Source organism: Lagenorhynchus albirostris, chromosome 13, assembly GCF_949774975.1.
Source record: "Lagenorhynchus albirostris chromosome 13, mLagAlb1.1, whole genome shotgun sequence".
NCBI classification, from domain to species: domain Eukaryota; kingdom Metazoa; phylum Chordata; class Mammalia; order Artiodactyla; family Delphinidae; genus Lagenorhynchus; species Lagenorhynchus albirostris.
This window is the reverse complement of record NC_083107.1, coordinates 29,304,747-29,448,925: the sequence shown is the minus strand read 5'-3', so window position 1 is coordinate 29,448,925 and position 144,179 is coordinate 29,304,747. Positions and strand designations below refer to the sequence as shown.

Genomic DNA, 144,179 nt, shown 5'->3' with positions numbered 1-144,179 from the left:
CCCTCCAAGTGCCCGTTGTTTTCGATTCTTTCCCGCCTCCCACGGGTTCACTGGACACCATCCTGGACCCTGCAGTTATCAGAGGTGGAGGAGGGGGAGACCCCTGCTGCACTGCGAGCCATTGGAGCCCATACTGGAAGGACAAGGTGAAGGGTGGGACGCAGACATAGAAACACAGGATGGTTGGGACCCAGGATGGGACCCTGGAGTCCAGCAGGTGGGGCTGGCGGCACACTTGGGGCCACGGGGCCTGGGCAGCCCTTGACGGATCTGAAGCAAGGATGTGAACCGAGGGACTGGCTTCGTGTGGGAGAGAGTGCCCCCTGGAGGCCGCGGGGCGGTGCAGCGAGGCCGGGAGAGCCAGCGCTTCCCCAAGCCTGGGCGACAGGTCGCAACTAACACAGTGGGGCTGAGAAGCACGTGTTCTTTTTAACCTTTTGTCCATTTTCCTGCGAAAGAAACTTCTGCCTATTGAACAGTCTATGTAATTAGTGAGAATTTAAGATATGAAGCAAGGTTTCCTCAAAAATAATTCTCTGCGTGATAGTTATAAGGGTCAGATGCAAATCTGAATAGATGAAATCAAACATTGTTATCATGAGATTTTAAAATCTTTTCCTTAAAAAAATTTTTGCTGCCTTTGTTCTTCATTTAGGAGTTCACTTGGTGATAATAATAATAATAACAGCTGCAACAGCGAACACTTATAGTGCACTATGACATGTCCAGCTGTGTTCTAGAAGCTTTCAACAGATCGACTTGTTCAGTGTTCACAGCAGCCCAATGAGGTGGCACCATTATGATCCCGTTTACAGGTGAGGACATTAAGTAATCACACAGCTGGTAAGTGGCAGAGCTGGGACTTGAATCCAAGCACTCTGGCCCCAGAGCCCCTTCTCAGCCCCTTACCTGCATCTCATCACTTGAAACGCCCAACACAGGTCAGCATTTAGTAGCAACGTGACCTTGGGCAAGCTGCTTCACCTCTGTGCCTCTGTTTCCTCATCTGTAGAATGAGGGAGGGGCAGTAAGTTATGTGATCTCAGTGATCAAGTCCTCCAGCTCTGATATTCTACTGCTCTTCTACCGTTAGTTTAATAAATATCTGAGTCCCTGCACGGTTCACACATGGGCCAGGTGCTTTGCTAGGCCCTGATCTACAGGGAAAATCTGACCAGCCTGTTCCTCCAAGAAGCTTGCTTTCCTCCACGGGGAAACAGCTACAAGGTCCAGTCTCCCTGGCTGACAGCTGGGGGCTGGGAGAGGAAAGTCTGATGGGAGATGGTAGAGGCACAGCTGCTCTTGAACAGCGGTGGCCACAGAGCCCTCAAGAGCTAGAGACCTCTGCCCAGGCTGCTGGGAGTGGAGACCTTTTCATGAGGCCAGCAGCCCCTACTTAAGCCCTCAGGACACAATGCAGCCATCCCTGCAGGTATCACCATCGAGCCACTCCAGCCTCATAACTGCACTGCGCCTCTGTGCTCCTTCGCCCTGGGCCTCTCTTCCCTTCTACACCCAGAAAGCTCCTCCTGGCCCCTCTCTTCTTTGAGTGTTCCGTCACCTCCCCCAAGGTCCCTGCTTCCTGGGCAGCCTTCTCTGGAGTTAGTGCTTTGCTCCTTCCCGCCCCATGTTCGTCACAACCGGGAGCCTGGGTTGACCTCCTTGGGCCCACTTTCCATCTTCAGACCATTGCCCTTCCTCCCTTGTGAATGCCTGGAAAACCCAAGTCCTCTCCTAGTGGTTCCTGCCATCTTTCCTCCACCCCCTGCTGGTGTGAACCCTGGGCCTCTGTGTCCCCCTCAATCAGAGCACCTGGACCACTGGCTCTGCACAGCCTCACCTCCTACTGTCAGGATGTCACTGTTAGTTCTTGCTCCAAATCCCAGTGCTGTCATTTTAGGGTCTCCACATCCATCAGCATGAGCCAGCCACCCCCCGGGCTCATACCGGGCTTATCACCACCCCAAGTGCAGCCTCTGTCCTTCACGTGCCCGCCACTAGGCATGCCGTTGCTTGTCCACCAGCCTCCGCCTGGCCCTCCTTCACCCTCACCAGGGCCATCAGTTGCTGACCCATCTGCTTTCCTCCCTGTCCACATTCCTCTTACCTTCACTTCCCTGTGTTCCAGTTCTGTATCCACAGTCCCTCATGCCAGCCTTGTTGTCACAACAAACCAAACTCCCTCGACCGTCCATCTTTTCAGTGCCCCACCAGGCCAACTTCCAGTGCGGTTCCCCCAGCTCTGTTTGTTCTGGGCCTGCAGGCAGCAGCTGGCAGCAACAGCACTCGCAGCACAGATTTCAGACTACAAATCGATGCCCATCACGCTGCCACTGCCAGGCAGTCCTCTGGGGTTTCTCTAGTGAACATGTTTTCCCACTTATCACTTGGTGTCAGCATTCTCAGCTCTCTGCACACCTCTAAACTTCCCTCTGTCTCTTCCCTGACTCCCAGCAGATGGCTTTGCCTCCTGCTTCAGAGGGAACAACAAGTTACCAGACAGGAACTTGCTCACCTTCTGCAGAAACACTGCCCCCTCCACCTCACCTTTCTTTTATCCCTGCCCGACTAGCTGTAGTTGTTCTTAACTTGATGAATTAATTTTACATATATATATATATATATATAAATTAAAAGGGTAGCATACTATAGGCTACTTTCTGGGGCTTACTTTTTAAATTTAATATGCAGTGTATGATTCATCTATATTGTTGCATATATCTGCATTTCATTTGTTTTAAATGCCCTTAAATGTTCCCTGTGTGAAAATACCACAAGAGAATGATAAACTGAGATTCAGAATGCTGGTACCTCCAATGGGGGGAGGCCAATGGCAGAATAGGGAAGAAGTATTGATACATAGTATGTTATTGTCGGTAGTCCTGTTCTTACATTGGGTGTTTCTTATAATATACATTTTAATAAATAAATAATAAATCAATATCTCTGACATGCATCTAAGATGAGAATGTGTCATAAACTAAGACATAATGATTAATAATATTGCATCAGAGGGAGACCTTCAAGATGGCGGAGGAGTAAGATGTGGAGACCACCTTCTTCCACACAAATACATCAGAAATACATCTACATGTGGAACAACTCCTACAGAACACCTACTGAATGCTGGCAGAAGACCTCAGACTTCCCAAAAGGCAAGAAACTCCCCTCATACCTGGGTAGGGCAAAAGAAAAAAGAAAAAACAGAGACAAAAGTATAGGGACAGGACCTGCACCTCTGGGAGGGAGCTGTGAAGGAGGAAAAGTTTCCACACACTAGGAAACCCCTTCACAGGTGGAGACTTGGGTGGCGGGGTGGAAAGCTTCGGAGCCACGGAGGAGAGCACAGCAACAGGGGTGCAGATGGCAAAGCCGAGAGATTCCCCACAGAGGACCAGTGCCGACCCGCACTCACCAGGCCGAGAGGCTTGTCTGCTCACCCGCTGGGGCAGGTGGGGGCTGGGAGCTGAGGCTCGGGCTTCAGAGGTCAGATCCCAGGGAGAGGATTGAGGTTGGCTGCGTGAACACAGCCTGAAGGGGGCTAGTGCACCACAGCTAGCTGGGAGGGAGTCCGGGAAAAAGTCTGGAACTGCCTAAGAGGCAAGAGACAATTGTTTCGGGGTGCACGAGGAGAGAGGATTCAGAGCACCGCCTAAACGAGCTCTAGAGATGGGCACAAGCCACAGCTATCAGTGCGGACACCAGAGACGGGCATGAAATGTTAAGGCTGCTGCTGCAGCCACCAAGAAGCCTGTGTGCGAGCACAGGTCACTATCCACACCTCCCCTCCCGGGAGCCTGTGCAGTCTGCCACTGCCAGGGTCCTATGATCCAGGGACGATTTCCTGGGGAGAACTCATGGCGCACCTCAGGCTGTTGCAATGTCATACCAGCCTCTGCCACCACAGGCTTGCCCTGCATTCCGTACCCATCCCTTCCCCCAGACTGAGTGAGCCAGAGCCCCCGAATCAGCTATTACTTTAACCCCGTCCTGTCTGAGCGAAGAACAGACACCTTCAGGCGACCTACACGCAGAGGCGGGGCCAAATCCAAAGCTGAACCCTGGGAGCTGTGCGAACAAAGAAGAGAAAGGGAAATCTCTCCCAGCAGCCTCAGGAGCAGCAGACTAAATCTCCACAATCAACTTGATGTAAACCTGCATCTGTGGAATACATGAATAGACAATGAATCATCCCAAAACTGAGGCGGTGGACTTTGGGAGCAACTGTAGACTTGGGGTTTGCCTTCTGCATCTAATTTGTTTCTGGTTTTATGTTTACCTTAGTTTAGTATTTAGAGTTTATTATCATTGGTAAATTTGTTTATTGATTTGGTTGCTCTCTTCCTTTTTTTATATATATATTTTTTTCCGTTTTTCTCTTTTTGTGAGTGTGTATGTGTATGCTTCTTTGTATGATTTTGTCTGTATAACTTGCTTTTACCACTTGTCCTAGGGTTCTGTCTGTCCTTTTTTTTTAGTATAGATTTTAGTGCTTGTTATCATTGGTGGATTTGTTTTTTGGTTTGGTTGCTCTCTTCTTTCTTTCTTCTTTTATTACTTTTTAATTTTTTTATTTTTAATAATTTTTTATTTTAATAACTTTTATTTTATTATTTATTTCTCCCTTTTATTCTGAGCTGTGTGGATGACAGGGTCTTGGTGCTCCGGCCAGGTGTCAGGCCTGTGCCTCTGAGGTGGGAGAGCCGAGTTCAGGACGTTGGTCCACCAGAGACTTCCCAGCTCCATGTAATATCAAACTGCAAAGGCTCTCCCAGAGATCTCCATCTCAGCGCTAAGAGCCAGCTCCACTCAACGACCAACAAGCTACAGTGCTGGACACCCTATGCCAAACAACAAGCAAGACAGGAACACAACCCCACCCATTAGCAGAGAGGCTGCCTAAAATCATAATAATTTCACAGACACCCCAAAACACACCAGTGAATATGGTCGTGTCCACCAGAAAGGCAAGATCCAGCCTCATCCACCAGAACACAGACACCAGTCCCCTCTACCAGCAAGCCTACACAACCCACTGAACCAACTTTAGCCACTGGGGACAGACACCAAAAACAATGGGAACTACGAACCTGCAGCCTGCGAAAAGGAGACCCCAAACACAGTAAGTCAAGCAAAATGAGAAGACAGAGAAACACACAGCAGGTGAAGGAGTAAGGCAAAAACCCATCAGACCAAACAAATGAAAAGGAAATAGGCAGTCTACCTGAAAAAGAATTCAGAGTAATGATAGTAAAGATGATCCAAAATCTTGGAAATAGAATGGAGAAAATATGAGAATCTTTGACAAGGACCTAGAAGAACTAAAGAGCAAATAAAAATTGATGAACAACACAATAAATGAAATTAAAAATTCTGTAGAAGGAATCAATAGCAGAATAACTGGTGCAGAAGAATGGATAAGTGACCTGGAAGATAAAATAGTGGAAATAACTACTGCAGAGCAGAATAAAGAAAAAAGAATGAAAAGAATTGAGGACAGTCTCAGAGACCTCTGGGACACATTAAACACACCAACATTCGAATTATAGGGGTCCCAGAAGAAAAGAGAAAAAGAAAGGCACTGAGAAAATATTTGAAGAGATTATAGTTGAAAACTTCCCTAATAAGGGAAAGGAAGTAGTCAATCAAGTCCAGGAAGCACAGAGAGTCCCATACAGGATAAACCCAAGGAGAAACATGCCAAGACACATAATAATCCAACTATCCAAAATTAAATACAAAGAAAAAATATGAAAGCAGCAAGGGAAAAACAACAAATAACATACAAGGAAATCCCCATAAGGTTAACAGCAGATCTTTCAGCAGAAACTCTGCAAGCCAGAAGGGAGTGGCAGGACATATTTAAAGTGATGAAAGGGAAAAACCTACAACCAAGATGACTCTACTCAGCAAGGATCTCATTCAGATTTGACAGATAAATTAAAACCTTTACAGACAAGCAAAAGCTAAGAGAATTCAGCACCACCAAACCAGCTTTACAGCAAATGTTAAAGGAACTTCTCTAGGCAAGAAACACAAGAGAAGGAAAAGATCTACAATAAGAAACCCAAAACAATTAAGAAAATGGTAATAGGAATATACGTATCAATAACTAACTTAAATGTAAATGGATTAAATGCTCCAACCAAAAGACATAGACTGGCTGAATGGATACAAAAACAAGACTCATACATATGCTGCCTACAAGAGACCCACTTCAGACCTAGGGACACATACAGACTGAAAGTGAAGGGATGGAAAAAGATATTCCATGCAAATGGAAATCAAAAGAAAGCTGGAGTAGCAATTCTCATATCAGACAAAATAGACTTTAAAATAAAGACTATTATAAGAAACAAAGAAGGACACTACATAATGATCAAGGAATCAATCCAAGAGAAGCTATAACAATTGTAAATATTTATGCACCCAACATAGGAGCACCTCAATACATAAGACAAATGCTAACAGCCATAAAAGGGGAAATTGACAGTAACACAATCATAGTAGGGGACTTTAACACCCCACTTTCACCAATGGACAGATCATCTAAAATGAAAATAAATAAGGAAACACAAGCTTTAAATCATACGTTAACAAGATGGACTTAATTGATATTTATAGGACATTCCATCCAAAAACAACAGAATAAACTTTCTTCTCAAGTGCTCATGGAACATTCTCCAGGATAGATCATATCTTGGGTCACAAATCAAGCCTTGGTAAATTTAAGAAAATTGAAATCGTATCAAGTATCTTTTCCGACCACAGCACTATGAGACTAGATATCAATTACAGGAAAAAGACTGTAAAAAATACAAACACGTGGAAGCTAAACAATACACTACTAAATAACCAAGAGATCACTGAAGAAATCAAAGAGGAAATCAAAAAATACGTAGAAACAAATGACAATGAAAACACAATAACCCAAAACCTATGGGATGCAACAAAAGCAGTTCTAAGAGGGAAGTTTCTAGCAATACAATTCTACCTCAAGAAACAAGAAACATCTCAAATAAACAATCTAAACTTACACCTAGAGCAATTAGAGAAAGAAGAACAAAAAAACAAAAGGAAAGAAATCATAAAGATCAGATCAGAAATAAATGAAAAAGAAATGAAGGAAACAATAGCAAAGATCGATAAAACTAAAAGTTCTTTACTTTTTGGTTCTCTGAGAAGATAAAAAAAAATTGATAAACCATTAGCCAGACACATCAAGAAAAAAAGGGAGAAGACTCAAATCAACAGAATTAGAAATGACAAATGAGAAGTAACAACGGACACTGCAGAAATACAAAGGATCATGAGAGATTACTACAAGCAACTATATGCCAATAAGTTGGACAACCTGGAAAAAATGGACAAATTCTTAGAAAAGCACAACCTTCCAAGACTGAACCAGAAAGAAATATAAAATATAAACAGACCAATCACAAGCACTGAAATTGAGATTGTGATTAAAAATCTTCCAACAAACAAAAGCCCAGGACCAGATGGCTTCACAGGCGAATTCTATCAAACACTTAGAGAAGAGCTAACACCTATCCTTCTCAAACTCTTCCCAAATACAGCAGAGGGAGGAACACTCCCAAACTCATTCTACGAGGCCACCATCACCCTGATACCAACACCAGATAAGGATGTCACAAAGAAAGAAAACTACAGACCAATATCACTGATGAATATAGATGCAAAAATCCTCAACAAAATACTAGCAAACAGAATCCAACAGCACATTAAAAAGATCATACACCATGGTCCAGTGGGGTTTATCCCAGGAATGCAAGGATTCTTCAATATATGCAAATCAATCAATGTGATACACCATATTAACAAATTGAAGGAGAAAAGCCATATGATCATCACAATAGATGCAGAAAAATCTTTTAACAAAATTCAACACCCACTTATGATAAAAACCCTCCACAAAGTAGGCATAGAGGGAACTTACCTGAACATAATAAAGGACATATATAACAAACCCACAGCCAACATCAGTCCCAATAGTGAAACACTGAAACCGTTTCCTCTAAGATCAGGAACAAGACAAGGTTGTCCACTCTCACCATTATTATTCAACATAATTTTGGAAGTTTTAACCACAGGAATCAGAGAAGAAAAAGAAATAAAAGGAATCCAAATCAGAAAAGAAGTAAAGCTGTCACTGTCTGCAGATGACATGATACTGTACATAGAGAATCCTAAAGATGTTACCAGAAAACTACTAGAGCTAATCAATGAATTTGGTAAAGTAGCAGGATACAAAATTAATGCACAGAAATTTGCCTTCCTATACAATAATGATGAAAATTCTAAAAGAGAAATTAAGGAAACACTCCCATTTACCATTGCAACAAAAAGAATAAAATACCTAGGAATAAACCTACCTAAGGGGACAAAAGACCAGCAAAAAACTATAAGACACTGATGAAAGAAATTAAAGATGATACCAACAGATGGACAGATATACCATGTTCTTGGATTAGAAGAATCAACATTGTGAAAATGATTATACTACCCAAAGCAATCTACAGATTCAGTGCAATCCCTATCAAACTACCAATGGCATTTTTCCCAGAACTAGAACAAAAAATTTCACAATTTGTATGGAAACACAAAAGATCCCGAATAGCCAAAGCAATCTTGAGAAAGAAAAATGGAGCTGGAGGAATCAGGCTCCCAGACTTCAGACTATACTACAAAGCTACAGTAATCAAGACAGTATGGTACTGGCACAAAAACAGAAGTATAGATCAATGGAACAGGATAGAAAGCCCAGAGATAAACCCACACACATATGGTCACCTTATTTTTGATAAAGGTGATAAGAATATATAATGGAGAAAAGACAGTCTCTTCAATAAGTGGTGCTGGGAAAACTGGACAGCTACATGTAAAAGAATGAAATTAGAATACTCCCTAACACCATACACAAAAATAAACTCAAAATGGATTAGAGACCTAAATGTAAGACTGGACACTATAAAACTCTTAGAAGAAAACATAGGAAGAACACCCTTTGACATAAATCACAGCATGATCTTTTTTGATCCACCTCCTAGAGTAATGGAAATAAAACCAAAAATAAACAAATGGGACCTAATGAAACTTCAAAGCTTTTGCACAGCAAAGGAAACCATAAACAAGACGAAAAGACAACTCTCAGAATGGGAGAAAATATTTGCAAATGAAGCAACTGTTAAAGGACTAATCTCCAAAATTTACAAGCAGCTCATGCAGCTCAATATCAAAAAGACAAACAACCCAATCCAAAAATGGGCAGAAGATCTAAATAGACATTCCTCCGAAGAAGATATACAGATTGCCAACAAACACATGAAAGAATGCTCAACATCATTAATCATTAGAGAAATGCAAATCAAAACTACAATGAGGTAACACCGCATACCAGTCAGAATGGCCACCATCAAAAGATCTACAAAAAATAAATGCTGGAGAGGGTGTGGAGAAAAGGGAACCCTCTTGCACTGTTGGTGGGAATGTAAACTGATACAGCCACTATGGAGAACAGTATGGAGGTTCCTGAAAAAACTAAAAATAGAACTACCATACGACCCAGCAATCCCACTACTGGGCATATACCCTGAGATAAACATAATTCAAAAAGAGTCATGTACCACAATGTTCATTGCAGCTTTTTTTACAATAGCCAGGACATGGAAGCAACCTAAGTGTCCATCGACAGATGAATGGATAAAGAAGATGTGACACATATATAAAACGGAATATTATTCCGCCATAAAAAGAAACGAAATTCTTTGTAGTGAGGTGGATGGACCTAGAGTCTGTCTTACAGAGTGAAGTAAGTCAGAAAGAGAAAAACAAATACCGTATGCTAACACATATGTATGGAATCTAAAAACAAGGCTCTCAAGAACCTAGGCACAGGATAGGAGTAAAGATGCAGGCATAGAGAATGGACTTGAGGGCACAGGGAAGGGGAATGTTAAGCTGGGATGAAGTGAGAGAGTGGCATAGACATATATACACTACCAAATGTAAAATAGATAGCTAGTGGGAAGCAGCCACAAAGCACAGGGAGATCAGCTCGGTGGTTTGTGTCCACCTAGAGGAGTGGGGTAAGGAGAGTGGGCGGGATACACAAGAGGGAGGCGATATGGGGATATACATATATGTATAGCTGATTCACTTTGTTACAAAGCAGAAACTAACACCCCACTGTAAAGCAATTATACTCCAATAAAGATATTTTTAAAAATAAATAAATAAAATTATTCATCAGGATAAAAAAATAATATTGTATCATTATTGTTACATAATCTTGTAAAATATATTAATCATAATCCTTATATATGTTATGTGTTACATATTATATATTATGTAGACGTGTATTATATTTTATGTATATAAACACATACATATGTATTATATACTATCTACTAATAAATAAAATAGGACATGTTAGTATATATACTATTATTATGTATTATTTAATAAATAATAACATACTATGTTATTTTATATGATATGATATTTAACCTTTAATATAAAATATATTATTATATATGATGACAATTAATAAAATTAAGTAGAAACACCGACACCCCTTAGCCCTCACACCACTCCAGCTGTCACTGTTCTTTCTTCTTCCCTTTCTGTTGAAGTTCTTCCCAGTGTTGTCCATCCTCCCATCTTCATTTCCTTATCTTGAACCTTCCTCCTCCTCCCATCCCATCCTGACCTCTGCCCCATCGTCCCTCCAGAGGTCACCAGCAGCCTCTGGGTCACTGAGTTTAGTGGGCGGTCTCGGTCTTCAGCTCACCTGCCTGTCCGCGGCCTCTGCTGCTGCTGAGATGCCCTCTTTCTTGGCCCCCTCCTCGCCTGGTCTCCATGGGCCACACTCTTTCTTTCCCCCTACTTCTCTGGCTGCTCCTTCTCAGCCTCCTTTAGCAGACTATCTCCTCTGCTGTGGCTTGGAGGTTCCTCAAAATCCCATCCAAGGCGCTTTTCTTATTCTCTTCCTTCATCCATTTCCTTGGCCTCATCTGTATCCTAAGCTGGGTCATCGGTTATTGGTGGCCTCTCCAGCCAGACATCTCCCTGGAGCTCTAGATTCATCCCTCTGATGGCTCTGCTGGGCTGTCAGCACCTCCAAACTAAACTCCTGACCTTCTCTAGGCCAACCCTTCTCCAGGGCTCCCTGTCTCAGGATGGGCTAAAGACCCTACTGGGTTTGTCCCGGCTGCCCCCCAGCTCTGGTAAGTGGCCCCGGAATGAGCATGGGCCTCAGCCAGGACAACTGGAGGCTTCCCCTGGGATTTTTCTAGGTGGATCTAATGGAGAAAACTCCCTGGCCTCTTGCATGTGAAAGCCGCAGGCGTGTGAGCTGGGGGTCCTAGAGAAAACCTGTCTGCCACCAAGAAAATGGCGAGTCCAGGCAAAATCGAGGGTCCTGGGGCTGCAGGCTCATTCCAGTGCCCCAGGCCCCTGCCTGCCTTCCTGCATTGCTGCCCTTGGTTTGTTGAGCGCTTATATATCCACCCAGTAACCCCTCTTTTTTGCTTAAGCTCGTTTCAGTTAGGTTCTGGTCACTGGCCGCTAGAGGGTACTGACCACCACGGCCCCTCCCCCAAACTATCACAGCCACTGCCCATCAGGCTCCTGCCCAGCTCTCGATCCACCCACTCCTCTCCACCCCGGTGCGCTGTCACCTCTCACCAAGACCCCTGCACCAGTCGCCTTTCTGTCATCCCAGTCGCTCTCTCCCATTCCAATCTGGCCACCGCACAGCAGCCCAGCCCAGATAGAGAAGCACGGCACCTTCTTCTATGCCTAGAAGTGCAGAAGGCAAGTCACAGCAAGACTGATTTTTTGTTATTTGGAGGAAACTCACATGCCAGTGGTCCCTCCAGCCATATACATGGGGGGCAGCGTGCACCTCTTGCCCTGGGAAGAGAATACAACACAGACCCAGGGACTAGCAGTGCGGCCCATGATATGCAGAACATGTCGGGGGTGCAGAGAGCCAGGGGCTGTTGGCATCAAGGCCCAGGGCACCTGGAGAGTGAAGAAGCCAAGACACACTAGTTCTCCCGGCCTCTTGAAGTGAGGAAAGCACCCGTAGGGGGATTAAAGTGTGACCTAGGTCTGTTGGCTGGAAAAGACAAGCAGACCCCTAATGAGAGTGTGGCTGGTGTTCCAGGCCCCATGAGAGCCCAATGGGCTGGTGGGGGCCGAGGCTGGATGCTCCATGGATCCAGCTCCCCAGCCTGGGGTAGAGCCTTTAGGAACAAGCAGAAAGCCCTTGATCTCTGTGGGGACTGGACCAGTGTGTGAGCATCACTGCAGCTGTAGTAAAGTGACATCAGAGCCAAGTCGAGCCTCTGCAAAAGTCACAATGGCAGAAGTAGATTCATGCCTCTCCGGTTGTCTTCCTCGTGTTTGAGTGCCAGGCTTCAAACCCAGTCTGCCCTGGGCGCTAGGACAATTCTAGATAGAGGTGGCTGGTGGTGGGGGCGGGGGTCCTGAAGAGGGCAATGCTGGCCTTTCTGCCAACACGATTATGTGTAGACTAAATAATCAATGGAAAGAAAATAAGAGACATGGTCACATCTGTACCCCAAGCTTAGTTATGGCTCATGGGTGACATTTATAGACAATCCAGTGAGGTTTTAGGCCCAGAGCTAGAGGCCAGGGCAGCAAATGTCACTGCCAGGAGTGGAACCAACGAGCCTCATCATACGGAAGCCGGGATTAGAGGCCTCCAGTCTCCTCTCAGAAGGAGCCTCGGTGTTAGGAGATGGCTAAGAGATAAGAGGAAGGTGCCCCCCTACGCGTCACCAAGGAAGTAGCCACCCAAAAATGCCACCTGTGGAAAACAGGCTGTAATCCTGGGCCGGATCGCCCCTGGCTGATCTGACAAAGGCAGTGTTCTGGCCCTACAAGGGGGAGCACCAGATGGGCAGTGAACCAACCAGCAGGCCAGCGCAGTTTCCTGCCTGTATTTATCATGCTTCAGTAACCAAGAACGCGAGGGAGAGAATTGAAATGCTCACCATTAAGATTTTAACACCATGAGAGGCTTCCAAGTCTCACTGCATTTCAGTATCACCGAAAGAAACTCAGGTAGTATTTAGACCCCAGGGAAAGCAAAGGTCCCCTGGTTCCTCAACAACACCATAAATCCACCAGTCCTCTTAGACCAGACCTTGACAAGTGTCTGTCTTCTCTGTTACAACAAAACACTTCCGACCAAGGCCATTGTGAGCTTTTGTTTTGTTAATTAATGGAACTGAGGACACTTTACAGCCTTCTCAGGAACTTTGCAGAGGGCAGTGCTACTTCCCAGCCCCTCCTTAGGGCTTCTGCCCTCAGACCCCAACAAGGGGTCCACTGCCCTGGGTCCCCCCACTACGGAGGGTCCTGCACTGACACTTTCTCTGGCCACGCCCTCCATGGGGGTGGAGTCAGCAGGGCCAAAGGAACATGCCTTTGGTGTTACCCCATGCTCTGGAAATCCAGGACCCCAGAATTCCATGCCCCAGCAGCCCCTGACCCACTTCTGGTGTCTGCACAGTTTCTTCCCAGAGCATATGCTCATATTCCCAAGGACTTACAGCGTGGACAAAGGGCAGCTGTTTGTACGGAGGGTATGGACAGAGCCTGGACGTGAGGTCTAGGTGTCCACACGTATGCACACAAGGCCACCTGTGGCATGGGATGGACCCCACATTGGGAAGAAAAGGCTCAGGCTAGTAGTTAGAGACTGGGGATCAGCTCCCCCCACACGGTCATTTTTTTTGTGTGGGACTCCAGTGAGTCTGAGAAGTCTAAATTTGACCCTGGCCTTCCATCCTATTATGAACATATATTTACAAAGGCAGGAATTTAGAACCTATTTAACTTAAAATGTTTAGCTATATAGGATGTGAGCTTCTGGAGTATTCTAGCCCTGCACGCCCAAAGGTCCAGAGCAGTTATGTTGGTCAGGTGCGCCCCTTGTTGGCCCTGCTGAGATTGTTGGAGGCAAAGACCACCTCTAGAGAGGAGGGACTCCTGTTGCACGCTCTACAGTCAGGATCTTCTGAATGGATAAAACGATGGAAACTGAGAGCATCAAGCTTATATTTATTTATACACTACCAAATGTAAAATAGATAGCTAGTGGGAAGCAGCCGCATAGCACAGGGAGATCAGCTCAGTGCTTTGTCCAACTAGAGGGGTGGGATAGGGAGGGTGGGAGGGAGACGCAAGAGGGAGGGGATATGGGGATATATGTACAAATATAGCTGATTCACTTTGTTATACAGCAGAAACTAACACACCATTGTAAAGCAATTATACTCCAATAAAGATGTTTAAAAAAACTTTAAATTTATTTAAAATGATGTTAACGATGCGTGTGTGTGTGTGTCTGTGGATGTGTGTGGTTGTGCTCATGTTTATGTGTGGGGTGTGCATGGGGGGGGGGTGTCTGCATGTGTGTTTGTATGTCCATGCATTAGTTTTAAGAATAGTAGAAGCTGTCCTTTAGAAGTCTGAAGTAGTGAAAGTTTTATGTTGTCCCTCACTGTATAATTCAAAATTAATCTTCAATTACCAAAAATTAGTCCCCCCCAATTCTGTTCCACCCCCCGATATTGATTAGTTCTTCATTTTACAGATGAGGAAACTGTAGCTTAGGGATGTTGAGTGACTTGCCCAAGGGCAGAGAGCTCATGAACACAGGACCAGGATTCAGTCCAAGCAGGGCGGCTCCAGAGCTCTGGAACACTGCTAACTATTGTGCGTGGCCTCTTGGCTGGGAGAACAGATTCTAATGAGCTGGGCCATCGTGCAGGCTGCTCAAAAGGTGGGGACTCTGGAAGCCAGGCAGTGAATACTGGATATTAGATAAGTGTTAAGGGCTACTCAGAAATCAGATAGGTTCTTAGGTCTTGGATGAGTAATAAGGCTCTCTGATCATCCTTGATCCCTTTGCTGGTGACTAAAAGGGACTAAGGGCCATGATAGCACTGCTGGGGGTTGCCTGCCAAAACATGGAACAGTATTGTACTGCTTAGGGCCGTTTCTGCATTGGAAGTGGAGAAAGGAAATGTTGCCACCTGGTGGACATCTTTGGTAGTGTCAGTAGGAGGCCCACCAGCCTTAGCAGGTATGGGGCAAGGAAGCTTTCTTGTGTCCTAGTGGATCATCATTTTCAAGTGTCTTAAAAACCATTGTTTCATATATTTTATCCATTTCTTTTTGTTTTTTTAGGCAGGATAAATGTCTCTGGTACTCCATCTTAGCTGAATTCCTAATGACTCACTTTCTATTGTTGTTTTTCTCTTCAATGATTTGGAAGCTATATTGCCTTTAATGAAGATTTTCTCTAAATTTTTATAAATCATCTCTAAGTTCATAACTTTATATGTAATTGAACCAGTATTCCCTTAATGGTCTTAAAAATGAAAAATCTGGGGAGGAACCAAGATGGCGGAGTAGAAGGACGTGCTCTCACTCTCTCTTGTGAGAACACCAGAATCACAACTAGCTGCTGGACAATCATCGACAGGAAGACACTGGAACTCACCAAAAAAGATACCCCACATCCAAAGACAAAGGAGAAGCCACAACGAGACAGTAGGAGGGGTGCAATCACAGTAAAATCAAATCCCATAACTGGTGGGTGGGTGACTCACAGACTGGAGAACACTTATACCACAGAAGTCCACCCACTGGAGTGAAGGTTGTGAGCCCCACGTCGGGCTTCCCAACCTGGGGGTCTGGCAACGGGAGGAGGAATTCCTAGATAATCAGACTTTGAAGGCTAGCGGGATTTGCTTGCAGGACTTCGACAGGACTGGGAGAAACAGAGACTCCACTCTTGGAGGGCACACACAGAGTAATGTGCGCATCGGGACCCAGGGGAAGGAGCAGTGACCCCAGGGGAGACTGAACCAGACCTACCTGCTAGTATTGGAGGGTCTCCTGCAGAGGCGGAGGGTGGCTGTGTGTCACTGTGGGGACAAGGACACTGACAGCAGAAGTTCTGGGAAGTACTCCTTGGCATGAGCCCTCCCAGAGTCTGTCATTAGCCCCACCAAAGAGCCCAGGTAGGATCCAGTTTGGGTTGCCTCAGGTCAAACAACCAACAGGGAGGGAACTGAGCCCTACCCATCAGCAGTCAAGTGGATTAAAGTTTTACTGAGCTCTGCCCACCAGAGCAACAGTCAGCTCTACCCACCACCAGCCCCTCCCATCAAGCCTCTTAGATAGCCTCATCCACCAGAGGGCAGACAGCAGAAGCAAGAAGAACTACAATCCTGCAGCCTGTGGAACAAAAACCACATTCACAGAAAGATAGACAAGATGAAAAGGCAGAGGGCTATGTACCAGATGAAGGAACAAGATAAACCCCCAGAAAAACAACCAAATGAAGTGGAGATAAGCAACCTTCCAGAAAAAGAATTCAGAATAATGATAGTGAAGATCATCCAGGACCTCAGAAAAAGAATGGAGGCAAAGATCAAAAAGATGAAAGAAATGTTTAACAAAGACCTAGAAGAATTAAAGAACAAACAAGCAGAGATGAACAATACAATAACTGAAATGAAAACTACACTAGAAGGAATCAATAGCAGAATAACTGAGGCAGAAGAATGGATAAGTGACCTGGAAGACAGAATGGTGGAATTCACTGCTGTGGAACAGACTAAAGAAAACAGAATGAAAAGAAATGAAGATAGGTTAAGAGCCCTCTGGGACAACATTAAATGCAGCAACATTCGCATTATAGGGGTCCCAGAAGGAGGAGAGAGAGAGAAAGGACCAGAGAAAATATTCGAAGAGATTATAGTTGAAACCTTCCCTAACATGGGAAAGGAAATAGCCACCCAAGTCCAGGAAGCACAGCGAGTGCCATACAGGATAAACCTAAGGAGAAACACACCGAGACACATAGTAATCAAACTGGCAAAAATTAAAGACAAAGGAAAATTATTGAAAGCAGCAAGGGAAAAACGACAAATAACATACAAGGGAACTCCCATAAGGTTAACAGCTGATCTCTCAGCAGAAACTCTACAAGCCAGAAGGGAGTGGCATGATATACTAAAAGTGATGAAAGGGAAGAACCTACAACCAAGATTACTCTACCTGACAAGGATCTCATTCAGATTCGATGGAGAAATCAAAAGCTTTACAGACAAGCAAAAGCTAAGAGAATTCAGCACCACCAAACCAGCTCTACAAAAAATGCTAAAGGAACTTCTGTAAGTGGGAATCAAGAAAGAAGAAAAGGACCTACAAAAACAAACCCAAAACAATTAAGAATATGGTCACAGGACATATCAATAATTACCTTAAACATGAATGGATTAAATGCTCCAACCAAAAGACACAGGCTTGCTGAATGGATACAAAAACAAGACCTGTATATATGCTGTCTACAAGAGACCCACTTCAGACATAGGGACACATACAGATTGAAAGTGAGGGGATGGAAAAAGATATTCCATGCAAATGGAAATCAAAAGAAAGCTGGAGTAGCTATACTCATATCAGATAAAATAGACTTTAAAATAAAGAATGTTACAAGAGACAAGGACGGACACTACATAATGATCAAGGGATCAATCCAAGAAGAAGATTTAACAATTATAAATATATATGCACCCAAAAGAGGAGCACCACAATACATAAAGCAACTGCTAACAGCTATAAAAGAGGAAATCAACAGTAACACAGTAATACTGGGGGACTTTAACAGCTCACTTACACCAATGGACAGATCATCCAAAATGAAAATAAATAAGGAAACAGAAGCTTTAAATGACACAATAGACCAGATAGATTTAATTGATATTTACAGGACATTCCATCCAAAAACAGCAGATTACACTTTCTTCTCAAGTGCGCACGGAACATTCTCCAGGATAGACCACATCTTGGGTCACAAATCAAGCCTCAGTAAATTTAAGAAAATTGAAATCATATCAAGCATCTTTTCTAACCACAACACTATGAGATTAGAAATGAATTACAGGGAAAACAACGTAAAAAACACAAACATGGGCTTCCCTGCTGGCGCAGTGGTTGAGAGTCCTCCTGCCGATGCAGGGGACACGGGTTCGTGCCCCGGTCCGGAAAGATCCCACATGCCGCGGAGCGGCTAGGCCCGTGAGCCATGGCCACTGAGCCTGCGTGTCTGGAGCCTGTGGTCCCCAATGGGAGAGGCCACAACAGTGAGAGGCCCGTGTACTGCAAAAAAAAACAAAAAACAAAAAAAACACAAACACATGGAGGCTAAACAATACATTACTAAATAACCAAGAGATCACTGAAGAAATCAAAGAGGAAAACAAAAAATACCTAGAGACAAATGACAATGAATACATGACGATCCAAAACCTATGGGAGGCAGCAAAAGCAGTTCTAAGAGGGAAGTTTATAGCTATACAAGCCTACCTCAAGAAACAAGAAAAATCTCAAGTAAACAATCTAACCTTACACCTGAAGGAACTAGACAGTGAAGAACAAACAAAACCCAAAGTTAGCAGAAGGAAAGAAATCATAAAGATCAGAGCAGAAATAAAATGAATTAGAAACAAAGAAAACAAGAGCAAAGATCAATGAAACTAAAAGCTGGTTCTTTGAGAAGATAAAGAAAATTGATAAGCCATTAGCCAGACTCATCAAGAAAAAGGGAGAGGACTCAAATCCATAAAATCAGAAATGAAAAAGGAGAAGTTACAACAGACACGGCAGAAATACAAAGCATCCTAAGAGACTACTACAAGCAACCTTATGCCAATAAAATGGACAACCTGGAAGAAATGGAAAAATTTTTAGAAAGGTATAACCTTCCAAGACTGAACCAGGAAGAAGTAGAAAATATGAGCAGACCAATCAAAAGTAATGAAATTGAAACTGTGATTAAAAATCTTCCAACAAACAAAACTCCAGGACCAGATGGCTTCACAGGTGAATTTTATCAAACATTTAGAGAAGAGCTAACACCCATCCTTCTCAAACTCTTCCAAAAAATTGCAGAGGAAGGAATACTCCCAAACTCATTCTATGAGACCACCATCACCGTGATACCAAAACCAGAAAAAGATACTACAAAAAAGAAAATTACAGACCAATATCACTGGTGAATATAGATGCAAAAATCCTCAACAAAATACTAGCAAACAGAATCCAACAACACATTAAAAGGATCGTACACCATGATCAAGTGGGATTTATCCCAGGGATGCAAGGATTCTTCAATATATGCAAATCAATCAATGTGATTCACCACATTAACAAACCGAAGAATAAAAACCATATGATCATCTCAGTAGATGCAGAAAAAGCTTTTGACAAAATTCAGCACCCATTTATGATAAAAACTCTCCAGAAAGTGGGCATAGTAGGAACCTACCTCAACATAATAAAGGCCATATACAACAAACCCACAGCAAACATCATTCTCAATGGTGAAAAACTGAAAGCATTTCCTCGAAGATCAGGAACAAGACAAGGTTGTCCACTCTCACCACTATTATCCAACATAGTTTTGGAAGTCCTAGTCATGGCAATCAGAGAAGAAAAAGAAATAAAAGGAATACAAATTGGAAAAGAAGAAGTAAAACCGTCACTGTTTGCAGATGACATGATACTATACAGAGAATCCTAAAAATGCCACCAGAAAACTACTAGAGCTAATCAATGAATTTGGTAAAGTTGCAGGATACAAAATTAATGCACAGAAATCTCTTGCATTCCTATACACTACTGATGAAAAATTTGAAAGAGAAATTAAGGAAACACTCCCATTTACCATTGCAACAAAAAGAATAAAATACCTAGGAATAAACCTACCTAAGGAGACAAAAGACCTGTATGCAGAAAACTATAAGACACTGATGAAGAAATTAAAGATGATACCAACAGATGGAGAGATATACCATGTTCTTGGATTGGAAGAATAAATATTGTGAAAATACCTATACTACCCAAAGCAATCTACAGATTCAATGCAATCCCTATTAAATTACCAATGGCATTTTTTATGGAATTAGAACAAATCATCTTAAAATTTGTATGGAGACACAAAAGACCCTGAATAGCCAAAGCAGTCTTGAGGGAAAAGAACAGAGCTGGTGGAATCAGGCTCCCTGACTTCAGACTATACTACAAAGCTACAGTAATCAAGACAATATGATACTGGCACAAAAACAGAAACATAGATCAATGGAACAAGATAGAAAGCCCAGAGATAAACCCACGCACCTATGGTCAACTAATCTATGACAAAGGAGGCAAGTATATACAATGGAGAAAAGACAGTCTCTTCAATAAGCGGTGCTGGGAAAACTGGACAGCTACATGTAAAAGAATGAAATTAGAACACTCCCTAACACCATACACAAAAATAAACTCAAAATGGATTTGAGACCTAAATATAAGACCAGACACTATAAAACTCTTAGAAGAAAACATAGGAAGAACACACTTTGACATAAATCACAGCAAGGTCTTTTTTGATCCACCTCCTAGAGTAATGGAAATAAAACCAAAAATAAACAAATGGGACCTAATGAAACTTCAAAGCTTTTGCACAGCAAAGGAAACCATAAACAAGACGAAAAGACAACCCTCAGAATGGGAGAAAATATTTGCAAACGAATCAACGGACAAAGGATGAATCTCCAAAATATATAAACAGCTCATGCAGCTCAATATTAAAGAAAGAAACAACCCAATCCAAAAATGGGCAGAAGACCTAAATAGACATTTTTCCAAAGAAGACATACAGATGGCCAAGAAGCACATGAAAAGCTGCTCAACATCACTAATTATTAGAGAAATGCAAATCAAAAGTACGATGAGGTATCACCTCACACCAGTTAGAATAGGCATCATCAGAAAATCTACAAACAACAAATGCTGGAGAGGGTGTGGAGAAAAGGGAACCCTCTTGCACTGTTGGTGGGAATGTAAATTGATACAGCCACTATGGAGAACAGTATGGAGGTTCCTTAAAAAACTAAAAATAGAATTACCATATGATCCAGCAATCCCGCTATTGGGCATATACCCAGAGAAAACCATAATTCAAAAAGACACATACACCCCAATGTTCACTGCAGCACTATTTACAACAGCCAGGTCATGGAAGCAACCTAAATGCCCATCGACAGACGAATGGATAAAGAAACTGTGGCACACATATACAATGGAATATTAGCCATAAAAAGAAACAAAATTGAGTCATTTGTTGAGATGTGGATGGATCTAGAAACTGTCATACAGAGTGAAGTAAGTCAGAAAGAGAAAAACATATATCGTATATTAACGCATGTATGTGGAACCTAGAAAAATGGCACAGATGAACCGGTTTGCAGGGCAGAAGTTGAGACACAGATGTAGAGAACAAACGTATGGACACCAAGGGGGGAAAACCGCGGTGGGATGGGGATGATGGTGTGCTGAATTGGGCGATTGGGAATGACATGTATACACTGATGTGTATAAAATTGATGACTAATAAGAACCTGCAGTATAAAACAAACAAAACAACTAATACTAAACTTTCTTTGGGTTATTTGTATGGAAATATGTTAATATAAATGTTTCAGACATGACATGAAATTTCTAAAAATCTTATATGTTCTGGTATAATGTTATAAGTCATAATTCTAGTTATTACTTTAAAATGTGTATCTCAGAAATAACTAAATTTCCTTGTCAATTGCATTATTATGAACTTTCATCAAATCTTTAACCGTGGTCATTTTTAAGTCTTTTGTCATTTACAGACAGTCGGGGTGTACTCTGATGCTTTTGCAAAAATGTTCCTATAAAAGAGTGTCATCTTCAAGGAATTCATGGAAAAGACTCTGACAAGTACAGGTTTCTGGTAACTGACTATACTGCTGAACTGAATGAATAAATATTTTCAGAACTCTAATGGAAAACTGATGAATTCATAAAAGTGCTAACAAAAGATCAAGATAAAAAAATTAATTACATGGGACTGAGTGAACTGATGCGGATGACTACAATTTTTGTGACTTTCTGTTTGAATAAAAAAAAAATCCCACAAGGACTCAGAGGCAAAAAATATACAAATCAATTTTCACTGCAAAGTAAAGAAGCTGTTACAGTGGAGGATTCCTGGACTGAATGTCAATATTATGACATAGTATGAGTGTGTTTCGTGTTTGGTAATTGCAATCATTGTTGCTTTTGTTATGGTCATCCATTTACAATGCTTGGTGTCAGTTTATTTATCCCTTGTAAAAATAAAATACAGTGTGTGTGTGTGAAAAAAAATGAAAAATCTATTAGGTCCCTCTCATCAATAATGATAAATTCAGCATATTTTGCTTCTCTGCTGTTCCAAGTGTGTGTGTGTGTGTATTCCAATAACTACTTTTTAAACAATTGCTTTAAGTTTGTTAAATTAACAATGAAAAACTAGACTTAGGTATAAACTTGTTTGATTTAATTGCTCACGACTATTTTTTAATCCCATGTCCTTCCCATTCTCATTTACTTAGATTGATTTCCCAATCAACTGGACACATGATTGGCTAATTTTTCCGTGCTGGGTTTGAGATCCTTACCTGTCTAAACATATCTTTATGCTCTCCTCATTCATCAACAATCTTCAACTTGCCGTTGACTGCCCATGCCTCGTTTTAAAATACAGCACTGTGGACTTCCCTGGTGGCGCAGTGGTTGAGAGTCCGCCTGCCGATGCAGGGCACACGGGTTCGTGCCCCGGTCCGGGAAGATCCCACATGCCGCAAAGCGGCTGGGCCCATGAGCCATGGCCGCTGAGCCTGCGCGTCCGGAGCCTGTGCTCCGCAACGGGAGAGACCACAACAGTGAGAGGCCCGCACCGCAAAATAAAATAAAATAAAATACGGCACTGTTTCTCATCATCAAAAAAAAATTTTTTTTATCTTAGTTTAAAGTGCTCCCTTTTCATGACTGGCTGGTCTTTTCTGATAAGTGGCTATTAATGAAGATTTTCTTAACCTTCTTGTTTTTTGCAGTAACTCAGCTACATTGAGGAGCATGTCTCCCCATTTCTCAGACTGGCTCCTGCTTTTGAACTACTAAATCATTACCGCGCTATTCTTCTCCATGCTTATTCCTGAAAGAGTTCGATCTCTATCAGATTAAAGATGGTTCCCGTCAGAGATGTGTGTGTGGCTCCCTGTCCAAAGGTCCAAAGGAAGAGAGAAGGAAAGATTTCCGTTTCTAATGGTTACCTTTTGTCAGATTAGAGGTTACCTGTGTGGCAGCAGTGGAATCTGCAAACCTTGGCTGAAATTTTCCTTTTTCGTATTTATGAGAGTAGCCGGCATTCGTGGGGGGTCCTGGCACTCTGACCCTTGTCAGGATCCCGGTGCTGAGGCACCCCCTTTCTCCCCTTGTTACCTAGACCTTGCAAACAGGGTTCCAGCTGTGTGAATCCTGCACCTGGCTCTCTGCCTTGAGGCCAGGCTTGCCCTCCCCCAGCATTTCCCCAGTGTCCCAGGTGTCCCTCACTGCTATCAGCTAGCTGGCTTCCACCGCGGGTCCTTTCACCCTCCTCTCCAGGCAACCTCCCCTTTCTCACGCGATTGGTTGATCCTAAATCTTCCCTCCAGCACTATACACTGTGAAGAAATTCCTCAGCTTTTCTGGCCGGTAGAGGGCACTCTGCTCCCATGTTTGGATCCCTGTCGTCCTTGCAGTAGAAATTTAGGAGGAGGAGGAGGTGGCGGATGCGGGGGTGGGGAGTTGTTCAACCTGTGCATTTGCATCAGCACCTTCGGCTGCAGCCAGCCTTATAAAGCGATGTCAGCACACTGACTATGGTCCCTGGCCTGATCAGTGCACATAGCTGTGCGAAGACAGAGCTGAGACGTTGTGCTGCTTACAGGCAGTTTCCTTGGTGACTTCAGGAGAGGAGAAACTGATGGCTTTGGGGCAGGGGAGAACCTCGGCTCCTGGGGGGAGCCTGTGGGGGCTTTGGGGCACCAGGATGCAGCAGGAGACTGCAATTTTTGGAACAGGTGGGCCTGGGAGTGATGATCAGATCTGCTTCTGTAGAGGTCTCTTTGCTCAGGACACTGGGCAATGGGCAGTAGTGGGAAGAACTTGGTTACCTAGAAGACCTCGGTTTGAATTTGGTCTTCACCACATGTTAACCTGTGGTTCATGACAGTTTTTGTTTTTTTTTTTTTTTTTTTTGCGGTACGCGGGCCTCTCACTGTTGTGGCCTCTCCCATCGCGGAGCGCAGGCTCCGGACGCGCAGGCTCAGCAGCCATGGCTCACGGGCCTAGCCGCTCCGCGGCATGTGGGATCTTCCTGGACCGGGGCACGAACCCGTGTCCCCTGCATCGGCAGGCGGACTCTCAACCACTGCGCCACCAGGGAAGCCCCAGTTTTCTTATTTCTGAGCCTGTTTCCTCATCTGTAAACTGGGTAATGATAATAGGATCGCCCTTCTGGTTTTATGGGGATTAAATGAGGTGCTACGTATAAGACACTTAAGCAGCACCTGACTGATGTGTGTGGACCCTCCACAAACACTGAGCTCCTTATTTGAGTAAAGAAGAGTTGGAAGGGGGCAAAATGGCTCTTTCCTCCTCTTCTTCCTCTCTTCTAGTGTCTCTGTTCCCCTTTTGCCCTTTGGGGTGACGTCTTAGCTCTCCCCAGCCCTCTGATCCTGGCCTGACACCTCTTTCCATTCCAGCCTGTGAACCTCTCCTGTTTGTTTCTGCAAGCCCTCCCCATCCCAACCCATCAAAATTGACCTTCCTCCACAGAGCTGTTTGCAAATCCACCTGGCCTTTCCCTTCTCAGAGGACCGTAGCATTTTATTACCTCCCTCCCCAGTCCGAACTCAATGATTCATATGTCCAGGTTTCCATGCGTGAGGTTTCCAGGATAAAAGTTTCCATACATGGAGCCCCTCTCTGGCTTCTGCTCCCCAGGGAGCTGGAAGAACTGGGTGGCTGAGAGAGATGGGTCACACACCGGGAAGCCAAGCACAGTAGATTTACTAGGGTAATATCTGCGGGTGAGAAGACAGCACGTACATACAGAAATCCATGGCCAGAGATACCGCCCAGCACCACAAACACCAAAGCAGAGGGGGGCTCAGGAAGTGGCTCTGGAAAGTTCTCTTGACAATCCGAGGGCAGCTTTGGTGCTCAGAGATTCAAACAGAAAACCGTACAAAACCAACCCATAAATATATATATATTATGTATATAATGTGTGTATATATATATATATATAAAATTGCAAAATAAAAGCCCAAGAAACGAACCAATCTGCACATCAGCGGCTCAAAAAGTGTTAGCGTAAAGGCAAAACCACTTGTGGGAAAGATGCACAATCCGGGGGGCTGGCATTTCAGCGGCAGAAAGAGTATTTGCATGGAACCCCTATTTGAAACTTCACGATACTAGGAAAAGCTAAACACAGACCATGTATGTACAAGGGAAGACGATTGTCAGACACAGACGTTTCACCGAAACCGTCCACAGCTCTAGAGAACACAGCACTCTACCTAGACCCCCGTGTGCTCCACCACCAGGTGAGCCAGGCTCACGACCGTTTCTGCTCCCCCCCCACCCCCGCCTCTTCCTGAGAAAGGGCGTGGGACTCAGCAGGGTAGCGTAAATTACAGGAATTTAAAGGTGGAGCAGCCGGTGGAGATCAAACAATCACCCACAAAGCAGGACCGATAGGCATGGGGTGCAGTTGAAAGGTGGGGGTGAGGTCCCCAAAATATATTCCCATGTTAGGAAGCCTTTGATGTATTTAAATGTAGCCCCTCTGTCCTTGGTCCAACTGTCTTCCTCCTTCTGGTTCACTTTAACAGAGAAGATCTGGCCTTTGTACTTCTCAAAATTACGCAAGATAATTTGTTGGAGGGGTGAAGAGTTTAGGGTTTTTCTTGCTAGTCTCCTCCCACCCCCTAAGCCCTCAGAACATTTTCTTCACACGAAAGATAGGGGATTTGCCACGTCACAGCGGGCCTCACCCTGCTGCTTGGAAACAGTGGGTGAGAAGAATCAAGGGCCGACTACACAGGGAAAGCTACTGGCTGGTACGTCCCCACAGCGAGACTCTGCTTCCAGGTCCACCTGAGTCCCTCCCTGTGCCCGTAACGGTGACCACTTCTCCTCCATCTTCAGGCCCCAATGTCTCATAGTGACAGCCCAACTTTGGGGGCAAGCTTGAAGGCAAAGGGCACCAAACATCAATTTGGCAAACCTTCATACCCCGTAAGTACAAACCAACGCACACCATAGCTTCTGTATTTTTAAGAAAACCCCCAACCAGAGGTTCTTCCTAATCTTTCCTAAAAAGAGAAGCCTCTCTACCTAAAAATGACGAAAGGCGCTTTCTCCTCTCAAGAGAGACACCCCGCCTGAAACCCCACACTGAGGCCTGGGTGAGAGGTGGCTTCTCACCGTGGGAGGCTGACAGGGTTGGGTGTGCGTTGGCGACAGAGCTCTACATGGGCACTCTTAGTTCTGGCAAAAAGGAATCCACGTCCAAGTGGACAGGCTGCTGAGATGGGGCGTCTGGAACTCAACACTCTACTGCGTACTGTGCCTCTCTTTCATATTGTGGCATGAGGGGAACTGCCCACAGATGAACATCCGATGAGCATATTTCATTCGTCATTTCAGGTCTCTGACTTTTTAAAGAATCCCTCTCAGAATAGATGTGGAAAAGTGAGGATACAATGGCCCATCACGTCTTGAATTGTGGGGAGCCCTGTCCTTTCTGCGGGGGTGGAGAGCATAGATTTGCATAGATTGGGCCCCTCCTTCATTTCTTCTCAGACTCTTTGAATGTTATTGTCTTAGAGAGTTCGCTTGGGCTCATATGGTGGAGAAGATTTTAACAGACCCGCTTCCTCTGTGCTCGGAGAGGCAAATGCAATGTGGCAGCTACCTCGAGTACCACTGCCGACCTGCACCAGGACCCAGGGGAAGGGCTGTAGTTTTTCTCATTTGTTCAACAGTCAGAAACTGTGTGTTCCTGCCTGGAGCTAGAGCATAAAATTCACACCGGTACAAAGGACGGCACAGAGGCCGAGGGTAGGCTGTGTGTCTATCTGCTCCTCTGACTACCTCCATGGAGAAATCCACACTTCCTTTTCCTTTTTTAGGCTTTCAGAAGTGAATCGTGATGTTGGGTGAATGGTTCTTTCAAATCCACGGCAACCAGAGAAGTGACCACATAGCTCTTCTTCCCGTGTTGACAAGGGTAGTAGCCCTCTGTGATGTCAGTGCCAAATGACATCTGCATGACTGTCTTGCCACATTCAGGAATGTGTGACACTACTGGACGGGGAGCAGAATGCAAGGCTCAGAGTACACAATCAGTGGTATAAGGGTGATGCTTTCCAGTGGGGTTCTTACTGGACCAGACTTCTCATCCAAATCCACTCAAGTTCTTTCAAAAGAATGTATCTGTCTGCAGAGGAAGAGCCCCATTTTCCTTACAGGAGGTTCTTTTTGTCTGTATAACCTGGCTGAAGTCGGACAGTGACTTGGGTCACCTGCAGGCCAGGAGGCTCTTGTGGAGCCCAGATCTGGGCTGGTCTCTTGGCAGTGCTTTTGGCAAAGTTTGAGGAAAGGTCACGTGGTATAGATGGTCCTCACACATGACTGCTGGGCACCGGCCACCAGTGCAGGGGGAGTGACTGGCGCCAAGCTTGCATCTCTGTAACACCTCTGCCTCCTTACTCCCACCCCTGCCCATCTTCCCAAGGAGACAGGCTCAGAAACCTCTCCACTCCCCAGCTCAACATCTATAACGTAGCATCTCAGTCCACGCTTTCTCATCCTTTTCCACAGCATATCCATGCTTTACTAGAAACCATCCTATCACCTAACACTGCTGAGCTCCTCACATGCTGAGTATTTTTCTCCAGACAGATACTGGCCAAAGTATTCAGCCGACTTTTATTCAGAGCCAAAGAATGAGTCCCTTCCTCTCACCCTGCGAGCCTGGGGTCTTGTTTGAATGGCACATCTGCTTCAGCAGCACTCAGCACCTGGCCTCGAGCCTGGAGCCATACCAGCTGCATCCTACACGCTCAAGAGGAGGAGAAGTGGGCAGGGTGACTCGACAGCTCTCCCAGCAACTCTCCACCAAGACAAAACAGAACTGGAAGCTGCGCTGAGCATTAGCTCTCTGAATAGTTCCCTCTCCTTGTTGAAAAGCTCTCTTAAGATGCCTCATCCAAAGAATGTCATGGGAATGAATTCTGTGCTCCCAGCTCACTATTTGCTGTAAGGGAAAAGGCAGTGTAAGGCAGGCCACCACATCCGTTCCAGTTTCCGAAAGGCCTCATTGTGGAGACCTCCCATGCTTCCAGCGCTGCCCGCTCCAGTCAGTTCTCCACTCAGTCACCAAAGGAATTTTTCTAAGATGCAACCTGCTCACGATCTACCCTGACCACAAGCCCTCAGCAGCTCCAAACCCCGTTCGTGATAAAGTCCCACTCCCCCCCACCTTCTACGAGTTTCTTTATGACCCACCCCTGCCCACCTGTGAAGTGAACCCCATCACCTGACTCACACTTTCTGTCCCAGCTGCACTGAATTACTCCACGGACGCGTCATGGCGTTTCATGCTTCCGTGCCTTTGCACAGGCTCTTCCCTCATCACCAGTGTCCTGCTAATCCTCTTGTCCTCCTGGAAAATTCCTCTTTGTTTTGAAAACCTAACTCAACCATCACTCCTTTCAGGAAGATTTCTCTGGCCTGGAAGACAGCCAATCAACGCTTCCTTACACCTCCTCTGCACCCTTGCCCGTTCTGTAACGTGTTTACATGCCTACTAGACTTAGGAACCTCCTTCAGGCGGGGACCATGTCCTGCCCTCAAGCTTGGTCCATGACCTAAGCTCATGCGTGGTTTTTGAATGCATAGGGAAAGAACAGATGGTTGGATATGAGGTGGCCCCATGGCATAAACTCCTGCAAGGCCCTGGCATGTTCACCTAAATGAGGCCTCCCTGTTTTCACGGGAATAAAGAGAATGTGATGAAAGCAAAGAGTCTGTTGACATCATCTCTGAGCGACAACCACTCAAACATAAAAAGCTGCGTCAGTGGTTGGGTCCCCTCTACCTTTCTCTTAACACTGCCTGCCGCTGACTGTTCCAGTCACAACGATTGTTTTCTTTTAATGTCAGCATAATGCCTGCTGCTTAACAAATATTGGGATGAATGAATGAATGTGAAATCTTCTTTTTTTTGAAAGAAGGCATCAAAGGAGTGGTTTTGAAAGGCATTTGGCATATCACAGGCTTTTCTGCTTTGGGTTGCCCATCACAAGACTTGACTCAGTCAGAAGCGGAACAGAGAGATGGGTCTGGGTAGCAGTTAGGAATCTTCTGCTCTAGGGACACACAGTATTTGTGTTTTCCTTAGTCCTGTGTCAGTTTCCTTCCTTCTCAAGAAAGAGCCCAACGATGATGGTGTTTCCTGCCCCAACCAGAAGGCTCTGGCCTCTCCTTTGTCAGAGGTCCACACTGGCCCTGTCACAGCCCACATTCACCAGGAACTTACTGTGCACTGATCGGGGGGAACACAGGTGGTTTCCTACCTTCACTTCAAGTGCTAACATTATGCAGTGGAGAGCAGTCACAGAAACGAAACGGTCCAGGACTAAAACCACCACCCTTGGAGATTAAAGTTTTCTGATCATCATAGCTGTTAAGTGCAAAGGCGCTGGACTCAGACAGACCTGGGTTCAAATCCAGCCTCTGAATCTTACTAGCCAAGTCACTAGAACAAGTCAATTATCCTTTGGGATTGGAATTGGAATAATCTGACCCACATCACAGGATTATCATGAGGGTTAAAGGATATAGTGTATGTGAAGCCTGCACAGTGTGTGTGTGTGTGTGTGTGTGTGTGTGTGTGTGTGTGTGTGTGTGTGTGTGTAGTAAGTGCTCGAAAATGGAAAACTATGATTAAGAACTTTCAAAAATACTTTGACAATATTCAGGACAGAAAGGGAAAATATTCTTTGAAGACACTGTGCTTTAAAGAGAATGGATTGTCTGTTGTTTAGGAGTCAATGTTGCTTATAAATCAAAGCCCCAGGGTAGAGTATGAAAAGATAGTGACGGCATCTAAAAAAATAGCTGTGGCTCTTACAGGCCCCAGGATTGATGGGCAGACAGTGACGGGGCCAGGGACACGCAAGCCTTTCTCTGAGAGCTGGTCCGAGAGGATTAATCCCAAAGGGCTCACCTCATTCTCCTCTGCTGGACCTAGAGCGACTGAGTCAGAACCCAGAGGAGCCACGGTCAAGGGGCCAAGGTCAAGGGGCCAAGGATGCCAGTTCCAGGCTGTGAGCCAGGGCTTCTAGGTTTAAGGGAAGGTCAGGGGATCCCAGATGCCGGACCAGAGGGGGACAGGGTGAGCCACGCTGCCCTGAGAGTCAGGCAAATGCTCGAAAGGCATCGCATATCCGCGCTGTCCTGATCCTCCTTGTACCACCCAAAGCCAACAGAGGATCAAAATTTCCCCAAATTTCGGCCCTGCTTATGACAGAAGTGTTTCCTAAGCTGAATTTGGTTTTAGTTTTGAAGTGCCTGAGAGGCACCGTTCAAATGGGTCAAGTTCCTGGCTTCTTATATGGATCGAACCATCCTCCACGCCGTGGCTGAGCTGGCTGCCCTCACGTCTGCCCACTCTTACAACAATTCCGGCCGTCATTCCAGAGGTTCCATGAAGAAAGCTCGGGGTTAGTGGTTGGGGGAGCACAGCTAAGCCATCAGCCCTTGGGAACAAGGATTAACTTCTGGTGGAGGGGGCGGGTCCACTTGTGTGGTTCCCATGAGCAGCAGGGCAGTTACCCTACGGGAAAGAGAAGAGAGATTTCTAAACATAGTGACAACTCCATCAGCAGGAGGTTGGGTTCACGCGAGGACAAGGGCCCTGCTCAGGGGAGCCTCGACCTGTCTGATTTGGGTCTGATTCGTGAGAGCTTGTGGCTGACTTTGGCCCCTTGCCCTGGGCTCAGATCAGGGGCAGCGTCCTCACAAGGGCAGCCCACAGCTAGGCAGTGTCGTGTAGTGAGAAGAGCATTGGACTGGGAGCCAGAAGACCTGACTTCCAGTGCAGGCTCCGCCACGAACCAGCTGTATGACCTTGGGAAAGTCACCTGATTTCTGTGGGGCAACTGTAAAATGAGGGGTCGGTGGGGTAATCTCTAAGTTTCCCATCAGAGTGTGATCCAGGGCCTATTCGACCCCTCCTTGGCCCCGTGCTTCCAGGGGCAGAGATGGGAGACGGCGAGGGAGGGGAGGGAGGACGCAGATGGGAGCCCCAGGGGGCTGCGAATCAGGACTCCACTTTCTCCTTCTTTTTGCTTTTCTTCAGGAAGGACGGGGTGCGGAATTTCTTCTTCTTCTTTGAGGGAGACTTGGAAGGCGAGCCCTCTGGGGACATGGGACCGCTGGTGACTGACTCTGTTTTGTCTTTCGAGGTATCGACATCCGTGTCGGCGCTGGTGGTCATCTGGCTGAGGCCTTTGCTGAGGATGTCCTCTGCCGTCTGCTCATCCTCCCTGCCGTTGACCACCACTCCTTCTGGCTGCGTCTTTTCCGGCTCTGTGGTGGCTTTGCTTGTTTCCGTCTTCTGAGCATCTTCTAGAAAAAGATCCAAAGATGTGACCCATAAGATTTCATTCAGGCGAGAGCTTCAACCTGGGGCTAACAGAACCATTTCTAGGCAATTATATAAAGGAAGTCTAGAGCAAAGAGAGGGGCGGGCTGACACGGTAAGGGGAAAGGGGTAGGCAGGGTTCCCTCCCAAACAGGAGATGACAGGCCCTTGGCAGGCCAGGGACTATGGGCTCTTGCCTACAAATGTAAACAGGTAATGATCTCCAGAAACGGCAGCAGCCCAGCAGGGGCCTGGTTGGGAGCTTTCCTAGGAACAGACAGAACAAGGGAACAGACGCAGACTACAGAGAGGCTGTAGGAAGGGGAGGGCACTGCCGTGGACAACTCAGGGGATGCATCTAAGAATTGTTGTAACTGGTTCAGTTTCACTAGTAAAAATATGGAAATGACATGTTTTCATACCCTTTTCATTTCCTACACCTCTGAGGAACTTTTCAAAAATGGAGAGTATCTTCCCAGTAGGCAGAGAGGGGCAGGCAGAGGGAGGGTGGGATTCCCTGAGTGGCATGGACCCTACAGACTGCCACCCTAGTCAAGGCCAGGAGTGAAAGCCTCCTGCTGCCCTTTCTCCTCCTTCCCACTCTCTACCCACCCTGCTTCCACTCAAGCTTTGAAATGCCTGTATGGGGAAGGAGGAGGGAAAATTCTAAAACCGTAGACTTTGAAAAGTAGAAAGGAAGGTAAAGTTAATCTAGCTCCTCCCCATTTTACAGATAGGAAAACTGAGTAAAGCAGTAAAAGCGGGCAGACCTCAGTGTCTTGCCATCCCAACTTAGTGTTCTTTTCACTACGTGAAACTGAGAGGGGTGTGTGTGATTGTGCATGTGTGTGAGTGTGCATGTGTGTGAGTGTGAGGGATATCACACCACAAGAAAGTGGGAGTGTGGGAGCTGGGGAAGGTGGGAGACTGGTGTCCCTTACAGACAGAGTGGGGCAAGACAGATGTCTCGGGAAATGGCTAGGGTTCTTGACGGGGTAAAGACTGGAGAAATGTCTGGTTACATGGAAGATGGGACAGAGGAGGGTAAATTTGGGGACAGTTAACATGGGCTAGTTTAACTATCTGGGTAAGCAAACGTCTTCTCCAATAACTCCTGAGGACTGTCCCCTCTTAGTACTGAAGACCTCGGCCCTGGCTCCCATTCCTACTACTGTCTGGCCTGCATCCTGCCATCATCCAGCTACCAAGTCCTCTAATGCGCTTGACTCCTATGGCCATTACTGCCCTCCCGCCCACCATGCATTCCCATGGTCATCACTGGCCATTCTCTTGAACGCAGAAAAGCAGTCCAGACACAGCCTTCCCCCTGACCGTTCCCCTCTCCTCTCTTCACCTGCTTTTGGCCTCATCGACCCTCTGATCCCTGGACCCCTCCCTGCCACTGCAGTCTGTTTCCCTCTGTCTGGACCACCCTTCTCTCTCTTCTCTGTGTCCCCAACCTTCACCCACACAATCAATCAGCTTGAGTGTTACCCTCCCCTTAAAGTCTTTCCTGGTCCCATCCCTGCTTCCAGGTAGAATTTGTCACTCCTTCCTTTCGGCCCCTACTAGATAAATTTCCATTACAGTGACTGTGAAACAATCACTTCTTTTTTATGCCTATCTCTCCCCTCAAAACTGAAATAAATCAGACAAGACTGTGTTTAATTATCTACGTGACTAACTTATAGGAGGTACTCAGAAAATGGTTGTGGAATCCATGAATGGTTGAATGCATAAGCAAACAAATGAACGTGTGAATGGTTTTATTCTAACCAAGCCAACACCATACCTCATCTTTCTTGTCTGTCCCAGCCTGAGCCTTCTACGCTGAACTGGACCCAACCTTGTAGGCAAACAGCTGCCCTGCATGCTGGCCTTTGTCTCCTGTACCTACTCCCCTGTTCCCACTCTTGGCCTCCTGGGCTCTTGTACCTCCAATGACCCCTCACTTGGATGACCCGTGAGGATGTGTTTCTCAAGTTACACCCTCTCAGATGATTTCGTTACCTGCCTTCTAGCTCCACGAACACAACTATGGATCAGAGGACCCCACCTTCTGTCCAGGTGCCATTTCCTGCCCTGTGGTGATAGGCACCCTCGTCCCAGCAGTGGCCTTCACCCATGCCTGCCCCTTCAGCTGCATCTGCAACCGCAGCCCCTGCTGGCTGGCTCTAGGAGAGCACAGCAGGATTCTTCTCCCCAGCCAGAAAACAAGTCCACACCGGGCATGTCACCAGCATCTCACAGAGCTCCCGCACCATGAATCGTCTGGGGAGCACCAGCAAACAGAACGTGGGGCTGGGAGGCGCCATGGGCCTTGGAGGAGTCGGGTTCCAGATCGAGGTCACCACTCCCTCAGCTGGGGGGGACAGAGACCCCTGGAGGGTGCAGTTGGCCAAGAGAAGGGGCAGCAGTCAAGGCTCTAGAAATAAATACTTATTGGGCCCCAGTAAGGAAAGCATCAAGGACCAGCTCTGAGAGTCCAGATCCCTCCTTTGTTAACAGCCCATGACAGTTAAGGTCAGAACTACCTGGGTCTTCAGCTATTTGAAGGGCTCCGGGAGCTGTGGCAGAAGCGAACTCACCTTCTAGCATCTCCTAAGACGAACCACTGGCTTTCTCTCCTAGATGGGGCACCTCGAGCTCTGGGAGTAGGAGACAGGTGTAGGGTGGATGGAATGGGGTAGAGGCTGGGAAATCGGGGGATCTATCCAAGGATGGTGGCCAGGAAGCAGAGGGGAATAGGGAGAGTGGATTTGGAACAAGACTGGACTTGGCAGCCTAGGTCCATAGCCACACCCTTGTGGCTTGGGAAGAGCTGAAAGGCTTGAAGAGGCTGGAGGAGGAAGGGAGGTGCTTTGGTAGGGAGATGCCGAGCTTGTTTGGGTACCTACCTCTCAGACTGGATTTCTCACTATCCCTCAGCATCCAAACACTTGTCTCTCAGTCCCCCGATGTCCCCTTCCAGAAATGCCCACTCCCTGGACAGCCCACTCTACTCCTATCTGCCAGTCCAAGCATATATCTCCCCAAGGTCTGGTTCCAGCCTCCCTTGACATTTGACAACGATTTTGCCCTTCTCTAAACCTACCACCAATATATGAATTTTACACTTGAGTGTGGTCCCCTCCCACACTGAATCTGGGCTGGCCGTGTGGCTTGGAGAAACCAACAGAATGCAGAGGAAGTGCCACTGAGCCAGCCTCAGGCTGAAGAATTAAGAAGGCCCAGCAGCTTCTGCTTCTATAGTTTGGGGAGCCTTGAGGCACCATGTGTAAAGTCCAACTACCTTGATGGAAACACGGATGGAGAGGCCACATGGAGAGGACCTACCGTTATATGGAGAGACAGACAGACAGACAGAGAGACAGAGAAAGAGGCCCAGCCATTCCACTGTCCCAGCTGAGCCCAGCCTTCCAGCTGCCCCTGACAAGGCACCTGACATGTGAGTGCACCATGTTGGAAGTTCTAGCTTAGTCAGGCAACCAGATGACTGCAGCCCCAGCTGACGTCAGTGGAGCAGAAGAACCACCCGCTGAGCCTTGTCCACCCACAGAAGAACTAATTTCCATAAACCAGTTCTCATTAGGCACTATGATTTAATAGTTATCTACTGCTGCGTAACAAACCACACCAGAACTTAGTGGCTTAAAACAGCAAGCAGCGTAGTATCTCTCACAATCCTGAGAACAGAGTACGTAAGGAGAACTCATTTATGAAAGCACATTACAAGGGCCTTTTATATTTATGAGCTCATTTTATCCTGATAACAATGCTGTAAGTTAGGAAAGGCAAGGATTCATGTTAGTCCCCCATCCTGCAGTGTTTTTATGCAACTTATTTGAGATGGCTAAATTAGTAAGTGACACAGCTGGCCTTCTGATGTTGAATGCAGGGCTATTTCTTTGCAGGCATAGCCAATGCTCCTGAGGGGCCCATGGGGGGATTGAGTCAGCAGGGGCAGGGACAGTCAGGAGCCAGTCAACAGAGAAGGTGATGACAGAGATGGCCAGATGTGAAGGAACAGGACTGGAAGGACTCCTTCAGAGAGGCTGAGGGGTAGGAGTCAGGGAGGCAGATGAGGAGTGACACTGAGGTGAATTAGCACAAGAGGATTTGAGAGCATGGGGACCAGTGGAGAGATCTCACAACTCCAGGCTGCACTCCCCCATGCCCACTCCTAGACCACTGAACTCAGAAACCGCTGGGGTGGGACCCCAGCAGGCGTCAGGGATTGTAAAGCTCCCCAGGTGATCCCGACGTGCAGCCAACGTTGAGAATGACACCATCAGCCTCATCTGGGGGCTTGCCAGAAACGCAGGGTCTCAGGTCCGACCCCAGACCTACTGTGTCTTCATCTTAACATTTTAATCTTCATTTTAACCAGATCCCTAGGCAATCCCTGTGCACATTAAAGTCTGAGCACTGGGCTGGTGAGTCTAGAAAGGCCCATCAGCCAACCTGGCCTGAGTAAGAGATGAGAAGGCCGTGGGTCAATCATTGACGTACTCAGCATTGCTTAGACTCAGCTTCACCTGTAAGGTGTATCGTCACAGCTTGTGAACGGAACAAGCTTAAAGTTGGTAACCCCTGTTTCAGGTTCCCTAGAAACAGCAGAGGGGAGAGTCTCCCGTAGGAGGGCAGCACCTGTTGAAAGGCAGGTGCCCTGCAGTGAATACCTGCCCACCCTCCATGCAGACCCCCTTCTCGGCCTGTGGAGGCCCCTCTCCCTCCCAGGTGCTCAGCTCCACTCACCGTCCACAGACTTGGAGGGAGAGCCCACGGGGCTCTTCGTCTCTGACTTGGCTGGGCTCTGAGCTGGAGAAGCAGGTGCAGACTTTACAGGTGAGCCAGGCTCCTCAGGGGCAGGTTCTTTCTCTCCTGAAAATACAGAAAGCCAGCTCAGGATAGAGGTCAAGGAGAGGAGAGGTGGGCAGACCGAGAGTGCTTTAAAACAACTGCTTTCTTCGGCTTGGTCCTCATTTCTCCTGGCTGGAGTTAGCTGCTTCCTCTAACTTTAAAAAAAAAATTTCTGCTCCATCCTAGGGGAGGTAAGTGGGAGGAGTCGGGAGGAGTCGGAGTCCGTTTCCTCCATCACAGGACATCTCTGGATGGACTTTGTTACCCCTGATGTGGAGGGCAAGACTGCAGGGGAACTCCCACCCACGATCTGTTTGCATGTAGCTTATTGATTATTTGGCTAATTTACATGTCCGGTCCAAACAATCTCTAGAGACAAAGAGCACCATATTTTTCTATCTACTTTTTCGATTGGCACCGAGAACTCCAAGCAAGCTAACTCCAAGAAAGCCAGCGAGGATTCTTCTAGTGCCTTTGTTCCTAGGAAGATGGCTGAGTCTGGGTGGGGACGGGGGCTGTAGAAGAGGGCCCTGCCCTGAGGGAATGAAAGCCTTGCCTGGTGGACAAAACCAAGAGCTGAATTCTGTGTCTCAGACCCCAAGTGCACTTGAAGCAAAGAGAAGGGACACATGCGGGGCACAGAGAGGGCTTCCTGGCTGGAGGGGGTTTGCCACAGAGGCTGAAGTGTAGATAATACTGAATCAGGCTAGCCGAGAAGAGAAACTCTGTCGGGAAGGGACAAAGGCATGAACAAGCTCTCAAGAGTATGGCTACTTAGGAGTCAGCATGGAGAGATGGGCTCTACTGAGATTCTGACATAAAGGACTCAGCTGCTGGATTCCGACATAAAGGACTCAGTTCTGATTGCCCGGCTAAGCGGTTTATACCACATCTGATAGATCATCAGTAATTATGATCACTATTATAATGAACATATTATTACAGCTAACGTTTGTCTGGTGTCTACTGACCTAGGCCATATTCGTAGGCAGTATCCTAAGCACTCCTCACGGATTAACTCCTTATTCCCAGGTGAGAGGGTCAGTGGGTCATGGCGGCAGCACCGTGTAACTGTCAGGCACGAGCCATGAGGGGCATTGCTGTGATTAACAAAATCATGCTGATAAGAATATTATTTGCTGGGCTTCCCTGGTGGCGCAGTGGTTGAGAGTCCGCCTGCGGATGCCGGGGACACGGGCTCATGCCCCGGTCCAGGAAGATCCCACATGCCGCGGAGCGGCTGGGCCCGTGAGCCGTGGCCGCTGAGCCTGTGCGTCCGGAGCCTGTGCTCCGCAACGGGAGAGGCCGCGACAGTGAGAGGCCCGCGTACCACAAAAAAAAAAAAAAAAATTTGCTGATGGAGCAGGAAGGTCAAAGTGAGGACATGACAGAGAAGAGACAGAGAGAAGCAAATGAAGATTGAAAAGGAAAGCGAGACAAGGCTGGATTGAGCCCTGGGGGCCCTGGCAGGCAGCAAGGAAGGGGGTCCAGGGCTGCTGGCGGGGAGTGAGGGCCATGGTTTGCTCTGCTGCCTCTCTGGGTGCCCCGAGCTCTCCCCTCCGCCTGGGAGGTCCTGAAGCACCAGCTTCCGGGGGTTATTTACCATCGAGTTCTAGCTTCTTCCTCTCCACCTCTTTCTTGTACTCTTCCAGCTCCTGATCCGTGAGTTGGCTAAAGGGGTTGGGCGCTATCTCCTCGGCCTCGTCTTTGGTATCCGCCTGGCCCCGGGACATCAGCTGGCTCTCTGTGGACTGAAAGTTAACCACAGAGTGTGTCGCTCTCTGAACGCCGCAGTCGGGGCCCAGGCCCGAGCTTCCTTTCAGACTCATGGGGCTGCCAGTGGTCTTGCTAGCGACAGCGTGGCATGCAGCTCCATGGCAACAGCTCGGGGCCTCGGGGGTAGGGGTTTTTCACTCTGTCCCACGGCTACACCTCACCCCCCAGACCCGGCTTCTTTGTAACTGCCTGGATGAACGCAGGGGGTCCTCCCTCTGCCCCAGAAATAAAATCAAAGAATGCTCCCAAGCAGAAGGAAGACACACCTTTATTGCGATCTCTACTGTGGACGCTTGCAAGCCGTCACTGTGCAAGTACAGCTGGCGGCCCACAGTCAGTCAGCCAAAACCCAGCATGCAAAGCGTTGGCTCAACCAGTGTCACGCCAGCCGCTCCCCGCCATGCACCCCACCATCCCGCATCAGCAGCGCAAGCCACAGCACCCAGCAGTAAGTCATATGCAAAACACACAGTGGCTTTGGCGTTCTCAGTCCAAACTGTTAGTCCTGTTTTGCACACAGTCATAAAGAACAAGGGGGCCAAGGTCCTGAACCTTGGATTTTCAACCCGCCTGTACTGCAGGTCCCTGAAGGGACATTGGCAAAATCACTGTGTTTCACCCCCTCTGGGGAGCCCCTGGCTCTGGGGAGCTCACCAGCTGGGTCTTGTGTAAGCTTTGGGAATCCTTTGATCCCTCTAGCTTGGGACAGCTCAGACTCCATAGCCCTTTATCCTAACTCAGCAACCTCATCTCGGCCTTTGGGAATTCAGTGGTCCGGAGCCAAGGAGTCAAAGAAAGTGAGGGGGGGGGGATGTGAGCCTGGGCAGCTGGCCCACACCACACACTCCCGGCCATCTGTCTCTGGCTCATCAAGTCTTCTGATGATGGGCCCATGGGCTCCTTCCAAAAGAAGGCAGCACTGGGCCTATCTTAAGGAATCATGGGGTTCAAAAAAGTCCAAGACCAGGATCCCAAGAAGAGGGACTCCAAGGAGAGCACTTGGTATAAATGGCAGAGTTTTTAACAATGTTGATCACAGTATTGAACTCCCACCTCCCCCCATTATCATGGGGTATTTCTATCCTTGACCCTGTAGCACATTTGCTGTTCCTCCTCTTGGCTCAGCTGAGGTGGGGTGGAGGTGGTGACATAACCTTCACACTTCCCCTGCCAAGGGGCACCCACCTGGTGGGTTGCAGCCTGATCTGCAATCATGACATCACCTCAGTTTGCTCTGCAGAGAGGAATGGTCCCTGTATCCCCTGCCCCTGCCCTTACTGCTAAGGAAGATGCCACTGGTACTTTGCAATGAGCAGCAATGATTTCCAACACAAGCCAGAAGTCTGACGTTCACCCCTTTTGCTAAGCACTAAACAAAAACTGTTCTATCTCAAGCAGGGGAACAACTTTATATTTTCTAACTCTACGTGTGTTTGTGTAGGCAACTCACTGCCCCTTCCCATCCTGTAGGAGTACCGGTCCTTATATACATGTCTGCCCTCTGAGAGCCTGTGAGCATCTTCCCAGAGCTACGGCCTGATGGTGCTGTTTCCACGCACAGAGGCCAGAGCCGCTCAGGGCAGCCAGGCCTAGAGCCGCTGGGAGAGGCCAGCCGCGCTCCTGAGAGGTCACTCTGCGGGACACTGACAGAGGGCAGAGGGGAGTTCCAGGGGGAGGCATAGAAGCCGCATCACTCCCGTGGGCAGGCTGGGCTACTCCTCCCCTGCCTGGCGCCCACGGGAGGCGATGAGATACTGTCCCCAGTCCTCACAGCATCCATTTTGCAGCAAGAGCACCAGTGCCCAAGATCACAGGGGAAAGTGGGCATATAAGGACTCAGGGGTCCTGCTGCCCGGCCCCAGGCACTGCAGACCCAGAAGGCAAACACGTTTCCCCTCCAGACAAGGGCAGCGTCTGCTGTACCGGGCTTCGGCTCTTCTCAGCGATGACACTCGCCAGCAGCTGGGACTGAGGCCCCGCCGACTTCACATCCTGTCGGTTTTGTTCTCGAATCTGTGTAGAAAGGGATGGGGAGGGTGAGGTAGCTGTCCAGCATCAGGGTGTGGAGTTGGCAGGGAGCATCCCCAGGGCACACTAGAAAGGCCGCCCAGGGGTGCAGATGTAACGCATCACATCCACTCTGAGACAGTCTGTCTCCACGTCTGCTCCAGAATGAATGAGAAGTTTATGTAGAACACCAGATTCTCATTAACCATGAGCAGGTCATTGAGATGAAGAGGGAAATGAGGCATAGGAGATCCTTGAGGGAGATTCTCAATTTTTAATATTCCTATGAAGTCCCTGAGGAATTGGTTTAAACTACAGATTCCTGGGGGGCCACCCCGTACATATTGAATCTCAGTCCCATGGGAGGAGGGGTGGGAGTGACCCAGGAATCTGCCCTTCAGAGGACCACACACTGAAACACTGTTCTGGGAACATACCCGACCTATTGAAGGTGGTCTGTTACAAGTTAAGTTTTTAAAGTAACATTAGAAATATAAGTGAGTGAACTGTAAAGCAAAGGTAGAGAAATAAACACAAAGGATTTTGCAATCTTGAAAATGAGCCAAAGGGAAATCGCATAAAATTTGTAAAAATTCGATTTGCGGGTTGGTCTCTTAGACACATCTAATGTCTAAAGCTAGCACCTCTCTATTTGAGGGTTACACAGGACAACAAAAGCACAGCGCTTAGCACTGTGCCTGGAATATGGCCAATAAATGGTAGTTTCTTTTCCATAAGAGGCATCTGGGATGTCGGTAAGTCAGGCGCATCCTGGGGACCCCCCCCAAGCCCTTGAGGGAGAAAAGATGGGAGGTAATTAGCTATCCCCTTACCTTGTTGCGCATGTCCAGCACTTCTTGGGGGTCAGTATACAGAGGCACAAATTGGTTTGGGTTTTCGATCCGTATGGGCATGCCACTGCTGGATTTCTCCACCTCGTCAGCCTTCATCCACTGAACACACACAAGGCCCGGTGGGTAAGGCAAAGGCATATGGCTCATCGTCCACCCTAGTGGTCCACCCCATGAGATCTGGGCCGACCAGCCCACGTGCAAGTCAGCAAGCCTAGACAAACACTTTCCCTCGTCTTGGGCCTCTTTGATATCTGTCTCCCAGAGCAGAGATGGGCAGCAAATGACCCCGCAACCGAAGAAAGGCCCCAGATCAATGGCCATAAAGAACACTTAAGACGAGGGACAGAGCCATGGTACCAGCTTTGACAGACAGGCAGCCACTGGTGTTGTAGTATTAGATGACTCATGGATGTTAATTTGCAGGACTTTGTTTTTTTTTTTTTTAAACGAAGAGCTATTCTATTTGGCTGCCAGCTACTTTGTTAGTGAAAATCAAATTAAGAGCCAGGGTGTGTGATGAGGGAGAGAGAGGAAAAGAGCATACAATTTGTAAAAACTCAATCTGTGGGCAGGTCTCACACATCTAATGTCTAAAGCAAGCACCTCTCTACAGAAGAGGGTTATAAAGGGAGTGGACAACGTAATAGAAGCAAGTACCCCATGCACCTTCTGGTTTTGCATCAGACGGTCAGTTCAAATGTTGGGTACCCCTCTCTTGAATTTCCCAGACGCCCCTTCCAGATATGGGAGCAAAAAGCTTTCATGCTGCTGGGAGTGACCTGGTCCAGCCACCCTCTGGACCAAAAACTCAGCTTAGGGGTGCAAGAAACAGGTGATCTGCTCCGTAGGCATGAGAAGCTGCTCCCAGATGCCCAATAGGAAGCCTTAGGGGGAGACAGGACTAGTGCAGGCCCAGGGGAGGTTTGCTGTTTCCCTTTTAAAGCTGCTTAGCCCACACAGGTAGCTGGGCACTCTCCTTCCACCCCAATTTCCCCAGCGGAGCCCCCTCTGCCCTCCTTACCGTGGTCTTTGGCCGGGGGCTACCCATGCTCCTCTGGACCTCGTCGGCCACGTTGACCCGCAGGTAGGTGTTGGGCGTGTTGAGCCAGCGGGTCTTCTCCTTCTGCTGCTTCTGGGCGTGTTGCCTCAGGGCAGGCACCGGGGTGCCGTCCTCCTCAAACACGAAGGCTGTGACCGTGGCTGGAATCTCCACCTCACTTTTGTGTTTGGTTTTCTCTTGAACAAAGGGGTAGCGGTAGGTGTAGCCTGTTCTGTAACCCTAAAAAGGACAAAAACAGAACCACATGTGGTGGGGAAAATGGTCAGGTACATGCCTGCTCGCCCGCTCACACGCTTTACCCCCTTCCATCTAAAGGACTCAGTTTAACCCAAAGTCTCTGTAATACAACCCAGGCCTTGCCGCACCTCTGGTGTATTTCAGAATTGTTCCCTGTCTTGGTCCCCCAACCCCTCCCCTCCTCCACCCCAACAAGCTCTCTGATCAGGGATGAGAAAGTTCCCAGAATCTTGTGGACCAGACAGAGCTCCAGCTTTTGGTCTGGTCCAGTAGTTCTCAACACAACAGAATCATGCGGGAGCTTTAAAAATGTGTATGCCTGGGCTCAACTCAGAGTTCCCCATTTCATTGGACAGTGGTACCATCTGGGCTACAGGATTTTAAAAAGTTTCCCAGCTGATTCTAACAGTAGCCCTCCCTTCCTCGACTCTGAGGCTTCTTAACTATTTTTCTCTTGGGAGCCCTAACTCTGACTCAAGAACATCCCTGTCTCCTAAGCAAGACCATGTCCCCCAAAGGTGGACTGTTACTCAGAATGAACACTCGGGAATCTTAACAGCTGCTGGAGCAATTCTCGGCTCTGCCTGTCATCTTTTTTAAAATTCAAGTGGTATTAAAAAGAAAGTGGATTGGGGCTTCCCTGGTGACGCAGTGGTTGAGAGTCCGCCTGCCAATGCAGGGGACACGGGTTCGTGCCCCGGTCCAGGAGGATCCCACATGCCGCAGAGCGGCTGGGCCCGTGAGCCATGGCCTCTGGGCCTGCGCGTCCGGAGCCTGTGCTCTGCAACGGCAGAGGCCACAACAGTGAGAGGTCCGCGTACCGCAAAAAAAAAAAAAGAAAGTGGATTACAAAAGAGGTACAGAGCCATGTAGAAAAATTAGGCAATATAAAAAACATAAGGAAAAAGTGGGTTTTATGCAAAATCTCATCCCCAGAGACAACCACTAAAAATCCTTTCAGTCATCTCTCTAAGCACACATATACAAATGCATGTATGTAAATATACAGACTATATAATTAATGCATCATATAATATATATAAAACAGTATATAAATGGACTGTACCACATAAGCAGCTTTTAAAAAAATTGAGATATAATTGACATGTAACTTTACATTAGTTTCAGGTGTGCAACATAGTGATTCAATACCTGTATGTATTATACGTGTAACTGAATCACTTTGCTGTACACCTGAAATTAACACGTTGTAAATTAACTATACCTCAATTAAAAAAAAATTGTATGTATTGCGAAATGATTACCACGAGTCTAATTAACATCCAGCACCTCTCATAGTTACCATTCTTTTTCTTGTGATGAGAACTTTTAAGATCTACTCTTTTAGCAACTTTCAAATATATAATACAGTATTAATAACTATTGTCACCATGCTGTACATTACATCCCCAGGATTACTTATTTTATATATGGAAGTTTGCACCTTTTGACCCCTGTACCCATTTCTCTCTGCCTCCCACCTGGCAGCTACCAATCTGTTCTCTGTATCTATGAGTATGAATTTTTTGATTTTTGGTTTTTGTGGGTTTTTTTTCAATTCCACATATAAATGAGATCATACAGTATTTGTCTTTCTCTGTCTGACTTATTTCACTTAGCATAATCCCCTCAAGGTCCATCCATATTGTTGCAAATGGTAAGACTTGCATCTTTTTTTTTTTTTTTTTTTTTTTTTGGTACGCGGGCCCCTCACTGTTGTGGCCTCTCCCGTTGCGGAGCACAGGCTTCGGACTTGCAGGCTCAGCGGCCATGGCCCACGGGCCCAGCCGCTCCGCGGCATGTGGGATCTTCCCGGACTGGGGCACGAACCTGTGTCCCCTGCATTGGCAGGCGGACTCTCAACCACTGCGCCACCAGGGAAGCCCGACTTCCATCTTTTTTATGGCTGAATATCCTATCATATATAAGTACCACATTTTCTTTATCCATTCTTCCATCAGTGGACACTTAGGTTGCTTCCATACCTTGGCTATTGTAAATAATTATGCTACATAATCAGCTTTATAAGCTGCTTTTAGCTCATCAATGTGTCTTGGAGTTTCTTTCATGTTATTGAACCTATAAATACACAGCAACCTTTAAACAACTACATAATATGCCAGTGAATGGACATATCATAATTTATCTAACCAATACCAGTGGACACTGTTATTTTCAAAATATTATAAACAACCCTGAAATGAGTATCTTTACACATTTTTCTTTAGGCAATTAACATAAGTGCCTAGTAATGAAAATGACTGAGTCAAAGGGAGCACAGTATAAGTTTTTATATATTTATCCTGTCTGTCTTCGCAAAACACTGAGCCAATTTACACTTCTGCCAGTTGTGCTGGAGTTCCCAGTTCTCGTCTCCTTTCCCCCGCACTGAATATTGCCCCACTCTTCTTTTTATAGGATTTTCTGAGCCATTCTGAATTTCATCTGAAATTTAAAGGATTTTTAAAAAATTAAAAAAAAATCCTTGGCAATCAGATGGGTTAAAAGTAATATCCTCTACTTTTGTTTTGTTCTTTTTTGGATTACTAGTAAGACTGGATATTTTTAATTACACTTAATGGCTTCTTGAATATCTTCCTTTGTAAACTGGGTTCTCAGTTCATTTTTCTATTGTGATGGTCATCTTTTCATATTGATTTGTAATACCTCCTTTTACAGTAAAGATTTGAATCTGTTTTTGTTTTTGTTTTTGTTTTTTTGCGGTACGCGGGCCTCTCACTGTTGTGGCCTCTCCCGTTGCGGAGCACAGGCACCGGACGCGCAGGCTCAGTGGCCATGGCTCACGGGCCCAGCCGCTCCGCGGCATGTGGGATCTTCCCGGACCGGGGCACGAACCCGTGTCCCCTGCATCGGCAGGCGGACTCTCAACCACTGCACCACCAGGGAAGCCCGATATGAATCTTTTGACTGTCACAGATGTTGCAAATATTTTCCCCATACTTTGTCTTTTAGCTTTGTTTATATGGTGGGTGGGGTGGTTTATAAAAATACAAATTTTGAATTTTAATGTAATCATATCTGTTAATATTTGGCGTCACGATTTCAGACTTTCCTGCCATGCTTGACAAGGTCTTTCCCAACACAAGAGCATTAAAACTATTAATCTGTGTTTTTAAATACCTATATCAATTTCCTTTCCATGTTTAAATTTTTGACAAATCAGGGATTAATCTTGTTGAAAGGACAAGGTAGTAATCCACCTTAGTTTTATTTCCCAGATGGCTAACAGTCTATTTTTTCCCCCAGATTTATAAGGTGGCTGTTTATCCTGTGTTAAATTTTCATGCATTTGGGATCTATTTCTGGATCCTCTAAGCTGTAGCATTGATTGGCCTGTGCATTCTGGACTAGTGCTCCACCCTTTAGTGACTCAAGCCTTATCACACTTTACCATGTGGTGGTAATCACTCTTTTTTTTTTTTTTTTTTTTTTTTGCGGTACGCGGGCCTCTCACTGTTGTGGCCTCTCCCGTTGCAGAGCACAGGCTCCGGACGCGCAGGCTCAGCGGCCATGGCTCACGGGCCCAGCCGCTCCGCAGCATGTGGGATCTTCCCAGACCGGGGCACGAACCCGTGTCCCCTGCATCGGCAGGAGGACTCTCAACCACTGCGCCACCAGGGAAGCCCCACTCTTCTTTTTATAGGATTTTCTGAGCCATTCTGAATTTCACCTGAAAGAACATCTTGCTCAGTCCTTATACCTTCCCCCACTTTTGAGGAAATTACATTGAGTTTATCGATTAATTTGGAAAAGTTACCCTACTGAAGCTTTTAACCAAGAATAAATTATAGCTCTTTACTGATTTCAGGTTTTCTCTGATGTCTATTGGTAAAATTTTACAGTTGTCTTTAAAGGGGTTCTGCTTAAAGTTTGATTTTGCTGCATTTGCAAATAGGATTATTTTCTCATTATATTTTCATTGTTTTGTTTCAAAATTTAATGGAAATTCTTCTAGTGTTTCGCCATGATACTGGTGCGTGTTTTGAGAAAAAAATCATTTTAATCATGTTAAATAAATGGCTTCCTATCCTACTTAACAGCTATTATTTTTATAAATCAATATTAAATTTTTATCAAATAACTTTTGATCTCCAAGTGATCAGAAGGTTTATATTTTTGACTCATTGATATATATTTAAAAGATGTATAATATTAAACCATCCTTCAATACTAGGAATGAGCCCTCACTTGGTTATTGTGTATTATTATTCTAATGTTATGCTGGATACTATCTGCTACTTTTCATGCAGCCTTTTTCATCAACTCAAAGTGAGATTGGTCTGAATGTGTTATAATTGTTATGGTTTGGTTTCCTTCTTTCACTCTTATCTGCAACCATTTAAATAGCATAAGAATAGCCTGTCTCTTAAAGGTCTGAAAGAATTTCTGCATGAAACCTCTTGGTCCTGATGCTTTATTTAGGCATAGTTACACAGATGTTAACAGGAGTTGTATTTTCACTGTGGAGTGTACCTTTCACCATTATAAAGTGACCCTCAAGCTCAGCCTGGTAATAAAGTGGAAGTGATTTGGAGGAACTGGGGGAGGAAGGAAAGGACTGATTATTGCAATGACCCAGACACAACAAAGAGAGGGTCCCAAGTAGTCGCAGTGAGGCGGAGGGGAGGTAAATGATACAGAAATGTCACAGAGGTAGGTTTCGTCTTCGCTTTTTCGAGCAATCTAAGAAGTCAGAGCCTCTTCCTGCAATTAGCTCCCCACGGTATGTGCTTTCTTCTTATTCTTGAATTGTCTCATATTTACGTCATATATCATCAATTAAATTGTTAGCTCCAGAAGGAAGGGTGTCTTATAATTCTTTGGATCCTTTAAAGCCCACTCCTGGACATACACCAGTTAACGCCCTACCTGATTGATTGATTCATTCATTACAATAGGATATTGTTATAATGCCGCTCACCAGGAACAGGGAAATTAATGGCATTATGTGTTTTCCGCGTTAAAGTCGTGAGATTAGAAAGAAAGGCAGAACAAACTGCAAAAGAGGAGTGAACAAAGCTACAATATGAGAGAGGCTCTGTGGTGCTGATTATTGCTGGATTACCACCTCTCATACCAACCAAGGGCTTCCTCCCCCTTCTCTAAAGAGCACCTTGCAGGTATGACAACAACCACAGCCCTTGGAAAAGGGGTGGCAAAGGCCACCACTTGAGAAAACTCAACTACTATTAGAATGACCACAAACTCTAAGTCAAGTGGCCGATCAGGGGGCTTTAACAAATTAACTGTGATGCTGGCAGTTCTCACGCCCACCGAATGCTTCATACGGACTGGTTTGGGGGGAGCTAAGCCACAAAGGACTGGCCTGGAAGGACAACGGCAGGAGACTCACCAGATTGTCCAGCATCCTCATGAGGGCCTCGAACTCGTGCTCCCCCAGCCGGCTCTTCTGCATGGGCCCGAAGGTGCTCCCCGCCCACTGCACGGAGCCCACCTCGTGAGGCCGGTGCTTCTCCTGCTCCAGGAGGATGAGGTTCTCCACGCCCCCCGCGCTGGACAGAGCAGACACCTGCGCAAAGGGCAGAGAACACTCAGCTCACACACACGGGTGTGCGCGTGTACACATACATCTCTGCGCGTGTACCTGTGCTCCTCTGTGTAACAGAGAATGGAGATCAGGGAAGATTAGAAACAGAAGTGTCTGGAAAACTGAGCTGTAGTTGGTTATTTCCTCCCAGAGGAGAGCCCCTCCAAACTTGTAGGGCATGTGCCCATTTCCAGGGAAAGAGGTGTTAGTATTTCTTTCCTAATGTCAGTTCTTAGGGGGACATAGCAAGTGTTAAACCTCAAGAATAAAGCAATGCAGAGTCCTGAAAAATTACCTGGGATACAGACCAACCTCAAATTGTGATTATTTCTGGGGAAGAAGGGAAGATGAGAAAAGGGGACTTCAATTCTTGTCTGTAACATTTTACTTCTTCCAGAGGAAAATGCCATTGATATTTGTTAAATCTGGTTGGTAGCAGGTGTCGATTATATGACTCTCTGCACTTTTCTGTATGTCTGAAATATTTCTCCTTAAAAAAAAAAAAAAAAAGGTCACTTGAAAGAAATAAGCTGCCTTCTAGGCCAGTGAAATATGAGTGTAGCTGCATGTTGGGCTAATTACAGGTCTAAAGGCAGAAGACCCGCCATGATGGCATTATCCAGTCAAGGAAGCCCAGAGAGAGGAGACACATGAAATGCTGACAGTCACAGCCGGGCACTGTGTAGGCCTTAGGAAGCTTTTACCAGAAGACTTAGAGCGTTTGTCCCACTGTCAAGGCTCCATGGGGAGGGGACGATCCAGGTGGCTACAGGCAACGGACTCTGACTTTTAGGGCAAGTGGTGTGTGTATAAAGCAGGCAATTTTAGAACGATCCTAAAAACATTCATGAATCCAACTAATCTTATTTTCTAATTCCATGCTCGTCTAAAAGCACATTCTATTTACTCCCTGTATCTGCCACTCAGATATAATTGGTCATGGTTTGGCTTCCTGGGTAAGTCCAGAGAGAGATGGTGCTTTCCAAGTATTGTAGGTAGTGAAGCTGGAGTTTTACACTGCACATCAAGACCCCAGCATTCTGATTAATATTTGATATCCCATGTAAACCTGCTTGTTATGGGGGAGCGGCTCTGATTATATAAACTTTCAGTGTTCCAGTTATTGTTTCACTGAAAATGAAAAGAATGCAGTGTAGCTTGCTGACAAACATGGGTCTATGAACACATGAGGATCCTGGACACACTCCAGAGTGTGTTACATTCACCAGTGTAGCACGTGGCCCCTGTGAAACTTCCTAGAGGTCAGCCAGGCAGCGTTTCCAAGGTGACCCCCATCACTCTGTGAAGAGGAAGAAGCAACAACAAGCATTTCCACGCTCTCTTCATCCAAGGCATGTGTCCTATGGAAGCCTCCATTTTCATCTTAAAAAGATGACTCCACACCCTACAAATATAGAGACTTTGAGGCCTTTTATTCCGTTCCCTCACCAAAAATGAGTCCTTGTCTAGCATCCCTAGAAGTGGTCAGCTCCGTGCCTGTTGTCCAAATGTTAGAAGGGTTACAGTGAGTTGATACAGATTACCCTGAGCTGAAATCTACCTTTTTATTATGTTCATTCACTGGTCCCAGTTCTGCCCTCTGCTGACCGTGTTTTCTAATTCTGAAGTCCCTCACACCTGGCACCGCGGCTGAGCACCTGGAAACGCACTCTCAAAGCTAGTGAATCCCAGCTGGTTGATCAATTACCAACTTCATCCTGGACCCCTACCTGGCCAAGGCAGGGCTCCAGCTCTGGGACCCTGAAAGCCTGACTTGCAGTGCCAGCTCCCTGAAGAGAGGTCCCAACCTGACAGCTGACCTTTCCCACCGACGCTTGCCTTCCTGAGAGGCAGTGCAATGTGGTGTTTAGGACATAGGACCTGGGTACCAGGCTGTCTGGGTTTGGATCCTGGCTCTGCCACCTACTTGCTGTGTGACTTTCAGCAGCTATTTACCCTCCCTGTGCCTCAGCTTTCTCATCTGTAAAATGAAAATAGTATCTACCTCGTGAGGATTATTTAAGGTAATATTCGTAAAGCACTTAGAATAGCACCTGGTGCATACGGGGTGCCGTAGAAATATTTATGATAAATAAATTCTGAGGTTTTACCATGAAAGGCTGAGAAGCAATACCCCCTGGAGACTGGTCATTCATAGAGGAGGAGAAAACTGCCCACACCCTTGCAAGAGCTGCCTCCTCTCACCTCCCCCTTCCCCCATCCGTTTCCATGGCGATGGGTAGCAGATGGAGAATCGCCTGAGCTTCTTCTCATCTGCCTGTGAACAGAGCAGGGAGCTGCCTCTCTCAGCAGAGGATGACCCAGTTTCCTGGAACCCCAAACCGATGGGGAGCAAAGAGAACGCTGTCCCCAGGAGAATGGAACAGGCTCTTAGCCTCAAACCGCTGAAATGACCATGGACGCATTTGCTTGTTTGCCAAGGCCACTGAGGGAGAACACTAGTCATGATGGAAACAGAATTTCGGTGCTGGTCATTTGACCAGAAATGACCCTTCCAGGGACTGCAGTCCCAACAGCATCTGCAGGCTGTCGTACCTGGGCTCTTCCAAGCCTTAATGCACCCACACGCTTCGTCCAATCTCTCCCGTTTTTTTCCCACAACTTCCAGCTTCATTTCACCCTCTAGAAGCCTTCCTGCTCCACCTGCTGAAAAAAATCCACTGGCGCTTTCCTCGGGTATTCTGTCCCCATCGCCTGATGCACTTTTAAAAGGTTACATCAAACCAGTCCTGACTGAAAAGAAAGTGACAGCAGACAGGGCCAAGAGAAGCAGCTGGGGCTGTCCAGGAAAGTGGCTGGCAGCTCTGCCCTTCATCTCCCCAGCTGCTAGATGGCCATCTTCCCTTTGCTTAAATTGCACAGTGGCCATTTCTGGGGATCTGGAGCCTGGGGAAGGCATCCTTCACCGTGTGGTGGTGGTGGGGGGGGACACCCGGGAACCTCTCTCCATTCATTCTTTTTCATGAGATATTTTCTCATGGAAGCCTCTTCTTCAGAAGAAAGATGGGCAACTCTTCAGATGTGGAGAAGGGAAAGTAGGCATATCAGAGGCTCTGCCAGGTTCTAACAACACTCAGGGGTCAGAGTTCAGGGCCACCATTATTGGATGGGGGATGGGGAGTCAGGAGGATCTCACACCACCTCCTCTAACATTTCTTCATCACTGTCCTCTCAACATATCCTTCAAAAACCACTGAGAAAGGTCCCACTTGTAGAGCCTCCGCTAGTGATGCTTCTGGGATTATCCCATTCTTCCCCCATAACGCCCAAGAGAGGGGCAGGCCGTCTTCCTCGGGGCACTGCTCTGCCCAGACCAGCCAGGAGAGGGCGGATGGGACACCAGAAGGGCCCTGCAAAGAGCCGACTCACCCTGGAGCAGCTAGCCTCTCCCTCTGTCAACCGAGTCCTAAAAATACCATCGGCAACACCTCTCCTTGTCTGAAAGGCCGTCCTCACAAGGTCTCTCTAGACCCAGGTCTGAGGTTGAGGAAATGGAGGCTTGCAGAGGGCAAGTCCCTGACCCAAGAGCACAGAGCGCAGGCTGGGAAGGATGGAGCCCAGTCAGTCGTGCAAGACCCCCCTACTCACCTGACGGCTTGCCGCACTGGAAGGAGCATATGCTTGGCTTATCCAACACTACCTGGTAATTTGATGAAACTACAGGATGTGTGTTTTCCTATTCCTTCTCCATCAAGTCTTCTAGGGGTCCCACGACTACTGACACTCCCCACCCACCCTCTATCTCATCCTTTACCAGTTAGGAGAACTTCACCATGGGCTCCCTGGACATCACCCTGGGGCTTCCCTGGGGTCAGGCCTGCCATGTCAACACTCTACTTTGGCCTTTCCACTTCTCTTTCTGGACTTGACCACATTCATGGTCTTTGCAAACTACCCTTCTCCAAACAAAGAAAGGAAAGAAGACTTACCTGTGTGGTGTCTGTGGGGCACAGCTAGAGGTAACAGGTACACCCCAGGTTATACAGGAGCATGGGAAGTACAGTCCCTCCCACTGCCCTACTGATGAGCCCAGGCAGCTCCCCCTCCTGAGCACTGATCCCCAAGAGTTGGGTGCGGGTTGTTAGACAATGGAGGTAGAAGATTTTAAAGGTACAAAACTGATTCCAAATGTGAAACTTTAGAAGAATCAGGTGGTGCCAAGGCAGAGAAACAGGGTGAGGCTTTCAGAGGGCCCCACTCAAAGGTCTCCCTAAATCACGGCCCACGGGGCTGCCACCCTTGTCCCCAGGCCCCTGTCAGGGTCCCTCCTGGGCCCACACCCCAGAGGAACTTGCTCACCTGTATCTCACACGCAGCCTGCAGGTGGAAGATCTTATAAAACGCCTCCTCTACGGTGTCCCCCAGAGCAACCACTCCATGGTTTCTTAGCACCAGGATCTGCACAGGAGCAGACAGCCAATGAAAACTTTAAGCCTTCCAAACTTGAGTTAAGAGGGAGAGATTTTTCATTTTATTCAGATCAATTTCATAGCCAATCCTGGAGCACACGCCCCCCCCCAATTCCTTACTCATTCTCCCTGTACAAACACCGAATGCTACCCACCCACCCCATGAGTTTTAATATCCACCCAAACGAACGTTTAAAGCATCCGCCTAAAAAAATTGAAGATGCTTTTGAAAACTGAGACTGAATAGCTTGGTGGATTTCTTTGGGCAAGGCCTGGGTTTTTAGGCCCTGAAGAGCTTAAGGTCTGAAAAACGAATGTTTGTGTTAAAGTGAATGAAATTACTTGCTGTTGAATACAAGGGTCCTACCTCAAAAGCACTTGCCCCCCTTAACTCAGTGGACTTGTGAGTCAAACCCAAGGGGGTAGCCCTCTGAGAGGTGTCTCTGCAGACACAGGTGAGTTGGGTTCCCTGTTTTCTGGCCCTCAGGCTACCTCTCCACGAATTCCGTGAGGCCCTGGCAGCTCTAAGATCCTACAGTTCCATGAAAGAGGCCACAGTGACCTAATCTAACTTACTAGTTTTACTAATGAGGAAAGAGAAGCCTAAAGAAATTGAAAGTCTCCCAGCTAATTAGGGGCAGAGTTGGAACCAGAACCCAGGCTCCCCCTGATGGAGCGATGTTTGTAGCTCAGCCAGGGGCAGGCAGATCTAAAAGGGGGAAAAAAACAGAAATGAATTTATACAAAGGTCCAGGTGCACCCTCCCTGTTGGAAACTCTTCTTGGTTGGTTTTATCCTTGAGAACTCTCTGAAAGATACCTAGGTGACACCCACCTGGGAGTTGGGCCACAGACCCACGTATCAGATCTGTCCTTGCAGCACCTGGGCTGGGGGCCCAGTGGCCTAATCTTCACATCCACTCTCGCTGAAAACAGCGGGAGTTTTTTCGTCTCAAGAGCCAGAGAGATGGAAAGAGACCGTGACTTTTGCTCACAAGATTTTGCAGATCTTTTGTGAATGCCCCATCTCTTAAATTTTTGTACCATTTCACAACTGTGAACATCACCCCTCTCCTGGCACTGCTAATGAGGCTTCAGAGAATGGCAGGGATTTCTGCTCTATGTGAGAGATGGGAAGACAGGGACTCTCAGATGGAAAATGACTCCGGGAGTGAGTGCCTTTCAAGGAAGGGGGCAAGCGCCCACCCACCCAGGCTTGGCTATGAAACTTCCCATCCTAATCTCAACAGCCCTAATCACATGCTGTTATAAAAGAGGCCTTCAGACTTAAATCAAGCAATAATAATGAGATTCTGTTTATCTCTATCAAGTTAGCAAAAACAAAAAAAGTGATAACAGTCAAGTTTGGGGAGACTGTAGGGAAATGGCATTCTCAAGGACTAGTCATGGCCGGAGGAGAGGACAATTTGGTACTATGAAGTAAGAGTTTATCCTAAGGAAATCATCCCAAGCAAATACAAAGATGTAGCTGAAAGAATTTTCATCACAGAGTTGTTTATATTCAGAGAATATTTGCGGCAAAACTTTTCAATGTCCAACCATAGAGGACTGTGTAGGTCAATAGTGGCGCAGCCATTCATACAATGAAGAATAATTTAAACTAGTGATTAGAAAGTATTTAGTAACATACAAGGGCATTTACTGTATATCGCTAAGGGGAAAGGGAGAATATATTTTATAATCCTAGTTTTGTAAATCTATATGAATAGTTATGGGGGTGTTCTTTCACCCTACCCTGCACCCAAATCGCAGGGTAGGGTGAAAGAATTTTATGTCATTTGTTGTTATTGCTGTTTATCTGCAACTTATAAACATTTTCCAATGAACATTTGTCGCTCTTGTGATGTCGGTTTTTGACAATCCCACCCAGAGCATCTTCCCAGAACAGCTGAGCCGAACCTTGCAGGTGGGTCCAAGGCACTTCTGCAGGTTGATCCGATCGGCTTCCTGCTCCATCTCGCCGTTGAAGTCATAATAGGCCATGTCCCCCACCAGCAGGGCGTTGTGGGACACAGGCAGGAGGCCCCACTTCATGGCTGACACCTGTAGTGAGACAACAGAATGAATGTTTAGCGCAGCAGCTCCACCCCCTCTTCGCCCCTCTGTCACAGTCGCCCTGGCCTCAGAGCAGCACAGTCAAGTTCTGTCTGGGGACGTGGCAGGGGAGGGAGCGAGCGCACGAGAAAAGGCACCCCCTCCCCTTGGTGAGGCTCTTGCTTTCTCACTACTTCCTCTAAAGCCTTTTCATCACACTTTTCCCAGCTGCCATGTCAAGACATCGCCTTCTAAAACTGCTGCAAAGCATACGCTCGAGGGATGGCGTGTTGCTGCCCACCCCTGCGTGGCTCTTGTCCTAGGACCCGGGAAGAGGCAAGGCTGGTGGGGTTGGCACCAGGCAGGGCTGAAGCAGGGTCCAGGGTCCCTGGGGTGGGTTACGCGAGACCCTCAACCTTGGGTCAGTGTATCAATAGCCACGACTCTTCACTAACAGGGAGGCCCATTGAGAAGCCCCCATTTTACCGGCAACGGCGCAATGCAAGTGCCAGAGAACAGGGTTAAAACACAGGCTGAAACGGCCATGCCCCAAACCCCGCCTTTTATTAAAAGCAAGGAGCGTGGAGAGGTTAGGAGAGCCGCTCGCCCCCCTTCACTCATCTTGCCCCTCGTGTAAGCCCCGGCTCTGCAGAAATGGATACTTGGCACGAATACAACATGCAGTCTTAGTCCGAATTCTAGAAGGTCTGAGTGCTTGTAAGTGGAGTGATTTGCGGAAGAAAACCACAGGCCAGTGACAGGTCTTTTTTGCCCCTGTAGGCATGTGGCCTGAGGGTGAGGGTTGAGGGAACACCCAGACTGGTTGTCTGCTGTCTTTCCAGGTGCACCGCAGCGTCTCAGGTAGACATGGAGAAATGCCCAGAGACCCTTGGGGGACAGCTTGCTCCTTGAGGGTCTTCCCTCTGCTCTCTCCCAGTTCCCAGACACTCGGAAGGTGCTGTCACCCAAGCCTGTGGCACTGGTTTGCGTATGTAGCAGGTGCGGGGTGCAGCAGGGAAGACTTTACACATCTTCACCTTGTCTCCCCTCACCTAGACTTCCATAGTTAGAAAATGCAGAGGAGGAGGTTCCCATGTTGGGTGTCCCCTCCTCACCTTGCTCTGAGTTCCAGGGAATCTTTCCAGAACTGTTTTATATGGCGAGTTTGCTCCTAGCTTGGGGGCTTATGTCTTTCTTCAGGGAGACCCTCAGAGAGACAGGTGGCATGGGTCTGCCGCCAGCCTCGGGGACTGAAATGCTGGCTGAAGAGCTGACACTCACCGCCGCCGTGGCCGGAGTATGCAGGTGGATGACACAGCGCACGTCGGGTCTGGCAGCGTAGATGGCCGAGTGCAGGCAGAAGCCCGTGGTGTCCACTGGGAAGCAGCTGCTGCCCTTCTCCACCACCTCTCCCAGGATGTTCACCTTGATCTGGGCCGGGGGGAAGAGAGACTTCCGGCCACCAGCAGGCAGAGGCCCCTCATTCCCCTCCCCGCAGGTGGGCCAGGCAAACGCCCACCCACCTGTGTCCACTCTCCAACATACCACGGGCAATGGATGTGCTTTATGTGGGGGGCAAGAGACCCCATTCCTGCCTGCAGGGTGAGCACACAGGCTACTGGGAAACAAAGGCGATTATAATTCAGCATTGAAAAATGCTAGAGCAGAGTTTCTCAAACTGTAATCGCCTGGATGCAACTAGAGATTATCATACTAAGTGAAGTAAGTCAGAAAGAGAAAGACAAATACCATATGATATCACTTATCTGTGGAATCTAAAATATGACACAAATGAACCTATCTATGAAACAGAAACAGAATCAGAGACATAGAGAATAGACTGGTGGTTGCCAAGGGGGGAGGGGTTGGGGGAGGGATGGAGTGGGAGGCTGGGGTTAGCAGATGGAAGCTTTTATATATAGAATGGATAAACAACAAGGTCCTACTGTATAGCACAGAGAACTATATTCAATATCCTATGATAAACCATAATGGAAAAAATATATAAAAAAAGAATGCATATACATGTATAACTGAATCACTTTGCTGTACAGCAGAAATGAATACAACATTGTAAATCGACTGTACTTCAATTTTAAAAAATTGATTTAAAGAAAAGAATCACCTGGAGATCCTGTCAAAATGCAGATTTGGATTCCGTAGGCCAAGAACTCGGCCTGAGAGTCTGCATTTCTAACAAGATCCCAGTGATAGCCCTGCTGCTGGTCCACGGACCAGCACTTTGAGCAGCAAGGTGCAAGAGGAGAATCATTCACAGAATTCTCTAGAAGCAGATAGGAGGAGGCTTTAATTCCTCCTATTAAAGGGAAGAACATCTAAACTGAGCCTTTTTCCTTTTTATCCCACTTTTTATTTTGAAAAATTTTTAATCACACACAGAGGTAAAGGGGATCATATAATGAACACCCATTTACCAGTCACCCGAAAGCTAGGTCTTAAAGGACACGTGGAGAGCAGTCACTGGTCTTACAATCTGCTTTTGACTCCAAGGGGTTGTGGGTGTCATGGTGAAAACACACGCGCACGCACACACACACACAACTGCTGGTCGCTGCGGCTGACCTGGCACCTACCTAAGCCATGGCGCTGCCTAACATTAACAATCTCATAGAACATCATCCCCAGAGACGGCCACTTTTGACTGTGACACAGAAGACAAAAGCCACTCCTTAATCGCGTCTAAGCACAGACAAAAACAACTTTGTGTCAATGTAAAAATGCACCTGAACTCGACTTCTTCTGCTTCTAAGCCAGTCCCTAGACTGCTCTCCTCTCCCCCCACCCCCGCACCCAGAAATCTTTCCTGATCGAAACCGATTCTGGAAGTTTCTTCCTACCACGCCTAAAAGGGGCAGGAGGACGGAAAGGGGGCCCAGAAGCTCTCTCTCTGGGCACCGGCACTAGAAGAGTCTTGCACTGCTTTGGGACAAAGCACTGGCTGTTGTTCTAATGTATCCCCTCAGCTGGAAGGCTTCCCGACTCCCAGCCTTTGTCCAATCCCAGGCTCAGAGGCCTCCAGGCTCATCTCTTCTCCCCTCGCCCTCCCACTGCGCTTGCAGCCTGCACCTCCCATTTCGTCTCTTGATCACATCATGCTCTGCGCTCAGTTTGTTTTGCGTCCATGTGACTTCTCTGTCCCACTAGACTGCAAACTGCAAGAAGGACAGGATGGCAGTGGCTGCCTTGGAGATGACCTCTCACCGTAGGAGCAGAGAGAGTACTGTCATTTCAGCAAGAAATGGGTGGTGACAGGCCGGACCGTACTCACCAGGCTGGATGCTGTGACTTCGTTGCACGAAACTCCCTTAGGGCTGATCAGGAAGTGGTCCTGCTCCTTGCTGACCCTCAACTGGAGGAAAGACACGTGTTCTCAGAGGCAAGGAGGGAGAGGGGTCATTTCCAATGCCATACTGCTTGAATCCCCTCTTTCCCTAAATCCACTGCACCCAAATCTTCCCCCCAAGAGCCCTTACTTCTCCCTGACCCATAAGAGATGAAGAGGACTCAGCTTTATTTGGAGCTGGGGAAATGGAACTACAGGAGGAATCTCCCAATGGTCAAGGGTAGCCCTAGAAATAGGATCCAAAAATTCCTTGCTCCTCATCCGGATAAGTGCCCACTGGGCAGGTTATCTGTCTCAGGAAACCACAGTGGTTAGAAACCTTGGAAGGGCTCGTTGAATTTTGGCCAAAGGCCACCAGCAGTGCCATGGCCATGCCAAAGATAAGGAGTTTTCCCTTTGGATTTGGTGGGGGTCACACACATTGCCCCACCTCACCCCCAAATGCTCTCCTTACCGTGACGTAGGTGTCACTCAGCTGGGCCCAGCCATACAGGTCCAGGAGGCGGTAGACACTGCTGATCTTACACCGCATGAGCCGCTCCCCCTTGGCCAGGTTCAAGGAATCGGCTGTGTGAAGGTCATTGATGGGCGTCATCATGGAGAAGTCTGCAGGGGCACAGGGCATCTTTTGGGTCAGGGGCTCCCGTCTGCCCTCCCCTGCCCTGCCCCTGTCCTCTCAAATTCTCACTGGCACTACAACCACACACGAGACTTCAGGAAATTCAACATTCTTTGACCCTGACTCCAGAGGAGAAAATCCACAGAATGGATAGCTGTGCCCAATAAGGTCCTCTGCTCCTTCGGGGAAGAACGGCATTGCTTTCGGTCAAACATCATGGCCAGACTCAAGGCCACAGAATGAAAGTTTCTCAGAAGGCCAAGCTGACCAAAAACCCTAGAGATGGACATTGAATAAAAGCATAAATAAATTTCTGAGTGGAAATACGAGTATATTTTATCAGTTTTAATGAAGAAGTTACTAATCATTACCATATTGTTTTAACTATACCATGTAATATAACTTTTTCTCTAATTTGGAAACAGGGCAGACAGAAAGTCAAGTCAACCAGGAAGTAAATTCGTCAAGTTTTTCTGACAAGTCATGGACTTCCAGAAGTCTGTGTAGCTGTGCTGGCTGAGGGGCTGGAGGCCTCAGGTGGGCCACATCTGCTCCCCTCTGGATATGCAGTCCCTTGGTTAGTTATGGCTCTTTTGGGGAATTCAGAGGGATGTGGAAGTAATAGGGAAATGAGCCTAGAGCATTTGATAGTCAGGGCACCCAGAGGGTCTAGGAGTTGACGCTCAGTCTGTCCCATTAACCACGATGACCGCTGCCTGCATGCCTCAGGAAGGCAGAAGAGGGCATCTGAGCCCCAGAACTCCAATTAATCAGTGTCTAGGAAACAATAAAAGAATCAATAGGAAAGGGTTCCGGCTTAAGATGATGTCTGGCTGGGAGCCTCCTGATGCTGTCTCTCCCAGCTTCCCACTAAAACCGTTAATGGATTAAAATGCTCTTTGGAAGCTTCCACCAGCTCCATAAACCTCACTGTCACACCATGTGATGTATGTCCTCTATCAGGTTTGCCATTAGTTGAAATGACGACACGGTCTGCAAATATGAGGGTGGACTGGGGGCCTAAAGCAAGCAGAGCAAGCCTTGAACACCCCATGTCAGGAAGATGCCCCCAAAGGGCCTGTGCCCACCAACGGTGGTACGCCTCCAGTGCATGTGTCCAGTACACGAAGTTGACAGGGACAGAAGTGGTCCAAAGGCCCAGCTAAACTGGCAAGGGGAGCAACAACGAAACCCAAGAATCAAGGGTTTCTAATTCAAACTGACCAACCTGGGATGCCTGCCTCCTCTCTAGTTCCCCCAGATAAGTGTTTACCTCTTTGCTTCACCCCCTGCAGCAAGCTGGGAGGCATATCCAAAGCATAAGGCCCCCAGACAAAGCTGGAAGGGAGGGAGGCTATTGTTGGGAGAGCCTTCAGACCCAGAGTCCTTTGAATCCTTCTCCTAGAAATAACTATGGAGCCCCAGAGATGGCAGGAGGCCAGAATAGGACTGAAAACACTCACTCTGTCATGTCCTCTGTGTCCCGTATCAAAGAGTCCCCTCCCCAACCCTGTGGAGCTTCCCCATGAGGACTACCCACCCACAGGCCCAGAATAGACCAGAGGGATCCACAGGAGTCCCCAGTCTTCTGTGCTCAGGGTCTTCATAGAAAGAACGCTTATTCTGACCAGCCTCACTAAAGTGAAAATCTAACTGGGCCATTATCTCAAAGTACCTAAGAAAACACAGAAAAAGGTGAAAATCCACCAAACCCCCTGAAAGCTAAGCCTGAAGGACACACTATTTAGAAAAAAGAACAAAAACAAAACAACCAAAAAACCCAAAACCAACCAGGCAAAGAAAATTCTAAGGCAAATGGACAAAGAACAACCTGTCCGGGCTTGAACTCCGGACACGTGAAAGGTTCCCTCTCCACATTCCCTGACTCAGATACCCTGGCACCAACAAGATTTTCAGGCATCCAACTGTTTTCCTGGCAGCTGCTGATCAGTGAGGTGATAGGAATGCTGGTCAGCCCTAGTTCTCTCTCAAAAGGAAGAGTATAAGGTCAGCAATATGAAAGTGGTGAGAAAGAATATGATAGATACGGGAGACAAAGACCAGAGGACCTGGCATATAAGTTATAAGTACTGATATAATAGAAGAAAAAATTCAGAATTGAAAAAAAGACCTATATATATATATATATATAAACTGAAAGAACTTACTGCATTTCAGGGGAGAAAAGTCCATTAAAAGAAAAGCCTACAATTATATGCTTCCTGACACAGTCTTGAAATACAAGGGTAAGGGGGAAAATCCACAAGCACCTAGAAAAAAAATTGGTTACCTACAAAGGAACCAATAATAGACTGTTTCAGACTTCTCTGTTACAGCAACAGATGTCAAAGACAGTACTATAGGAGATTTACAAAAACTAACAAATACTACAATAAAGTGACACAAAACAGGTAAAAATAAAGGGACCATCAAAAGTATGCCAAGGTAAATATAAACAAAAAGATAAATAGAGCCATAACATGATCAAAGTAGAAGCCAAGGAAAAGGATATTCTTTTGGACAAAAAGGATCATTTTGTAGGTCATTTTACATGGATTAAAGGCATAATCCATAATGAAGATGTAGCTATAAAAACATGTATACTTTGAAAAGCGTTTCAAGATATTCAAAGCAAAAGCTATCAGAAACAGAGAAATGAACAGAAATCAAATACAGTGGGAGACATTAATTCTTTATAAAATCAAAAACAATAAATGAGGATGAAGATTAAATACTATGTCCCAGAGATAGAGTCTACACCCATATATCATTTATGTGCCCTGATATTATTAGGGCACAAAGAAAATCTCAATAAATCCCCAACATAGACATTAAGTAGGCTACATTGTCTAAACATAATGCAATAAAACTAGACATTATCAACAAATCTTTAAAAGAATACAAATTCCAACGCTTAGAAATGAGAAAACACACTCTCGGAGTGTGTTTATTTTATTTTAGAATAAAAACAAAACCAAAACAGCAACTGCAAACTACCTAGAAATTAACAATAAAGGAAATACTACATGTCAAAATGTATGGGATAAGACCAAATTTATACTCAGAGAAAAAAATTCATAGTCTTAAATGCCTTTATTATTGAATTAAATATGAAAATAAATCAAATCCATTCTATTCTATTGTAGAAAAAGATAAAGAACAAAATAAACCAAAGAAGAGTTATGGAAAAGAATTAATGAGTATAAAAACAAAATCAATAAATCAGAAAGTTAGTAGAACCAATATGTAAATCCAAGAATTGCCTTCTGTGAGAAGATCTATGAGGAAACCAACATCTGGATTGGCCAATAAAGAGGAAGTGGGAATACACAGCACCAGCACCAATGAGAATGGGATGTCATATCCACAGTAGAAGGTTTAAGTAATAAAAATAATATTGTAAATCAGGCTAATAATTTTTTAAAGGCACATGAAATGGATTATTTTATATAAAATATGACCAAAATTTACTCAAGAAGCAGCGAAATAAAATTTTAAAGAACTTTAAATGAAACAGAAAAAAAATGTTATCCAAATATTCCATATCTGGATAACTTTACAAGTGAATAATAAATCTTAAAAGAGCAGAGACTTCCTATCTAATTTAAACTCCATTAGGCAAAGAAATGGGTGGGGATCACCCTGATTCATCTTAGGAAATTATAGTCTTAATACCAATACTAAACAAAGGCTGCCCAAAAAGTGAACTGCTTTTTATCATGTGTGACTGTGGATGCAAAAATTAATAAAATTCCAGCAAATCAAACCCAGAAGAGTATTTTTAAAAGAATGCATCAAAACCATGAATGATTTATTTCAGGAATGAAAAAAAGAGTTCAATATTCAGAAATCTATTAATATAATTCACCACATCAAGGAAAGAAAAATCAATAAATACCCAAAATGCATTTTATAAAACTCAATATCCATTTCTGAGAAAAACCCATATTGAACTAGAATACAAAGATATTTTCTCAACATGATAAAGAATAACTATCTCAAACTCTTGTGGTAAAAAAATTTCCATTGAAGTCAGAAACAAGACAAGGATGATTACTCTCTAATCTATTATTAAACATTGTTCTGAGAGTTCTAACGGATGCAATGAGAAAACTGGAAAAATAAACCAAAGGGTAAATGTTGGATTGAAGGATGCAAAATGACCATTATTTGCTGATTATGTGATTTTTCTATATACAAAGCCCCAAAGAATTGAGAACATACCAGAATTTAAGAGTCCAGTAAGCGGCTAGTTTAAATAATATATAAATACATATATCTCCAACGATTTCCCTAGATGACAGCTATAACCAGAAAAAAAGTTGAATGGAGAATCACTTAAAATGACAAAGTTACATAAAATTTCCAGGATAAACTTAACAAGAAATTAGTAAGGACTATAAGAAAATAACTACTAGCTTTTCTGATGGACATTTAAAAAGATTTAAATAAATAGAAGACACACATCATTTCTGAAAAGATTTAAAATTCAGTTATGCACATATTTTTTAAGCACCTGTTATATGCCAGGTGCTACTTTTCTAAGTCCAGGACACTACTCTAACGGTGAACAAAACATACATATATCCTCCCCGCCATGGAGTTTACATTCTAATATAAAGTTGTACATTTATAAATTCTCCACCAAATTAGTCTATTCATTTAATGTAATCCCAGTCAAAATCCCAAAAGGAATTTTTTGAGGTTGATGGAGAGACCTGACAAAATACTTCTAAACTTATTTTAAAGAATCAACTTAAACAATGGTTGAGAAAAATTGGCAAATGAATAATTAAGGGTATTTTATTGGATGATAAAACATAGGGAAGGTTTTTCTAAGTATGCAATCAAAAGCAGAAAACACAAAGGAAAATAATAATGGATTCAACTACATGGAAATTAAAGAATTCTGCAACACAAAGATATCATGAACAAAATTAAAAGGCAAAGGAGACACTGGAAAAAAATCTGCAATGTATCTGACAGATAGTAGGGAACTAGCCTTACTTTATGATTTTTAAATCTGTAAGAAAAGAATATGCAAGTAGAAAAATTGGCAAAGGATGTGACAGGCAATTTAGTACAAAAAGAAAATCATGCCCAATATGTATATGAAAATATAGTCAATCTCTATAGTAATCAAATGCAGATTAAAACACAAAGTACTATTCATCACCCATCATATCATGAGGATGAAACAAATGGTAACACAGACTACAGATCAGGGTGGAGGAAATGGGTACTCTTGCATTTCTGGTAGGAATGTAAATTCATTCCATCTTTCTCCAGGGTAATTTTGCATTATGCATTGCTGCCTTTAAAACATGCGTATAATTCAGTCTAGCAATTCTACTTCTAGTAATTTATCTTAAGAAAATAGTCATGGATATACTCGCAGATTTATTTACAAGGATGTTTATTGCATTGTCATTCATAATAGCAAAAAGTTGGAAACCACCTAAAAGTCCAAAAATGGGAAACTGATTAAATAAACTGTGGCATATTCAGCCATGTACAGAAGAGTATACATCCACCAAAAATTATGCTATAGAACCATATTTTATTATGTGAAAAATTAGTCAAGATATGCTAAGGCTATTAAATTTGTATGTATAATGCGATTCCACTTTTTTTGGCATAGTCTGTATATGTTAAGAGAAAAAGGCTGGAAGGATATACACCAAAATATTGATAATAGTAATTCCTTGGTTGTAAGAACACAGCACAGTAATTTTTATTACCCTTTCTCAACTATTTTCCTAATTTTCAACTATAATCCTATATTCATCTTGCTGAGGGGAAGTATTTTTCGATGTCTGTTTCTTAAAGGTTGTGGGCAGAGCTTCAGAGCCAAGGAAGATGTGCTCGTGCCTAGCCCTGGCTGCTCTTGGCCCTTGTCTACGGAGTCAGGTTGGCCCGTCCAGTGGGGTGAGGAGACAATGGCTCCAATGGCCTCCCATCTGCCCCCCCCCACTCCATCTCCAAGGGAGTGACGCCAGGGAATTGAGGGAAGATCAGCCTTAGGGCTGGATGCTGTGAGGACACAAGGATTTTCTTAGGTTCTGTGCCCATAGCTCGAGTAACAGAGAGCAGAATCCTAACTCTCCACTGTCCACTCCTGGGCCTCAAGCAGCGGCTGTGCAATGGTGCAAGGGACCTTGAGTTGCAAAGCTCTTCCCTCCATGCTAATCCGCTTACGAGGGGTGGGGGTGGAGGGACCATACATAGGCCGCCCTGCCTCTCATTGCAGTGACACGGTGTCATCCTCCGCCCGCCCCCAGCAGAACCCGAACTGGGTTCTCCCTTAAGTCTCCACCACCCCCTGCCCTCCGATTTCTGGGCATCAGGGGTAATCCTCCTGGGCTCTTTAAATCGCAGCAGCATCAGAAGCAGAGGCAGGTATCTCTCTGGCTGCGGCCCAGCTCCCCCAGGTCTGTTAATGCAGCTGCAGCGCTCACTGCGTAGGCCGGCGGCAACCAAGCCGCTTCTGACTGCGCCTTTCCCTCCCCCACTTCCACTACCTCTGCTCCTGGCAGCTCCCCGGCTCCCCCACGTACTCATGGAAGATGTTGGGAAGACTGCGTGGGAGGTGCTGGCCATGAAGTCCGCGATCTGCCGCAGGGCCCAGATGTTGGAGGAGTTGTTCTCCTTCTTCATCTGCTCCTGGATGAGGCCTTCCAGCTCCTCCCTGAAAGACTGAAGCGGGCCCCCGAGTCGCTGGTCCTCCCAGTGTGCCTCATGTGGGAGACAGAGGGCCCCTCTCCCAAGTGCCCACCCCTAGCCCTTGGGTCAGCTAGGCCAGGACCACATGTGGGATATCTAGGTCCCAGGGGGCACCAGGCAATCCCACTGGGACCTCAGGAGCCTCCCCAGACTGCTGTGTGGGGAGCAGTAAGGAGATGCTGGGAATGAATCCTGTTCCTTTGCCTCATGGGCAATACTCCAGACTCCTGGTCCTTCCTGTGTCTCAGGGATAGCCTAGACCCCCTCCCCTGCCCATCCAGCAGACATGGCAGGACTTCACTTTAGTAATTAAAAGACTTTTTAAAAAGCAGAATTGAATGAAAAAGTATGCCATCTTTCCTGTCCGCTAGCCAGGCTGATGGCTCTTCTGGGCCTCAGTTTCTTCATATCCAGGATTTGATGACCTCAGAGGTCACTTCCACTTCTGATGTCCCGCTACTCTAAGCCTGGCTTTTCAGACCATCAGGCCACAAATAGGGCATGCCTGTCCACCAGGTGGCAGCAGGGAACACTCAGGAGGAAATAGGGAGCCACTTAGGTGTTGGGGAATCTACAAAAGGACAGAAGAAGCATGACCTCCTCCTGTCCCCATCTCCTGCCTGAGAATAGAGTCCCATCCTTCAGGCCCCCAAACGTGGGTTGGTACTAACTCTGCCACTTCTCCTACCACACCCGCCATCCCTTCTAGTCTCCCTCAGAGTTTCTGTCATCCCAACGTTTTTAGCAGCTGCCGTTTTCCTCCAGACTCCCCAACATGGTGTCACCTGTCACCAAGACCTCGGGCCCATCCCCCTTAGCACTCCTCTGTGAGGCCCGAGCACTCACAGTGTGCTCTCAACCAGGGTCTCAGAAAAGCCAGGTAGTGGCTGAGGCAGATCTCATCCTGGCAGGTACCTGGAGATGCCAGCTCCGCCCCTGAGCTTCCCAACACTTAGGACCATGCACTGTTGCCTGCGGACCCCCCAGCTTTACTGCCCTGAGACTCCCCCTTGCCTCTGTCCACACTGCTCTTCCTCCCCCTCCGAGGGCCTGCACCACCCTCCTGCTTCACTGGTCCAGTAGGCCCACCCTCCACCCTCCATCCTCAACGCACCACCTGCCTCAAGGAAGAGCTCTGTGTCCACGCCAGGCAGGCGCCAGCTGACCTCCAGACTCCAGCCACGGCTGGGTGATCCGGTCTTGCCCGCTGTGCCCTCCACTCCCCCACCTCCTGGGGTTTTCAAAGCCTTATTTGCCAGGACGGAGTTCTTTGTGGCGTTCAGAAAAGGGAGCCCCAACCCTCCCACGTGGCGCCCCCCGGTGGCCGCAGGTTTACTCGAATTGTTACAGCTTTCGGTGAAGAGGGAAAGGAAGACTGGAAAGTGAGGCTCAAGAAGGGGCACAAGAAACTGAGGCGGGGCTCCTGCCTCTCAGACCCACCTCCTCCCGGCACCGAGCCAAACCACTGCATATAAACCAGGCTTTGCCCTCCGCCAGTGCTAGGGAAAGACACACACCCATGTTGCCAGAGCATCTTGCTCAGAGAGCTGAAAATTGCTCCGACCCTGAGCCAGCGGAAGCGGAGTTATTTATCTTTCAGGTTCACCGGCTGAATCAGCGCCCCCCTCATCTCCCCTCGCCACACCCTCTGCGGCCTCCTTTCTCCTCCCCCGCCCCGCCGGGGCAGACCCCGCTCACCGGGCTCTGCAGGATCATGGTGACACGCTTCTTCTTCTCCATCAGGTTGAAGTCCTGCCGCAGGTCCGCTGCACGGTTGCGAAGGCGCAGGTACTCGGGGTCGTCCTCGGAGAAACGATCGAAGTACTGCTGCCCCTGCGCGGACGGCGGGGAGGCGGCCTCGGGGACAGGCTCTTCACTCATTGTCCTGGTGGATTTACAATCCACTCCTGGAATCCTGCAGAGAAAAAAGGAGGGTACTCCCAGTCGGGGTACGCGCCTCCTAAGGCAGAGGGCTTGGATTCGGGGAGATTCGCGGTGGGAGGCGGCTCTTCCCTGGAGGGTGTGAGCGGGGCAGCGGGTTGGAGGGCTGGGCACCGCGGCTGCCGGCCTGTAGGGCGTCCAACGAAGTGAAAATGTGTCACCGGCTCGGGGTCCCCCGCCCTTCCCTGCCTGACCCTCCCGGCTTCGGCGGCCACACTCGGGTTCAAGTAGACGGGTCCTCCAGTGCGAGCGCGACCTGCAAACCTCTGAGGGCATCTTGTGATGCTTATCTACACAGTGTAAAGCTATTCACTGGGAATTCGTACTTGATCTATCGTGTAAACTCTCTAAGAAGCCTCCTAAAAACATTCGGTGGGAAATCCACAAAACTGAAAAGAGAACGGGTAACTTCTAAAAGGCGGGAAACGCTTTGAGCAGTGCTTTTCTTCACAACTTTGACTTTGCTCTCGCCTCTGGAAAAGATTACTGGTGAATCGGTTTCTGTAAAACATGTCTCACTGGAGAATCAGATTCTTATTCCAAGTTTAAAAGAGGTGTGCAATTTTTATAAATAGAAAATAAGTTTCTCCTAAACCCCAGTAAATAAATATTGAGAAACAGTAAAAGAATAAACACCGGGCTTTCCTGGTGGCGCAGTGGTTGAGAGTCCGCCTGCCGATGCAGGGGACACGGGTTCGTGCCCCGGTCCGGGAAGATCCCACATGCCGCGGAGCGGCTGGGCCCGTGAGCCATGGCCGCTGAGCCTGCGCGTCCGGAGCCTGTGCTCCGCAACGGGAGAGGCCACAACAGTGAGAGGCCCGCGTACCGCAAAAAAAAAAAAAAAGAATAAACACCGTTTGAAGGGCACCGCATTGCCGGGCTGCCCAGAGGCCCGTATATCTTGACCTGGTCCCTAGAGGGAGGGCTAGGGCAGTGTTTGGAAAGTTGGTCTGGGGAAAAGCCACATATTTTTTCTACTCAAGCAGGCTTTTTTAAAATGCCTGAACGAGGAATGAAGAAATGGCTGCTATGGCCATATTGGAGCCCTTCTGAAGAAGGAGGCTGCCATTCAGCCTCTGCTTCCCAGCTGTGAGACTCTGGCCATGACAGCCTCCCTCTGTATCAGCACTGCTAGGCCCTCAGATCTGGGTTGTGCCCCTTCAACATCCAGAGGGGGTGGAGGCTTACAGAGCTTCAGCCTTCTCCCAGTTGGCTGAGCCCCTTCTCAGCAAAAGAAGGCAAGTGCCTGGGCTTCCCTGGTGGCGCAGTGGTTGAGAGTCCGCCTGCCGATGCAGGGGACACGGGTTCGTGCCCCGGTCCGGGAAGATCCCACATGCCGCGGAGCGGCTGGGCCCGTGAGCCATGGCCGCTGAGCCTGCGCGTCCGGAGCCTGTGCTCCGCAACGGGAGAGGCCACAGCAGTGAGAGGCCTGCGTACCGCAAAAAAAAAAAAAGAAGGCAAGTGCCTTGACTGAACAATAATTAGTTTTTGAACACAAGTACGGAGATACCAACGAAAGAGCTTTACCTGGGGTCAGGGCACCTGGCTTTCATCCTTAACCTGACCCTCCCTCACTTTGCCTCTGGGGTCTCCCATTCCAGAAGGAGATGGAGCCTCTCTTGTCCTCTCAGAGCAGCTGCTGGCCTCCCCAGATCTGATCTGCTCCGACCCCTCAGCTGATCCTGTTAGCCCAAGCCTTAGCCTTCATTCCAGCCAACAGCTCATTACGAAAGAGGCCTTGCTGACAACCAGGAAAGCATATTCTTGTTGTCCATGAGCTGTCTGTGATCTCTTCTTCCAGCTTCTGTCGGCACTTTACCCTCCACCTTATAGTTCCTCTGAGTGGGGTGGGCATGAGAAATGGGAGTCCGTGCCATCAGCCCAGAACACTCAGGTGATTGATTGATTGATTGATTGATTGATTTTATTATTATTATTTGCATTCTCCTTTGGGGAAGGCAAGTAACAAGTTCAAGGGAAGACACATGGACAAGGTCCTTCGAGGGTCAGCTGAAGCTCTGAACCCTCGGCCTGGAGCAGGGATCTCAATCTTGGGTGCACGTTGGAATCATCTGGAGAACTTTGAAAAATACTGATATCAGAGATTCTAATATTATTAGTCCAGGGTGTGACCTCATCATCAGGATTTTTAAAAGTTCTCTGGGTGATTCTAATGGGAAGCCGGGTTGAAATACCACTGGCTAGATGTCAGTTGCTGTATCATGCAACAGAAGGCATCCATTCCAGGTGCTGGCCATTTCTAGCAAGACTGCCAAGGTGGCACTGCCTCCCGTGGCTGTCCAGGCCTCCTCCTCCCACTGTATTCACCAGCTGCCACCACACACTTGACCTGGGGCAGCAAGAGGGCTCCAAGTGCCACCACCACCTGCTTTTACAAGTTTACAAAACCATGACGTCTGATCTTAATTCCGTCACTAATTAGTCAGCTCCTTGTGAAAGCCCTCACCAGATCTCCCCCAGTTAGCACCACCCTTACCAGCCATGTCGATGGGATGGAGGATGGAGAAGGGAAGAAGGAGTCACCTTGGAGTGGCAGCCAAAAACAAACAAACAAACCAACGGTCTCTAAGGAAATATTTTGAGACATATTTGGCAGGTTGCTAAAGTGTTTGAGGTTGTACTTAGTGACATGTAAAGGCAGATTCTTCATCTAAGTGAAGAGTGATCGAGTCCATCAGGGATGTTTCTGGTTGAATTAGCTCTGGACTAAAGTCAGCATCTGCAATGTTGCCCCAGTTCTGACATTCTCTAGTTCATGGACTTGGGCGAGTAATTTCCCTCTTTGGGTGTCACTTTGCCCATTCCTAAATTGGGGAGTGGACAGAATGGACCTCTGGGGCCCCTTCCAGTTCTGACACTATATGGAGAGAGACAGACTCATGTAGAAAAGGCAGAAGGATGGAGGATCTAGGTTTCCTGGAGCAAGAGACCTTCTTCCTGCATCTCCCCAGTTCCTCTTCCTCAAGCCAAATGCTGAAAGAGAAACATCTGCAAAGAGCACATATGACCTACTGACTGTTACCTTGTGGTTTCAAGTCTATCCCATGCACATGGGATGAGTTAAGAATACTTCACCCCCATCGTGCTCCCAAACAGCTTGATCTCTGGAACTTAGGAAGAGAGAAGAGACCGCAAGGTCAAACATAATGGGAATGCATCGGAGCCAGGCAGACATGGGGTCACCACCCAGATTCTTCTGGGAAGACACCGCTGCAGACCAAAATTCTTCCAGAGGCATCGCCCCCCCCTGCATCCGTCCCCTTTAATTCTCTTGGGCACCTTCACACCCCCGAATCTTTGATGTTATTTTTAAAATAGCAACAAGCAACCCCCCAATGGATACACTGGATGTGGGCGTGGAGATCCCTGTGCCCCTCACAACGCCAAATCCCACTAGCTCCAGAACCACGTGAGCTGTCAGCTTCTCTGGGACCAGCACAGCCTGGTACTGAACCCTCCTGGACTAAATCCTTTTCATCCAGGAAGGAAAAAGCTGGTCCTCTCTCTTCCCTTTGGAGTGGCTGCACTTCCCAGGAATCAGGCTGTGAAGTCTCTGAAGTAGCTCTGGCCCACGAAGCATGAGGAACGAAGACCTTCCAGGCCCGATGGACAGGAACCTCCAGGCCTGCCTTCACTCGTTAGAGCCCAGCCCCACAAGGCTGCTCCAGAGGTGCTCTGATGGGGGAGGGGGTAGAAAATGGAAGCCCTGACTCCCTCACCACGACAGCTGGGGCCTGGGCAAACTCTTCGGTTTTGTGAACCAAAGGCATTCTTCTGTGCTCCTTCTTTCCCTTCCCAAAATGTTGGGAGGTGGTCAAAGTTGTGTGCAGCACAGCTTAGTGGTTAAAACCAAGGACTCTGGAACCAGACCATGAGTTCAAATCTTAGCTATGCCCCTTATTAGCTGTGTGATCTTGGGCAAGTTACCTAACCTCTCTGTGCCTCAGTTTCTCCATATATTAAACAGGGATTGCAACTATTTAACTTCTCTTTAGGTTGTTGTGAGGATTGGGTGAGTTAATGTATGTGAAGTAGTTTAAAAAGCTCCTGGTGCATAGCAAGTGCTATCAGCATTTGCTCTTATTATGTGTCATTTAGGGGCTAGAATCATCGTAGCATGAGGAACTCGAGTAATAGGCTTATGATTCAATTGTAAACAGGTACACACCAAATAACTGTAATTATATGTTTTAGTCCCCAAACTAATTCAATCTTGAACTATATTAACAAAAAGAAAATCCAGAAAGAGACTGACGAGAATGCCTTGTTTTCTGACCAGACAGCGGGAACATGTCAACTGGGAGATCACAAAGGAAAAGGGGTAAGCAGGGTGCTAAAGATCACAGGATACCGGCGCTTGTGAGGCCAGGTGCGGCGTCATAAAGAATAGAAGGGGCCTCTGGTCCCAGTTCCTGGCACAGAGCTTCAAAAACACATGGGATTTCTAAAACGTCCAAAAGACATTAGGAGTGTCTTTTCTTAGTCATCGTGAGCCCCTTTCACCAAGTCTGAGTTTTTATGCAAATGTGGTGACTTATGGTGGGCACTTAGATATTTCAAGGGAGGGACTGGCCACTGAGAAAGACCAAGCACATGATTAGAGGGTTGGAACTTCACCCTCATCCCAACCACAGAGGGAGGAGGGGAGAGGGGCTGGGGATTGCATTCAATCAAGTGGCAAATGATTGAATCAGTTGTGCCTGGTAATAATGCACACCGCCTTTAAAGAACCCTGGAGAGTAAGGCCAGGGGGAGCTTCCTGGTTGGTGAGCACATTGCTGGGCTGGATGGGGGTGTGGAAGCTCTGCACCACGCCCTCCACCCCCAGATCCTACCCTGCTTTTGTCTGGCTATTCCTGAGTTGGATCTTTTATAATAAAACTGCAATTGCAGTTACAGCGCTTTCGGTGAGTTCGGTGAGTTATTCTAGGGAATTATAGAAACTGAAAGGGAGGTTGTGGGAGCCCCCAAATTTACAGTCAAGTTGGTCGGAAGTGCAGATGGCCTGGGGTTCACACCTGTAGCTGGCCTCTGAAGAGGGCGGAGCCTTGTTCATGACTTTGCCTTTTCTTACGTGCCCTTTTAACTCAGGGTAGTGTCAGAACTGGGTTGAATTGCAGGACATTCAATTGGTGTCAGAGAATTGGTGATGGAATAACACCAAGCAACTTCTATTTGTGATTTATTTTCATTCCCAGGACCACTCTATGAGGCAGACATTATTGTCCCAGCTTTACAGATTAAAAAAAACTGAATCAGAGAGGTTAACTAACTTGCTGAAGATCACACAGATTAATAGTGGAGTCAGGATTTCAACCAGGCCTGTCTCTGGCCCCAGATCCTGCATTCCTCCACTCCAATTGTCCCTAAGTATCTGCTGGACTGCCATATGGAAGAGGGATTAGGCTGATTCCTTAGAGCCTCGGGGGCCAGAACCAGGAAGCAAGTGGTTACTGCAGGCAGGCAGGCAGGCAGATTCTAGCCAAGGGTGCGAGGGTGAGCCTTCCACCAGCAGGAGCTGCTCAGTAACGAGAAGGTGGGACAGGCTGCCTCGTTAGGTGGTGAGCTCTCTCCTTGGAGTCAGGGTGACTACAGGATGCTATAGTGGGGCTTCTGCCCTGCTCGGGGTTGGACCGGTGACCTCTAAGGTCCTTCTGATTCCATGGTAGCTCCTTTGCTTATTGAAGTGTAGTTGATTTACAATGTTATGCCCATCTCTGCTGTACAGCAAAATGACTCAGTTTTAGACATATATACATTCTTTTTTAATATTCTTTTCCATTATGATTTATCCCAGGAGATTGGATATAGTTCCCTGTGCTATACATTAGGACCTTGTTGTTTATCCGTTCTAAATGTAATAGTTTTCATCTGCTCACCCCAAACTCCCAGTCCACTCCTCTCCCTCCCTCCTCCCCCTTGGTAACCACAAGTCTGATCTCTACATGTCCGTGAGTCTGTTTCTGTTTTGTAGATGAGTTCATTTGTACCATATTTTAGATTCCATATGTAAGTGATAGCATATGGTATTTGTCTTTCTCTTTCTGACTTACTTCACTTAGCATGATAATCTCTAGTTGCACATGGTAGCTCTGGAGTCAGCAGGATCGGGGCAGTTCATGGCGATGACCTGAGTGTCTGGAAGCTCATCCTGGTGAGATGGACCCAATCAAAAAGTGTGTCTCACCCCCCCATCACCACTGAAAACTACCAACTAATTACCAGGAGGCTGGAGCAGCCTTGCCCCAGGCTGCCTCTTCTCAGCGCTCAGCCTGCACACTCCGTTCCACTCCCAGGGTCACCGATTGCATCTACAGGATCTCAAGCATCCGGGTAGAAACTGGAAGACACAAAACACAACAGATATCAGGGTGTTGTCTGCACCACCATGACTCTTCACCCTGTTTCTGCAGCACCATTAGTTCGCTGACTTATTTTAAGGACTGCTGGGAAATGCTTGAAAATGAACTGAAGCTGAATTTTTTATTTTAAAAGTAAATTGTGTCTACAAAAAGGTAAAGAAAGCTTCATTATCTTTACAATCAGGATCAAAATTCCTTTCAAAGAGAGGAATTGGGAAATCCCTTTGCTGGGTGTTGGCCAAGGGAGCCCAGAGGAGGGCGGCTGCTCTGTCCGGTGCAGGGAGCAGAATGTGGAACTCCGCGCAAGCCCAGAAAGCACACGCTGCTGGGCTAGAAGGGATTGGCCCCTTCCTGACACCCCCCAGAATACGTCACTAACAGCTACCAAACTCACAGATGCTGGTGTGACTGATTTTTGGATGCAGCCCAAAGAGGCAGAAGAAGCCCAAAGAATCTCAAACCCCAGGAAAGTGGGAGGGTTTCGAAGTTACACAGACCATGAATTGGTGGATTCAAGACAATGTCACCTACTGTTCAAGGGGAAGAAAGGCCCCAGCTAATACCTGGGTAACAGGTCATAAAGTACTACTGAAGGAGGAATGTAAAGTTGTTAATGTCTTATTAACAAGGGCGAGCTACTAGTCCAAAACTCCTGGGGACCAAGGTCATCAAAGAGTTGATCATCAAAATGCTTTAGAATAAAAGACAAGTGATAGGTTTTTTGGTTTTTTTTTTTCACTTGGGTGCCTGTTGTTTAGACTCAGGGATGCTTGTCTCACCCAGAGCCAGTGTCCCATCCCCACTCCCACCCCCACCCCCACCCGCTCCACGGCTCTGAGGGCCTGGCCCTGCCTGTCCTGCCTCACCAGCAGCTCAGCTCCACGCCAGACCCCATACTGCCCAGAGAGCAGCACTTGGGAAGACTAGTCTCACCCAGGAGGGGCAAGGAGAATTCGCCTCAGCAGGTCCAGTGTGTGTGAGGGAAACCAAGATGCTGCGTGGCCTCTGGGGCACAGCTGCCTTCTCAGCCCTGCTGGGCACTCGGGGCTCAGCATTCCAGTGCTGAGAGGGCCCCTGAGCTCAGTCCCAATGGTCATGCCTCTAGCTAGGGACCTGGCAGTCGCTTTCAAAAGCTCTTCTCTATGCTCTATGTGTGCAGCTACCAGCTGGGGCTCTCCTCCCATGGGCCTCATTTTTAGCTAGAACAGAGTCACTGCCACCACTTAATACTGCTTCTGTCCATTGCCTACCAACATGGGAGCCCTCCCTGGGGGCTTTGCTGACATACCTCTGGATGCCCTTCTTTCTATGGGTGGCCACTCACCCGCCTTAAAGACCAATCCTGCAGCCAGATAAGTTGTCTTACATGAAGCTCCAGCTCCCTCCCCTTCACCGACAGCCCCTGCCACAGAGATGTGAGGTTGTCCCGTCCCTGTTAAGGCTTGGATTTTCAGAGTCTGAGCTATTTCTTGTGTCCACGGAGAGAATTAAACTTTTGTCCCCAGAAGGAACCTATGCCATTCAGGTAAGAAGAGAGACATCTGTCCCACAGAGAAGTATACACTGAATGCTGAGTAATTCCTTCCTGATCTCCATCAGTGTTGAAATTCTACCATTAGTGTTCCATTCCTTGGGTTATAGCATTAACCCCTGATTACAATGAAAATAGCCCTGAGAGGTATTATAGGCAAAGGCATTATTTTAAACATTCTCCTGTGTTACCAAATCGGTCAAATCTCTGATTGCAGTCAGGCTGGGCAGGGCCAGGAAAGGTACCAGATCAGCAAAAGAGGTCTGATGCCAGGGTCACTCAGGAGGGTCCAGCACCAGCTGCGGTCCTGGGTGAGCCTCGGGGGATCCTGGCCTGACAGAACCCTCTGAGCTGTGCCTGCTGTGGTTTTGAGGCCAGGATCATGATACACTGAGTCCTTGGCTTCCCCAGCACGTGCTTCAAGAGACGAGCTCACCCAAGCTTCCAGCCACCTAGGCCCCGTGGGCAGAGCTGAGAAGCAAGGGGTGCCCCGTGTAATGAGAATGCCAGACCCCTTCACCCCGGGGCCACCTGCTCGCTACTCTCAGTGCACAACCAAGCCGGCTGGAAGGCAGGAGTTGGGACACGAGATTTCAGCCCTAGCCAGCTGCTCACTAGACTGTGGCCTTTGCCCACCTGTATGTCCCACAGCCACCTTGAAAATGACCCGTCGGAGCAGACCATCACTCTGGCCAACCCTGCACCAGAGCCTCCTTCCTCCAGCCAGTGTCTCCTTCCTACCCCCCACCCAGCTGGCCACCCACCAAGGGCCCCAGAAGGCAGCCTTTTCTCCTCCCTCTTCATGCCCTGTGGGCCTACTCTGTCACCAAATTCTCTGGTTTTGTGTCCTAAATATCTCCCCACCCAGAGTACCACACCCCGAATCAAGCCAGTGTCATCCTCATCCCTTTCACGGTCTCTGCCTAGCCTTTCCTCTCTCATACCCTCCAGCCAATCAGTAGCCAGAGTCACTATAATGCAAATCTGGCTCATGTCCGTCATTGCCCTGTATCCCCGCCCCCCACCCAACTCATCCATGGCTCCCCGTCACCTGAGGCAGCGTTCCTGCACCTTTTTTTCTAATTTCTGCTCCTCTATCCAAAATTTAGTCAAATTTAGACTGTATTACAAGAGTGACAGCTATCCTTTTTATATTTATCAAATAAAATGTTAACTCTGATTTTGCTCTTTTAAACCAAATGCGTGGCCCATGTTGGAAATTCAAACCAGCCCATTCCCGACCAGGGGACCGGGGATCATGTCTCTCTCTCTCTGGCCACTCCCTTCCTCTTGAGGACGGCACCCTGCAGAATGAAGTCCCTCTCAGCTGGTACACAAAGCCCCATGGGCCTCCCAGTGCCTGCCCCCACCCTCCCTGCCTACCACTGGTGCTCTGGGGGCTATTCCCAGGACCCAGAAGGCACCAGGCTGGTCCCCGTCTTTGTCCTTGCTGGTCTCTTCCTGGAGCACTCTTTCTTCTTTGCCATCATCTCCCTTCGGCTCAGGTTGTCCTCTCCTCCCAGAAGCCTTCCCTCCACACCCCTGTCCCTTATGCTCTCCTATCACCGTTACCCTCCTCTTTCATTCTACTTATAATCCGACGGCAACAATCTATTACCATGAGCTCCTAGCAGGCAGGGCCTGTGTCTTTGCCATTTCTCTATTCCTTGTGTTGCTATAGGGCCTGGTGCCAGGTAGGTGCTGAATAAATGTTATTTGAACTAAAACTCAACTAACGGTGAATTGGGAGGAGTTAGGATGGCAGAGCAGCACCGTCCAGGCCCTGGGGTCCCAGAGGTGAGTAAGGCCCTAGGGGAGTCCAGGGAACAGCTTGGGAGACAGACCCCTGAGCAGCCCATTTCAGAGTAAGCTGATAATGGGGCGTGCGTGGCAGGCACCCTAGAGCCTAGATCACCTCCTCTAAAATAACATGTTCTTTTGTTATGTAACCCAAATGGCTGGGCCTGCTCTGGCAGCCGTTCTTCTTGCCTATTTTGAGACAGAATTCCAGTAATTGATTGCAACTCTAACAAAGCCAACTCCACAATATAGCACCGATTGTGGCCACACGGAGGAGAAGGTAATAGACACCCTTGGCTCAGCCCCGCCCCCTTATCCATCCCTCTCACCCCGTCCCTCCAGTAGCTCCTCCTCTGCCCCAACCCCCAACACAGGACCCTCAGCTGCCCGCTCAGGGGAGCCCTGGAACTCCCTCTGGGCATCTCCAGTTTGCACCCTCACACTCTTGAGACTACTCAGCAAAGACTCTGCTGGGATTCACCCTCCTAGGAGAGCAGCCGGGGATCACCAATCATGAACGACGCTCCCTGTCACAGGTCATTTTCTTCCCTGTCCCACTAAGACCACGTATATGTCACCAGTGGAGTATGAAATCACGTTTCTGCGGGTCGTTCCTTGTAGCTATAAAAGGAACAGGAGGTCGCGAAGAGGATGCTCAACTTGTCTGACTTTTGGTTAAAGTCTGTTTCAGCCCCGTGAGCCCACAACGGAGCCGAGTGCCCGTCTCCTGCCACTTCAGTGGGAGGCGTCCCGACGGGAGCCGACAGTCTGTTATCACACGCACCCCAAGCCCGAAGCAGAAAGACGTGGCAAGTGGTCCTTGCGCAGATGCTCCCACTGCTGCCGTGGGCACGGCCACCCCCTGGGTGGTGCCAGCCTCTGAAGCCCCAGGCCCCCAGCCCCACAGGTCAGCTCCAGACAAGGACAGCACGGCATTTGCTTCAAGCCCGAGACTTAAAGTCAGAGCCCAAACTCACCGATCCCTGAATGAAACTTCCAGAAGTGAGGGAGGAGCTGGCCAAGGCCCTGCTGCTGTCACTTTGCAGAGTAAATGGAGACCGTTGAACAAGGGACCGGACCACACCCTGCCTGGTCTGTTCAGATAAAGAGAAAGCTCATGCCCCTGGGTGGTGGGATTACGGCTGGAGCTTATCAACAGCTTCTTCACGTACTTCTGAATTTTCCACGGTTCTGCATAAGGCATTAACTGCTGTGACCACTTAGGATGAAAATTGTTTCAAAGAAGAAAGGGCAAAGGAGGAAGGAGAGAGTCTCCCTCTGTCCATCTCCGGAGACCCCCTTGGCTGGAAGAATCCTTTAACCCCCTGACTGCTGCAGGCCTAAGAAGGAAGACATTATCCAATCCAAAAAATTGGGGCTGTTAAACCCAAATAGGTATTGGAGCCGTGCCCAGCCCTTCTCATCAGTGCTGCGGTGAAGGGCCCATCATCCTGGTTTTCAGGTGAGGAAACTGAGGCTCAGGAAATGGAGTGACTTGATCAGGACCACAGAGCTATTGGGAATCATCGCATTACCGAGCGATACATACATAGATCATTACAACACCGGGGGTGGGGGACAGTGCTCCAGTACAGGCTCGTGAACCATGGGGTTCCAGGGGGGTCTCAAGCTTGATGCACCAGCATGAGCTCTAACACACTTGCCAGGTATCCCTGCCACCAGTCACCAAACCACGCGGACCTCATGCGTTCAGTGAAATGAAAGGAAGGGGGATTCAGGAAACCCTGGTGATGCAGAGACAATCCTGAACCAGCAGGATGGCTGGGCTCAGCCTTCAGATACTCAGTCCTTTCAGTGAGGAGGTCAGCCAAACTTGCACACTATGTGGATGAAAGATCATCAAAAGGCCCATCTAATTGAACTGACACGTCCTCTGATTCACTGTTCCACACCTCAGGCTGTCCTAGAATCCAATCACAGGTACTTTTAAGCGGTCGTCTCATCTGCCTTTTGCCTTCAGGAAAGCCTGTACCCAAAAACCCATGGAGCCATATTTTGAAAAGCTTCACCTTGGTCAAATTCAAACACAAAACAGTCGATTCTGCTTTGGGGCCTAACCTGAGAGCATTTGTCCTTCATGTGGCAGGACCACTCTTGCCCCCAACTCCACCTCCAGCCAAGAAGTCCAGGGAACAGCTATTGGATGCTGTGTCCTCTATGTCTAATAGAATGAACCGTATCCTCGGCAGACGAGGTTTGTTGGCTATCAATCCTGCTTCTGCCAGGGACGCTGTCCCAAGATCTACAGAGCAAGGCGGACTGATATGCCCGGCCCCCAAACAGTATACATCCGTGTTCTGCTGAGGAGGCATCTTCCTCCTCTGTGAAACAGGACCATAATGTCATCAGGCAGAACCAGACTAGGATGAGAAGGCCAAACTTAAAAGACATCAAGAGGAGACAAAATGGAAATAGATCCATTACCTGGATTTCTGATTCACTGAGCCAATGAAAACATCCATGGCTGGAAGTGTTCTCCAGAAGGACTAGCACATAGTAAGTGCTCGACCAATCCCCGATATCCTCACTCCAAGAACCCTCCCAGATCTGCCTTTGGGATCTGCCCTGCATTTTCCCAATGCTGGGAGTAGAGAGATTTAAGGCAAGCAGAGAGAAAATTAAGAACTATTACAGGGAGTGGGGATGGGGTGGGATGGTAAATTACTCAAAAGGAGTCCAAAGCTATCTCATTACATTAAGAGCCCAGGGAGTTGGCTGTACCACGCAACATCGTCGCTAAGATCCAGGCTCTGGAGAGCATTAAGGGCCCAGGATCAAATCCCAGCTCTGCACCTTTCCAACGTTACTTAGTTTCTCTAAACCTCAGTTTCTTCATCTGTACAATGGAGACAGGAATGGTACCTCCTCAGAGGATCATATGAGGCAATTTATGTAAGGACAGGCTCTGCACAGGGTCTGGCAGATAATAAGTGCTCAATAAATGTTACGTGCTACTATTCAATCAGTCCTCATGTGGTCTATGACAATGTAACAATTGAATCTTTAAATCACAGTCTGGACTCCATCTTGCCATCAAGCGTACATCTGGGCTGACTGCCCCATCAAATGTTCTCAAGGGAATGTCAAAGAATCTGTGAAACTGAGCTTAATACAATTACACCGGTTATGTCTGCTGCTGAATTTCTGTACTAAAGACACAGGTAGATTTGGGGCTGATTATGCATTTTTAAATGGTGGGCTCCACTTTTCCATCTGAGCAGGTAGTCTAGAGCTTCCACTGCTGCTTGCGCCAATGCTGAGAATGCCTGGACTGGGTGTGGGTTTTCCCAGCTAATTCTCTGACCCCCTCAACCCGACATTTACTGTAGGTACAAAAGGCTGTATCCAGTCATCACCATGCAAGCCAAGGCAGAAGATCATGAAGGGTATAAAGAGGAAGAAGGCAAGGGGAGATCCCACCCTCCGCATTCAAGGCAAGGGTAGTTAAAACAAACTAAATGAGGTTTCACATGCTGGTTAGTAGACAAATGGCACGTGTGAGCCCAAGGCAGGAGGCAGATCCAAAGTGCCAAGTGATGAAACCATATTAAATACTCATCTAAGTACCTTCTTTAATGATAAACACCCACGAGGCACTTAGCCATGCAGGCTGTCTCATGGAAACATGTACCTATACAGTGTTAAATGAAAAAGGTTTTGGGGTGGAATCTATATATATATTTTTTTTTTTTTAAGTGCCCGCTATGCCCGGGCACTGTACTTAGCACTGCCCTGCCGTAAGCCTGGCGTTCCAGAGCCCATGCTGTGCTGTGGGGGGAGGGACTGAGCAGCTGTGTGACCTTGGGCACTGTGGGCTTCATTTCTAAGTGGCGGCCACAGCAGTACCGCTCTCATGAGAATGTCTCACCTGCATTTCTGGGTGGCCTTTTCATGAGGGATTCAGAACTTGGCTCAGCTGCCAGCATCCTAATGAAACCATGCATCTGTCCAGGGCACATTTGCCTCTGCCCCCTCGTGCCCCCCACAAACACACACCATGCACGTGGGCCTTCAGAGCTCAAGCCCGGTTGTACGCTCCCTGGGCTGCTCACCCGGGCACACCAGGAGGTGGCCTGGTAACATCTCCCCTGTGGTTCTAGCCCCTCCTGGACTCTTGGATGTTGCTTCTGGCTCTCCTTGACTCGGAGCCCCATCTTGGGGTTGCAGGACTCAGCTCCGTGCCCTCCAGAGAGCTGAGCATCCAGCCTGGGCAGGTCCACAGAGAGAGTCCCCAACAATCCCTGCCCCGAGCAACGTCCCCGGCCACGGCTATGCATGTGGTCCTTTGACACAGATGGGAGGCACTGTGTCAGTCACTCGCTGCTGAGTAAGATGTGCTCCATCCTCCGGGCACCAACAAGTGGGGGTCCCCCGACCTCCAGGCACTGTGTGGTGGGTGCAGAAGGGCCCACACCGGATCTGGGCCTTCTTTGTGCCCAGCCTCCCTGGGCAGTGGGCCAAAGAGTCCTGGTGCTATCTCTCTCCTCCACCGCTTGAACCTTCCATAATTCCTGAAGCATTTAACAATGCTTCTGAATGGTGAAGCATATGGTAAAGAGCACAGATTCTGAGGCAGGCTGCCCGGTTTGTAGGCCAAGTTCAACTCTACTAGCTGTGAGAACTTAGGCGAGTTCCTGAACTACTCCGAGCTTCAGTTTCCTCATCCGTAAAGTGGGGGTGGTAATTACAGTAGCAGCCCTGAGGGGGTGTTGCAATCCAATGGATTCGTCCATGTGAAACATGTAGGGCAACATGTCGTAGAAAAGGCATCAGTAATGCTGGTACTATCTGGCAGTGTTCAGCAGTACGGCTAAATCAGTACGCCAGGCTGGACTAGCTGCGGAGGGTGAGCTACGGCAAGGGGCTGGAGGCATCTGCCTGGGAATGTTCCAGAGGGGTCTGCGGTGGGTTGAACAGTGGCCCCTCCCCTCAAAAAATAGGTCCATGTCCCAACTCCTAGAACCTGCGAATGGGACCTGATTTGGAAAACGGATCTTTACTGATGTAATTAAATTAAGAATCTCAAGATGAAATCATCCTGAGTTATCCTGAGGGGCCCTGAGTCCCATCACGACTGTCCTTACAAGCCACATGAAGATGGATGCAGAGATCTGAATGAGGCAGTCACAAGGCAAGGAAGACCAGGAGCCCCCAGAAGCTGGAAGGGGAAAGAAAAGATTCTCCCTTAGAGCTCTGGCGGGAGTTCAGCCCTGCTGGCGCCTTGATTTCACACTTGTGGCCTCCCCAGCTGTTTCAGGCTTCTCCGATCCTAAAATGCACACACTGCCTGAGGATCTTGCTGACCAGCAGACGCTGATTCAATCAGCGGGTCCGGAGTGAGGCTGAGATTGTGCATTTCTCAAAAGCTCCTGGGCGAGGCTGATACCGCTGGTCTACAGACCATGCTTTGAGCAGCAAGGGTATAAGAGCCTATTGTCATCAGCAGCACGACGATGGCAAAGGGGACCCCTAAAACCAAAAGTTCAGGATTTGTAGATGCAGCGAGCCACCATGCAGGACCACCGTGTGGCAGCGAAGGAGCCCAGCTTTCAGCTGCAGGGTGCAAGTCGTTGACCTCTGATGATACGTCTCCCTGGGCTTAGCCAATGCTTCTAAATTGAACAGCAGCTCACTGGGCCAGTGCTAATGGCTTCTGACTGCTCCAGTTCATCACTCTCTAAGAGGGTCAACCAAGAAGTGGTTTCATCTTTTTGGACGGAAAAAAACCAAAACAAAACACCAGATTATCTCTGGCTTACGAAGGGCCCAGAACAATTCCTGGAAGAATGGAAACTTCGATGACAGAATCCCAGTGCTCTAATTTCAATGAACTTGATGGAGACTTCTACATCAGTACTTTTTTTTTAATGTTTAATTATTTTCTTTATTTTTTTGTCTGTGTCGCATCTTAGTTGCGGCATGCGGGATCTTCGTTGAGGCATGCGGTATCTTTCGTTGTGGCGTGCGGGCTCTTCGTTGTGGCACATGGGCTCCTCTCTAGCTGTGGCATAAGGGTTTTCTCTCTCTAGTTGTGGTGTGCGGGCTCCAGAGCGCACGGGCTCTGTAGTTTGCGGCACGCGGGCTCTCTCGTTGAGGCGCGCTAGCTCAGTAGTGGTGGCGCGCGGGCTTAGCTGCCCCGTGGCACGTGGGATATTAGTTCCCCGACCAGGGATCGAACCCACGTCCCCTGCATTGGAAGGCGGATTCTTTGTCACTGGACCACCAGGGAAGTCCCTACATCAATACTTTTGCCATAATGTTTTTATGGAGTGAAAAGCACCTGGTCCAAAAAGAAGACAAGAGTGTGCCTCTAACATAGCCTGAGCTCTTCCATGACTGAGTACCTAGAAGCTCAGCTTGATAGACAAGAGAGGAAAGGCGGCTGCACGGATGCCCCAGATGACGGTGGGGGTGGAGGAACTTTACCCCATAAAAGAGCCTAGGTTTAAAACTGAAAACAAAAAAGACTGGTCCACCAAGTCCAATGTAAGAATAGGCAGAAGAAGATACAGATGTCCCTTGGCCTGAAATCTCCCCACATTCATTTCCCCACTCATCTCTTTCTCCAGCACTCGCTCCTTCAATCCAATCCACACCCATGGTTAGATGTCTAAAATGCTTCACAAAAACCATCCATGTCTTCTTGTCCGTAGCCAGATGGTCCCCAGGCTTTATGCCATGTACCAGCTCCCATGTACCAGCAGCACCGCCCTAGGAGAGCTTGAGTCCTCCTCTGCCTTCACTGGGAAAGAACGTGGGGATTGGTTTCCAGCACCTGCTGTGGGCTGGGGGCAGGGGGGTGGCACCACGCCATTTCGTTTTTGTTTTATTTTGCGGTACGCGGGCCTCTCACTGTTGCGGCCTCTCCCGTTGCGGAGCACAGGCTCTGGACGCGCAGGCTCAGCGGCCATGGCTCACGGGCCCAGCCGCTCCGCGGTATGTGGGATCTTCCCGGACCGGGGCGCGAACCCGCGTCCCCTGCATCGGCAGGCGGACTCCCAACCACTGCGCCACCAGGGAAGCCCGCCATGCCATTTCTTTCTGGACAGGCTTTCAAGCTCCTCACGTTGGCACTGAGGTGCCATCTTCCCGCTCCTACTACATGAAAGGCCCAGCCCAGCCCAACAGACAGGCCCTCCCTCTGCACCCCAACACAGCACATGCATCCCTGCCTCTGCAGCCTGGCTCAGGCCAGACCTCTCCTCTTCCCCTGGTCAAGGTCCTTCTATTCTCTCCCTCTTCTCAGCTCCAGGACCTCTCATTTGTCACCAAACTGGCATCTTTTCCAGCTATTGCTCATCTCTGTATATGTCAGGACAGAAATGACTAGCGCATGAGTGTCCCCAGCTCTTCCCCCACCACGGGCCTTCCTCCCTGACTGTCAAGAGCCTGCCTCACCTCCTCGGTTCTCTGGGCTTCGTAATGCAGAATGGACAGGAAGGGAAGTGGGGAGAGAACGAGAGGTAAGCCCTTCAAGGAAGCCGGACAGGAGAGCGCGTGAGGCCTGAGGGCAGCGGGCAGAGAAGCGTGGATTCAGGAGAAGCGTTGCCGTGCTCTGCACACTCCCCGTTTCACAGGAAATGCAAAACCTGGAGTTGTTACAAAGGGCTTCCGGTTACTTAGTCCGCCCTTGAGCCACAGCCGTGCTCTCGGTTCAGACCTCCTGGGACATGGCTGTGTGAGTGTCCTATTCCCAGCCTGGCGGAAGGACCATTTCCTGCCCCTGTCTGCCAGGGACTGGGGTAGGTCCCAAGTGCAGGGCTGGGAGAACCCCTCACTTCACAGGTAAAGAACCTGAAGCCCAGAGTTGGGGGACTGTTAGCACCTCAAACTCCACTGCAGCTGACATCTGTGTGAGCGGTCTGTCCCGAGCTGAGGACAAAGCTAACACCACTTCCCTTCTTCAGGAAGAGAACACCTTAGGCAGGGGGATGTCCAGCCAATCCAGTCTGACAGCTACTGATTGAAGACACTCCATGAAAATGGTGCCTTGTGTGAAAATCCGTTAAACATTCTAGAAAAGCCTGATGTGGACACTGCCCTGTTGTGAATTATTTTATGAAGGGAAGCATCGTTTTGCACAGACAGTGACCATCACTGGTCATGGGTGAGGCCCTTTGACCCCTTTGCCTTTGGGTTCAGCTCTCCACCCACAGGTATGAACCCTTTTCTGTCTCCTCTTTCTCTTCCGTTCCCCCTCTTGTACCTACCCCTCATCCTCACACCCACAAACACCTTCCCTGAAGTCTTGCCACGTTTTCCCCCATAAAGGCAAGCCCAGCACAGAACAAGGCAGGTGTACCTTGAGAAGGTTTGTTTCTGATGCTGGGATGGGGAGTCTCATTAAAGACCAGTGTGGCCTTATTGGCCTGATCTTCCCATCGGCACACCCTTGAGGACACACTGAGCTTCTCTCTCTCATTGAACGTCAGAGTTAACAGGGACTTCAACAGCAGCTTGGCCTGGGCTGCTCCCAGCCTAACCATTTCTCAGCCTTCCCTGCCGACGCCTGCAGGCTCCACGTCATCCGGCTTCCTGCTGGGTTGGGGGCAGTAGGAGGCACTGACCCAAGATTTGTGGGGGGAAGATGCCAGAGTATTTCCTCCCTCATTCTCTGCCTCAAGCAGCATCCCCTCCATGGCCCCAGCTCTTGCCCCAGAGGCCCCCACGTTCCAGCTTCCACAGAGTGGCCCTGGCCCCTGGGCTGGGATGACACCCCCTCCTCCCCTTCTCCCTCCAGCTTCGAGGAAGACGAAACATCCCACTGGGGCTAACCTCGGGGCTACCTTCTCATACCCTATCTGTTTCAGCTCCTCCATTACTTGTGTAACTGTCCTGCATTCAATTCCCTCTGTCGACATACTTGAAGAAGTTCCTATTTTCCTTGTTAGACCCTGACTGATACACAGCCCAACCCTCCCCTCCCACGTCTTTAAACCTATGAGAAAACTGAGCCCAAGAGGGTAGGATGTGTCCAAAGAAAGACGCACTAATATTTAGTTGTCTGTGACTGGACTGGGTCTCCAGGCTCTGTCCTCCTCGCCTCTGCAGAATATGGCACGGGGTGCTTGCTTTTCACTTTCAAGCCCAAAGAGTCATGAGTCATTGGGATCAAGTGTGAAATACGTGACTTCCAAGATACAACCACAGTTGTAATTCGTTCACATTCTAAACACACCCTCTGGACATGAGGAGTGCTTTCAACCTCCACTGTGGGAGATGGAAACACATCAATTAGAATAGCCCAGGAGGTAACCACAGCCAGGTCACCTCCTGCTTCCTGTGCCTCAGTTTCCATATCGAAGGGATTAAAAGTGACACAAAATGACCATTTCCAGAAGCATTTAAACACCTCTCTTAATATATGCAGCAAAATTCAACTCCTCAGATTTTTTTGGACCAGATGGTTTCTCAACTCTGCAAAGTAGGTTTAATTTAATAATTATTTAAATATGCCATATATTTTAAATACATAGAGCTTCTACTAATTAACACTTCATAATCTCTCCAGAGTCCCACAGGCAATTGTTACCACGTTTAACTGGTGAGAGATAGTGTCAAGAAAATGAACCCTATTTCCTTTCCTAATAGCAGCCCGTGAATAGTCTATGTGCAGTATCTCGTCTCTTCTGCCCGTGTGAACGCAGTGGCGGGAAAAGACGAGTGTGACCCCCTGGGGTTGGATGATGGGGACATGTGAGCAGAGCATCACCTCAGGTTCTCTGAACAATGATGTTCTTCAAAAGGGCCGATGGGGCCACGATTCGTTACACAGATGCACCTAAGGTAAACAGGGACCTGACAAGCAGACACAGACATACGTGCACCTAGGTAGACGCAAACACAGCACTTGTATGAAGAACCCAGTCACAGGGCAAAATGAGGCCAGTTTGTGTAAGCCTGAGAGGCAGGGCAGACTAAACCCAGGCGCAGAGTGGGAGCGAGGGGCGCTCTTCCCCCAGATCTCACCAGGCTGCCTAAACATCCTTACCCTACTCCTCTGTACCTGAAGTTCCATCATTTAGAGGTTTATTTGCCTAATATGTCTTCTCCTTTGAAAGGCCATCCCTCTTGGGACATTCAATTGGATATTGGTCCTTTCTACCGATTCATCACTGTGACCTAATGAGCGAGCTGTCTTCCTGGGGCTTTGCAGACATCCAGGGCTCATAGGCCCCCAAGGAGGACATGGCACACTTAGGGGTGCCCACTGGGAGGATGCAGGCTGCCTTACTTTATTGTAAAAGGGACCCTGAGCACCTGGGAGTGGAGAAAAAGGGGTACCTAGGAGTTGCTGGGGCACCGAAAAGGGAGGGAGGCGGGAACGTCTGCGTACCCAGGGCTCTGTCTAGGACAGGCTCCCACCCCCCATGCTCATTACAGCCTCAGGATGCTGCTTCTCTGGGGGAAAAGGAAAAGATGCGAGCAAAAGGTCGACAATGCAACCGGGGATAAAAATGACAGGAAAGACTGCGTGTGATGGAAGAAAAGCTCATTGTGTGGAAACTTCTTTCTTGAAAATCTAAAAATAAAGACCTAGAACAGGCTTCCACCTGTCACGATACTGGAAGTTCTCAGAGGGAAGCCCTGCCTGGTTTTGTTCCACACTGTATTCCAGCACCTAGAACGGTGCCTGAGAGACCGGAGGCGCTCTATAGGAATTGGTTACGTGAATGAGGTGGGACAGACCAACACACAACGGGAGCTCTTCCAGGCCTTCCAATCCCATGTCTGAAGGCCCACCGACCATCCATGGCTGCTCCGTCTCTTGCTGGAGTTATGGATGGCTCTGGGGAAGAGGAAGCCCACTCTGCAGACCCCTACAGAGACGTATGCTGAGCTCTGCTGGTTTTCTCATGTCCCCCTGGGTCTCTGCGTTCATTAGGCAGCAACTGCTACGTGGCCAGCCCACCTGTCCCATCCAGCAGCCCAGGCATCTTCCTGCTGACGCCCACCCCAGGAGGTGGATGCTGCACCAACCAAACTTACATTTCCCTGAACCAAACCTGTGGTTCAACGGGCGGCAGGCTCTGCACCAGCAGAGACTGATGGGAAATTCTTGGGAGTATTTTCCACCTTTCATTTTTGAGGCACCACAGGAAAGATAAAACTCCTGATATTCTGTTAGACCCAGGGCCCCAAGGTGATGTTTATGGCCATATCTTCAATCTCCCCCTCCCTTCATTGGGTTCAGAGGATTACGTGGCACAGGTGGTAGGTGAGGACGTGGCCGTGATTCTGGAGGAAGGTAGAACAAGGTTAATGCTTTGTAACTACGAAGCAGTACAAAAATATATAGCATGAAGACTACGGATCTTTACAACTTGCAAACCTCTTTTGTCAATCAATCAAAAACAGCACTGGATTTAGCCAGAGACACTACCTAAAGCCCCTCTACAAAAATCCAGATACACACAGAAGCGTCTCGCTCAGGGCGAGGCTCACAGTAAGTTCTCAGTTAATTTCTGTGCGATCGAGAAACAATTGAACGCAATGTGTATCTGGCCCCATCGAGATCATATGTGTATGAAACAGAAAGCCTTCCTGATCCCTGGGTACACATGACGTGTACACCATACTGAGAAACCAGGGCGCTAAGTGGACGTTCCAGGGGCTGTGTCCTGGGGAAAGAGCACCGGACAGACTCAAGAGACCACAGGTCTGGTCCTGGATCTCCAACTAATTCACTCTGTGATCGACAGCAAGCCACTTAACTTCTCTGGGCTTCTGTTTTCCCAACTGTAAAATAAAGAGCGAGACAAGGCAGCCTCTGAAATTCCTGCCGGTTCAGAGGTGCTCTTTTGAGTCTGTGATTTGAACACAGGATTCTGATTTGCTTGGTCCATGCGGGGGAAGAGCTGAGACTGGAAACACAGCCCCCTGGGCTCACCCCCTCCGCAGTCATCCTCAGGTGGCCCTCAGGGATGTGGGAGGTGAGGCCAGAGAGGAGGACCCTTTGTCATCTAGAGTTAGAGCAACATGGGCCCAGGGCCAGGCAGGTTGCCTCCAAACAAAGAACTCAGCCTAGGGAGAGCCCACTGTTTGCATGGGGGAGGTAATGTCTTTCCTTTGGGGAGATGAAGGAAACAAAGGAGCTTGGCAGAGGGCTTTGAAGGCCACAGCTCATCCCCTGGCTCCTGGGGGAGGGGTCCGGCAGGAGTTAATTTGAGCCACAGAGCTGGGAACCTCACGAGAGGAAAGAGTCCCTGAAACGCCTCATGGAGAAGTACGGGCTTCAGACCTCCCTCTCTCACAATCCGCCTTCCTCTGTTAATTAATTCCCATCTTGTCACAGTCACTCTTGGCCCATAAGTCCCGCTTACAATCTCCCATCTATATTACCTGGCATTCAAGAATTCCAGGCACTGACAGACACACAAAAAATAAGACACATTTGAACAAATGAGCAGCTTTGATAAGCTCAGGGTCCAAGGGCCACCTTTATTCGATCTGCCATCAGCTACAATTTTGCAAATTCTTCTCTGAGGTTTTTTGGCAGCAGACGTTGCTTCTTGCAGGAGATGTGAAATCGCTGCTGGCATGCTCCTCCCCTGCCATCCACAGACTGCTTTTTAAAGAGACTTTAATAATGCATAGGAAGGGCAGGGCGGTGCATGAATTAAACACCAAGCCTCCACCAAGATGAGATGTGCTGCTTGAAATCAGGCTGGTGAGCGAAGCAAATGGACCCGCTTTTAGCCTGAGTCCTCTGGTTTGCATCAAGAACGGGAGTTTGGATCCCAAAGCCTTTTCTGAGGATGCCATCTGACAAGTGTAGGTTTGAGCCAACATCAGCTTGTCAGGAGCCGATTTTCATTTCCTCCCAGCAGCCTGGCCACACAAATCATTGCTAGCTGGACAGACAAGAAATGCTTTTCATTTAGCCTTCAAGAGTTCTAGGGGTGAATACATATTTGACTGACGTGTCAAAAAGTTATCAAAGAGGTGTTGCAAGTCTGGTAAGATATGTCAAGGATCAGAGGCAATGCAGTGGAAAGGAAGGGAAGATTCTATATCTGGATTCCCAATGTGCAAATTACGTAACTGATGTTACTGTGCCACCTGGGAAGTTGTTAATATTGTTAATAATACAGTAAGAGTTGGCAAGTTTTAAGCAATGGGCTGCTACTTTGATAAAGAAAGGATCGCCTTTCTAGTCCCCAAGTCCCTGTACTTTCCACCCACACACCCACACACACACACACATACGCACAAAACCCACCCCCAGGAGCAGATGAGCAGACTTCATCCCTGTTGTCAAGGAAACCAGTCTGTTCTGAGCTCTAGATTTAGAAAGCCTGGGCCTGGCCTCAGCAGTGCCTTCTGCCCACTTCTGATGGGCCTGCCGTCTCTCCCCCACCAGGGACACCCTTCCACAAAGTTGCTAGCATTGACCTGTAGAGCTGGTGCTCCATGGACAGACAGGCCAAACCGGCCTGCTGGCAGCTGTACAGGCCACATGAACAAATCCATGTGAAAAAATGGGTTTATCCACATGGAAAGGGAGAGGACAATTGCCAAGGGCCTGGGACAAGTGCCAAGTGATTGACCCACGTTACCAGGAATGGCTTCGGGAAACAGGATCAACCACCCAAAGCCAGCCCAGCACTTCTCCCTCCAAAACATCTACCCCCATGCTTCTCCAAACAGGAGGGTCACCCCACTGGCGTCCACCAATGGTTCAAACCTGGTGCTCCCCCTGAGGCAGGGAGGGGGGTCCAGGGAAGCCATTTGGGGTAGGGGGACGGGGTAAAATGCTCCCAGGTGGTTGGGGGCATTTGGAGAGTCAGAGATAGGACAAGGGTCTGGGAGGAGGGGAGAGAACCTCAATATTGCTGCCACCATGAGAGGGGGTGTCTGAGATGCAAAGGAAACAGGGAAAGACAGGAGGGAACCGGCTGCTGGCAGGAGGGGGAAGAGGACCACAGCATGTTAGGGATGTTCTCTGTGAGAAGCAAGCATGGGGGATAAATTAAAGGGCCCTGAGGTGACATCTGCTAAGGACGGCCTTACCCAAAAAACAACCCATGTGCTTGATCCTCTGAACTCTCTGAGCCAACACTGTGTCAGTACCCCTTTCAGAAGTGAGCACCTCAGAAGACCTATATAGACATTTCTCCAAAGAAGACATATAGATGGCCAATAGGCACATGAAAAGATGCTCATCATCGCTTATTATTAGAGAAATGCAAATCAAAACTACAATGAGGTACCACCTTACACCGGTCAGAATGGCCATCATTAAAAAGTCTACAAACAATAAATGCTGGAGAGGGTGTGGAGAAAAGGGAACCATCCTTTGCTGTTGGTGGGAATGTAAATTGGTACAGCCACTGTGGAGAACAGTATGAAGTTTCCTCAGAAAAACTAAAAATAGAGCTCGCATATGATCCAGCAATCCCACTTCTGGGCATATACCCAGACAAAACTATAATTTGAAAAGATACATGCAGCCCAATGTTCATTGCAGCACTATTTATAATAGCCAAGACATGGAAGCAACTTAAGTGTCTATCAACAGCTGAATGGATAAAGAAGGCGTGTGGTGTGTGTGTGTATGTGTGTGCGTGTGTGTGTGTGTGTGTGTGTATATACACACACATATATATATACACACATATATATATACATATATATATATATACATATATATATATATACACACACACACAATGGAATATTACTCAGCCATAAAAAGAATGAAATAATGCCACTTGCAGCTACATGGATGGACCTAGAGATTATCATACTAAGTGAAGTAAGTCAGAAAGAGAAAGACAAATAACATATGATATCACTTATATGTGGAATCTAAAATATGACACAAATGAACCTATCTATGAAACAGAAACAGACTCACAGACAGAGAAAACAGACTTGTGGTTGTGGGGTGGGGAGGGATGGATTGGGAGTTCGGAGCTAGCAGATGCAAACTATTATATATAGAACGGATAAACTACAAGGTTCTATTGTATGGCACAGGGAACTATCAATACATTCAATATCCTGTGATAAACCATAATGGAAAAGAATATGAAAAAGAATATATATATTATATAATATCTATATAGAATATATAGATATATAATATATATAACTGAATCACTTTGCTGTACACCAGAAACTAACACAACGTTATAAACCAACTAGACTTCAATTTTAGAAACAGGAAGTGAGCAGCCTCCACCTTGAACTATACCTTCTGGATACACGGTTTATCTGCCTTTTTAAACCAAGATCCTTGAGGGGTCCATTTCTGACCCATCTCTCCATCCTCCACAGCCCTGGAAGGACAGCTTGCACAAACTAGGACTGATGAGGGTCTGCTGAGTTTTCATGAATGAATGAATTCTTACTCTAGATCTTGTGAAATTCCCTACCCAAAATGTTCACAATTTTGAGGTGATTATAAGAAGAATTTTATCATTTCTATCCCTAGAGTTCAGAGTATTAGTTGGGTTTTCATTTCTAGCGGTGCTTTATCCGACTGCCCCAATTATTGCAATTGCTTTATTGTTCTGAACAGTGATGGTGATGGTACTGATTCTTGTCAGCATAGGGAAGCTACAGTGAGACACCTGCCTCTATTCCCCACTCGTCATCACAGAAGCCAGAAGAACAGGCCTATGGCAGATCTAATAAAGATGACCCTTGCGCCGTGGCATACAAAAGCAGCTAACTTATTCAAATGTGTCTGCCTGACCAGTCATGCCTTCCCTCCTCAGGACGGTACAAGATGGCAAGGGAAGAAGCTGTGTGCGCGAAACCAGTGTCTTCTTCAGCTGCCAGGGGAGCAGAAAGGCTGAGAACAGTCAGATGGTGATGATTTCTGTCCCATCACCCAAGAAAGACTATGTCAGGAGGAAGGAACATAGGACAGGCACGAAGGTATCAAGGAGAGTGTCACGTGGGGCAGTAGTTGGATTGAAGGTGGGCCAGCTGGGCACACACCTGGAGCACCCATCATCAAGAAGCATTACAGTATCACTATTGTCATATATGTAGAGGTACAGTGCCAGGTTTAACCAGGTGTTCCTAGAAACAGCACCAGTTAACTCGGATTTCCGTACATGACTCCTCACATTATGGTGAAACGTAAACTGATTCTGCTCCCCTGGAGCAGACAGAAGACTTAGGGCAGCTCCTTGACTGTGCTGACCTACAATTTTTAAGTATTTTTGTAAAATGCCCCTCCAGCTCTCATGGTAGAAGCATGACAGTCCCCTGAAGTCTGTCACCACATTCAGCTAAAATTTCTAAATTAAAGACAGGATGGAGTGCTCTGTACTGAGATAAGCTATTTAGCTTATTATATAACTTCTAGAACTTTTCATATGCCTTTTGAGAAGCTGCCCAGTTCAGAAAATCTTATGAGTGTTTTCTTTATTTGGGACATGAGGAGAATTTATTTCTCCTCACTCCTCCTTTATATAAAAGTTAAATGAATACTTAAATAATATCAACTTGGAGGGAGGCAGAATCATTAGTCCATCGGGGATGCTCACAAAGTACAATTCAGGAGAGAGACCACCCCTATCATAAAAAGGATACTTCAGGCTTCATACTGTTTGGAAACATTGAATTCATCCAAGTTCCCCTGCTCTGATTCCATCTCCCTAAGAATTCTTGCGATTGTGATTCAGCTCCTCAAATCCATGTGAGGCCAAAAGAGAGCACGTTCTGGCAAACACACCACAGATCGCCTCTGATTTTCACTACCACTCTTCAGAGTGAAAATTATTATCCCCACTTTACAGAAAAGGAAACTGAGGCCCAGAGAGTTTAAGTGAGTTGCCCGGGAACACCACAGCTAATAAGTGGCAGAACTGAACACTGGACCTGCATTCATCTGATTCCAGAGTCCAGGATCCTACAAGGCCTCCAATTGTTTCTACAGCTCCTTTACTTATTTACTTTCTAAATTAACACCATTTGTGAGACTTATCTGTAAATGAAAACAAGAATCCAGTAAGGGAAGACCAGGGTTTTTTAAATGATTACAAATATTTGAAGAAATTCCACTTTAGGATGGTATCTGGCTAGTGATCCGTAACTCACCCTCCCCCAACTTTTCACTAAAAACCAATGTCAACTCACATACAAAATCAGATGATAACTTATAAGAACTCCAAAAATGAAGGCTGACAATTAGACTAGAGCTCAAACAATGGATGAATATTTACTTGTCACAAGATCTGTGAGATTGAAGGAGAGGCACAAAGAGTGACTGATATGGGCACTTGTCTTTCTCCCCTGCAGGACAGAAAGCTCATTAGGTGGAAGGTGAGGCCTTATTCCTCCCCAACTAAATGCCTCCCCTCAGGGTCTATACTCTCCAGAAAATTTAGCAAACTTCCCACTATGATGTGGAAGGTGCTCCTCCAGTGGCCAGAGCCATTTCACACACATATCACCCCTGTGAGCATCTCTCATGCTACATCTGTACCAGGTTTGCAGTGTCAGTCATGCAACACGGCCAGGACAGACATGGATTCCCATGCTATGTTGCGCCCAGAGATTTGAAGACACTAATGTAAAGTGGTTATGACAGGATAGGTGTGGGAATGTCAAAAAAAATCCACCTCTAGACTACTCATAAAAAGTTATGTGGGGGGCTTCCCTGGTGGCGCAGTGGTTGAGGGTCCGCCTGCCGATGCAGGGGACACGGGTTCGTGCCCCGGTCCGGGAAGATCCCACATGCCGTGGAGCGGCTGGGCCCGTGAGCCAGGGCCGCTGAGCCTGCGCGTCCGGAGCCTGTGCTCCGCAACGGGAGAGGCCACAACAGTGAGAGGCCCGCGTAACGCAAAAAAAAAAAAAATTATGTGGGGTCTCTTGAGGAACCCAGGAAGGAGGCTCAGGGCTGCCGCTACCGGGTTGCAGCAGTCGTTAGCAGATCATGAACTGCCGGAGGGGAGGAGGCGCCGCAGGCGGCGGCGGCGGCGGAGACAGCGGGGCCGGCGGGGGGCATTGCGGGCAGCGGGGGTCGGGGAGCCGGCCAGCTCAACCGCTTCGTGCAACTCTCCGGGCGGTCGCACCCGCCAGGCCACAGACCTCCACCAGCACGAGGCGGACATCGTTGTGTGGCAGCTAATACCAATCTATGTGTTTGGAGGTTACAACCCAGGTTATGATGAATCAGGAGGGCCAGATCATGAAGACTATCCTCTCTTCAAGGAACTTTGGAGGTATCATTTTGCTACAGGAGTATGGCATCAGATGGGCACAGATGGCTACATGACCCGAGCATTGGCATCTATGTCACTCGTGCTGCATGGAAACAACCTGTTAGTGTTTGGAGGAACAGGCGTCCCATTTGGTGAGAGCAATGGCAATGACGTCCATGTCTGTAACGTGAAGTATAAGAGATGGGCTTTACTCAGCTGTCCGGGGAAGAAACCCAGTCGTATATATGAACAGGACATGACTATCATCAATGGCTCCCCTTATGGCTTTGGAGGGACAACTGGCTATATTTACAGCACAGACCTGCACAAATTAGATCTCAGTACCAGAGAGTGGACACAACTGAAACCAAACAACCTATCCTGTGATCCACCAGAAGAGAGATACAGACATGAAATTACACATGATGGGCAGAGGATTTACATCTTGGGAGGCGGTACTTCTTGGACAGCTTATTCCTTAAACAAGATTCATGCATACAACCTTGAAATGAATGCATGGGAGGAAATTGCAACAAAACCCCATGAAAAAATAAGCTTTCCTGCAGCCCGAAAATGTCACAGTTGTGTTCAGATAAAAAATGATGTGCTTATTTGCGGGGGCTATAATGAAGTGATCCTGGGAGATATCTGGAAGCTGAATCTGCAGACTTTTCAATGGGTAAAGCTCCCAGCTACCATGCCAGAGCCAGTTTATTTTCGTTGCAGCTGTTACACCAGCTGGTTGCACGTACGTTCATGGAGGAGTGGTGAATATCCACGCAAATAAACGGACGGGGTCGTTGTTTAAGGTCTGGCTGGTGGTTCCTAGCCTGCTGGAACTGGCGTGGGAGAAGCTGCTTGAGGCCTCCCCCAGCCTAGCAAACCTCTCCCGGACACAGCTTCTGCACCTTGGACTCACACAGGGACTCATCGAGCGCTTGAAATGAGGATTTCTGGACTGTTCATTGATACTGGAAATGGTAATTTAAAGAGACTCCTTTATTTATGGGCAGTGTAGAATGTGCTACAGAGAGGATTGGTTACCCGATCAAGGCCTTATTCAGAAAATACATCAGATGCCTTTCTGTAAATTGTTTTAAATTTATGGAATCTCACTTTCCCTTGTGCTTTTTTCTTTGCTTCTCTCCCTTCTGCCCCAATACACACACACAGACTCACGTACTCACATACTCCCTCTTCCTTGATGGAGTTGAGGGCAAGTCTGAAAGTACCTTAATAATGTGACGAATCAAGATAAGATAAAGAAAAATTTAAAGGAACTCTATAAACATATGACCCTTTCAGGCAGTGCTCTATCAATTAAAGCAACATCATCAACAAAAATAAAATTTAAAAAATTAAATCCAGCAACAACAACAAGAAGTTTGGGGGATAGAACAAGAAGGCTAACCTTGAGACTTGCAGATTATAGGGAAAGCTAGATGTTTAACTTCCTGTTTTCAAAGGTACATCTAATTGAGTAGCTGCATCTAATGGCAGCAGTGGTTGATATCTTGCTGCCTAGGTACCCAAACCGATCCTTTGACTTTGGAGAAAAGTTAAGCAGCTCAGCAGCTCTTGATTAGTGATTTCTTTTCTCATCCTTACGGTACCAGCAGTGGTTAGAGTTGACTTGTCTAAAGACTTTACTGTGTGTTGTAGCTGTGCTGTTTGTCGTTGCCCTTAGAAATTATGGCACCAACAACATGTCAAATCAAGAAATTTATGGTGGTCACAGTTCTTCGTTCTGGGCAGTTTTGAAATTCTCCTACGCTTATTAATGGTTTCAAGTATCTTTGTGACTTCATTGTGGGGAATTGCAGACCCCAAGTGTGTGACATAGATGCTGTGGGACATAAATGTAAGTTCGTGAGAAGCCAGAGTAGAGCAGGGCAGGGAGGGCTTCTGCTCTGGGCTGTGAGCTTTGACTGTCATCTTGGCCATTTCCTTTCAGAACTGTTTCTTTTCTCACTCTGGGCCGTGCGCCTGCCATATTCTCAGGCAATGGGTTTTATCTCTAGAAAGCCAATTGGCCCTTGATATTTCTCTTCGCTTTTTGCCTCGTTTTCTGTCTGCTTGAATGTGCATGGTGCTGTGAGTAATTGCCTAGTAACTGGAAAAAGGTCTTGGGGAAGAGCCACAGGTCATTCTTCCTGATGAACTAAGTATCATTTTAAAAACTAGCATGAGGAAGGAATGCAACTGAGGATGATTCACTTTGGTGGGAAATTTTAGTTCTGGTTTGTTTTGCGTTGTATTTTAATTCTAAAAAAGAAATGACCTAAATGTTCTAAAAAAGAAATGACCTAAATGATTGCTTTGCCATCAGGCTGCTAGAGTGGTCACTGAGACATAGCAGCTGGAAGTCCTTCGGTGTATGAAAGGTGCTAAGGGTGTGCAGGAGGGCACAGTGCTGATCACCCCGTTGGTTACATCATAACAGGAGTCTCAGATGGGAGACTAGGGACATGTTTTTGCTTTAAGTGCCTCTTTTTCGCTTAGCTTTTAAAATTATTCTTCTTTTTCCTTTGTCCCAGAAGGGAATCTCTTAGGCTCATGTGTGGATTTAAAATCACCCTTGAGTTATGGCTAAAAAGTTACCATCTAGTGTTCAGTTCTGGGGAAGAGAAAAATGTGGCCCCTAGACTTGGACTCCTAACTTCCAGGCCTTATTATAACCTCCCGTCCATGTGGGGTTGATTTCGCAGAGCCTGTGTTCTGCAAGGTCTCGTAACAACCTTTCATCTGTGAGTTTGGGTCCTTTTGGGGGAGTGAGGGGCTAGGGGAGAGGCAGGAAAAGAAGCAACTCCTCTAGAGACCCATCCTCCTGTTGCCATGACCAGTCAGGCCTGTAACGTCTTACCACCCACTGCTAGGCTGTTCCAATGAGGAGCTGTCTCCAGAGCAAGTCAGTCTGAGCAGCTCCATTAGTTCAAAACAAAGCTTTGCTGTGCGTGACTCCAATCTAGTCTCTGGAAGTTTTGGGGGAAACTATCCATAATTAAACAAGTCACACTCCCCTGGGTGGCAAAAGGATCTGTGTCCTGGATTGATAGGGACCAAAGACTGAATGCTCAGCCTCTGTGCTTATCCTTCCATAGTCCTTGGGATATAAGCAGGTCTCTAGTTCTACGACCCCAGAGATCTGAAAGAGAGACCGGTTCAATCCACACTTGCTAGCATCCTTTTTAAAACCTTCTGAAGGTGGTCTTCTTTGAGGTAGACTTTGGAGGCCTGACATCCAAGACCTTGTGTGTAACATTTTCATAAAAGTACATATCCTTGGTCTAAAGTGTCTTCTTTTAATATGACACTGTGAAGATGATGTCGTGTGATCAGCTCTGAGGGCTATAGAACCACACATGTGCACGCGTTCTGGATGCCAAATGAGACGGTGTATATGATGACTTGAATGTAGATGACTAGAGTTTTATGTAGGGAGTCACCAGGCCTTTTAGTATATCCAAAACCAGCACTCTGAATTCCTGATACTGTTACTCGATTTAGGAAAGTCTATGCCTGCTGCTTCTCTGCCTCTTTGAGGTACTCCCAGCCATCTTACTGCAGTCCTGTAAGTTTAAGTGCAATATATAGAAACACGTATGGATATATACAGGTTATATATAAGGTGTGACTATAAAGCAGGTAGACTACTAGTTTGTATCTGTCTTGGGGAAGCCAGCTCGTTACTTGAGAGTCAAATTATACCAAAACTTTGAGATGTGATTGGCTGGCTTAGGCCAACTCTTGGTAAAGCTGGACTTCCAAGTCCAGTGCCTCCTTACTCCAACTCTTAGAGATTTATTGTTTCTTGGGTTTGTTAAAATTGAGACTTTTCCCCAGTCATCTTTGTACTATCTCATGTTGGCATACCTTACATTTCTTTGCCTAGGAACAAGGAAGTCTACCTGTAAGGAGTTTTCTAAATGGAGAATTAAAACCTAATATTTAATACTATCAGTTCTCCCACGTGTATACTAATTTATCTGTGAAAGTAATACTTTATTAAATGAAGAAAAATGATGCTTTCTTCATTTAATAAAGTATTTTCCATATTCCGGAAAATCTATAAACCAGTACAGAATAGATTGAAATTTTAACTGTTCAGGGGCCAAACTGAAACCCTTGCTACTGGCAAATCTTTTTTCAGGGCCCTGGTGACATGATGTAAAAATTTTCTCTAAGCTATTCATGTCCATTACATAGTTAGATTTAAAAATATAATAATAAACATTAACATTTCTAAGCAAAAGTGTATTAACAGTGACCTTTCGTTACCCAGAGTAAAGCACAGTTAATTGAAATCCATAGATAATCAGTGTTTTAACTTATCTATCAAACAATTGATTCATTTATAGTTCTTCCTTCTCCCTACCCTTTCCCACAAGCACCTCCTTTTCAATGGAGTGGGGCTAACGCGTAGTTAGAAATTGAAAAGCAGGAATCACAGAGGGGTTAGAAACCAGCAAACATATAAGCAGCCCAGTTAGCTGTAGGCAGTCAACCTGATGACAGCGGTTAATGGTGAGTTTAGATGTCACTCTTCACTCTTCTGCTTTGGCATAGTCTCCTGCCCTGAGTTCTAAGCTGTCTCTCCTATAACCACCAAAGAACTCTTAGCACATATTGGAAGAAAAAAGCTGTGTATGATGCAGAGGAAATCCCATCATTTGGATACATTTCTTTGGCTCTTTGCAAATACTTGCTTTTCCACTATTCTTTTTTTTTTTTTTTTTTTTTTTTTTTTTGGAGTATGCGGGCCTCTCACTGTTGTGGCCTCTCCCGTTGCGGAGCACAGGCTCAGCAGCCATGGCTCACGGGCCCAGCCGCTCTGTGGCATGTGGGATCCTCCCGGACCGGGGCACGAACCCATGTCCCCTGCATCGGCAGGCGGACTCTCAACCACCGCGCCACCAGGGAAGCCCAGCCAGCTAATTACTTTTAGTCATGTTGTATGACTTCATCAAATACATATCTTTTTTCCTTTTTTTTAGATCTGCATAAGATTTATTGATCAGATTGTTTTAGAAAACCAACAGCAAAACACTGACAAGATACATAAATACAGATTGGACATTTTAGGGTAAATTCACTATATTTCCTACCTGCTTGTAGGAAACCAGATAAGGTGGGAAAAGCTGTCCTGAACATATGGCATGCACACCAGAGCGCAAAAGGACTTCCACACTATTTAACAGGACTGTGGCAAATAGTTTTAAAGTAAGGCAAGCATCGTGTGTGGCCTAAGCATACCCTGTACCAAGAGCTAAGCCCAGGCTCGCCTCAGAGACTGCATGTGAGTGAGGTTTCCCTTTCTTGCCAGTTCTTCCAGTAAAATCCTCATTGGCAGGTGCCTTTACAGGGAGATGCCTGGCGCTGTCCCTGCTCAGACTCTGTGTACAAGGAAGTGGCTTTAGAGAAAGTCAGTGTGTTTCTGATGCCTCCTTTGTATTCTAAATGTGAGAGGCCCACATACCACAAAAAAAAAAAAAAAAGGTAATTAGCTGGATAATTATGCACCAGGGAGAAATAAAGGTAAACAATCTATGAGTTGCAATATTTCTATCAAAAACAATAAAATTCAAGGTAAAAAACTCTAGATGATATAAAGATTATTTTATATTTGAAAAGAGTAATTCCCACAATGAAAATATCATATTTAACTATTATGCATCACATAACATAGTATTGGACTGTAGATATAAAGCAAAATCTATTGAGAATTGTTGAGAAAATAACAGGATCCCAATAATGATGGATGACATTAATATGCTTCTCAGTCATGACAAATTAAAGAGGCTAAAAAAATGGGCAAGGAGGTAAAGAACCTGAATAGGTTGATTAATTAAATTTAAGAGAATCCCTCACTACCCACGTCCTCACAGTACAAACTCAGGAACCCAATAGATTTAGATAGCAAGGTGTATACTGAACGTAACATTATAAAAAAGAATTTCACTGCAAGCATCTAGAGCAGAATAAAATGCCAGTTAAAACAAACATTTCAGCAGAGCTTTTCATTATTCTAAGAAAAGCATCATTTATTCAGGGAGATAGTGGAGAGGGTGGGTTGTTTTGTCTTGTTTTTTGGCCTAGGAAATTTTTTGATGGGACCCTTAGAAAATGAAAAGTGAGCTCCTGCCTCCCTTGCTGTGAAGTAATAAGAAATATATATACTAGTCAGTGCTTCCAGTTCCAACCTGGAGTGCCTAAAACCCTTGTAAATTTCCATAATAGGGGTGCTAGGAGTGACTTTTGTTCTAATATTTGGTCTTTGACCCAGAGCTCCTAAAACTCCTGTAACTTCCTAAGTGAGGGGGTGATAGACGCATCTTACACAGAGTTCCTAAATCCCTTGGAAGTTCCTAGATTATAGAAGCATCTTTTGTTCTGATGAGGTAACTGTTGGTAGGCTCCTGGTTGGGGGATGGTCACCAGAAAGACCAAGCTATGAGTAGAATCTTGGAACTTTCAGCCCCACCCTTTATCTTCTGGGGTGGGGAGAAGAGCTGGAGGTTGAGATAAGAATCAATCAATCATACCTATGTGATGAAACCTCCATAAAAGTCCCTAAAGTACAGGGTCTGGAGAGCATGAACGCACCCATGTGCTGGGAGGGTGGTGCCCCCCAACTCCACAGAGACAGATGCTTTCACACTTGAGACCCTTCCAGACCTCACCAAGTACCTCTCATCTGGCTGTTCAACTTTATTCTTTATTATATCCTTTATAATAAACTGGTGGATGTAAGTAAGTGATTCCCCAAGTTCTGTGAGCTGTTCTAGCAAATTATTGAACCCAAGGAGGGGGTTGTGGGAACCCCTGGTTTCTAGCCAGTCAGTCAGAAGTTGCAAAGGCCTGGACTTGCAATTGGTATCTGAAATGGGGGCAACCTCACGGGACCATGCCCTTAACTTGTAAGATCTTAGTCCAGGTAAATAGTGTCAGAATTGAATTGAATTACGGGACACCAGCTAGTGTTGGAGAATTGGTCAGTGTGGGGGAAAAAATATCAGACATTTGGTGTCAGAAGTGCAGTTAGTAAAGGAAAGAAGTGTTTCCTTTTATTTGCCAACCCTCCCCAGCCTTGATGTGGAAAAAGATGGTGAGACAAGGGGATAAATTGCCCTACAGAGGAAGTAATTATTGCACCAACAGCAAATGGGGAAAGATGAGAGATGCAGGGACAGGCAGGGGCACTGGAACAGAACACAGCGAAAAACAGAGGCCTGTAGACAGAAGCAGACAGTGAAAAATTCCCGTTTCGAGAATCACTGATGTCTGACATTGAATGTAAAAGTTGTTTCCAGCCCTATACTATGAATGCCTTCTGTCTGCCTCACCCTTTGATTAAAAGTCTGACATGCAGAAGAGCCTTGGGTTAGTGGTGCTTTGGGAGAATAAAGGAGAAAGGACAGGTTCGGTGAGAGCAAATGTATTAACAAAGAGGGCAGCTCCTCTGGAAGGCAAGCTCTCAAGTGTGATGCTCACCGGTATCTGTTTCCTCTCTACTTTCAGGTATAGGCGAGGATGGTAGTTCCCCACTCTCTTCCAGTTTGGTCTTGCCACGTGTCTTTTTGTGGTCAATGAAATAGGAACAGGTGTTCATCTGGAAAGAAGCATTTTAGAACCCTTCTTCCTGCTGCAGCTACCGGCAATTTCCAAATGGTGACAACTCCACCAGCTTAAGTCTCTGAGTAAGGAAGACATGGGGCAGGTCTCCCCACCAAAATCCGGTGGACATACAGCAGGATCAAGAGAGAAATCTCTGTTGTGTTCAGCCACTGAGATCATGGCGTGACTTGATACTGCAGTGTAATGGGCCTGTCATGAACAACAGCCTGCTGGGTAAGGTCATGGTCAGAAGCACCAAAAGCATGGAGTAAGAGGTGGACCAAGAAATGCTCACCCCTCTGCGTGAAAAGTCTTAGGGAATCTGGGAAAGGCACAGGACTTCCCACAGTTTGTAGAATAGGGGCTTGAACCATTTTGATTGCGTATTAAAAGAAAAGGTGGGCTTCCCTGGTGGCGCAGTGGTTGAGAGTCCGCCTGCCGATGCAGGGGACACGGGTTCATGGCCCGGTCCGGGAAGATCCCACATGCCACGGAGCGGCTGGGCCCGTGAGCCATGGCCGCTGAGCCTGCGCGTCCGGAGCCTGTGCTCCGCAACGGGAGAGGCCACGGCAGTGAGGGGCCTGCGTACCACAAAAAAAAGAAAAAGAAAAGGTAAATTGCATATTAAAAACAGGCAGGAGGTCTTAGAGACATTTGTATTATACCTTAATGGAACATTTATCAAAATTCATTACAAATTAGGATACAAAGGAACTTCCAGTAAACCTTAAATACTGAGAAAGACATATTCTCTGACCACAAAACATTAAAACCAGCTAATAAATTTGAACAACAAAAAACTGCCAACTAGAAATCTTAAAACTCTCCCCAAAATAACATTTGTTCAGAGAGGAAGTCTAACCTCGCATATTATTAACCTCGCATATAATATGCAATCGCATATTATTTAGAAAATGACAGAGGACATGATATATTGACAATTAGGAGCTGTAGCCAGAGCCATATTTGGAAACAAACTCATAGCCTTAATACTTCCATTAACAAGAATGAAGATAAAATAGCTAAGCATTCAGCTTTAAAGGTTAGAAAAACAGAATAAACTGAAGGAAAGAGGAAAGGAATTAAATAAGATAATAAAAATTAATGAAACAAAACTGATTAATCCAAGAGCTGGTTATAAATAAATAGACGCATTCTTAGCAACTCAATAAAGGAGAGAAACAGCAAATATGTAAAACTGGGAAAGAGAATGTATCCGTATAGAGACAGAAAACAAAAATCTATGAGGGCTGGGCTTCCCTGGTGGCACAGTAGTTAAGAATCCGCCTGCCAATGCAGGGGACACGGGTTCGAGCCCTGGTCTGGGAAGATCCCACATGCCGCGGAGCAACTAAGCCCATATGCCACAACTACTGAGCCTGTGCTCTAGAGCCTGTGAGCCACAACTACTGAGCCCGTGTGCCTAGAGCCCCTGCTTCGCAACAAGAGAAGCCACCGCAGTGAGAAGCCCGTGCAATGCAACAAAGACCCAATGCAGCCAAAACTAAATAAAATTAATTTATACAAAAATCTATCAGGGCTGGAGGAGGAAGAAAAGGGCGCAGGAGGAGGTTATCTGCAAGCGAAGCCAGCCCAGCCAGTGCGGGGTGGGAGCAGTAATAGGAGGAAGGGAAGAATATGTGCTATTACTCAGCAACGGCCCTATTTTAGAAAATGGCTGCTTATTTGCATTAGATGTTAGTGTTTAATCAGGCAACTTCTAGGGAAAGTCATAGGTTCCACAAGCCTCAGGCATAATAAGCCTATAAGAAGCACAATTCTCAACACAGAAAACGATCCAGTTCTGGCTTGGCAGTTGTCCAGGAGGGAAGGAACAGATCCATGTTCGCGACTGGTGCATGGTGTATCACCCTGCCTCGGATCAGGACAGCCGCCTCACGCTAGGACTGGCGTACAAAGTGCCACTAGTTATTGGAGAAGTGGGAGGGAGCCGCGGCCCACAGGGGAACAACCTGCCCCCAGCTTGTGGGACAATAGGGATGTGCCACACCTTTGTGGGTGGTGACAATCTGGGCCCTACCTCTCTTTCCAGGGCTGCGGGAAGCCCGTCCTCCAACCTGAACATTTACTTAAAATCTAACTAGTAAAACTGAGCCTCAATGTAAACTACGGGCTTTGGGTGCTAGTGATGTGTCAGTGTAGGTTCATGGCTTGTCACAAATGTACCATGCTGGTTGGGCATGTTGACAAGGGGGGAGGCTATGTATGTGGGGCAGGGAGTAAATAGGAAAATCTCTGTACCTTCTGCTCAATTTTGCTGTGAACCTAAAAATGCTTTTTAAAAAATTAAGGCTATTTTTTTTTTTTTTTTTTTTGTGGTACACGGGCCTCTCACTGCTGTGGCCTCTCCCATAGCAGAGCACGGGCTCCAGGCATGCAGGTTCAGCGGCCATGGCTCACAGGCCCAGCCGCTCTGCGGAATGGGGGATCTTCCCGGACCGGGGCACGAACCCGCGTCCCCTGCATCGGCAGGCGGACTCTCAACCACTGCGCCACCAGGAATGCCCAATTATGGCTCTTTTTAAAAATCTAACTAGTAAACATCATTTGCAGCTCTAACTAGGTAATCACTATTTATTGTCCGCCTTTGACATTAACTGGTTCGTTCTCGTCTCCTCTCTTCTCCTCTCCTTCTCTCCTCTTTTCTCTCTCTTCTTTCTCTCTGCCTCTCCCTCTCTCACTTCAGACCAGTCCTAACCACCCTAAAGTCAGGAGGGCAGGATCATAATCTCAGCTCCTCCACCACACACCCCACCCAGCGATGGGCTTGCAGGCAAATCAATTGATCAAGTTTTCACATCCCTCTAATCAGCAATAAAATGAGGATGTTGATCTGGTTTAGAAGTTTTCAAACTGTGTTCTGAGAACGCTGAAGATTCTAAAGAAATGCAACAGGGGCTCTACAGGCATTTGATTCCACCTTCTCTAACTATTTGAAAATCTATAATGAGCCATGCATTTTAATATTCCTAATTTAAGGACGTCTGAGACTACCAGTATCTTGGGTTAATTCTTCTTCTCCATGACTTCTGTTCCTTCTGCAGATTTGAGAACTGCCTAAAACATGTCCTTGAGTAGGAAAATTCTATTTCTGAGTCGGTAATTTTTTGGAACGTAGAGCCCATTCATGTCTGCTCACATGCAAATGTGCCATCAGGTACATCACCAGTGGATGCATGCACTGGGCTGAACGAAACGCCGCAAGCAGCTCAGCTATACCTGCTTGGAGCCAGCCCTTGACTGGACAAAACTAAGTTTTGGGTTTTCTTCTCTAACTTCTAATATTTATATATATACATATTGTCTCTTTTAGATGAAGTGAAATAATTACCCATAAAAAGAGAGCAAGGTTTTGTATGCATCGCCCAACACAGTAATGTGTATGTATGTGTATGTACAATTGTATAATATGTACATTGTATGTATGACTCATAAAAGGGTAAGTGCAAAGTATAATGTGGCTGTATTTTTACCCTGTCTCTCTGGGAGTTGGATTACCATGAGATACATGTGAACACGAGGCATCTCTGCTCTACAGAAAATGTTCAGTGTCATTGACGGTGGTAACTTGTGGTTATCTTTATGCTGCTGCTTTGTACATTACAATCACCCAGGTAATTTATGAGAGGATACACACTTCAAAACTTAACATTGACGGGCTTCCCTGGTGGCGCAGTGGTTGAGAGTCAGCCTGCTGATGCAGGGGACACGGGTTCGTGCCCCGGTCCAGGAAGATCCCACATGCCGCGGAGCGGCTGGGCCCGTGAGCCATGGCCACTGAGCCTGCGCGTCCGGAGCCTGTGCTCCGCAATGGGAGAGGCCACAACAGTGAACTTAACATTGATACAAGAAGAGAAGAAATGTTTTTTCTTCTCAATAAGTGTGTAAAATTGCAAATAAGTTTGTAAAATTCAGGAAGATTTGTCAGGCTTCTTTTTTTAAGAACCTGGTTTTTAAAACCCAGAAGTAAGGCCTCCTGGAAGCTGTGGCTATAGCTTATTTAAAGCCATCTCTGTGCACAGCAAAGACAAGCACAAACTATTAAGAAGGTGGCAATGTCTTTCAAACCAAGGTTTTAATTTGCCAAGAAAATGAAGACATTGTCTTTAAATATTCCCTTCTCAGAATTACTCATAATACCTTGGGGAGTGAATTCCAGCATATTGGTTTTTCATAACAAAGTTTAAGGCAAAGAGGTGGTTTAAACATTTCACATGTACCAAGAAATTATTCTGAGTGTATTTTTCTGATAAGAAACTTAGCCAGATTCCTCTGAAACATAACAAGACTACCCCAGCTTGCAGATCATGTTGGTATTTTTAAGAAATCAAATGAGCTTCATTTGGCAATTTAGGGTCACAATATTACATGCTTACAAATCATTCAGCATTGAAAATGAAAGCGTTTGGACTGAACATTCCAAACAAAATGCATTTGACTATTTAAAAACTCTGAGTAAGTATCTGACAGAAGTAAAGGCTAAGGAATAATTTAATAGCACTGTTGAACATTTCACAGTATTAAAAGAACACTGACAAGAATTTTCTACCAAACACTGAAGATTTCAATTGGCCGAGTTGCTCATTCAATCAACTCCATCCAAATGGAACACTCTTGCAGAAAAGGGACGAACACTGTTGTTAGATGTTGCGTGATTCAGCTGAGGAAATAAGCATTCAGCAAATGCCGTGTAGAAGGTAGAATGGTGAGCAAAACCAGGCAACATCCTGGCAAGCATGGAAGCTGGAGGTTGGTGCAGGAAACAAGCACTGACCTGTAACCACAGAAACAACTGTACCTGCACCCATGACAGCTGCTGTGTAGGAGGGGCACGCTGTGCTGCGAATCCCTGTCATTAGCGAATTTGGCCTCCTACTACAGCAGGTCAGGCAGGTCAGGGACAGCATCTCTAAGAAAGAACCATTTGTGCTGACATTGTAGGGAAGAATAAGAGTCAACAATGAAGCAGGGAGGAGAAAGTATTCCAGGCTGGGGCATTAGCACGTACAAAGGCCCTGTGGTGGACCAGAGCACGGCCAGTATGAGGAATCAAAGGAAAGCTAATGTGGGAGCAGAGCCGAGGAGCCTGGAGAGGCCAGAGGGGGTGACACGTGGGAGCCAAATGCTGCTGGGTCATATTTCTCCATTCAGCCATTTACAATCATTCATTCATGAATCAATATTTACTGAGAGCCTTCTAGGTGTCAGAACAGTGTTCCAGGTACGAGGGGAGATGTACTAGTTTATAGGACAAGTAAGGATCCTGTTTTCATGGAGTTGACATCCTAGATAGATAATAAATAACACCTTATTTAAAACTCAGAGCAGGGCATTGGCGAGGGATGGATTGGCAGTTTGGGATTAGCAGATGCAAACCAGTGTATACAGAATAGATAAACGACAGGTCCTACTGTATAGCACAGGGAACTATATTCAATATGCTCTGATAAACCATAATGGAAAAGAATATGAAAAAGAATGTGTATATATGTATATTTATATATATATATATATAACTGAATCACTTTGTTGTACAGCAGAAATTAACACAACATTGTAAATCAACTATACTTCAATAAAATAAATTTTAAAAACTCAGAGTGAGGGCTTCCCTGGTGGCGCAGTGGTTGAGAGTCCGCCTGCCGATGCAGGGGACACGGGTTCGTGCCCCGGTCCGGGAAGATCCCACATGCCGCAGAGCGGATGGGCCCGTGAGCCACGGCCGCTGAGCCTGTGCGTCCAGAGCCTGTGCTCTGCAACGGGAGAGGCCACAACAGTGAGAGGCCCGCGTACCGCAAAAAAAAAAAAAAAAAAAAAAGAGGTTGGTGTATTCACCATTTGGAAACCAACATGGTAATAATTGTTTCAAGCAAGAAGCATCACTGTATGCTAATCTATTGGGCAAAACGATGATGACAAACAGGATGCTTATATAGTCTCAGAGTGCATCCCCACAAGGTACTTCATAATTACAAGAGATGAATAGTAACGTTACAATAGAGAAGACTAGCAGTGTGAACCACCTGAGAGGATGCTCAGAGAACACAGCACCAGCTCACTGCTAGTCCTGCCAAGAATGCACAGTCTGAACCTCATCATGAGAACACATCTGACAGATCCAAACTGAAGAGCATGCAGGGAAAGAACTGGCCTGGATCCTCAAAAAATGTCAAGGTTACGATAAAGATAAAGGAAGACTGTGGAACTATTCCAGGCTGAAGCATCCCAAAGAGAAATGATCCTGGCTGGAATATTGGACCAGGAAAAAAATTGTTTTATTTTTGCTCTAAGAGAATATTAGTGGAACAATGGCAAAAGTTTAAGATTCTAGATTCAATAATAGGATTGTACCAATGTTAATTTTCTGGTTTTAATAATTGTATTTGGCTATATAAGAGAGTGTCTTTGTTTTTAGGAAACACACACTGAAGTACTTAGAGGTGGATGGGAAGCATTGTGTTTGCAGTTCACTCTTAAATAGTTTTAAAAAATTATGTGTGTGTACAGATCTAAATATATGTATGTATATTATGGATGTAAATGCATATATACTGAGAGAGAGAATGCCCTCAGAAGAGGCAATACTTAGGATGAGTTATAAATGACAAGAAGTAACTAGCCAAGGAAGACCCTGTGAAAGGGCAGTTCAGGCAGAGGGAACAGCTAGTGCAAAGGCCCTGAGGCTGGAAAGCACTTGGTGAGTGTAAACAGCAGAAAGAACTCCGGTGTGGCTGAAGCTGGACTGAGTGGGCAAGGGAGCAAGTGCTACGAGATGGGAGCAGAGAGGAGTTTTGCCTTTTTTCTAAGAATAACAGGAAGCACTAATGCGTTTTAAACAGGATGGGAATGATGGAGACTGGACCAGAGCGTGGGGGAGATGGAGAAAAGTACGTGCATTTGGGATTGTTTAGGAGATTAAAAAATCAAACAGGATGTGGTGGTGACCTGGACGTGCCCTCTGGTTCTCTTCTTTCAAGCCTTGGATCTGAATGGAACTGAACCTAAGATTTCAAGTGAACTGTAAAGTGCCCCTACCCCATCCTTGCTATAGGTTTTGTTTTGTTTTCTTTATTATTCCCACACCCCTTTTCCAGACGGTGCCACAAAATACAGACCAGAGACAGAGCAGATTGCCACCGTGGGAGGAGCCCTCATGAGTATGGAAATGATACCTAGATGTAAGGGCGACTGGTCTCCTCCAGTGGCACAGGCCCCATCTCCGAGGTTAGTATGGTGTTTCTAACATCCCAGCACAAAGCAGGGAAGTGCCATGTGCTGGAGACCAGATCCCCCTCTACAGCCAGACCCCTGCTTCCCACCCAGGGAGAGCAGCTGTCTGTGCCGACCCGGAGATTGCCTACCCCTCCCTCTTGAGAAAGACAGCAGATGCTTTTCTATAATGTCAATTGCTCCAAGTAATGTCATCATTTTTATGATTAATCAGTTGCTGAGTGTATACTCAGGGACATATGTCAGGTGGGTATCCAAGGACAACAAAAGACCCTGCGAAGAGGAGATAAAATGAATGCAGCCCTATAGCTGATAGTTAGACAGGTTAACTGGGTACATTATACAGATATCTCTCCATGTAGACCATGGCCAAAACAAGGACTATTTTAACCTAAATTCACCGTGAAACAAATCTATTTTTAAAACCCATAGGTTTTGTAAATTGGGTGGGGGGGGGATGTTGTGAATAGTAAGTATCCCCTTGACACAACTCAAATAATAATGAGCTGGGGAGTCTGCAACTCTGATTCTCACTTATAAAATAGCACCCAGTAAATAAAAAATAGCTTTTGTGCTTAAAAGGATTCTTCCAAGAAGGAATCTAATCCAACAGGAGTATTCTACTTGCATTCTAAGGCCCAGTTCAAATGTCAACCCCTTGTGAAGTTTTCTCTGATCTCTCGAGCAGAATGAACAGGGGTCTCCTCCAAGCCCTTCCAGCATCATCAGTGGGGAGTGGAATTACTCATCACAGTAAGTCTCTCTGAGGAGTCTCTCCAATTTCAGTACCTAGCATATTAACTCAGCTCCCTTCTCATTCTAGAGCCTTAAAGACGATGCAAATATGAAAAGGATTAGTGGTAATAGAGCTGCTAACACTTAGGGAACAGTACGTGGGGGCCAGGCACTCACTCCAGGCAATCATACTTTTAATCCTCACGATAACCTACATGAAGTAGGTGCCACGAAGATGAAGAAACTGAGCAAGAGAAGTGAAGAGATGTGTCCAAGGTCACAATGCTAGTAAGTGGGGACAATCAGGATTCTAATTCAGGCATTCTTACTCTGCCACCTCCCAGATGGGGGTGAGATGAGAAATCACTGGTCTGGGAGTCAAAATACCTGGGGTCAAGTCTTTATTTAGTAGTTTACCAGCCTGCGAATACCCACTGAGCCCCCCTGGCCTGCAATCCCAGAGTTCCAGGTCTCCTCCACACCCACCTGCAAGACAGCAACTACCCCCTGGCTGGGCTTCTCACCACTGAGCACAGCCTGCGGCTTCTGGATTAGCATCTGAACCAATTTTTTTTTATTTTTTTAAATATAGAATTCTGATAATTTATTTTATTTTATTTCTTAACATCTATACTGGAGTACAATTGCTTTACAATGGTGTGTTAGTTTCTGCTTTATAACAAAGTGAATCAGTTATACATATACATATGATCCCGTATCTCTTCTCTCTTGCGTCTCCCTCCCTCCCACCCTCCCTATTCCACCCCTCTAGGTGGTCACAAACCACCAAGCTGATCTCCCCAAATGAGCCAAATATTTTTGATGAGACATATGTTTTTGGGTGGATGTACTTGGGCATCAGTGCTTTCCTGATGAATTTACTCATAGTTTTTTTTTTTTTTTTACATCTTTATTGGAGTATACTTGCTTTACAATGGTGTGTTAGTTTCTGCTTTATAACAAAGTGAATCAGTTATACATATACATATATCCCCATATCTCCTCCCTCTTGCGTCTCCCTCCCTCCTATCCTCCTTATCCCACCCCTCTAGGTGGTCACAAACCACAGAGCTGATCTCCCTGTGCTATGCGGCTGCTTCCCACTAGCTATCTACCTTACGTTTGGTAGTGTATATATGTCCATGCCTCTCTCTCGCTTTGTCACAGCTTACCCTTCCCCCTCCCCATATCCTCAAGTTCATTCTCTAGTAGGTCTGTGTCTTCTACTCATAGGTTTTAAAGACCAAATGAGGTGCTGGGCCAAGTGCTAAGATGCAGCAAAGGCATAGCAAATGGTCCAGGAATGAAGAATTCAAAAGTAGATTCAGACAAGGAATCCAAACCTCAAGATTACAATCTAGAGCTCTATGGCATGTGCTCTCCCATCATGCCACGTGCTCTCCCATCATGCCACAGCAAATTCACTCAAGCAAGAGAAATTCATTCTGCCTTCTGCTACATTACCCTTTTCTTTATACCTTCTACACACGTTTTATGTTCCAGGGATAGTATCTCTTTATGGGTCGGTGGCTTGGAACCACTTACAATTTCAGACTGACTGACCTTTCTGAAACATAACTCAAGGATAAAAACATTGTTTCCTTTGCACTCAGGGGCATTACAATTTGAAATTCAATTGTTTTGTACACTAGATCAACCACCAAAATAGTATAAAGGCATTTGCTCCTTTCAGCCTCTGCCTTCATTATCACACTGGATATGAGACCACTGTGACCTGTGCTTTCTTAGGAATTCATAATGGCATAAAATTTTTATGAGTTTAAAAAATCATGACATGTTCTTGCTGATAGGAAAAACAGGTGTTTTGACATCCCAGATTGGTTGCCTCCACCCAGAACGGAGGAGACAGCTTGTATTCATAGCAGAAAACGGAAAATAGCATAACCTGTATGATTGCTTTTCCCCCCAGGCCACTAGGCCCTCACTTGTGAAGAACATTCCTGTGCTCAGGTTTGATGACCTGATTGCCTTATCATGTGGGTCCTTTCCTCCTCCTCACTCATCCACAGAGGTAAGGTTAGAAATGTCACAAATTGACGCAGAGATCAAAAAGAAGCCTCTTTTGGAATCTGTTGTTTGTCTCTGTATCTTTGACATTGCTGTTTGCTGTATTCGTCAGGCTAAGCTAGGTTATGCTGCAGTAACGCCTCCTTCCCCCTGCCTGTGCTCTCCCTGACCGCACAAAGTAAAGGAGAAGCCTCCTTCTCCTACAGAAGGCTCGTCATTGTAGGCCCTACCCGGAATTGGAGGCATGTGCTGTAGCTCTCCTGGTGATTAGAACGTGTGGCCACAGTGGTGATCACTGAAGACCTTTGCCATTGACGAGGTTTCCTGGGCCACAAGGCAGCATCTATTGCCCCTAAGAAAGTGAAAGCCTCTATCTTTTTGCTGCTTTAAATGTTGGCCAGAAGAACTGGCGATACTTCTACAGTGCATTCCAAGTGTATTACTTTAAATGTTGCAGCTATATATTTAAGGGATTTCGGGTTGTTAGAGAGGGAAGGTCCAAAATCCATTAGAGCACATGGAAGAAATTGAAATTAGCATAGGAGTGCAAATACACATCAAGCCATTAAATAATTTAAAAGGTACTTAGTGCAGCATGGAGCCATGCAAGTACGGGCACTCTTAAGCTGCTTGAGATGTTCTAAGTGAAAATGTTTGGCAGGACTAAACCTGAAGGCTGATGCGAAAAACCTGAAATTCTATAGGAAGCATTCTCTTGTGAAGGACAGTGGGGACAAATGTTTAAGAAGGGCGATCTCCTGGTCACTAATGCCATGGGAAATTGTGTGTGTGGCAGTCATTGCCAGCTGCCCATGCAATATCACCCCTTCTTTCTTACTAACAGAACTTCGATTTTATCCAAGGTACAGTGTGCCCCCTCAACCTCCATTTCTCAGCCTTCCCTGAAGCTAGAAGCAACCATTTGATACAGTCCTAGTCAATAATGTGTAAGCAGAAGTCGGCAGGGAATTTCTGGGCAAGTGTAAGTTCCTGATAGAAATGCTATCCCTTCTCCCTCAGCACTTCCTCCTCCTTCTCTCTGTCTAGAAGCTATTCGGTTGACCAAAAAGTTCATTCGGGTTTTTCTGTAACATCTGATGGAACATCAATAGTTGGGAGATTGGAAACGGAGTAGCTGGTCTGCAAACTTTCAAGAGGAAGAATACCACCTACGAAGCATGGCAGAGCAGAGAGACAGAAGGAGCCTGGCATGTTGATGACGTCGTGAGCCACTGAGCCAACCGTGGGCTGCCGAACTCTGAACTTTCTAAATGAGGGAAATAAACCCCTATTGAACTAAGCTACTGCAGTTGGTTTTCTATTTCATGAGGTTGGAGGCAATACTTAATCAATATAGTGCGTTAACACAGACAAAGAATTCCCTGTCCAATAAACTTTGGAATTGGCAGGGTAAACCCTGGTCCTTGTAACAGGACTTTCCCCAACCATTTATATCCTAGATGCCTGGTGATGCTTTGTGAGGAGGATAAAATACAGGGTCCCCCAAACGCTCTTGACCATGGAAAATTTTGTTTCATGTTCCATTCCCTGAGAATAGTGCTCTACCAGATATACTTTGGGAAACAGTGTTCAAGGCGCCTTCTTCCTCTCACTTCTCTCCCCCCACCCTCCCTCCAGGGCTAAGGAAACAACATGTTTTTGTAGGGCATACAAGTATAAATTCTTAGCGAAAGTTAAAACATAAAATCATCATAACTTTGCTTGCTGGGTTGAATAGTGAGTGCCTCCCCAACATACTGTGACGGTGACCTTATTTAGAAATTGGGTATTTGCAGAAAGTTAAGACAAAGTCATAGGGGTTAGGATGGGCCCTGAATCCAGCGGCAGGGTTGTTATAAGGAAAAGGAGATTTGGACAGAGAGGCACAAGGGACACACAGACACAGAGGAGAAGGCTATGTGACAGTGGAGGCGGATATGGGAGTGATGCAGCTGCAAAATCCAAGGAACGCCAGGCACTGTGGACCACCAACAGTCAGCAGTAAGAAGCAAGGAAGGCTTCTTCCCTTACAGCCTTCAGAGGGAGCACGGCCCTGCTGACACCTTGATTTCAGACGTCACCCTCCAGAACTATGAAAGAATACATTTCTGTTGTTTTAAGGCAACCAGTTTGTAGTATTTTTGTTAAAGCAGCCCTAAGAAACTAATATACTTTGTAACATTATAACAAAGATTAAATAGCTGTAATTTCCCCCTTGTATCCAGGGCTGAGAATTAAGGATAGATGGAGGCCTAGACTCTAGAGAGCCTGCCTCAGCCCCACCCATCTCCTCTACCATATTTTAGATTCTTGAAAGGAATTTATATTCTTCCTGTCTCTTTTCCTTGAAATCAAATAACCTCTTGAAAACTCTGCCATTAAAAAAGGGAGAAGGTAAAAAAAAAAAAAAAGGGAGAAGGTGACATTTAGAAAGAAATGCCCTGAAGGGCAGCTTGTCAGGAACCCGGATTTGCAGTTATTACGGACGCCTACACCCTGGGTCAGTGCCTTGTCTTTTCTCAGCTCCATTTGCCTGAACCTATGACTAGGGGTGGGGTGGGGTGGGGGGAGGCGGGAAGGGTGGACTGGAAGATCTCTACGGCCTTTCCACCTCGACAGGCTGGAATTCCGGCGGCAACGTTTCATGTATGTGACATCTGACACGTTACTCAGAAACATAGACAGATGAGTTCATTTGTATATAAGAATCTTGCTTCCTAGGATATTTCTTTGAACTGAACTAGAGAAAGGAATGCAATTTTATGTTTGGGGTAATGTTTGCCTTGGCATCTTGATTCTTTAGAGAAAGGTGTAATAGAAATTGCTAGGTAATGAATGCGGGTCTTCCTTTCCTACCCTTAAAAGAAATTCACACTTAGAAAATGAATTATTCACATTACAAAATATGTTGTTATTTGATGAACAAGTTTACGAAAGATTTCCTTTAAAATAAACAACAGAGCAAAATAGTGACTTCACCTGCTCTTTCCCAATCTAAACAACCCAAGATCCTTCAGACTTTCTTCACTGAACTACTTTCCATCCACTTGACCATGTACTTTGTTTTGTCCTGAACCCCAGCCACTTTTCATCATACATTGTAAGTGTGATGACCAACACAGAGCACAATACTCTCAAAACTGAACAATGCACAGAAAGTTTAGGAAAAGAATACATCTTGGAGGCTGAAGGTCATTTTCTCAATGTATCCCACAGGTTACAGAAAATACAGCGATGTCATGAGAAATGAAAGAATCCCTGCTTTTCACAAGGACACACAAGGTACAATGTCTTTGTAAGGTACATCATGATATTGTAATTATCAGACAAAAATGTTTTACATGCAAATAGGCCTTGTCAAAAATGGTTTGAGGAAGCCAAAGAGACTATAAATTCTGTAACACACACACTTTGGACATTTGCCTGTGGACATTTGCAATGTGATTTGTGCTTACCAAGGACACAGACACCTTAAAATAAGACACTGTCTCCCTAATTATGTAATTATATCAACAGCACTATTGACTCTTACATTGACAACAAAGGAGAAAAATAAGCCAAAATAATGAATTAAGTTTTTTAAAGTCATAAACTGCAGGTCTATGCAGGGTTACCTAGTTATAAGTTTTTCTCATTCAAAAAAGGAGATTAATAATCCCATCTACCTTATAGGGTTGTCATGATAACTAGATTTAAATACATTTAAGTATAAATGTATGGCATTGTCTTAGTCTACTTGGGCTGCTATAACAAAATACCCTAGACTGGGTGGCTTGTAGACAACAGAAATTTACTCCTCACAGTTCTGGAAGCTGGGACGTCCAAGATCACATCACCGGCAGATTCAGTGTCTGATGAAGGTCCATGTCCTGGTTCATAGAGAGCTGTCTTCTTGCTGTGCCCTCATATGGGAGAAGAGGCAAGAGAACTCTTGAGAGTCTCTCTGAGGTCTATTTTATAAGAGCACTAATCCCCATTCATGAGGGATCTGCCCACTTGACCTAATCACCTCCTAAAGGTCCCACCTCCAACCACCGTCACATTAGGGATTGGGTTTCAACATATGAATATTGGGGAGATGTAAACATTCAGTCTATAGCAATCATTAATATAGTCTGACATGTAGAATGTACTCAGTAAATGCCAGTTACCACTATTATTATGGAGCCGAGTGGAAAGATTTGGGATATGCTTTAGAGAATTGAACCAATGGAATTTTCTGATGGATTAGACAAGAAGGTGAAGGAAAGAGAGAAACCAAGGACAATTCCAAGATTTTTGGTATGAGCAACTGGGAGGATGATGTAATGAAGAAAAAAGTGGGTTTGAGGAAATATCTCAGGAACTATAACAGGGTCATGTGAGGTTTGGTCTGAGATGCCTGTAAGACGTCCATGTGGAAATGTCAAGGAGGTCATTGGGATTACGAGTCTGCAGCCTCACCACTCAGAGTAGGATCCCAAGACCAGCAGCACCAGCATCACTTGGGAGCTTGTTGAAAATTCAGAATCTTAGGCCCCAGACAAATGAAATCAGAATCCGCATTTTAACAAGATCCCCAGGTGGTCAGTATGCACATTAAAGTTTGAGAAGCACTAAGCTAGAGTTCTGGTGAGAGAGAGACTTCGAAGTCATCAGCATTTCAATGGAGTCTGAAGCTAAGGCCTGGATGAGCTCTCCTAGGGAGAGTCTGTAAGGAGACTAGGTGGCCCCGGGTAGAGCCATGGGGCTCTCCCACATTGAGAGGTCTGGTAGGGATGAGGGGAACCACACAGAGGAAGAAGAGGAACAGCCAGTGAGGCTAAGGGAAATCCAGGAGAGTAAAAGGTTCCAGAAGGCCAGAAAGTGGAATGTTTCAAGAAGTGTTCAACTGTGTTGAACGCTGCTGATGGGTCAGGTAAGATAAGAACAGGGTAGAGGCCATTAGGTTTGGCAACGTGGAGGTCATCGATGACCTTGACAAGAGCAATCTCAGTGGTATAGGGAGGACAGAATCCCAAGTGCAGACAGTGAGGAAGAAGAAGGAGGACAGGGAGCAAAGGCAACTCTTGCAAGTTTTGCTGAGCATATAAAGAGAGAAATGGGGTAGTAGTTGAGATGCTTACGTAGGAGATACTAGAGCATGCCTGACCACCAAGGGGAATATTGCAATTGAGAGAGGCAGAGAGGGAAGGCGATGATTCAGAAAAGGGAAAGACCAGCTGCTGGAGTAGTGTTTTGAGGTGAGAGGGAAGGGGCCCAGAACCCAGAAGGAAGGACAGCCTCTGACAGAAGAAGAACTCAGCTCATTGCTTCTGTTTCTCAGTGAACTCAGAGGCACCCAGCAAGGTGGGTGGGGTGGGGAGGGAAGGAGATTTAGAGAAAGGAGGAGTGAAGTAGTCATTTTGGAGAGTGGGAAAGTAAATGCCTCAGGATTGCCAGGTAGTCAGGGAGTTTTTTGAGATTTTTGGCTATGCGTTTAAGAAAACCCACACTTTCCCATAACATGCTTCATTCCTCCGAAAACGTCCTACCCTAATGCATGAGCCATAAATTATGAGAAAGTGCATCTTCTCCATCCATTCTCATTATTCTCGTAAGCATTTTATTACGTTAAAGGTCACCATCAGCAGAGCAAGGCTAGACAAGGAGTCATTGCAGAGCCACAGCAAGACGGTGAGACAAAAGGACAGATGCCCTCTGTCCCCTCCCTGAGACTTATGGCTGGGGGTGACACAGGAATTAATGACATGAAAACACGAGATGCCTCAAGAGAGGAAGTTTTTCCTCCTCGTCTCACAATTCGCAAGAAGAGCTAGGAGATCCCTCATGAGACTAGTACTTTGGTAAACAACACCAGCTACTGTGAACTGCCTTTAACTGAGTTTTGAACAAGCCCCAAGTCAATAATGCCTCTTTGGTTACCGCCCTTCCTGCTTGGAAACCAAACTCATTGAACAGTCACATAATTCTTTGCAGCACCCACTAATCCAGCTACATACACCCCCTTTCTGTGATCCCAAAATCAAAAATCTAAAGCCTGCCTTTCCCCGGAGCACACGGCACTCACAGCACACACCTCACACACTCAGCACCTGCACGCAGTGTACATGGCCTCCTCACGCCCTACAGCCACCTCTATTTTCACTGTTCCAAAAACCCATTGCCTTGGGAGTACACACCCTCCAACTAGACTTCCCATCACCCCTCCTTTGGGCTAGCCTTTACCGCTCACCTGGTCACTCGTCTCGATCACTGATGACTTCAGCTCCTTCCTGGCTAACCGTCTTTCCCTCCGTCACTATCCTTACTCATTCCTGATGATGTCGACTTCAGCCTCCACATCCATGCAGTGATCCACCCAACACCCAACCTCACATTTTCCTGGCCTCTAGAGCCAATAATCTCTCCTTTCAATCCAGCCTCAGCCACCCACTCCCATGGGCACATACCCTAGATTTTGCTGTCACCAGCAAGATCACCACCTCCCATGCCCTTCCAGCCCACCTACTCAGATATCCCTCCTCTAAGAATTCAGTGTCTCCAAGACCTCCTACTCACGTTCTCACCCCCAAATCCACCCTTCACATCCCTTCTTTTCTAGCTTAAATTAACTACTCCAGCTGGGTAACCACTTTGCAAAACACCCCTAACCCCTCTGTCCCTCTGTCCTCCACTATTCTCACCTTGCAGAGCCCCACCTTTGGTCAAACCCTACATGACCTTGCTTCCAGTGTGCATCTGAGCAGTTGACCCTTGCACACAACCGTGAAGACTGGACTCATTTCAAAATTCCCTCCACACCTTTCAAATGATTTCTTAACACTGCCAGGCAAGCTGCCTTTCCCCCATGTCGACTCTTCAAGAGGATCGTCTCCCACCTTCTCATCTCTCCTCAGTTCTCTCCCATACCCTCCTCACCCCCACTCTCAGCCAATGGTGTCGTCTCAAATAGCATAATGAAATGCTTGCAATCAGCCCACGCTCCCTCACTCTCCGACCCAATCCCACTAACCCACGTGAGTCAGCTCAGTGTCACCTCCCCAGAGAGGCCTTCCCTGACCACTCCTCTTGTCACTCTCTGCTTACCTGAATTTATCTTCTGCATAACAAGTATCGGTGCCTGGCACCATTCGTTTGTTTGCGTGTTTAGCATCTTTCTCTTCTTCCTAGAGGGTGACCTCCTAGTTTGCCCTGGCATTCCCAACACCTGGAACAGTAGCTGCGCATAGAGGGTGTTCAGTAAATCCTTGTCAACTGACTGACTGATATTCGTAGTTAAACCACGCAAACCTACCTACAACGGTAATAAATCACTCATTGCTGCTAGTATACCTCAATCATGGTAAAAATGTTATGGTAGAATACACATAACATAAAATGTACCATCTTAGCCATTTTTAAGAGTACAGTTCAGTGGTATTAAATATATTCATCATGTTGTTCAACCAACACTACCATACATTCCATAACTCTTTTCACCTTGAAAAACTGAAACTCTATAACCATTAAATAATAACCGTCCATTCCCCCCACCCCAGCCCCCAGCCACCACCATTCTGCTTTCCATCTCTATGATTTTGACTACTCTCAGTACTTCATATAAATGAAGTCATCCAGTATTTGTCTTTCTGTGACTGGCTTATTTTACTTAGTGTAGGTCCTCAAGGTTCACCCATGTTGTAGTATATGTTAGAATTTCCTCCTTTTTAAGGCTGAATATTATTCCATTGTATGTATATACCACATTTTCCTTGTCCATAGATGGACACTTGGGTTGCTTCCTTGTTTTAGCTAATGTGAAGAATGCTGCTACGGACATGAGTATACAAATAACTCTTCAAGTCCCTATGTCAATCCAATTTAAATATACATTTTCTTGAACATCTTTTATTTAACCTTTTTTCCCCTTCCTTCACCCCCCCCCCATTAACAGTAGGGCTGCTATCTGGGCCAAGTATATCTAATTTAAAGAGGTATTGGGGAATTCCCTGGCAGTCCAGTGGTTAGGACTCTGGGCTCTCACTGCCAAGGGCCCAGGTTCGACCCCTGGTCAGGGAACTAAGATCCTGCATGCTGTGCAGCACGGCCAAAATAAACAAATAAGTAAACAAATAAATAAAATTACTATCCCTCTACTCGACCATCAAAACAATTCCTCTTTAAAAACTAAAATAAAATAAGGAGGTATTTACTGACTAAAAGTATAAAGACCAGAACGTGGAGTAAGCAAATTTAAAAAATGGAATCAATATTAAAGCTGTCTTCCTCCCTTCTTCTCTCCCTCCCTAAGGGAGCAGCCCCTCATAGTACAAACCACAACATCCTCCAGAGAAGAGCTCCAGAAGCAGCCTGTGCAGGAGGGAAGGATCAGGCACCCCAGTCCTGAAATCAGCCCCCTGACATCACCTTCCCCTCAGCAACTCTCCCCCAGTCTCCCATTCCACTCCCCCTGTTATGTTTCTGGTCCCCCTTTGAGACTAAGGAAAAATCCTTTCCCTGTTTACCTTAGAATGGCAGAGCCTTCCTGACATTTAAAAGACAAGAAACAACAAAAAAGAGATACTGTGGCATTTAAGCAAATGAAAAGATGCTCACTGGCATTGATCATTAGGTAAATGCAAATTAAAAACACAATGAGGGGCTTCCCCGGTGGCGCAGTGGTTGAGAGTCCGCCTGCCGATGCAGGGGACACGGGTTTGTGCCCCAGTCTGGGAAGATCCCACATGCCGCGGAGTGGCTGGGCCCATGGGCCATGGCCGCTGAGACTGTGCGTCCAGAGCCTGTGCTCCGCGAGGGGAAAGGCCACAACAGTGAGAGGCCCGCGTACCGCAAAAAACAAAACAAAACAAAAAACAAACAAACAAACAAAAAACACAATGAGATACTACCCCACACTTATGATGGATAAAATTTAAAAAACAACAACAACAACAACTAACAATACCAAGTGCAGAACAACGAGAACTCTCATACATTGCTGGTGGGAATGCAAAATGGTGCTGTCATTTTGAAAGCATCTGGCAGTTTCTTATAAAGTTAAGCATACACTTATCACACTGGAATCCCACTCCTGGGGATTTACCCAAGAGAACTGAAATCTTGTGTTTATACAAAAACCTGTAGGCCAATATATATACAGTGGCTTTATTCACAGTCATCAAAAACTGAAAACAAACCAAATGTCCTTTAGTGAGTGAATGGCTAAACAAATTGTGGTACAGCCATCCAAAGGAATAGACAAAAAGGAGGGACTATTAATATTGTAACAACATGGTTGAATCTCAAAAATATTAGGCAAAGTGAAAGAAGTCAGACACAAAAAGCTACACTGTATGATCCCATTTTTATGACATTCTGGAAAAGGCAAAGCCAAAAACAGATGGGTGGTTGTCAGGGGCTGTGGGTGGAGGGAGAAGATTCACTACAAAGGGGCATGAGGGCCCTTTTTCTACTTTGATTGTGGTGGCGGTTACATGACTGTATATATTTGTCAAAATTCATAGGACTGGACTTTCCTGGTGGCACAGTGGTTAAGAATCCGCCTGCCAATGCAGGGGACACAGGTTCGATCCCTGGTCTGGGAAGATCCCACATGCCACGGAGCAACTAAGCCCGTGTGCCACAACTACTGAGCCTGTGCTCTAGAGCCCGCGAGCCACAACTACTGAGCCCACGTGCCACAACTACTGAAGCCTGTGCACCTAGAGCCCGTGCTCCGCAACAAGAGAAGCTACCGCAATGAGAAGCCCGTGCACCACAACGAAGAGTAGCCCCCGCCCGCCACAAGTAGAGAAAGCCCGCGCACAGCAACGAAGACCCAATGCAGCCAAAAATAAATAAATTAATTAATTTTTAAAAATCATAGAACTATACATCTAAGGAAGGTGAATTTTACTATATATAGCATATAATATCATATATAACATATTAATAAGCTTGACTTTAAAAAAAAAAGCACAAGTAAACAAATTAAAATGTGACCTTCTGTATAATACTAGGATACACAATAGTAAATAATACCAGCAATACAAACAGCACCAGAAAAAATCACTTTTAAAGAACTGATTTCTGATCCTATGGTAGTGGTGTACAGTGTGTACAATGGAGATTATAAAGCAAGAATGGAGACCTTCTCAAAATCTCAGTAACTTTGAAAGACTATTTTAGCAGGTAAAAAGTATGGAGAATCTCAAATAGGAGAGACACCAAGATATTACAGATCAGCTTGTGGGCTTGCTCTGCAAATCAAAGCCCCTCTTTCTTGTCCCTGCTCATTTCCCAACGGCCTTGACCTTTCTGGGGCAGCAGCCACTCATCCGTAAAATCCTGGTGAACCCAATTCACAGCAATAAAAACAAAGCTCCCTTACATAACTAAAGCTATAGATCTGCTTTAGAACATTGTTAGCTTAATTAAGTATTGCCTTCTGGGTGTCCCAGTTACAGAATTTATGGATTTTTGTCCCACTATTATAAGTCAACTTAATTGATTTGTCATTTAACAGTATTCTCCAGCTATTTTCATTTTGTGTTTGAAGTTGACTAACAGTTAACATCATGGTTAAGATGAAAGCCTCCAATTTTAATAAAGTAGCAAACAGTACAAAACAGTAGACATTCTTTTTTGTTTTTGTTTTTGTTTTTGTTTTTGCGGTACGCGGGCCTCTCACTGTTGTGGCCTCTCCCGTTGCGGAGCACAGGCTCCTGACGCGCATGCTCAGCGGCCATGGCTCACGGGCCCAGCTGCTCCGCGGCATGTGGGATCTTCCCGGACCGGGGCACGAACCCGCGTCCCCTGCATCGGCAGGCGGACTCTCAACCTCTGCGCCACCAGGGAAGCCCCAGTAGACATTCTTTAATTATGAAAAATGTTGAAAATATACAAAATTAGAGGGCACACCATAAGGAACCCCAAGCACCCATCACCTAGCTTCAGAGTAGACTGCAGTTTGCCCAGGAGAGTCCAGTATATGCCTCCGGTTCCCAAGTAATTATTAGCAGCACCTCCTTTCACTCTAAAAGTGCCAGTTTAGGTGATAGATTACACTCAGCCTCAACAATTTTTAACTCATGGACTATTTTAGTTCACCTCCAACCCCACTCATCCCCCAATAAGAAAAAGATTCTTTTGAGACAAATCCTAGACATTGTATCATTTCTTCCATAAGCAAGACAGACTTTGAAAAGGAGATTTTAATTCCCTGACAGCCTTAACTTGATATAGCTTCAGTTCAGAAGTAAATATAACAAATAGTGGCTTCAAAGCTGCTAACAGTTTCATGACCTGTAACTTTAACAGAGTTAAGATATATAAAGCAGGATCCCCAAAACCGTTTTCAGTCTTAATGATCATTGATAAGACTGAAAAATGAAGCAATAATCTCCAAATTAAATGAAAACATAGAGACAACTGAAATTTCTTGTGCATCATAACTCCAGATTTACTTTCTGAACAAAGAAATGTTGGCACCCACAAATTCTTGCTTCTCATCCAGGTAAAAAAAAAAAAAAAAACCAGCAGCCCCTCCCCTGTGAGAATACAATCTGTTAGTTCACTTACTTTCTCTGTGAGTTCCTTACTTTCTAGGTCCAAATCAAATGTACTGTCAACTCTGACAAATGATCTTCCATAGCACTCGGGCAAAAAGTGTGACCCAGGTTCCTAGGAGAACTTTTCATCTTCTCTGAATTTTCATTTTTATCCCAATCTCTTTTAGACTATTAGCCAAACTCTTCTAATTTTCCATTTCCACTTTTCTGGAGTGTCTACAGAGAAACAACTGAGCTCATTAGAATTGTATGTAAACTGGGCTTCCCTGGTGGCGCAGTGGTTGAGAGTCCGCCTGCCGATGCAGGGGACACGGGTTCGTGCCCCGGTCCGGGAAGATCCCACATGCCGCGGAGCGGATGGGCCCGTGAGCCATGGCCGCTGAGCCTGCGCGTCCGGAGCCTGTGCTCCGCAACGGGAGAGGCCACAACGGTGAGAGGCCCGCGTACCGCAAAAAAAAAAAAACCAAAAAGAAAGAATTGTATGTAAACTAAAAGTTAATCATCGAGTAGGAGTAGAAAAATGCTTCAATGTTTCTGGACTATTCTAGATGGGAGAACATATTGGAATTGAGTTGATAGGTGCTACACCTATTTGAAAGCATTTTCATAACAGAGAAAAGCAAACCTCACCAGTGTTTGAATTTAAATCATGGCCATGCCAATAGTTTGTTTTATCACTATTATGCATGGCTTGATTGAAAATGAATACCTTGGCTTCTAATTCAAGATGGCAGGCCTAATCCCACCTACCACTATGTTTTTCTCTCTTCTTAGACTCCATTAAATTGATAAGGGAATAAAAATACATAATCCCACAATGACAAAGTAAAAGCAGGTCATTAACAGAGAAGAGATTTCAACAAGTTCCTGAAGGACAAAAAGCAGATGGAGAACTGGTGACTAATGGCTGAAAGCAAAAGAAGCGTCAGCCTAGATTTCAGGCAGAGGATGTTGGAACCAAGGAGGCAGATGATCTGTGTGGCAGAGCCCTAAAAATGTCCTGGACTCTGAGATGGCAGGTGTCATGGAGGGGAGGAATTAAAAAGAGAATGAACACAAGGGCACAAATTGCAGTCTCTATACAGAGCAGTGGACCCTGCCCACCCCCTCTCTCACCCCCAGAACACAGTGGTTCACAGCCAGGCAGACAGCTGTAGTTACCTCTGTATCTCAAACCAGTATATATATACTGCTGTTTCTGAATTTATCAACTTGACTTCTGGGTGAGTCTTCTTAGAGAAACTGTACGCACTGCAGGGGCGAACTAGAGCAGCTCTGACGGTGCCGGTGCCCTCAGAGTAACAGAATCCATTTGAACTTCACCCTGGAAGCCTTTTCCACTGAGTGGTCCAAAGGTTGAGATGTTGGAGCCCCTGAGAAGGATATGAAATCCTAGCATATTACTTATCGTGAACAGTGAAAAACAGCAACCCAGTTGGATAATGAGCACATTAAGAGTTTTCATCATTTACAATTACCTTATAGACAAATCATAGAAACCAACTATGGCAATGGAACACAATGAATATTTTATCAATTTTGATAATGCAGAAGTAAATGTGCAGCTAGAGGGAAGGAGGAAGCAGGCAAGGAGAGGTGATGGTGTTGGTATAGCCTTATCTTACAGAGTAGAGTCAAGTGACCCAACCAACAGTCCATGGGATGAGAAATCTGGTTTTAATAAATGCACTGTCTGGTGTGGCAGGGGTGACCAGAAGGCAGTGAAGGGATGTAGGTGTGGTGTAAATAGACTACATCCTTGACTCTCATGGCAGAAAGTCACTAGATGATGATCAAAGTCGATAAATTCAGAAACAGCAGTACACAGAATGGAAAACAGAGCTAAAATTGGTTCGCCTGTGGAGAAAGCATTTGGGGCGGGGCAGGGATTGTTGCTTTCTGTTAGAAGCCCTTCAGTCCTATTTGATTTCTTAACTATACACGTGCGTTGCCTTAAAAAGAATAAAAATTGGGGGACAGGTGACGAAGAAGGAAAAATAATGGTATGTTTTATGAAATACAATAAAGGAAGTCTTACACAATATATGGTCGGAACAAGCATGGAATGGGTTAAGCTGTATGCTGCATAACTATGGTAACAGATGTAGCTGATTTAGGACAAAAATGAGGGTGTTGGAAGGATCTAAGAGAAAGGTGGTACGAAGAGGGAAGAAGAATAAATTCTAAATAAAGGCATGCTGAGATAACCAGGATAGATGCTCTGCCACCTGACACAAGTAAAGGTGGAAAGAACTGAACCTGCCCTCACTTTTCCAGTGTCTTTTCACCATCGATTTTTACAAATAAAAGCCAAGAGATCCTTATTATCGGCGCCATGCAGAGTAAAGAAAGCAAACACGATGAAATTCATACTCAATAAAATAATTTGGGTGGAAAATCATGTCCATTAAATGAAATTCTGTCTCCATAAAGCCCCCATGCATTTCAAAGTTTAATAACTTCATTTGTTCTTCGAGAAAAACGATTTATAAATGACATTTAAATGCACATGTATTGGCTTTCCCTTCAATAAAATGATTCACAATTGAGCATATGTAGTTAACTACCCCTTTCAAGATTCCACAGAAAATTACTGCAGGAATATAAAAATAGGAACAAATCTGCATCACTTCTGGTTACCAGGAAGACTGCCATCCACACGGTAGAATCTGTGAGGAATCGACATCTTTGCAACATCGATTCTTCCCATCCAGGAGCATGACATTCGATTTCTGGAGTAAATATTGGTAGTTCCTATTTTCTGTGGAAGTTGTCCATTTCATCAAGACTTTCACACGTTAGGATACAATAATGCATAGTGTTCTTATGATTTCAAATCTCTTCTTCTCCCCTTCACTCCATATATCATTTCTAGTGTTGTTATTTTTTTTCTTTTTTCTTTTAATAAGGCTTGCTAAAAGTTGGTCCGTTGTGGAGAGGGGGAATGTCCAGAAAGATGGTCTAGCCTACATCTCCAAGGAAGGAGATGTAAAGCAGTAGGGGTAGGTACGGAATTTGGGCTTTATCCCGAGCGTAGAGGAGTGACAAGATTCAATTTTTGTTTTGGAAAGATCACTGTGGATGGATGGAGAGAGGTTGGGCTCCATGTAGGGAACAGAAGCCGGAAGCTCTGGAGTAAGCCAGAGTTCTAGCCGGACATTATGGCTGTCTGAAACAGGAGCCCAAGCAAACTAGACTAGCAGGATGGAGGGCAACCTCATCAACCTAGGGACCAAGGTCTAGCTGGACTTCATGGAAGCTACTACAACTGGAATCACTGTGGCCACCTCAAGGGAGCCAAGTGGCTTCTCTAAATTGGCGAGGGAAGTAGGGGGATGACCCATGATCTATCCTCACCCTAACACACTCCCCTGTTTGGCCTAATATGGCTACCAGCCCTGAGGTTCCAAGTCCTCACAGGTTCATGCCTGGTCCAGTCAGCTGTCTGTGTGTGGGGATGGGGTGGAGGGTGTCCAATGGTCCTTAGTGCTGCCATTCACAGAAGCCAGAGGGATTTGCTACTTGGCTTGGTTAAGTTCTTTCCAGCCACTTCAAGGCTGGGCCCAGGGAAGACCATTCTAAATATTGTATAGAGCACTGAAATTTGATTTCTGGCTACCACATCCTAAACTCCCTAACCTCCAGGTCCTGCTTGGGTTGTTGGAAGGTTGGGGTCCTGGGTCAGATCAAGTATGTTAGGGATATTTACTGGTGGGCCAAGTGGCACTTATTTATATACTTATGTATCTTTGTCTTTAGCCACAACTGTTGGGTTGACTTGAACCAACCTGGTTGGAAGCTTCACTGAGGGCTCCCTGGGCACATGTCAAGACTGGGTCCAGGCACTCAAGGTGGAAGGTGCTGAAAGAGTTCCTAGAGCCTTTTGATTTATACACCCACCCTCTCCCCGACCACATCACAGCCCTTCCAGGACTTTCAGGCCTGGAGCTTAAGGATTCTTCTAGGTCTCAACTGGGAGAACACACCTGCCTCTTCCCAGGAGAGTTACTTATTGAACCATGGGCTGGTTGTTGTTGGTTGGCACCATTTGTACCACATCTTCTTCTTAAAGAATACGAGCCTATTGTCTGTTCTCTTGCTGTTCTCTAAAACTAAAATAGATCTGTCTTCCTTTGCCTGGCACTGTCCCAATTTTAGCATTGAAAGCCCCCCATCCCAGGAAACCCACCAGTCCTGGGCAACCAGGTCCTAAGTAACACACCATCAAATAACTCTGTGTGTGTGTGTGTGTGTGTGTGTGTGTCTATATACATGCATATGTCTATGATAAGTGTATATCAAAAGGAAAGCAATCAAAAATATGATTATAGTGGGAGACTAACACACTTCTTGTAATCTCTGACAGATCACCTAGGTACAAAGAAAATTTTAAAAGAGATTTGAACAATATAATCAGTAAACTTGTCTTAGTCCATACAATCAAATGTTGTACTCCACAGAGAATAGGCTTTCTTTTCACTTCATTCAATAACATTGGCAAACCTTTCATTTGTAGCTTATCCTGGAAGATAGACCAGGATGAATTTTTGCTGGAAGCTTGCCATTCTCTGAGTCCAGGGGATTTTGCTATTGTTGTTGAAGACAGAGGCAAGTTTTGTTATTACTGCCTTAAAATTCTTTCAGACTAAATCTATGGCAGTTAAGGTATATAGAGTCAAATTTGGGGCTGCAATCTCTCTTCTAGAGGTTCAAAATTCTATCCCAAGAATCTTGGGTCTGTCAAAATGCTTGAATTATATAGCTCAAAATGCTTGAACTATATAGAAATCCCTTTTGAAGGAAAAAAAATATCTCATGGACCGAGGGTTGACCTAAGTCACTTTTAGTAAAATATAACTTAAGTATGTACACTCATAAAGACCAGTTCAAATACTTACACTTTATAACTTTTATAAAACTAGAATGCCAAATGGGACCTAATGAAACTTCAAAGCTTTTGCACAGCAAAGGAAACCATAAACAAGACCAAAAGACAACCCTCAGAATGGGAGAAAATATTTGCAAATGAAGTAACCGACAAAGGATTAATCTCCAAAATTTACAAGCAGCTCATGCAGCTCAATAACAAAAAAACAAACAACCCAATCCAAAAATGGGCAGAAGACCTAAATAGACATTTCTCCAAGGAAGATATACAGACTGCCAACAAACACATGAAAGAATGCTCAACATCATTAATCATTAGAGAAATGCAAATCAAAACTACAATGAGATATCATCTCACACCAGTCAGAATGGCCATCATCAAAAAATCTAGAAACAATAAATGCTGGAGAGGGTGTGGAGAAAAGGGAACCCTCTTGCACTGCTGGTGGGAATGTGAATTGGTTCAGCCACTATGGAGAACAGTATGGAGCTTCCTTAAAAAGCTACAAATAGAACTACCATATGACCCAGCAATCCCACTACTGGGCATATACCCTGAGAAAACCGAAATTCAAAAAGAGTCATGTACCAAAATGTTCATTGCAGCTCTATTTACAATAGCCCGGAGATGGAAACAACCTAAGTGCCCATCATCGGATGAATGGATAAAGAAGATGTGGCACATATATACAATGGAATATTACTCAGCCATAAAAAGAAACGAAATTGAGCTATTTGTAATGAGGTGGATAGACCTAGAGTCTGTCATACAGAGTGAAGTAAGTCAGAAAGAAAAAGACAAATACCGTATGCTAACACATATATATGGAATTTAAGAAAAAAAAAATGTCATGAAGAACCTAGGGGTAAGGCAGGAATAAAGACGCAGACCTCCTAGAGAACGGACTTGAGGTTATGGGGAGGGGGAAGGGTGAGCTGTGACAGGGCGAGAGAGAGTCATGGACATATACACACTAACAAACGTAGTAAGGTAGATAGCTAGTTGGAAGCAGCCGCATGGCACAGGGAGATTGGCTTGGTGCTTTGTGACAGCCTGGAGGGGTGGGATAGGGAGGGTGGGAGGGAGGGAGACGCAAGAGGGAAGAGATATGGGAACATATGTATATGTATAACTGATTCACTTTGTTATAAAGCAGAAACTAACACACCATTGTAAAGCAATTATACCCCAATAAAGATGTTAAAAAAAAAAAAAAAACTAGAATGCCAAAACAAATGTGCAAATAAATACAACTATCCAACTTTAAAAGGTCAGGCTAATAAAATTAATTTACTGCAGCAGATAATATTGTTTTGCTGAAACTAAAATACCATTTGGGTTTAACAATAGAAAGATGTAGCTGCAGGTCTAGTTACTACATATCGCCATTATCTGAATTTTTCACTTCAACATATTAATGCAAACAATACATAAACAATGCAAAACAATATTAATAACCTCAAAAATGTGTCTGCTACTTGAAGATAGTTCAGATATCATAATTTAAAATGCTGATATCAAGCCATCCTGGGGTACCTACATAAATGAAGTGCATTTCACACTAATAAAAATAGTAGTAGTTGCTAACATTTATTGAACATAGATATGCTCCAGGTATTTCACATGTAATACCTGTAATCCTCACAATCTTACTATGAAATCAATAACCCATATTTATCCACATATTATCGTAGCAACAGAGAGGCTGAGTAACTTGCCCAAAGTCTCACAGCTAGTAAGTGGAACAATGGATTTGAAGCCAGGCAGTCTGGCTCCACTTAACCATTACACCAAATTAATTGCCTGTCTCATTGCTTTGGACATAAGGTACTTATTGGGAGGTTGCTAAATCTGCACTAAATGGAGATCTAATCCAATTATTCCAAAACCTGCAAAAGCAATTCTTTCATTGTGTTTTTACTACAACACCTGCTGCAAATAAATTGCTGCAACTTGGTCCATACAAAGGTGGAGCTGGCCCAAGAGCTTCAATTCTTGACTGTATAGCAGCGGTCACCAGATGCTGTTCTTTTTTGAGTCTGGCGAGCCTGTGCCCTGGGTGGACTCACCACTCTCCCCAGGTGTCTTGATTTAAACTCCCCTCCCCCTCATCTGTGCTGTGGCCCCAGCCACCAGGCCTGCTCCTGGCCCACATGGGAAGTTACAGAGGCAAACAGAGGCCCCAGCCTTGCTTTGGGGGTTGCCATCAAAATGATCCAGAACATGGTTTTAATATTTATTATTGAAGATTATCACTGAAATAAAACCACTGAATTTTAGGGAATACACAGACCTCTCAAAATACATATATTCGCAGAAGCCCAGGGGTCCGAGACCTGTGGGGTAATAGCAGGATCCCTCACACTAAGGGACACTCTAAAAAAGGCTGAGTGAAACCCATGTGTCTGATGAGGGCATGATTTGGGACATCCTTCCAAACACTGCATCATATCTGAAAAAAGTTCCTTTCTGCTCTTAGAATCAAGAATTGTTGTGCTTCTCTAAAGAAGTTTTTATGTCATATTTTTATGTCTAGACACGTGACATTTTGTGCTTCATGCTTTTCCTGCACAGCTTTTTTTTTTTTAAACATCTTTATTGGAGTATAATTGCTTTACAATGGTGTGTTAGTTTCTGCTTTATAACAAAGTGAATCAACTATACATATACATATATCCCCATATCCCCTCCCTCCTGCATCTCCCTCCTACCCTCCCTACCCCACCCCTCTAGGTGGTCACAAAGCACTGAGCTGACCTCCCTGTGCTATTCCGCTGCTTCCCACTAGCTATCTATTTTACATTTGGTAGTGTATAGAAGTCCTTGCCACTCTCTCACTTTGTCCCAGCTTACCCTTCCTCCTCCCCATGTCCTCAAGTCCGTTCTCTACATCTGCATCTTTATTCCTGTCCTGCCCCTAGGTTCTTCAGAACCATTTTCTTTTTTTTTAGATTCCATATATATGTGTTAGCATACGGCACTTTTTTTCTCTTTCTGACTTACTTCACTCTGTATGACAGACTCTAGGTCCATCCACCTCACTACAAATAACTCAGTTTCACTTCTTTTTATGGCTGAGTAATATTCCATTGTATATATGTGCCACATATTCTTCATCCATTCATCTGTTGATGGACACTTAGGTTGCTTCCATGTCCTGGCTATTGTAAATAGAGCTGCAATGAACACTGGGGTACATGACTCTTTTTGAATTATGGTTTTCTCAGGGTATATGCCCATGAGTGGGATTGCTGGGTCGTATGGTAGTCCTATTTTTAGTTTTTTAAGGAACCTCCATACTGTTCTCCATAGTGGCTGTATCAGTTTACATTCCCACCAACACTGCAAGAGGGTTCCCTTTTCTCCACACCCTCTCCAGCATTTACTGTTTGTAGATTTTTTGATGATGGCCATTCTGACTGGTGTGAGGTGATGCCTCATTGTAGTTCTGATTTGCATTTGTCTAATGATTAGTGATGTTGAGCATTCTTTCATGTGTTTGTTGGCAATCTGCATATCTTCCTTGGAGAAATGTCTATTTAGGTCTTCTGCCCATTTTTGGATTGGGTTGTTTGTTTTTTGATAATGAGCTGCATAAGCTCCTGCACAGCTTTTATCACAACTTGTAATCAGATACTCGTTTTCGAGATTTCTTCGTGATTGTCCGTTTCTTGCATTCGGCTGTAAATGTTGTCAGGGAAGAGACCATGTCTGTCTGCTTCACCCCTTTGTTCCCAGCACCTCTCACAGAATCTGTGCAGAGTAGGTCCTCAGTGAATGTTTCTTGAGTGAACAAGTGAGTGAATGAGTCAGTGAATAAATAAAGCGTATGAACCGTAGGCTGGTCAATTTCCCTTTTTGTATGAGCTGCTAGAAAGTTCAGAGCTGGATTTGTTTGCCTCTCATATGTTTGTATTTTTGCATTAGCCTCATTCTTAATACAATTTTATGTCTTTACCTTTCGCTTTCTCTTTCTTCCCATCTACTTCTAAGTCTGCCTTGCTATATTTTATGAATCCCTGTAAACTGTCTTAAATCCTTTGTAGAACACGGCAGGTGATAAATATATTTATCAGAGTCTTTTTTTATGTATTTAAAATCTTAACTCTAAACCCTCTGCCAACAAACACACTTGATCACCTGTAAACTCTTAAGAATAGCTGAGATTTACTAATTCCAGCACCAAAAAAGAGTGATTCTCCAAAATGTATTGACATCATACTAATAATGAAAAGTTTGCTTTTACTGTGTCCTTCTAGGGGTGGGGGGGGTGGGGATTGAAGGTAGGTGGGGGGGGGTCTGAGCAAGATCTTGGTCTGCAGGCAGAATGAAGGTAGAACATTATAAAGTAGAAATATTAAATGGCCCAGCTCCTTTTAAAATCTGTAACATATACTCTTCATACGTCAGTGAGAGGGGTGACTTGCAAGTGTGAAACTTCACAGCTCTCTTCCCTGGTCATACTCATTTAAAATTTAAAGCCCTTTCACTTCAAATGTTACCAGCTATTTTTCCCTTAAAATAAAACATCATTTTCAAATCCCATTAACGAGGACATACCTCACCGCACAAGTTCGACATCTCCTGTATCTCCACCAGATCCACACCCTAGATGTGAGAGGCGGGAGTCCACCTTCCCCATCCTTTGCTCCTGCCAGGACGCCGGAAACCCCTCATTTGGGGTTAGTCAGCAAGCACAAAACGTCCCTTTAGGAAACTGAGATTTGATTTCTAGTATTAATAAGGCTCATTTGAGTCAGTTGAATCTTAGCCGACAAACTGCAAGAGGAGGGAGGAGTAGACGTAAAGAAACAGATGGGAAATAATCATGTGTCAAAGATAAAGGACAATTTTCAAAAGAATTGGATAGGGTGTGGGCTTGGGGGCTTTTCACCCCCCTCTTTTCTTATCTCTCTCTGTCTCTGTCTCTCTTTCTCTCTCTCTCCCCACCCACCCGCTTTTTTCTTCTTTTTTTTTTTCTTTCTTTTTTGTCAGGGGGTGGAGATTAGAGAAGAAAAGAAAGGGGGAGAAAAGGCAAGACAATAGGCTAGACCCGAGCGCCCGATCAGCATCCTAAAGCAGTCTGCCCCTCCCTTCCCCCCAACACCAGGTAGACTGGCTGTGGTCGCGATTTCAAAACAAGCAGACGATGGCCCCCGCCTCGCGGGTGGTGCGTGGCCTCCTCCCGGGTGCAGGAGGGGAGGGGAGACAGGGGAAGAGAGGGGAGGGAAGACGAAATCTAAGAGATGTACAGCCTGGCCCGATCTCCTCGGGGACAGTGGCCTTTTTTCCCTCCAAAGTGGTGCAGTCGCATAAAAATTCAACCCCCCTGGGGTCCGCTCACGTGCCAGCGGCCCTCCTCCCAAGGCAAGCTGCTGCCGACGCCGCACCTGCTAGCCCCGCAGCTGCGGCGCCGCCACGGCGATGGCGAGGCCCGGGGAGCGCGCCCAGCCCTGCCGAGCGGGTCCCGCGGCTCCCCGGGAGGGCGGCGGCGGAGCGCGGAGGGAAGGGAGGGGCGGCCCCGCGAGGCGAGGCTTGCCGCCCGCCAGCCAGCCCGGACCGAGAAGAAAGCCCCACCTGTGAGGCGCTGCTCTCGGGGCGGGTGGGTTCGATCTTCCCCAGGCAGAGGCCAGCGCTTGGCAGCCCGCTTTCCAAAGAACCTCCAATGTTACATCAGCAACAGAAACCTTTAGGCATAAAGCACAGACGAGGGGAAGGGCTGCCTCGCAGACGCACTCACTAACAGACGCTCACCGATCTGGACCAACCAGCTCCCGGTCGGTCGAAGGATGCTGTAGGGGGGTCTCAAATTCGCTTAAAATAAACAAAACCAAGGCCAGCCCATGGCGCCCATTCCCAAGACGGGCTTACCTCCTGCAAGGCATCTTATCCATCTCTGGTCTTCCGCTGCGGGCTGTTGGGGGTTTGTTCTGTTGGTTGGTTTTTCTTTTTGGGATCTGCTTGATAAATGCACCCAGCTAATCGGCAGAGCAATGTTTTCTACTCATCCTGCAGCCCCGCACTTGCCAGAGCTGCCTGGAATTCCACCAGCAACGCAGCTTCTCCGCGTCAGTGGTAATTACAGACAACAGAGACTGCTACTCCTTGACAAAAGGCTTTCGTTCCCGCTCGTCCCTTACAGCCCTGGTGTCAGAATTAAATCCATTTCCAGCACGAGGCTAGGAGGAAATGAGAGCTCTCTCGGCCCTGTGCGCTGACAAAAGGACGCTTGGCGGTGCCCACAGCGCCCCCTCTAGCGGGCCGCTGCCCGGACGCCCGAGGGCCGCGGTGCTGCAGTGCCCCCGCCCGCTCGCAGTCTCGCCGCCCGCGCTGCCGCAGTCCCGCCGCCCAGGCCCTCTGCTCACCGCCACTTCCGCACCACGAGCTGACCGGAACAGCCAAGAGCCAGTGTGAGGATGTGGTCACTAGGAAGAAAATCTGAAACTTGAGCTCAGATAGAGGTTGTATCCTCTTGGGATTAAATAGAAGCAAAGTCTTGTATTTGTAATATTTTTTGACTAGGAAGGACATCTTGCTTTAGAGGATTAATTCTATTCATAATTTTAATAGCAATTGTTTGGCCATTTGAATTCCAAGCCAAAATCATCCCTATTCTAATGCTGACTCCATTTTCCACAAGGGCAAAATGTTTCTTGTTGCCCTACCCTCTGGGGTTATGGATGGGCCCAGCTCCCTCCAATTCTCACTACTTCCACCTCTCACCCACTCCCCTCTCGCAGTCTCCCACCGCGGCGGGAACAGGTGTTTGGTGAACGTGCAACTGGAGGGAGAACCAGAATACTTGGTTACGTCCCAGACGTGCCATTAACTAGCTGTGTGACCCTGATGAAGTCACTTAACCTCTCTGGGCCTTATTGTCTTACTCTGTAAAATGACAGTATACCTATGGCACCTCCCACTTCTACTTTCTGATAGTGTTTCTCAATGTGGGGCCCTCAGAAAGTAGGGATGTCAAGTGCGAGCCTGAGACTTTAGGCCCCATAATCTTTAGTCTTTAGACTTTAGACCCCATAATCTCCATCAACTCCCCAAAGCTCACCTAAATCAACATTCACACTATGTTTTTTTTTTTAACATCTTTATTGGAGTATAATTGCTTTACAAAGGTGTGTTAGTTTCTGCTTTATAACAAAGTGAATCAGTTATACATATACATATGTCCCCATCTCTCTTCCCTCTGGGTCTCCCTCCCTCCCACCCTCCCTATCCCACACTTCTAGGTGGTCACAAAGCACCGAGCTGATCTCCCTGTGCTATGCGGCTGCTTTCCACTAGCTATCTATTTTACGTTTCGTAGTGTATATATGTCCATGCCTCAAGTCCGTTCTCTAGTAGGTCTGTGTCTTTAGCCCCCTCTTGCCCCTAGGTTCTTCATGACCATTTATTTACTTATTTATTTAGATTCCATAAATATGTGCTAGCATACGGTATTTGTTTTTCTCTTTCTGACTTACCTAACTCTGTATGACAGACTCTAGGTCCATCCACCTCACGACAAACAACTCAATTTCTTTTCTTTTTATGGCTCAGTAATATTCCATTGTATATATGTGCCACATATTCTTCATCCATTCATCTGTTGATGGACACTTAGGTTGCTTCCATGTCCTGGCTATTGTAAATAGAGCTGCAGTGAACACTGTGGTACATGACTCTTTTTGAATTATGGTTTCCTCAGTGTATATGCCCAGGAGTGGGAATGCTGGGGTGTATGGTAGTTCTGTTTTTAGTTTTTTAAGGAACATCCATACTGTTCTCCATAGGGCTGTATCAATTTACGTTCCCACTAACAGTGCAAGAGGGTTCCCTTTTCTCCACACCCTCTCCAGCTTTTGTTGTTTGTAGATTTTCTGATGATGCCCATTCTAACTGGTGTGAGGTGATACCTCATTGTAGTTTTGATTTGCATTTCTCTAATGATTAGTGATGTTGAGCATTCTTTCATGTGTTTGTTGGCAATCTGTATATCTTCTCTGGAGAAATGTCTATTTAGGTCTTCTGCCCAATTTTGGATTGGGTTGTTTGTCTTTTTGATATTGAGCTGCATGTAAACTTTGGAGATTAATCTTTTGTCAGTTGCTTTGTTTGCAAATATTTTCTCCCATTCTGAGGGTTGTCTTTTCCTCTTATTTATGGTTTCCTTTGCTGTGGAAAAGCTTTTAAGTTTCATTAGGTCCCATTTGTTTATTTTTATTTCCATTTCTCTAGGAGGTGGGTCAAAAAGGATCTTGCTGTGATTTATGTCATAGAGTGTTCTGCCTATGTTTTCCTCTGAGAGTTTGATGGTGTCTGGCCTTACATTTAGGTCTTTAATCCATTTTGAGTTTATTTTTGTATATGGTGTTAGGGAGTGTTCTAATTTCATTCTTTTACATGTAGCTGTCCAGTTTTCCCAGCACCACTTATTGAAGAGGCTGTCTTTTCTCCACTGTATATTCTTGACCCCTTCATCAAAGATAAGGTGACCATATGTGCATTGGTTTACCTCTGGGTTTTCTATCCTGTTCCATTGATCTATATTTCTGTTTTTGTGCCAGTACCATACTGCCTTGATTACTGTAGCTTTGTAGTATAGTCTGAAGTCACGGAGGCTGATTCCTCCACCTCCATTTTCTTTCTCAAGATTGCTTTGGCTATTCGGGGTCTTTTGTGTTGCCATACAAATTGTGAATTTTTTTCTTCTAGTTCTGTGAAAAATGCCAGTGGTAGTTTGATAGGGATTGCATTGAATCTGTAGAATGCTTTGGGTAGTATAGTCGTTTTCACAATGTTGATTCTTCCAATCCAAGAACATGGTATATCTCTCCATCTATTTGTATCATCTTTAATTTCTTTCATCGGGGTCTTATAGTTTTCTGCATACAGGTCTTTTGTCTCCTTAGGTAGGTTTATTCCTAGATATTTTATTCTTTTTGTTGTACTGGTAAATTGGAGTGTTTTCTTAATTTCACTTTCAGATTTTTCATCATTAGTGTATAGGAAGGCAAGAGATTTCTGTGCATTAATTTTGTATCCTGCTACTTTACCAAATTCATTGATTAACTCTAGTAGTTTTCTGGTAACATCTTTAGGATTCTCTATTTATAGTATCATGTCAACTGCAAAGAGTGACAGCTTTACTTCTTCTTTTCCGATTTGGATTCCTTTTATGTCTTTTTCTTCTCTGATTGCTGTGGCTAAAACTTCCAAAACTATGTTGAATAAGCATGGTGAGAGTGGGCAACCTTGTCTTGCTCCTGATCTTAGTGGAAATGGTTTCACTTTTTCATTGAGGATGATGTTGGCTGTGTGTTTGTCATATATGGCCTTTATTATGTTGAGGAAAGTTCCCTCAATGCTTACTTTCTGGAAGGTGTTTATCACAAATGGGTGTTGAATTTTGTCGAAAGCTTTCTCTGCATCTATTGAGATGATCATATGGTTTTTCTCCTTCAATTTGTTAATATGGTGTATCACATTGACTGGTTTGCGTATATTGAAGAATCCTTGCATTCCTGGGATAAACACCCCTTGATCATGGTGTATGATCCTTTTAATGTGCTGTTGGATTCTGTTTGCTAGTATCTTGTTGAGGATTTTTGCATCTATATTCATCAGTGATACTGGTATGTAGTTTTCTTTCTTTGTGACATCTCTGTCTGGTGTTGGTATCAGGGTGATGGCAGCCTCGTAGAATAAGTTTGGGAGTGTTCCTCCCTCTGCTATATTTTGGAAGAGTTTGAGAAGGATAGGTGTTAGCTCTTCTCTAAATGTTTGATAGAATTTGCCTGTGAAGCCATCTGGTCCTGGGCTTTTGTTTGTTGGAAGATTTTTAATCACAGTTTCAATTTCAGTGCTTGTGATTGGTCTGTTTGTATTTTCTATTTCTTCCTGGTTCAGTCTTGGAAGGTTGTGCTTTTCTAAGAATTTGTCCATTTCTTCCAGGTTGTCCATTTTACTGGCATATGGTTGCTTGTAGTAATCTCTCATGATCCTTTGTATTTCTGCCATGTCAGTTGTTACTTCTCCTTTTTCATTTCGAATTCTGTTGATTTGAGCCTTCTCCTTTTTTTTCTTGATGAGTCTGGCTAATGGTTTATCAATTTAGTTTATCTTCTCAAACAGCCAGCTTTTAGTTTCATTGATCTTTGCTATCGTTTCCTTCCTTTCTTTTTCATTTATTTCTGATCTGATCTTTATGATTTCTTTCCTTCTGCTAACTTTGGGGTTTTTTTGTTCTTCTTTCTCTAATTGCTAGGTGTAAGGTTAGGTTGTTTATTTGAGAGGTTTCTTGTTTCTTGAGGTAGGATTGTACTGCTATAAACTTCCCTCTTAGAACTGCTTTTGCTGCATCCCATAGGTTTTAGGTCATCGTGTTTTCATTGTCATTTGTTTCTAGTTATTTTTTGATTTCCTCTTTTATTTCTTCAGTGATCTCTTGCTTATTAAGTAGTGTATTGTTTAGCCTCCATGTGTTTGTATTTTTTACAGATTTTTTCCTGTAATTGATATCTAGTCTCATAGTGTTGTGGTCGGAAAAGATACTTGATACGATTTCAATTTTCTTAAATTTACCAAGGCTTGATTTGTGACCCAAGGCATGATCTATCCTGGAGAATGTTCCATGAGCACTTGCGAAGTATGTGTATTCTGTTGTTTTTTGGATGGAATGTCCTATAAATATCAATTAAGTCCATCTTGTTCAATGTATCTTTTAAAGCCTGTGTTTCCTTATTTATTTTCACTTTGGATGATCTGTCCATTGGTGAAAGTGGGGTATTAAAGTCCCCTACTATGATTGTGTTACTGTCGATTTTCCTTTTTATGGCTGTTAGTATTTGCCTTATGTATTGAGGTGCTCCTCTCTTGGGTGCATAAATATTTACAATTGTTATATCTTCTTCTTGGATTGATCCCTTGATCATTATGTAGTGTCCTTCTTTGTCTCTTGTAATAATCTTTGTTTTAAAGTCTATTTTGTCTGATATGAGAATTTCTACTCCAGCTTTCTTTTGATTTCCATTTGTGTGGAATATCTTTTTCTGTCCCCTCACTTTCAGTCTGTATGTGTTACACTATGTATTTTTTAAAATGTGGTGACAGGGCAAGTACAGCTTCCAGAAAATCCTCTGGTCACCACCCCCAACCAGATCATAGCCCCTCTGCTCCCTCGAGATTCTCGGGTACCACAGTCCCATGAAAATCACCAGACCCCACCACAGTGTTGCTGCAGAATCAGAATCCCTGGAGGTGGGCCCAGGAACCCATATTTTTAACAAGCATTCCTAGGAATTCCTTTGCACACTAACATATAAGAAATGCCACTGTATGCAAGCTACTACTGACATAGAAAAGGAGAAAATGCCCACCACAACAACCCTAGGACACCTGGCAGTCATTTCATTTCAGATGCCAGAGTAAATTTTGTCTTTCTGCTCTAGCTCCCCCAGCCCTCCAACCCCTGGTCTCTACCCATCCTTCCCACTCAGAGCTCCTCATCCATTCCCACTTCATCTTCAGAATCAGAGTCCATAAGTTCTCTCCCCATTCTCCCGTCAAAAGCCACTAGAATTACAAGTATCTCAGCCACCAGGACCCGAGGTCTGTCTGGCCAGAACCAGGAAATGATATGTTTATGGAGACACTTCAGGCAACTGTGCACTACTGGTGCCGAGTGATAATATGTGGGAAGTTGGAAATTCCTTCTCTGGAGCCCTGAAATCACAGGTATGGTAGGCCCTTTTCTGAACTAGAACCCAAAACGGGAATAGAGAATTTTTGTTTAGTCCAGAAATAGCAGGTTTCATAAATCCCCTTGGTCATCACCATCGCTCAAAAATTTCTCTTCCTGGTGTGTTAGTAAGCTTTCTCAGACTAATAATAGCAAACTCTTTTGGGCTCCTGCCATTGTTCTGAGAGCTTTACATGCATTTTACTCATTTAATCCTCACAAGAACTCTATGTGGTGGAAATAGTATTACCCTATTTAATAGATGAAGAGACTGAGGCACAGAGAGGTTAAGTAACTCTCCCAAGGTTGCACAGATAGTGGGTGGCCAAGACAGGATGCAAACTTAAGCACCATGGCTCCAGAGCTGAGCTCTAACTACTACGTCGCCCCTGCCCTCTCAGAGGGGAAAAAAATTTGATTTTAAAAAGCAGAACTAGTACAAAACACTGATAAAGTCCATAAGGCTGATACATTCTCCTTTGCCCCCACCAGAAAAAAGAAAAAACCGATTCTGCTTTGATTTTGCTCTTCTAGCCATCACAGAATCTTAAAAAAAAAAAAAAAAATCCCTCCAGCTTCTCCCAGATGCCATCTGAATGTGACGAGTGCTGGGAAGAGCTGTGCCATTCTATGGCTTTAGGAATTATTCAAATGTCAGATGGGAAACAAGACTTCATTGTATTAATTTCCATATTAATAGCCTATATGGAATTTTAGTTGAAGTTCCAGAAGTTCTCACTCAATTCCAAATTCCCTTTGAAATCCAACAGAAGGAACTAGAACTAGCTGGCTCCATCAAACATCATCAGAATTCAAAGTTCTCACTTGCAGAAAGCTCGAGTTGCCTGGCCCTTGACAAGGGACAGAAGAGCATAGGAGACTCCACGTCAGACCCAGAAAATCACATTTGGCTAGCCTCCAATAGCCAGATAAAATTAGACTTTCTGTTAGGCGGTAAAATTATTTCTAATCTCCAAGCCTCTTGACAAAAATGTTTCCAGTCGGCAATAACTTGTAAGGAGAGACACCTGCAGTGTCTAACACCTGCAGTGTCTAACAGATCTATGTGGCAAGGAACTGAGGGTGATATCTGGCCAAAAACCAGCTAGAAACTGAGGCCATCAGTCCAGAAGTCCTAGAGGAAATGAATTCTGCAGACAACCACATAAGCTTGGAAGCAGATCCTTCCCCAGCCAAGCCTTCAGCTGAGACCCCAGCCTAGACTGACACCTTGATTTCTGCCTTGAGAGAGACCTTGAAGCAGAGGACCCAGCTAAGCCATGCCCAAGCGTGACTTCTGACCCACAGAAACTGTGATATAATAAATGTGTTGTTTTAAGTTGCAAAGTTTGGGGTCATTTGTTGCTCAGCAATAGATAACTAACACAGGGCCTTAGCACTCTCCAGGGCCAGACATTCTTATCAACGGCCTTCCCCAGGGCATGCTGGAGGTGCTGGAGGAATTGACACCCCAGGGAATCGGCTCTCAACCTATGACCATCAGGAGTTAGTGGGTAAAGAGCCCGGCTCCCTCCTCTGTAAGCGTGGGGAGGACCCCCTGAGGTGTGTTGTGCATATTTTCCCAGGGGGCCCCAGCAGGACTGAGCCCCAGCTGCCCACAGCATCACCTGCTCAGCATGCATCTTTCATTGTCTGGCTCTTCTTACCTATATCATTTTCCCACTCCCCTATTGGTATTTCCTGGAATTGCCTCCCAGATAAACTATAAATTATGGCCTCATTTATGGAAATCAAATTTAAGACAGGAGAGAGCAGGGAAGACAGGGCTTTCAAAGCAAGACCAAGGGTAAATTCGAAGTCTAGATCTCCTGAAGACACCACTCTCCCAACAAGTAAAAGGTCAGCCAACCCCATGGCTGAGGCCTGCCATGGAAAGAGAATGAAACTTGGGTCCAGGGCCTGGGACTCCAGTCTTGGTCCCATGGACTGTGCGGCCTCAGTAAAGACTCTGACCCCCGGGTCCAGCTGTAAAGTGAGGGTAACAGCGCTTGCTCTCTGTTATGGGCTGACTTGAGCCCCCCAACCCAAATTCCTATGTTGAAATCCTAACCCCTAGTACCTCAGCATATGACTGACTGTATTTGGAGTTAGGGTCTTCACAGAGACAATGAGGTAAATTAATAAGACAATTAAGAGCTTAAAAAACTAGGTCATGTGAGTAAGTCCTAATGCAATAGGATGCTGCCTTTTTAAGAAGAGGAAATGTGGATACAGACTGACACAGGGAGAAGACAGCCGTCTACAGCCAAGGAGAGAGGCATCAAGAAAGCGATCCTGCTGACCTCCATCTCTTGATCTCAGATACATTTCTGTGCTTCAAGCCCCCCAGTCTGTGGTATTTGGTTATGGCAGCCCTGGAAAATGAATAGTCTCCTACCACCCAGGGTTGTCATGGAGACCGAATGGGACAACAAGTGAAAGTACTTACAGTCTTATTATTGATGCCAAAAGCTCAGCCTCTGTGCACTGGTGCTGAGTCAAATCTCAGCGGCAGAGTTTTGCATGAAGTAGAAAATAATAGCTTTATTGCTTTGCCAGGCAAAGGGGGACACAGTGGGCTCGTGCCCCTCCAAAACTATGTGTCCCAACCCAGGAGGATCTAGTGAGGAGTTTTATAGCAGTAGTTCAAGGGTGGGGTTGCTGACAAGATTAGGGTATGTGCAGGGCCTGCACTCCTCTAATCTGGTCTCAGGTAATCTTCCTGATGAGCTTCTCTGGTTCCTTTGATCTGGCCTCAGGTGGTCTTCTCTGGTATGAAGAATGCTGACATCTTCCATTTGTTGGGTTTTAATTCTATAAAGAGTTTAAAGATATTGTTATGTGTATCCCTTGAGGTGGAACCAGGACCCTGCCCCAAGGCTGCACTATTGTTTCTTAGCTGCTCCTCCCCTGTCTCTGCATCCCCTCCCTTCCTGGATGACCAGCTGTTCTGAGTTTGCCCTTTGGAACTCAGGGAAGGTCCTGGAGGCTGGAGTCTGTTCCCTACAAGAAACGGGGAACGCGGAAAGGCTTCCGTGCCCAGGAGCCCCACAGGGTCCTGCTCAGTTTCATTATCACTGATTAAAATGAGGCCACCAGCAACGGTAACCCCACCCACATGAGGGAAGAACCACACAGGGCAGGGAGGCAGTACACACGATTGGTGTGGAGAGGCCCCAGACTCCAGAGGCAAGGCAATCCTTGTTATAAAGTGGCAAAGAACTTGGCTAAATTGTGTATTAGTGTTTTGTCAAAGGTAGAACTTGAGAGGAATGACCTTGGATATTTAGCAGAGGAGACTTTTAGGCAAAATATTGAAGGTGCACCCTG

The 144,179-nt window shown here is 46.0% G+C and overlaps 1 protein-coding gene and 1 pseudogene across 1 annotated transcript; one reads left to right on the top strand and one right to left on the bottom strand.

Moving 5' to 3' along the window:
• Nucleotides 1–31,299: 31,299 nt before the first annotated feature.
• On the bottom strand, nt 31,300–135,008 carry ADD2 (adducin 2). Its single transcript, XM_060168691.1, has 16 exons — nt 134,990–135,008; nt 73,416–73,533; nt 66,930–67,146; nt 65,066–65,204; nt 58,344–58,495; nt 57,815–57,895; nt 55,807–55,956; nt 54,391–54,534; nt 52,362–52,460; nt 47,847–48,023; nt 42,197–42,454; nt 41,155–41,274; nt 40,238–40,327; nt 38,142–38,289; nt 36,434–36,559; nt 31,300–31,659 (listed from the first exon to the last, which is right to left on the bottom strand). Exons 3-16 carry the CDS (start codon nt 67,110–67,112, stop codon nt 31,352–31,354), a joined length of 2,175 nt encoding a protein of 724 aa, XP_060024674.1. The 5' UTR covers nt 67,113–67,146; nt 73,416–73,533; nt 134,990–135,008; the 3' UTR covers nt 31,300–31,351.
• On the top strand, nt 94,804–96,018 carry LOC132531252 (kelch domain-containing protein 10-like; annotated as a pseudogene).
• Nucleotides 135,009–144,179: the final 9,171 nt, after the last annotated feature.

Bases quoted from the DNA above. Each gene is read 5' to 3' on its own strand.
- ADD2 (XM_060168691.1), bottom strand. From the start codon at position 67,112: ATGAGTGAAGAGCCTGTCCCCGAGGCCGCCTCCCCGCCGTCCGCGCAG. The intron at 52,461-54,390 runs GTTCGGCTCAGC...GCTCCTGTGCAG, and splicing joins GCCTTGGACCCACCTGCAAG to ATCCTGGTGCTAAGAAACCA. The intron at 31,660-36,433 runs GTGAGTGGAGCT...ATCTTTTTCTAG, and splicing joins TCCCTCCAAGTCTGTGGACG to AAGATGCTCAGAAGACGGAA.